The sequence below is a fragment of the Astatotilapia calliptera genome, chromosome 7 (genome assembly GCF_900246225.1).
Source record: "Astatotilapia calliptera chromosome 7, fAstCal1.2, whole genome shotgun sequence".
Taxonomy (NCBI): Eukaryota; Metazoa; Chordata; class Actinopteri; order Cichliformes; family Cichlidae; genus Astatotilapia; species Astatotilapia calliptera.
In genome coordinates, this window is record NC_039308.1 from 31,125,013 (window position 1) to 31,269,191 (window position 144,179).

General features: G+C 39.3%; 3 protein-coding genes across 9 annotated transcripts in view; 1 reads left to right on the top strand and 2 right to left on the bottom strand.

Annotated features, from left to right (window-relative positions):
- Positions 1-36,308, top strand: part of LOC113025979 (probable flavin-containing monoamine oxidase A) — a 57,064-nt gene extending 20,756 nt beyond the window's left edge. Inside the window, exons 8-12 of the mRNA XM_026174310.1 lie at positions 1,830-1,930; positions 16,726-16,884; positions 18,933-19,019; positions 25,405-25,505; positions 34,772-36,308. Coding sequence (XP_026030095.1) covers positions 1,830-1,930; positions 16,726-16,884; positions 18,933-19,019; positions 25,405-25,505; positions 34,772-35,117 — 794 coding nt within the window. The 3' untranslated portion in view covers positions 35,118-36,308. The remainder of the gene's footprint in view (positions 1-1,829; positions 1,931-16,725; positions 16,885-18,932; positions 19,020-25,404; positions 25,506-34,771) is intronic.
- Positions 1-39,285, bottom strand: part of vsig8a (V-set and immunoglobulin domain containing 8a) — a 91,453-nt gene extending 52,168 nt beyond the window's left edge. For all 3 annotated transcript variants that reach the window (XM_026174319.1, XM_026174318.1, XM_026174320.1), the window contains exon 1: positions 38,689-39,285. In XM_026174319.1, the coding sequence (XP_026030104.1) occupies positions 38,689-38,845 (157 nt within the window). In that variant the 5' untranslated portion in view covers positions 38,846-39,285. The remainder of the gene's footprint in view (positions 1-38,688) is intronic.
- A 12,387-nt stretch (positions 39,286-51,672) lies between these two features.
- Positions 51,673-116,687, bottom strand: lrrtm4l1 (leucine rich repeat transmembrane neuronal 4 like 1). Of its 5 annotated transcripts, none has more exons than XM_026174308.1 (3): positions 116,000-116,685; positions 96,941-98,571; positions 51,673-52,306 (listed from the first exon to the last, which is right to left on the bottom strand). In XM_026174308.1, exons 1-3 carry the CDS (start codon positions 116,001-116,003, stop codon positions 52,241-52,243), a joined length of 1,701 nt encoding a protein of 566 aa, XP_026030093.1. In that variant the 5' UTR covers positions 116,004-116,685; the 3' UTR covers positions 51,673-52,240. The 5 variants fall into 5 exon arrangements, 3 of the variants coding, with proteins under 3 accessions (XP_026030093.1, XP_026030092.1, XP_026030094.1); XR_003272854.1 differs by having other exon boundaries at positions 52,250-52,306; positions 96,876-98,571; positions 116,000-116,684; XM_026174307.1 differs by lacking the exon at positions 51,673-52,306 and adding an exon at positions 94,295-95,510 and having other exon boundaries at positions 116,000-116,687.
- Positions 116,688-144,179: the final 27,492 nt, after the last annotated feature.

The following is a 144,179-nucleotide window of genomic DNA, read 5'->3' on the forward strand; positions in this document are numbered from 1 at the left end:
AGCAGTATCCTCAGATGTCAGAGTATTAAGGGTCAGGAACAAAAATTTGTGCAGATAGCTTGGACGCTATGAGATGCTCTTGAACTTGCCACTGTTTTGCATAGATGACAGTGTAATGCAAAAAATCACTGAATAGATGTAACACATGTCAAATTTTAAAAGGTCCATGCAGTCAAATAGAAATGATAATGTGAGGACAATGACTATCCGATCAAAACTAAAAATACTGTCAGCCCTTGAGTGTTGGACCCAGTGAGGAACCAAGAGACTATCATTGCCTTAAGTAAACCCATTTATTTAGTAATTAAATGCTCTAGAGTGAAGGATATTTTGTTATTGTCAAAGTGGCTTTTCCACTTTTATATCAGACAGGGAAAATCATCAGTATTTATCCTGTGTATATACTGAAATCTGTGCTCTCAAAGCTTTATGATTTAACCCACCTTTTCAGAAGATGCCAAAAACAAGGGGACCTCAACAGTAAAAAGAACAGAAATTATCGGATACCTTAAAAAGATAAGACAACAGTGTTATTTTTCTTTCTGCTGCAAACAGCTGATGGCTGTCTCAAATAGGAAAATTTGCTCGCACTCGCTCATGTTTATGTAAGTGCATAAATTGCCATTGCATTGTTCCTGTTTTATACTTTTACCTATGTCGCCTTGATTTGACTGTGATTTTGAGTTGCGGTAGCAAAGTTCCACAAAAGTGTCACAACAGATTAGCATATTTATGAGCGGATGATTTCACTGCACTTTTGTGTTCAAAAGCGTGAGATGCCAGTGCATGTATTTACTTATCTGCAATTCAACAGCTGTCTGACAGAAATGTGGTAAAAGACATCCCTTGCCATCAACTTAGCAATGCATGGTGTCAAAAATAGTATTATGGATAGATACCACTTGACAGGTCTTATGTCATGTGTACAGTGCCGTCAATTGAATGTCTAGGTGCCCATGTCAAATTAGTTTTGAGCCACTTATCATGTCACTGTTTTTCAATTATACTGCTTCAAGATCATAAATTTTGTTCTGCATTGAGGGCATTATTTTGAGGTTGCTGACAGGCCCTTGACGGTTTCAAAATGATGTTTCACATCTTCCAGTGGTTCATTCGTTAAAAGCCTGGCTTCTAGCCAGATGTTGGTACACTTGCCAGGACAAGCACAGAAACAGCTTGCCTTCTCTTTATGCGTGACATACGCTAACTCTAACAGTACTGATGAAGTTACTTGACTGCCTTCACATCAGTGAGATTGAGCTTTAACAGATGTAAGCACTGTGATTAGTACTCTGAAGCCAAGCAGCAGAGAGAGTTGCAGTAGGTCATGGCAATTTATTTAGAAGGTCATTAATGCTAGTCAGTGATTAAAGATAAAGCCTGATCAATAGAAGGATTAGCTCCTGAGTTCTGTCTTAACTTTAGTTCCTTTACTCTGTGTTTCAAAATAAAAAAAATAAAAAAAGTAGACTAGTCCTATGTGTTATAGTATGGTTTATAGTAAAGCGCATGAAGTAAGATTAGTGAAGGTGATGCACTAGAGGGCAGTTTTTGGGGCATCTGTCAGTAAGGAGGTAGAACAGGCTGTCTACCAATCAGAAGGTTGGTGGTTCAATCCCCAGCTCCTCTAGCCTGCATGGCAAAATGATGCAGTGTGAGTGTGTGAATATCAAGTTAGGACATAGAAAAAAAGCAACTCTATGAATGTGTGAGTGAATAAGGCTTGAAATAAAAATACTTTAAGTGCTAAAATAGATATGAAAACCACTCTGTTTATTTAAGTACTAGTCCAGATTAAGATTCATGGTTTACCTTTGTTTTCCCACCAGCAAAGATCAACTACCAACCAGCCCTGCCCAGCCAGAGAGAATTCCTTACTCAGAACATGCCTGTGGGTCATATGATAAAATTCATTATTACCTACAAAATGGTAAGTAGAAAAAAAAAACAAGAACACACAGAAGCAATGTTTATATGATTAAGGTTATGATGATCTAATCAAGAAGCATTTGTTTTAAATGATAACTCTTTTCCCTTCAAATCTGTTGGGCCAAAGTTACATATAATTCACTCCAATTAATTTGGTAGTTACCACATTTAAGACTGATTGGCTATGGTCGATAATGAAGTTGGTTGTAGATTAAAAAGGTTTTATGTGACTATATATTAGGGGTGCAACGATATTTGTATCGATATTGAACCGTTCGATACAGTGCTTTCAGTTCGGTACGCATATGTATCGAACAATACAAAATTTGTAATTTATTTTATCAACTTTCCTTCTATGCTGTCTGTGTTGAGCGCTCAGTGAATCTGCGTTCGACTACTCCGCCTAGGCTGCACTGTCGAGTGCAGATCCACTGAGTGCTCAACACAGACAGCATAGTCAGAAGGAAGAGCGCAGGGCAAGCTAGTGAGACAGAAGTTAAGCTCTCCTTGCAACATGGCAAATTGAACCTCCCCCACCCTCATTCAGATCTGGCCTTTGGAATTATTTTGGTTTTCATGTGACCTATGACCCCGAAGGTAAGCGCGTCATGGACTAAAGTAAAACAGTATGTTGGATGTGCCATGCAATGCTCAATTACATGGGTGGGAGCTAGTGTGTTAGCGTAGTTAGCCGAACTGAGCCTCCACGTGTACAAACCATGACGGGGGGTCATGGAGCCAAAAGTCCGGCAGTTTCAGCGCCACAGCGAACGTAGCTGCAACAGGAGGCGGAGGTCCGGCGGCCGCTGATGCATCCATAGCGGAGTCTGCGTTATCTACGGCCCGTTGCATGCTTGAGTCAGGGGTCACCAATGTGGAGGTAAGCATCAACGACACAGAGCTCTCAGTTCTCACTCCTTCTTTATTCGTCTCCAACATCAACTGCGCATATCGCGCCACAAAACACAGGAACACACTTCCTATACACCGGGTGTGAGTGGAGTCCTCTAGTGGTCCACCACAATATATATATATATATATATATATATATATATATATATATATATATATATATATATATATATATATATATATACACACACACACACTTATTAGGGGTGCAACGATACTCGTATCGATATTGATCCGTTCGATACAGTGCTTTCGGTTCGGTACGCATATGTATCGAACAATACAAAATTTGTAATTTATTTTATCAACTTTCCTTCTGACGATGCTGTCTGTGTTGAGCGCTCAGTGGATCTGCGCTCGACAGTGCAGCCTAGGCGGAGTAGTCGAACGCAGATTCACTGAGCGCAGGGCAAGCTAGCGAGACAGAAGTTAAGCTCTCCTTGCAACATGGCAAATTGAACCTCCCCCACCCTCATTCAGATCTGGCGTTTGAAATTATTTTGGTTTTCATGTGACGTATGACCCTGAAGGTAAGCGAGTCATGGACTAAAGTAAAACAGTATGTTGGATGTGCCACGCAATGCTCAATTACATGGGTGGGAGCTAGTGTGTTAGCGCAGTTAGCTCGTTAACGTGTTGGCCGTCCAGCCCCATGCACGGGGCGATCCGCGGTAGCTCATTAACGGAGATTTGCCGTGTTGTGGCGTTAATGTCATTTCAACGAGATTTACGGTGACAGCACTAGTGGGAACACAACGAATATGACTGCACATTTACGCCGACAAACAACAAGCACGCATGCTACAAACTTTACCCGAGTTATTTAGACAGCCGTTAGCACATGATTCTCCTTATGGGGACCTGATATGTTTAATATGCTGCTGAGAATATAGCCCAGAAGAAGCGTATAGTATATCTTTTATTTTGGAAAGAGCCATTTCTCTGTAATAAACTCTCTTTTCCAAAGATGAGTGATTCCTCAATCAGATACAGGGCTCACAAAATTGCTAGCCCGACGTCCCGGGCCTAGTGATTTTTCCAGTCGGGCTACCAAGATCTATCTCTGCCCTGCCCGTCGGCCTATCGTGGGAAGGAAAAATATTGTTACAACTTTGTTTTATTGATTTCAACAATGACGTACAAAGTTAGCAACAGCTAAGTCAATCTTGATTTCAGAACAGTGGTATGTCCATTATACCCTCCAACCCCCCAACCCGAATTCTCCCCCTACCAGGTCCACACTAGACAAAACACCGCAGAGAACCAGTCTCTGCCCACACACAAAAAAAAAACAAAAACAACATCTCAGGACCCATACACATAACAAGCATAACCCCCCCCCCCCCCGGCAACCAAACAAACAAACAAAATCAAGCAAAGCAAAAAAAGAGAAAACAAAAGCAGAGAAAGTACCAAACAAAGCAAAAGGAAAAAGAAATAGATAAGGTATAAGTAAGATTTAAAAAAGACAAAACAAAAAAAACAAAAAAAACCATTATAATGTAGCTTCGCTCAGTTCACTTCAGACTCAGGAAGTAAAGTAATGGTGTCCACCAGCAAGAGAAATGATTTCCAGATTTTGTTAAATTCCCTAATAGAACCTTTTAGAGAGAATCTAAGTTTTTCCAACTTTAAGTTAAAGAGTACATCTCTCACCCAATGATCATGAGTTGGGGGGTGGGGAAGCTTCCACTTCAACAGAATAAGCCTCCAGGCCAGTAAAGTGGTAAAGGCTAGGGCCTGTTTGAGGGGACCAGATAAGTTCAAGTCAGGAGGAATGCCAAAAATTGTGGAGAGTGGGTTAGGAAGGACAGTCTGGCCATATGCTTGGCTAAGTGTGTCGAATATATTCCTCCAAAATGCACTCCATTTCGAACAAGACCAAAACATGTGGACATGGTTGGCAGGCGATAGTCCGCATCTGCTACAGGCATCACTGATGGTTGGATAGATTTTAGATAATTTTGCGTTTGTATAGTGTACTTTATAGACCACCTTGCACTGAATCAAAGCATGGCGAGCACAAATTGAGGACGAGTGAATCAATTTCAAAGCATTTGGATTATCTCCAATAAAGGTTGGAGAAAAAGGGAGTGGTGAGCTGAGTATTGATGATAATGAGTAACAGCTAGATGCAGTTTCCATTTGTACCCAGACTGTTGCAGGGGGGTCGTTATGAACCCAATGTAAAAGTTTTTGTATGTTAGCTGCCTAATAGTAGTGTCTAAAATTGGGCAGACCAAGACCACCGTCACTTTTAGAGGACTGAAGAATAGACTTGCGAATTCTAGCTTGTTTCCCTCCTCATACAGTGGGGCAAAAAAGTATTTAGTCAGCCACCGATTGTGCAAGTTCCCCCACCTAAAATGATGACAGAGGTCAGTAATTTGCACCAGAGGTACACTTCAACTGTGAGAGACAGAATGTGAAAAAAAAAATCCATGAATCCACATGGTAGGATTTGTAAAGAATTTATTCGTAAATCAGGGTGGAAAATAAGTATTTGGTCAATAACAAAATTACAACTCAATACTTTGTAACATAACCTTTGTTGGCAATAACAGAGGTCAAACGTTTACTATAGGTCTTTACCAGGTTTGCACACACAGTAGCTGGTATTCAGGCCCATTCCTCCATGCAGATCTTCTCTAGAGCAGTGATGTTTTGGGGCTGTCGCCGAGCAACACGGACTTTCAACTCCCGCCACAGATTTTCTATGGGATTGAGGTCTGGAGACTGGCTAGGCCACTCCAGGACTTTCAAATGCTTCTTACGGAGCCACTCCTTTGTTGCCCGGGTGGTGTGTTTTGGATCATTGTCATGTTGGAAGACCCAGCCTCGTTTCATCTTCAAAGTTCTCACTGATAGAAGGAGGTTTTGGCTCAAAATCTCACGATACATGGCCCCATTCATTCTGTCCTTAACACGGATCAGTCGTCCTGTCCCCCTGGCAGAAAAACAGCCCCATAGCATGATGTTTCCACCCCCATGCTTCACAGTAGGTATGGTGTTCTTGGGATGCAACTCAGTATTCTTCTTCTTCCAAACACAACGAGTTGAGTTTATACCAAAAAGTTCTAGTTTGGTTTCATCTGACCACATGACATTCTCCCAATCCTCTGCTGTATCATCCATGTGCTCTCTGGCAAACTTCAGACGGGCCTGGACATGCACTGGCTTCAGCAGCGGAACACGTCTGGCACTGCGGGATTTGATTCCCTGCCGTTGTAGTGTGTTACTGATGGTGACCTTTGTTACTTTGGTCCCAGCTCTCTGCAGGTCATTCACCAGGTCCCCCCGTGTGGTTCTGGGATCTTTGCTCACCGTTCTCATGATCATTTTGACCCCACGGGATGAGATCTTGCGTGGAGCCCCAGATCGAGGGAGATTATCAGTGGTCTTGTATGTCTTCCATTTTCTGATGATTGCTCCCACAGTTGATTTTTTCACACCAAGCTGCTTGCCTATTGTAGATTCACTCTTCCCAGTCTGGTGCAGGTCTACAATACTTTTCCTGGTGTCCTTCGAAAGCTCTTTGGTCTTGGCCATGGCGGAGTTTGGAGTCTGACTGTTTGAGGCTGTGGACAGGTGTCTTTTATACAGATGATGAGTTCAAACAGGTGCCATTCATACAGGTAACGAGTGGGGGACAGAAAAGCTTCTTACAGAAGACGTTACAGGTCTGTGAGAGCCAGAGATTTTCCTTGTTTGAGGTGACCAAATACTTATTTTCCACCCTGATTTACGAATAAATTCTTTACAAATCCTACCATGTGAATTCATGGATTTTTTTTTCCACATTCTGTCTCTCACAGTTGAAGTGTACCTCTGGTGCAAATTATTAAATTGTGCACAATCGGTGGCTGACTAAATACTTTTTTGCCCCACTGTATGAAATGTGACAGAATCTTTTCTAACTTGTCAAAAAATGCCTTGGTAAGAAGAATCGGAACATGTTGAAAAAGATACAAGAATTTTGGGAGGACACTCATCTTTATCAGGTTAACTCTCCCTGCCACTGACAATGGTAGAGAAGTCCAGTGGTCACAATCTTTCCCAACATTTTCTAGTAGGGATAGAAAATTCTCCCTCATCATTTTATGTATAGAAGAGGAAATGAAAAACCCCAAATATCTAAATCCGGTTTCTGTCCACTTAAAAGGCACTATTGAGTGGGGAAGAGCTCTGGCCAGGGAATTGAGGGGTTGCAACTCGCTTTTTTGATAATTGACCTTATATCCTGACAGTGTACCATATTGGTCCAGTATGTCAAAAAGCACCGGGAATGAGTTTAGAGGGTCAGAAATGTACAGGAGCAAGTCATCTGCATAAAGGGAGAGTTTGTGAGTCACACCACACCTTGTAATGCCTTTAAATCTATCCTCTAAACGCAGCCATATTGCAAGAGGCTCGATAGCAATGGCGAATAGGAGGGGTGAGAGAGGGCACCCTTGCCTAGTGCCCCTCTCAAGTGGAAAAGGCAAAGACAAGTTGTTGTTAGTACGAATACAGGTGGATGGCGAGGAATATAGTAGCTTAACCCAGAGAATAAAGTCAGCCCCTAAGCCAAACCTATCCATCACCTCATAGCTCCACTCGACGCGGTCGAAAGCTTTCTCCGCGTCAAGAGATACCACAACCTCTGGAATCGAGTTGCACGATGTATGGATAATATTCAAGAGGCGTCTTGAATTGTCATATGAGTGCCTGCCGGCCATAAATCCCGTCTGGTCAGAGGCGATAATTTGTTACAGAACACGTTGTAGCCTAAGTGCGAGGATTTTAGATAGTATTTTAAAATCAATATTTAAAAGAGAAATTGGTCTGTAACTGCTGCACAACAGAGGATCCTTGTCCTTTTTCAAGATTAAACAAATAGTAGCTTCGGACAAAGTCTTGGGTAATTGACATTTTGAAAAGGCTTCATTATACATATCTTTCAACAACGGTGCCATAAGATCAGAATTGACTTTATAGTATTCTGCAGAGTAACTGTCAGGGCCCGGCGATTTACCTGTGTTTAAGGATTTAATGGCTTCTTGTACCTCTACTACAGTAATAGGTCCCCCTAATCCCTTCGTCAGATCTCTATCTATTCTTGGAAAATGTATATTTTGGAGAGTTTCTTCTGATAGAGGGGGAGAGCTTGAAGTGTACAGATTGGAATAGAAACTTACAAATACTTCATTAATTCCCTCTGGGTCCGATATTATGTCACCAGCAGCAGACTTGACCTTTGGGATTAGCTTGGAGGTTCCTTCGGCACTGGCTTGATAAGCCAGAAGTTTCCCTGCCTTGTTTCAAAAAAGCGTTGCTTAGTCTTAATTAATTATAAATTTAAAATAAATGTTAGAATCCACAAGGGGGTTCTTTATAAGTCTGCACTTTGCTTGATTAAGAAAATATCATATGTTACAGTGACATGTGGGGAAATTAACAGCTGATTTTAATTGCAGACAAAACTTGTATATCAATAACAAAACAAATTGCAGTTTCCGGTGTAGAAAAAGTTTAAAAATATTTATTTGGTAAGCAGAAGTCTTTATCAGACAGCAAATAACTAACTTGACACATTTATACATCAATCTGACAACAATCTGTACAAAAAGCTTCGAGCACATGAAATTTGATTTGTGTAATCTAATCCATTTTGCACTTCCACTACAACACCACAGTTAATTAACAAAATGCTTCTGTGCCTTGTTAAGTAACTGAAATTGTCAGCTGTACAGAACATAAAACAATTTGTGCTCATGCAAACATTTATTTGATCAGTGTCTTGGCAAGATGCACTAAGATTCCAATAAACACATGGAAAAACTGCTCACTGATAGACAATATGGTGTCATTTTTACTCTGCTCCTGTGCATCTGCAGAAATTCTATAGTCTCAGATGTATGGAGACCTTACTTTTATCAATTACGATCATGAGTTGTAGCCCAGGAGCCATGAGTCATATGTCTGAGATATACATGTTTAAAAAGGTTAAATATAATAGATGTAAAGCATATACATTTCCCTGACAGGCTGAAGAAAATAAGAGTATACGTGAATGGAAGGGAAACAAATCATCACGAGAAACAAAGTTCATTGTTTGTAGCTCTTGAAAAGAGCACCATTATTTCTTTGTGCACAGTATTATCACGGCTGGTGGGTCAAGACATAGACACCAAAGGATGCCTTGTGCCTAATTTGGCTGCCAGCTGCCTCTGACTATTCATGTATAAAAGTACAAAAAACAACATTCCCGTGGTGTAGGTGCACCCATTTGCTTTATCAGATGTTTTAACACTACCGTTGTGTGGTCTTACATGTGTATGTGCAACTACTTTCATCCTGCTCTAATGTCAACGTGAAAATGCTCTTTAACAACTTGGTGAGCGACAAAACTATCTAATTTTCCCTACAAAATACCTCTGTTGTTGACCTTAATGGTTGTTTTTAGTATTTTGAACATCTAAATCCGTGGTTCTAGTGTTCCATTTCATTTCTGCACTTTATTTTAGCCAATTTCTGGTTAAATCTGGTTTGCATTATTTATTTATTTATTTTTTGGGAGTAGTAATTAAACATTTTTTTGCAGGTTTTATAGGGAAAAACAAAAACCAAACAGCTGAATTTCCACTCACCTGTGCTACTCTGGGATTTGGAAATCAAACCTGATTGCAGCAAAAACACCTGATTCACCTAGTATTTTCCAACACATAGCACAACCTCCAAATCAAATCAAATCAAATCTCTTTTATTGTCACATCACATGTGCAGGTACATTGGTACAGCACATGTGAGTGAAATTCTTGTGTGCGAGCTTCACAAGCAACAGAGTTGTGCAAAATACAATAACATAAACAGGCAAAATACAAGAATGGCTACATCTGAAACTAATAAATATATGTACAATATATAATAGTATATGCATTTCTGGATGTGTATACTAAATATTTTTCTACGTGTGTGTGTGTGTGTGTGTGTGTGTGTGTGTGTGTGTGTGTGTGTGTGTGTGTGTGTGTGTGTGTACACATATTTTACAAATTAAATAGAGTAAACAATAAATAAAATATATAAAATAAATAAAATAAAATATACAGAGTGAGACATGTGCAAAACAGTGGCATTTATATACAGTGTGGAGTGCATAATGTTAAAGTTCCAGTAGTGAAGCTGAGGTGTCTATGACGTGTTCAGCAGTCTGATGGCCTGGTGGAAGAAGCTGTCTCTCAGTCTGCTGGTACGGGACCGGATGCTGCAGAACCTCCTTCTTGATGGAAGTAGTCTGAACAGTTTATGGCTGGGGTGACTGGAGTCCTTGATGATCCTCCCCGCTTTCCTCAGGCACCGCTTCCTGTAGATGTCTTGGAGGGAGGGAAGCTCACCTCCAATTATCCGTTCAGAGCACCGCACTACTCGCTGGAGAGCTTTGCAGTTGTAGGCGGTGCTGTTGCCATACCAGGTGGTGATGCATCCAGTGAGGATGCTCTCAATGGCACAGTGATAGAAGGTCCTGAGGATGCGGGGGCTCATGCCGAATCTTTTCAGTCTCCTGAGAAAGAAGAGGCGCTGCTGCGCCTTCTTCACTGTTTTGTTTGTGTGTACTGACCACGTAAGATCCTCAGCCAGATGTACACCAAGGAACCGGAAGCTGCTCACTCTCTCCACAGCAGTGCCGTTGATGGTGATGGGGGTGTGTACTTCTCTGCACCTCCGGAAGTCCACTATCAACTCCTTTGTCTTTGCGACGTTGAGGGTGAGATGGTTGTCTTGACACCAGTGGGTCAGGGCGCTGACCTCCTCCCTGTAAGCCGTCTCATCACTGTTGGTGATAAGACCCACCACTGTAGTGTCGTCTGCAAACTTCACAATGATGTTGGAGTTGTTAGTGGCTGTGCAGTCGTAGGTGTAGAGTGAGTATAGGAGAGGGCTCAGTACACACCCCTGTGGAGCACCAGTGTTCAGTGTGACGGGGGATGAGGTGATGCTGCCCAGTCTGACCACTTGGCGTCTGTCAGACAGGAAGCTAAGGATCCAGCTCCCCCACCCTCATTCAGATCTGGCCTTTGGAACTATTTTGGTCTTCATGTGACGTATGACCCTGAAGGTAAGCGCGTCATGGACAAAAGTAAAACAATATGTCGGATGTGCCACGCAATGCTCAATTACATGGGTGGGAACTACTGCGTTAGCGATCCGCGGTAGCTCGTTAACGGAGATTTGCCGTGTTGTGGCGTTAATGTCATTTCAGATTAACCCTGACAGCACTAGTGGGAACACAGCGAATATGACTGCACATTTACGTCAACATCATCCTAGTGCAAAGACAAGTGGAAGCAGACAAAAACAACAAGCATGCATGCTACAAACTTTGCCCGAGTCATTTAGACAGCTGTTAGCACATGATTCTCCTTATGGGGACCTGATATGTTTAATATGCTGCTGAGAGTATAGCACCGCAGCAAATTCCTAATGTTGTAAACCTCAACATCTGGCAATAAACCCATTCTGATTCTGATTCTGATTCTGATTCTGAGAGTATACCCCAGAAGAAGTGTATAGTATAGCTTTTATTTTGGAAAGAGCCATTTCTCTGTAATAAACTCTCTTTTCCAAAGATGAGTGATTTCTCGATCAGATAGATTTATTATTTTATCCCTTTGTTTAAGCAACATTAAATTTAAAAACTGTACGTTTGAGTTAAAATATATATTTATAATTTTAATAACTGACAAATTAAAAAAGCATGAAAATATTTTTGTATCAAAAAAATATCGAACCGTGACACCAATGTATCAAACCAAACCGTGAATTTTGTGTATCGTTGGACCCCTAGCCACAGCTGCCCTGGGGCAGACTGACAGAAGCAAGGCTGCCATATCGCGCCATCGGCCCCTCTGCAGGACACCGGCCCTCGAGGCCTGGAGTTGGACACCCCTGGTGTAAAGGAACTTGACTAGCCTGCACAGAGTCCTGGTCTCCACCTGATAGAACACCTCTGGGATGGGATTAGAGCACAGACTGTGAGACAGACTGTCTCATCTAACATCAGTACCTGACTTCACAAATGTGCATGCGTAAGAATGGCCAAAAATTCCCTAAAACACACTCATAAGTAGGGATGGGTATCATTTAGGTTTTATCCGATACCAGTACCAAACCGGTACTTTTGGAACGGTGCCGGTGCTTAAACTGTGCTTGAACCGGTGCTTAAAGAATGAAGAACACAAACTTTGTCCAAAACCCTCTCATGTTCAGCTGTTTTTTTGTAAAAAGATAACAATGTTAGCCTTTTCTGCAGCTATAGGGGATTTATGGTATCACTCTTGGCTGGAAGCAGTGTTTAAACAATGGGGGAAAAAAAACTATCCAAAAACCTCTCATGTTTAACTGTTTTCCACTGTTTCTTTGGTCATTTTAGCTTTTTTGGCCAGGGTGAAGGGAGTATCTGCCATCAAACAAGAAGACAGCCGCATGTAACTACGAGGTGTTTGCTAGTTCACCTTACGTGCATTAATGTAATAACGTGGTTAGCCTACTCAACGTAAATTACACATGGACAACATTAAGCTACTCACGCAGAGAAGAACAGCTGCTGCTGCCATCATCACCCGTCATCATTTCTGCTACACTGGCAGGGCTAGGGGCCAGGACTCTCCTCTTCGGGTTTTTGGGGGATGTTGCAAACTCCGGGACCGATAACAGGCAACCCACCTGGAGTAGATGTGCTTGGTGTGAGGTCTCGCAGCAAGCTATCAAATACGGTGCATTTCTCGGCTTTTAAAAAAAAAACCACTATGCGTCGCCAGGTGTTTCATCAGATTCGAGGAGTTACCTCCTTTGCACAGTATCACCTTAAAGCACTTGTTGCAGGCTGCTGAGTTTGCATCTTTTGCTGTGAAGTACAGCCAGACTTTTGACCGGTTCGCCTTGGGCGTTTTTAATCTGTATTTCTGCTCTAAAAGAACGTACGTACCTGGGCCTGCCTACTACGCTCGCAAAGGTAAAATGATTGGCTGGAATCCAAAGTGTGTGACATCTCAGGAAAAAAAAGCACCGAAATAAAGCACAGAAATGTGCGCTGCTTTTCGGTCTGGTTACTACCGTTTATGTCAGAACGCACCGGATGCCGGTACCCATCCCTACTCATAAGCCTTGTGAAAATCCTTCTCAGAAGAGTTAAAGCTGATATAGTTCCAAAGGCCAGCACACATCAAAGATTAAACCCTATGGATTAAAAAAGGGATGTTACTCCAGTTCAGTTTTGTGCATCTGTGAAGGCTTTTGGCAATATAGTGCATTTGTCTTGCCAGAATCTGCTTTCTCTTTGGATTGTTTCTAGAATAGGAAATAATGTGAACTTAAACAGCATATTGGATGCTCGTTTAGCATTTGAATTAGCCTGGGAGAGTTGATATGCCCTATGTAGATAATAGATGAATTTGTCATAAAGTATATAAAACATAAAAAATATCAAATATAAAAAATAAAAGCTTAATTTCAATCACAATGTAAGCACATTTTGGTTGAAATCTATTTAGCCTTTTTGTGGGTGGCTGTTGGGGTTCTTAGCAGTGAATAACTAATCAAGATCCAAAAAGGAAACTGTAATTGAAACCAAGTCTCCAGTAATCATGTATTAAGCAAAGTCATTATTTATTTTGAGCAAAAATACAATGGAAATAATTAAAAGAGAGAATACAAATTCAAAGCAAGATCCAGAAATATGCTTTCAGAATCACAGTTGCCATTATACAATGACACTGATCACAATGTTAGAGAGAAACAGCATAAAAAGATGACTCATCACACATTTAAATTCATGTGGATGTAAATGTGACAGCCCATGCTTATACAAATGTAAATGCAGAATACATAGTAGCATTAGTAATACCATAATTTGTGATACAATGCTGCTAGTAGCAGTGGTCATATTATGTTTTCTTATAAAATTCCCCATGTCACAAAGTGAATAAATTCTTAAAATAAAAAGTTTAAGTGTTATTTGATGCAGGTTCAAAAAAGTCCCTACTTTCCAAAAGCCTGTGCTGTAAGAACATTAAAGTTACTTATTATTACATGAGGCTATGAGATTGCCAGAAAGCAACACTTAGTGTGTGTGACAGAGCCAAATGATTATAATTTTATGAAGCATTTGTATTACATTTGTACATCTCATGCTATTTTACTGCCACAGGATGGTCTTCACATACATGAAATGTATTCAAATTACCAACACTCCAATATATGAAAATAAAATTATAGTTACACATGAACATGTAATTTGCATTAGCTACGACATATTATACTTTATAATATTACTAATATTATAATATTGTTCAGTAAAACAAAGCTGTCACAGACTGTATATTTATATTGAGCACACATTTCTTAAAAAAACAAAATAAAACCCACAATTACTGACAGGTTTTGGATCTGTTGTTTTTGAAAGAAATTTAATGAGGAATCAATTTAATATTTAATCACCACAAATCAGGGATTTTCCTTTATAAAATAACTACATAGATGTACTATACAGAGGCCCATCCAGTGATGTGTTACCTAATTTAAGGCTGATTGATCATTATAAAAAGCCTTTGCCAGTAATGGTAATTGCCGATTAAAGAAGCACCGCTTTTTGTTCCCTAGTGTAGTTGCATGTCTGGAGCTTCAGCTTAGGTTTCGATAACAGTCTCAAAAGGGGTAGAGATGCAAAGAAAAAAGCCACTCCTGATATTGGCCCAAAAGATCAACATGGGCAAAGGGACACAAAACCTGGACAGAGAAACATTGGAAAATGTGCTATGAACAAACAGTCTGTGTTTGAGATGTCTGAACCAAAAGAAAAACAGCTGTGAGATGTAGAATAAATACACAGATGCTGAAAGAGGTGGTTGGTCCCAACTACTATGGTTTAACATCATTCTAAAGTGAAACCAGATAATAACCAAAAGTTCAAAAATTATACACAAATTTTTAAAGAAGTTGGTCAGGTAACTTCAGGTCAGGTCAGGTATTCAGGTATTCAGGACCTCAACCTTATTACTAAGGTGTTGTGTGAACAGCGTATCAGTATGGTACAAAGTAAGTGCTCAGTAAACTAGGGCTGTGCGATATGACCAAAATCTCATATCCCGATATTAAAACATCTATTGTCCCGATAACGATATAAATCACAAAAATGTAACATTCTCTGTAAAGCTCAAGTTGCGTGAAGTGTTTCCAGCTGGGCGTCGTGTACCTGGAGTCGAGTGTTTTACTGATGCATGAAACTATAAATTTTTAGACATAGGTTGTAACGGCCGCCGTTTTCTTTGTGAGTATTTATTACACGGCGTGCTGCGGGGAAAAGCCTGTTCTAGCGTTTGACTCTAAGGTTTATTTTTTAGCACCTGACGGCTCTTTTTTAATTGTCATCTGTAATTAATCTGCTCTTTCACGTGATTCAGTTTATTTTGAAAAGTCTAAACAGGATCTTGAGCTTTATTGTGAAAGGTTTATGTGGAACATAAACACGCGGTGGTTTTAGTTTTGTTGCTAACGACAACGCATAAAAACAAGTGCTTGTCCGTCCGTAGTGTGGTTATATTAAATATAAGAGAAAGAGAGAACTTTAAGAAATTAATATAGCCACTACAGTGACCATCAAAACGATGAAAAAAATATTGCCGTAAACAGTTTATTTTGTGACACCATGAAACAAACGGTAGCGTAAAATGAAACGATAGACGTTTTTATATCGTCATCCGATATATATCGTTATATCGAACAGCTCTACAGTAAACCATCCTGATTTCATGAAGGGTATTCTCTCTATCCATCCATCCACTTATCCTTATCTAGCACAATCCTGCTAGCCCTGGTGGATTGTGCAAGCCCTGCAGGATTGCAGGGCTACCACAGAGACAGACAACCATTCACACTAATGGGCAATTTAGAATCACCAGTTAACCTAACCCCACTAACTGTTTGTCTTTGGACTGTGGGAGAAAGCCAGAGTACCCGGAGAGAGCTCATGCAAACACGTCTAGAACATGGGAACTCCACACAGAAAGGCCCCAGCCAGGTGGAGGATTTAGACTTGGGACTTTTTTTGCTATGAGGCAACAGTGCTAACCACATTGTGCACTGTGCTTCTTTACTGTTTTCCTTTAATTTAATATTTCACATTTGGATGTGTAAAGAAGTTCCAATATCCTACTGACAACTTTGAGTAACTAAAAGTTGTCAATACAAGGTTCTGTTGATTTATCTTCAAATTTGAAGACATTGAGGGAAATGTGAGCACAAAAGACTATTTTTCCTCCTGACATTATCACTTTTACCTCCTAGGACCTGGCGTCCACATATGTGGACATCACATTTTTTGGGTTATTTAGAACAAAATACTCAATTTTGCTCTACAAGGGCCTGATATCCACTAACCAGGACATTATACTGCTACTGTTCTATCGAAATTTCAAATGAATATCCTCATATGTAGCTCTCATTTTTCTCAGAAACAAAAATTAGGTAAAAAAAAAAAAATCAGGTAATTCTTTGTTTTTATATTTATCAGGTCCCAATCAGCCCAAATATCAAAGAGAAATTAAAAATGCATGCCGTGGAAGAGTTCAGGTCTTAGGAGGTTAATCATGAAGCACAGAAGGTATTCGTTATTGTTTTCAGACAGATCTATGGTAGCTCCCCTCTGTTTTAGCTTAAACAACTTTTCTTGACAAAGCAGTTTGTTGGTTTTTTTTTTTGCCAAACCTTCAAATTAATCCAGTCAAAATTTAATGACATTTCCCCAACGTGTAATCAAGGAATGACTGTATGCAAATGGTTTGTAGCTCGTTTCAGTATTAAAGTGTTGCCATTATTGATGATGCTAAGAATGTTTGTATTTCTTCGCAGGCTTTTTGGAGGGAGAAGGGCTTTTCTGGGGAAATAGTGGCAGGGTCCTCCACCGAGTGTCCATTCTGTGTAACCTTTGATGCCACCAGCCCTTTTGGTAATGCTGCTCTGGTAGGGTTCATTGCTGGCCAGCAGGCTTCTCATTGGGAATCAAAAGAGGTAATGGAAAAATGCTGTAGAGAGGCTTTTAAGTAACTTTCTATGCACATGTCATTTAAACATGACAGTATTTTCAACATGTTTTAATAAGCAGAAACTTGCATACTCCTCCACCATCAGGATCATTTGCTTTTACTTGGATGTCCATTGCTAGTAGATATAAACTAAAGAGCTCCACAATCATGGGTATATTTAGGGTTAAGTCTTGTTTGCATTAGAGAAAAAAAGCCACATAGAATGCATTCTCAAAATGATATTGTTCAGTGGCAGCATTTTAAAAATGCACTCAAGATTGCTCATCACCCGAGTGCAGATAAAGCACTGCCTTTAGACTGAGAATTGTGGGGTACTGATGCAAGCTTTCAGTAACTGCAACTTAAGTGAATAACAGACAGAAGTGTTTTTTTTACCTGTATGGTAGAAAGAAGACTAAGAGCATTCCTAAAAATAGACAGTGGGTATTTTTTGCTTGTTAAGTGTTTAGAAATAAAGGGCAGGTGTTTATAATTACTGTTACCAGGTTTAAGTTTAAGATTTAAGTTGTAAAAGACAACCCACAAAAATAGAGAATGACTTAACTAAAATTTAAGATGCGTGGTTGTTCATGTTATTGGCCAACCAATCTGTTATTTCTTAACAAAGAGCATTTAAAATTATTTGGAATTGTACAAGTCTTGTCTTAATCCTTTAAATTCCTTTGAATTCTTTTCAGCAATAGCTTTGGTATAGGACGAATGCAGGCTTTATATGCCTTTAAGCATGTGTATGAGGTTTGCAACATGCTTTTTGCACACAGCCTACACGCTTTCCTTCTATATTCATAGAGACATACATACATACATACATACATACATACATACATACAGGTAGCAGTGTTTCCCTTTACATAAAAATATAAATATATTCAGCCCCATCTCTACAGTTGTTTTTGCCATCTAAGTCATCCTGACTGGCTAAAGCTCTTGAGTAACTATCACTATGCTGCTTTATTCTGTGTAGGATGCTAAATAATTAAACTCCACATCCCCCACAAAAGAAAGAAAAATCCCCAAACTATGGTGGTATATGTGAGTAGACGTGGCATCAGGCATGCAATTACGCACAGTATGTGCTGTTACAAAGTATGAATTTGTTATTATTTTATGTATTTTATGTGTTTTTGGTTTTTTGTTTTTTTTTCTGTATTTCTTTTCCATTTTCAGGTCTCTTGCACTTTGCTGGCTTTCTATTGTTGCAGTTTTAAATTTGTTTAAATGTTCACTTGGATGCTCTTTCTTTGCCTGTTTTTTTGTAGTATGCCAACATTCCCAATGCAGAAATACAAGAGATTGAAGATCGCACAAAAAAATAGTGTAAACTTTACCGTTTATTGGAGCAAATGGGATGACTCCAAAATTAACTTGACACTTCATTCACCTTCGTTGAACTCAAGTCTTTATAAATAAATAAATATAAATAAATAAATTAGAATTAACTACAACGTTCCTGAATTATAAATATTATTGCTCAGCTCATGTTTTATGTAATAGGAGGCCATTCTTGTTTGGTTTTACAGAGAAACTCAAACAGAATGACAGGCTGATGTTAGAAGAGTCGGTCAGAGTGTAAAAGACAAATCCGTGACTGTTGTGACACACAAAAAATAATGTATTATTTATTATTTTATTAGGAAACATAAAAAAAACTACAAATAAAAACATTTGTAGGAAATCATCTGTGTTTGATTTACATACATTTACTGTAATAGATCACTTTCAGAAACACTCAAAAACATGATGTGTTTGGCTTTAATTATTTTCCTAGAATCTCTATAACACAATCAGAGTTTAAGTTATTGGATCTCCTTTTGTTACCAGGCCTCAGCTGCTCATCATGTGTGCTAATACAACTGTGAGAATGAGTTGCACAAATTCTTTACTTCTTTTGTCCAACTTGGTGATTTCTAGACAATACATTCATACTTTAGCACAAAGCATGTTGTTACAGTCTTGAGTTAGAGAAAGTGCCAAGTTACAACACACATTTCTGTTTCTGTTTTCTGTTTACAGGTTGGAGAAAGGAAAAACGCTGTGCTTTCCAGTCTGGTCAAATATCTAGGTCCTGAGGCTGCATCTTTCATGCATTATGAAGAAAAAGTAAGTGCTAAGTGCCAAATGTCTGGTGAAATAAAACGATATTTTTAGTTTAAGGTGGTTTTGTACAGTGCCAAAATGGATCCCATCTCTCTCACTCACTTTGCAGTTTTCTGGTTTGTATTCTTAAGGTATAGAGTTTTTGTATTATATTAGGGGGAAAAAATGCTTAAATTAAAAGTTATTTTAGACTTCACTGGGGTTTCACAGTGAGTCTAGAATCATTTCCACAAACCATAAATTGTGTCTAAAACCCTCCAAATTTGCATCCCTTTCTAGTGTGGAAAGTGGACAAGTTCTGTTAACAGACCTGCCTTTTTAAATTCCAAATGAGTAGCTGCTGCATTCTGTTATTCTTATTTTCCTGATAGTACTGCTTCTGATTACTCCGCTTTTAAAACATCTCAGGCACAAGCACAGCATGGTTTGCTCTTTTATTGACTGCATGAGCAAATACAAGAAACCTGAACTCCCAGCACCTTAGGAAATGAAAAACCAGTGGATTACACTTAAGTTGATGGCAATACCACCATAATAGGCAAATTATCTTATGGCTAGTGCTATCTTAGCTTTGATTTACTTTAGAACACCATATCTCTATCAATCTAGACCAGGGCTCGACAACCCTAGGCACGCGTGCCACACTTGGCATGCGAAGGGTTAACTGATGGCACGACCATAGCTGGACTAGCCATCGGTGGCCCGATGATTTTTTTTTTTTGTTTTTTTTTGTAACGGTATAAACAATGAAAGCTTGTGGATTGGCCAGATGCTGGCCGGTGTGTAAAAATAACTCAGTTGTTTGGTGGTGGCTATGGCGGAGCTTCCACAGATTCAGTAAAATTAACAAGTGGTGGAGGCTGGCAGGTGGATGAGGGAGAGGGGAGGCAGGAGGAGGAGAGACCCGAGACGGGGCGGTCCGAGTGTCAGGTGAACTGAACTTCAGGTAAGAAGTTATGACCTGCAGTCTATGTGGGTCAGATATGAACCAAGTTTAGGTGGAGTTTATTTTCGTTGTTCTGTTTTTTTAGAGTCAGTTACAATAACTCGTACTGCGTACTAGCTAGCATGACGGAGTTTCTATACAGCTGGGTGGGTGCTACTATGTTACTGATAGTGAACTTTGTTTTATTCATAAGGTTAGTTAGTAGAGTTGCCAACCGCCCCGTAAAAAGACGGAATCGTCCCACATTCAGAGAAAATATTACGTGTTTCGTGTTGAGCTGAGAAGGAACACAGTTTGTCCCGGACTTCAGCTAGGATGGAAAAAGACACAAAGGTGGAGTTATTCTGTCGTTACGCTGCACAGCTGCCTCTTCTTCTCCTCCCATTCTCTCCTGTTGCTACTTCAATCATGAAACTGATCAATGATCAGCTGATCGGCTCTCTTGTTTGTTTATCGCCCACTTTGCGCCAGAAAGAGGAAACCGCCGGATGTCGCGCTAAACAACAGCAGCACGTTTAAGCTTGATCAGCTGTTGTTAGAATTTATTTAATATTAATTTCTAGTATCAGCTGATGTTTGCTGGAGCCACAGCTGTAAAAGCTGCTGGTCATGATATCGGTTTGGATATGTGGTGAGAGGGAAACATGAAGATGAAACCAGGAGATGTCCTTACTGAATCATCAGAGCTGAACAGGTGATGGAGAAACAGGTTTACCTTTTAGGTGACATGGATGAGTTGAAGGGAAGTTATGAACTGTTTCTGAGAGACAAATAACACCAATATCATTTTCTAAGTAGCTGACAGCTGGTAACTGTGCAGGGGCGGGTCTAGCAAAGTTTTGCCAGGGGGGCAGGTAGGGCATTAACAGGGAAAGGGGGGCACAAAGAAATACTTTCTCATTCTCATTTAAAATGTCTGGCTGTTCTTAAATAATTATCTGAAGCTTACAACCAAAGTTTTCATCTTATGTAAAATGTATAGAAATCATACATATACCAACAAGACAGCGTTTGTTTTCATTCAAAGGCTTTATGGCTTTAATACCTGGTGGGCCGGTCTTTAGTCAAAATGCCTGGGCTGTTTTTTTGTCCCAGTCCAGCCCTGGGCACGACACGCAGTGAATTAATCTGAGAGGGTAAAAAATAAATGGCCGGGCCAGCGGTGCACATTGCAAATCAGCTCGCATAGACACATTAGTTGACGATATCTTAGCTAACAGCCCCAACTACCAGATTCAACTTGTAATTGGCTAAAAAAAAATAACTTACTTACTAACTCACCTACCGGTGAGAGGGACGTTGTTAGCTTTCCACATTCCGACACTTCAAAAGCTTCAGGAGCTTTCCGCTCAGCACAGCATCAGCACCACGGAAATACACGGATACATCCGTAGACTCGAGACACAATGCATTTTTGGGACTTTCAGGTGTATGGACCAATGTTTTCTTTTCTGATCAAACCAGAAAGCTTTAATGAGCAGCTGGGTTTGTCTCGCATTAACTGGCTGGGTTAATGCCAGTTAATGCAACATCGAAGCAGCTAGAATCCACAGCTGTGCGTGTTCATGGAGCTTTCATTTTCACCTGCTGGACATCACTACCTGACAAGTTTAACTGTCTTCAGAACATTGCAGAGGCCTTATTGACAGTATTTGGCTCTACATATCTGTGTGATCAGATTTTCTCTCACATGAGTGTCCTCAGGCAGCCATCTGAATGCTGGACACTTGGAGACCTGTGTCTCTGTATTAACAGACATGCCATATTGGCTTAGTTTATTTTTCTTATCATTCTTGTGAGGAGACCATAAATAGCATTTGTATTTTCTGTTGTACAGTTCATTTACTGTTATGGATAAAAAGTCTTTTTTTGTTTCAAAATAGCTGATAACTATTTACTGATAGCTGCCAACATCTGCGAACAAATATAATTCTATAAAGTGGTTCTATATAGTGTGTAACTGTTCATATAGAGCGTTATTAAATTCATTGCTAATGCAATCATGTGGCACACTGACTTCTGAGGAAATTTTAGATGGCACTCGCCATCAGAAAGGTTGCCTACCCCTGCTCTAGACAGATGGACGGACGGACAAAAAACACCACAATGAAGAACATACACAAACAATTAACATGACTGTGTCATCAGCCGCCAGAATAATGAGGACGAAAGCCAGGATAGAATCAAAAAGTATAGTGGTGACTCTAAATAAGGCTCATAAAAAAGGTAATTCTTGACTTGTGACAGCCCCTAGGGACACACTAAAAAAAGGTCACATTTTGAAAGTTCAATGGCAGACTTTAGGTGGCTGCTTTAAAAACATGATGTCAAAATAAGCAGAACCTGAATAAATAAGTCACTGGAAGGCAAGCATGCTGAATTTAGGCTGGGACTCCAAATGGGGCACAATCACCCATTTTGCACACGAGATACTACATCTTCTACAGTCCTGCATAACAACAATGTACATGCAATAAACTTTGAAAGATATTTTAATTTTAATCTGCCTATCATCCTAAAAATGTGTCAAACATAAACCAAATAGCTCAGCTGTATTACATGACGTAGCACATTCATTTATGGCCTGTAAAGGAATACAGGCCAGATACAAGGCTGATAATTTATTCACTTCACCAGCAGCTGCGGAGACAGAAAATATATGGCAGGATTGCACTGGCACGATCTTAAAGTCACTGAATAATCCACAGGACTTGTTGAGAACATTTTTATTTCTATGTTTATATTTAGTTGTCCTTTCTAAGGTGTTATTTAAATGTGTTGTCATGAAGGCATCCTTACTCTTCTTTAACTGGATGACATCCTAGGAGGTGCAAGTTGAAAGATTAGTTTTCCTGTGTGCAGATTCAAGGTGTTGGATGATTAGTATTAGTCAGTGTTGGGCAAGTTACTTTGAAAAAGTAATTAATTATAGTTACTAGTCACTTCTTCAGAGAAGTAACTGAGTTACAATATTCTAAAAGTAATTAATTACTTGAAAAGTAACTATTGCGTTACTTTTTAAAAAAATGGTTTAACCCTCTGGGGTCCAGGGTATAATTGGCCATTTTTAACTACTTTTGATTTTCCCTCCACATTTTACCTTTAAAAACTATTTACTTTGCCTAGTTTGGTATCATTCTTTTCACCACAACCTCACGTTTCTGAATTTACAGTTATGTTTTCATTTTGACTGCATTAACACAATTGATCTAAAATCAGACAAAAAACATAAAATCAGAGTAGAAAAAGTTATATTTTTTACTGTAACAACCACAAACATGTTTAATGAATCATATTTCATAACTTTAAATGCAAATATAAATTGTCAATTTTAAAATCCTATGCACAAGTTTTGCAAACAACAAAGTTATTTGCAGCCATTTACCTTTTACCTTGATTTTTTTAAATAACCATTTCAAACTATTTACAGAACAATCAGCTGTTTTGCATCAATAAGATGCCACACAAATTATTTGTGCCACTCCAAAAAAATAATTTCTGTTCACTATAAAGGAGAACATCACAGCCTGATACCTGCAGGTCTGACAGCAGCAGGTGTATCACTCCTGTTTGTTACCTGGAGACAGCAGTCGCCTCATTGTTCTGACAAACAGCACAAAACTATCCACAACACTACACACTAACTACACAAGACAACACATTAACTACACAACACTACACACTAACTACACAAGACAACACATTAACTACACAACACTACACACTAACTACACAAGACAACACATTAACTACACAACACTACACACTAACTACACAAGACAACACATTAACTACACACTCCAAACACGCTAAACTTCACAAATCTCTCACACCACAAAACTCGCTCTCTCTCTTTTTCTGCTGTCTTTCTTTCTCTCTCTCTCCGTCACTCCTAAAACTTTCTGTTTTTTGTTGTTGTTTGCTCATAAGCAGAGAGTGCTTGCTAGCGCTGTCCTTAGACAGTAAACGTGACGAAACTATTGAGGAAAAAACACGTGTATATATTGTTTATCATGACTCACCTTGTTGCTTTGTCATCTTAAAGTGGTCATGTGATTGGCTTACCACGACTACTTTATTCTTCCTCAGTCAAACAGCAGCACTCATGCAATTGTTTTGCCCCCTTAGCTCCAGGTGTTGTGCTAGAAAGTGATCGTGATTATCGTCCGCGGGAGCGCGCAGCTGCTTAAAGCTGTAGCATCCAGATTACTTACAGCTACTTCCGTACAACTGATATAAGATGCGGTAAGCTGAACACAACTTCAACCGTCTGTTTGTTGAAAAGTAGTAACAGACCGCATTTTCTTGTTAGTAACGGTAACGGCGTTGTAACGATAGGTGTTGGGTCTAAACTCAGACCCCGCTGTATCCAAGACTTATTCCCATGAAAGAAAAACAAGGCAACAGTGTTCGATCGATTTCTTGCGCAAGGGAGGCCTCTCGTCTGTGACCAGCACGTTGAAATGACCACGCTGGTGGCCTCCTCTCGCCGCCTTTTATTGACAAACTTCAAACAATAGTAAACAAAACACCTCCCCTTGCAACCCCCTTTGGTTACAAAGACAAGGCACTGTATGTAAGTGTGTGTGTGTGGGTGTTATGTGAGAATGTGTGTGTGTGTGTGTGTGTGTGTGTGTGTGTGTGTGTGTGTGTGTGTGTTTGATCAAAGGGTCATAAAACCTAAAAGCAGGAACAACATCCTTGGTCATAAAGAGGGTAGTCTTCCCCCACACCCAATGTATGGTTTACCAAAGATAACACAGTGAAACCATACAAAGGGTAGGAAGCTCTACCAAACATCAAACAGATCTTCAAGTTAGGATGTATCTACAATAAAACCTCCGAACACAAACTTCAACCGTCTTTTGAAAGTAGTAAACAGACCGCATTTTCTTGTTAGTAACGGTAACGGCGTTGTAACAATAGGAATAGTAATTAGTTAGATTACTCGTTACTGAAAAAAGTAACGCCGTTACTTGTAATGCCGTTATTCCCATCACTGGTATTAATTAGTATTACACATTTTCCTCAACAAATAATTCAATATAGTTAACATTTTCCAAAGGAAAATTAGATGCTACATTTTGTACTTTAGGCCTCACTGGGGCTTAAAAAGAGTCAAATTCTGTATAATCAAAACTGTTATTATGTCTTTTTGGTCCCCGCCTGAGAATCATTATATATTTAAGTTTTCACACTAAAATGTTTAATATTGAATGATTGTAATACGAGTTTTACGGATTTAGGCAGCCTGCAAACATTAAACTAATAACAGCTTATTTAGCATACTATACAGGAATGTCAAGGAGTAGTCCATGGTGTTTTCCATGGTCCATGGTTACGTCCTCATAAATTGTCAAAAATATTATGACTACTATGAAATCAAGTCATGTGATGTGAAACAATACTGAAAAATATAATTAAATCCATTTTCTCCTACAGGATTGGGCCAAGGAGGACTACAGTGGTGGCTGTCCAGTTAATGTCATGGCACCAGGTTTGCTAACATATTACCACCCTAGCCTGAGGAAGCCTTTTGGCAGGTAAACACCTTACTAATGGCATATATACCAGTGAATTACAATACTTATTCTCCCTTACATTAAAATAACTCATCGTCCATCTGTATTTGTATCCACACAAGATTAATATTAATGTTTTCAATGGCTAAACGTGTGGAGTTATAGAATTCACAGTTGTAAATGTTAACATAGTACAGAAGGTGACAGGATGAGAGATACTGAGAATATTTGCTGAATGTTTATACTATTTTTATACAACAAAAAATAGGTCTATTCTCCCTGCCAACTAGGTATTACTCACTAGCACCCAGTGCGTACAGATCATTGACATGAGTCGTGGGAGTGATTACATCTTTAATGATACATAGCATAGTAGTCCAGTTCTAAAGAAATGGCAAGAGGTCATCAGGAGGGGTGTTCTCATGGGAAAATGCCCTATAATCCATTTCTAATGGCCTCTTCAGAGATGCACAAAGCTGAAAAACGAGAGAGAGCAAGAGAGAGAGCGAGAGAGCGAGAGAGCGCGAGAGCGAGAGAGCGAGAGAGCGCGAGAGCGAAAGAGCGCGAGAGAGAGCGAGAGAGATGGGGGGGGGGGGATCCAGGTAATGCATTTCCATAATGACATCAAGTCCGTGGGGAGCAGAGGAAGCTCATTACATAACGTGACTGAAACAGCAGAAAGGTGATGGTAGCTCTCAGCCACATCCCTACCCCATATAGGAAATTGATTCTCAAGGGCATACTGTAACCTTGACACAAATCTAGCACATGTAATGAAGACAAACCCAAGACTGGTGGACAAAAATGCTGCTGGTGCTTCCAAGGTAATGTATTTACCAGTGCAAAAAATTTAGCTAGTGTCCCATTATGGGATTTGACATGGTCTGTATCTTTATACTGACAATGTGATTTTTACACTTCACACACTGACTAATTATTCTAGGTTAATAATACGCTTGAATAGACAGCATGGAGGATGTTTGAGAGCAGAGAACAGGGTATGTGAGGTGTGAGGAAAAACCAAGACATATGAATAAACTGACCTCAGTAGGTTTTACACCAAGTTAGCATTTTGTTTAAAGAAAGATTAATTCTTTAGTATAAATATAAATACGTAGTTTAAACAAAAGATCTCTGTTTTTTACCAAGGGAGGATAATATGTCAAATCCAAAACAAGCACTGTTGTGCCCCTTTGTGAAAAAGGAGCAACTAAAAGTAGCTTGCTTGGTTTACACTAATTTGATTATATGTTTAATATAATTCCCGGGGCTTGCATCATTGTATCACTGAATTCTAACAACTTACAGAGCTATCACTCTCCATCGGATCTATGTTAAAGTCTGCATCTATTCAGTCAGTTCATGATTAGTCTGTGAGTCCCATCTAAGTCTGTCTTAACAGCAGCAGCCTCATTCTAAAATACCAGTATGAGTCCCTGTTCCAGTAGTTAAGGCCTGAACTTTCTTACTGTTTACAGGTGGTTAGCTCAAGCTAAAATAATGCAAAGGAAAATTAAGTCATGACAGATTTTCCACAAGCAAACCTTCAGGGGAACCACTTCATTACTGATTCTTTATGTATTTACATGGTTTACAATAAATTACATTTTCTTTGAAAACAAATACATTCTTTAAGCAAAACTTATCCTTCTGAATTTCTGAATCTTGATTTTGCCATAATCAAGGAACACTGATATATGACTAGGAAACACTGCACAGTAGGAGTGCTGAAAACATGCAAGGCACCCCCACTTTAAATGGCTGAGAAAAAAAAAAAAAAAAAAGATACTGGCCACCAGTTCTACCCCTCAGCCTCAGGAGTGTTTTCAGAAAAGTTGATCTCAAGATCAAAGGTTTCGAACTCACACAGGCGACTGCATGTATGGGATGAATTTAAAAACCCACGTCACCTTGTTCTCGATTTATTGTGGTCACAAGATTTTTAGAAAACTTCAACTTTGACCATGACATTGAGGCCAAGGTCACCCGGGGTTCAAACTTGTCTGAGACGATTAGTTGCTTTAGTTGGTATCAATTTTAAAATCCTAGTTGACTTCATCATTCCCAGTTTTAGAGACTGTATAAATGTTATACTTGTGCATATATCCAGCCGCACCTGTGTTATATGACTGACTTTTATACCACTACTTTTACATCCCACACACATTTAAGCTCACAAAACATTTCCTTTATTTTGAAAGAGCGCTACAGTTATGACGGCTGTCAGCTGAACGGTTTCACTTACTTCTTATCATTTAATCACCCATTTAAACAAGACACCAATCAAGTTCAATCAGGGCCAAAATGCAGACGTTTTAATTTGACAAGCTCTCGTTCTTTTCATCATAATGCTGCGGCTCATTATACTGTTTACTGCCACCTGCTATGCATGCCACTGTAATGGCCGAGTTGATTGATTTCCCTCTCCACCACTTCTGCATGTTTGATTTTTTTTTTTTTTTATTCTTACTGGATATATTGCTTTCCTTTTTCATTATCATGTATCCTATATCTCAATGATATGAATCACTGCTGCATAAATCCATTACAGAGTACCCCTCAAGCAAGTGTGTAATCATATGCTGCAGTCAATTATCCTATAGTTGAGGTGATGTCTGGTACTTCCAAACATACATTCTGGAAAGCTAAACTTTACCTCTAAGCTTAGGCAGTTGCGTGTTGTGAGAGACAGACTCAGCATTACCAGCTCATTACCAAGCTCTCTGACATCTCAGACTTGGGTCTTAAAGTCTTAGAAATTCTGCTGTTGTTGAAGTTGCCTATTGGGCTGGACTAAACAGTCAAAATCCTTATTACACTCAACAAAAATATAAACGCAACACCTTTGTTACTGCTCCCATTCCCCATGGGATGGACGTAGAGACCTAAAATTCATTCCAGATACACAATATAACCATCCCTCCCAAACAGTGGTCACAAATCAGTCCAAATGTGTGGTAGTGGGCACATCTGCCATATTGAGATAATCCATCCCACCTCACAGGTGTGCCACATCAGGATGCTGATCTGACATCATGAATAGTGCACAGGTGTACCTCAGACTGCCCACAACAAAAGGCCACCCTGGAATGTGCAGTTTTTTACGCTATTGGGGGTCTGGGGACCCAGAACCGGTCAGTATCTGGTGTGACCACCATTTGCCTCATGCAGTGCAACACATCGTCGCATGGAGTCTATCAGATTGTCAATTGTGGCCTGTGGAATGTTGGTCCACTCCACTTCAATGGCTGTGCGAGGTTGTTGGATATTCGTGGGAACTGGTACACGCTGTCGTATACGCCGGTCAAGCACATCCCGAACATGCTCAATGGGTGACATGTCCGGTGAGTATGCTGGCCATGCAAGAACTGGGACATTCTCAGCTGCCATCTGCCCTGAACAATGTGAACCATGATTCATCTGTGAAGCGCACACCTCTCCAACGTGCCAGACGCCATCGAATGTGAGCATTTGCCCACACAAGTCTGTTACGGCGACGAGCTGGAGTCAGGTCAAGACCCCGATGAGGACGACGGGCATGCAGTTGAGCATCCCTGAGACGGTTTCTGACAGTTTTTGCAGAAATTGTTTGGTTGTGCAAACCAATTGTTCCAGCAGCTGTCTGGGTGGCTGGTCTCAGACGATCTTGGAGGTGAACCTGCTGGATGTGGAGGTCCTGGGCTGGTGTGGTTACACGAGGTCTGCGGTTGTGAGGCCGGTTGGATGTGCTGCCATATTCTCTGAAACGCCTGTGGAGACGGCTTATGGTTGAGAAATCAACATTCAATGCACGGGCGACAGATCTGGTTGACATTCCTGCTGTCAGCATGCCAATTGCACGCTCCCTCATTGCTTGTGGCATCTGTGGCATTTTGCTGTGAGACAAAACTGCACATTCCAGGGTGGCCTTTTGTTGTGGGCAGTCTGAGGTACACCTGTGCACTACTCATGATGTCAGATCAGCATCCTGATGTGGCACACCTGTGAGGTGGGATGGATTATCTCAATATAGCAGATGTGCCCACTACCACACATTTGGACTGATTTGTGACCACTGTTTGGGAGGGATGGTTATATTGTGTATCTGGAATGAATTTTAGGTCTCTACGTCCATCCCATGGGGAATGGGAGCAGTAACAAAGGTGTTGCGTTTATATTTTTGTTGAGTGTACATTCACACTGCAGCTTTGCCACACATTGACCCTCTGTTTACTCCTGATTACGCTCTATTCTTTTAGCACCTTTGCTGAATGGTATTTTAGTTGTTCAATTCAGTGTTCACATCTATTTGTGGATTTCATCGACATAGCCCATGAAATCCACAAATAGCCATAGTGTGAATAGAGAGTAAAGACTGTTTGTTGCAAAGACATCAAACACTATTGCTCAGACAACAGAAATTCATCAAGCATATTTGCCAGTAGGTCAGCTGAGGTGAAGCCCTTCTCAGTTGCATTGATCAGTGAAAATTGGTGGCTGCTGTAGTTTCAGAAGAACCTTAAAACCAGTTAGATGAGGTTATGTTGAACTGGACAAACATAATTAAAGTAGTCTAGATCAGCGGTTCATAAAGTGTGTGCAAAGGCCAATAATGTGGAACCCAGTGCAAATGAACAAATTTTAAAAAGCCGGGGGGGGGGGGTTTAAATCAGCACACCCATTATTCACACACATTAAACTCATAACTTCAACTGGCTTGATTTCCTCTAACACAGTTATCACATGCAAGGAGGTAACTACCATGCTCCTGTATCATTATTCCTATTTTATTTTTATTTTTTTTGCATATTTGTCACATTTACAAGCTTTAGATCAAACAGATTTTAATATTAGATAAAGGTAACTCAGGTAAATGCAAGTTTTCTGTTTCATTATCCAAGGGAAAAAACTGCATGCCCCTTAGTAAGTTAATACATACATAACTCGATAAATTTATTTATTTAATTTAATTCAGTATTAAAATGCAATTGATGGCCTAAAACATGTAACTGCACACAATCATTGTGGTGGTGTAAGCAATAGCTTCTAAGTATCAAAACTGAGTTAGACTGGCATCATTTTTAACCAACGTGATTGGTTTATACGTCTTATTGTGGCATATGGTTTTTCCCTTTTTGTGGGTAGCCACAAACAAAGAAAAAAAAATTGTATGAGAACAAAAGAACCAATCATATGTACCAAATTAAATGCATGGTTGCCATATGAAACCTTAGATAACCCACCTCTGACCGCAGGTCATTCAGATTCACTCCCACTGAGGAGGCAAATAGTTTTTTTTTTTTCATAGATAATATAAAACAATAGGACAACAGTTACTACATAATGGACTGGCACTCTTACTTGCTGTAGGGCACTTGAACCACCCGGAAGATTGTCTCTCTTTAACCTGGAGAGGCTGTGAGTGACTCCATCAGGTCACCAAAACGTGGTACAAAAACATATTATATCCCAAAGAAAAAAAATCATCCACATAAAAAACCCTCATCATATCTAATAGTATGTTGAAGTACCTATAGTGTAGAAAGCTGTGAATAAAAAGCTACAAATCTCTAAAACATGCCATCCTCAAAAGGGGATTTGTCCAGTGAAAGCAAAAATGATCCTACATTTTATTGGTGTTAGATTCCAGTAAGACTGAGCGTTGTGTTAAAAAAAAAATCAAATTAACCATCATCTGCGTAAGGTGTGCAAACGCAAACATCAAAGAGACTGCTGGCAAAAAATACATAGTCAACAGACACAGGGAGGCAATGAGGTTAAGGGATATGTCCAGTTGCTACCTATATATCCGCAAACAGGTGGATAATTTACAGATACGTCCATAAATATTTGGACAATGACACAGTTTTTATAGTTTTGCCTCTGTACAACTCCACAGTGGATTTTAACTCAATCAGGGCGTGATTCAAGTGCAAGCTTTTTTTACTTTTAATTTAAGGAGTTTAATACAAATATTGCATAATTAGAGCCAGTTTTGTAAATAGTCCAACATGTTAAAGCACTTAAAAAAATATACAATTGACTGAAAAGGAATTTCACAGCACGACAAGGCCTGGTCCTTTGTTATTTCAAGAATAATTAATTAGTGTTGAACTTACTTTTGTTTGCTCACCGACGATGACTAAAATGCAGAATAATTTCCTTGGTTAGTAAAAATGCCTTTACAAAATTTAGCCACATTGAGAACTCTTGCTTGACTTTGTCAACCTGTATTACCAAGAGAGACCTTCATAAATATAAACACAGAGAGTTTGCAACAAGGTACAAACTGGTTACAGTCAAGAACAGGAAGGCAGCCACTGGCACTAGTATTTATTGACGTTTTAACTGCTGACAGAAGTAGAAGGATGAAATTTGATGTGTTGACAGCTACTCTCCGCTGTGCTCAGATAATGACCCAAAGCATAGTACAACCAACAACCAAGTCAAAAACCTGATCTCAATCTGACACAGCATGTTTTCCACATATCAAAGACAAAACTGAAGTCAGAGATGCCCACAAACAAGCAGAAACCAAAGACAGCTACAGTAAAGGCCTGACAGGGAATAACAAGGACGGAAACACAGCATTTGGTGATCCCGATGGGTTCTAGACAGTCTTTGACTTTACTGGATTTTCACCCAGTTATTCGAAACAGTCATTGTCCAATTACTTTTGTACCTCTGAAAAAGTAGTAGACATTATATAGCTGTAATTCCCAAACAACTAATGCAATGCTTTTGTTAAACCCCTCTGAAAGCCTGCACTTCAGTCACATTTTGATTCTATGAGCTAAAATCTACTGTAAAGATATGCAGAGGCAAAATTCTGAAAGTTTGATTGCCCCATATATTTCTGATCCTAACTGGTATCAAATGATCAGTGTGCAGTTGTTGATCGTAATTACGACTAAAAATTGTTGTTGCAATTAAGAACCAAGCAGACAGAAATGACTGTAGATGCCCTAATAGTCATTTTGTCACTACCTCTTCTGGTGAAAAACAACAGTGTGTATAAAATGGCCCAACTCCAACTGCTAATTTGAATCAGCCAATGCAGTAAGCACCCTTTAGAGGTAATTATTTACTGAAATAAATTCTCAAGGAGGTGCACAATTCAGTTCAGTGTACAAAAAAATGACAAAAATTACCTCTCGAAAAAATAGAAACAATTGACTCGGCTAAGCACAGATAGACTATCATCCAAAAGCACCAAGCCATGACACCCATCCCAATCTGCATTGCATGTTTAGTTTCTGCAGAATCTCAATTACAGGATCAGGTCAGGAAACGTTACGTGTTATTATGCTTGTTTAGGAGCTCATGTTTGGTTTTCCAGACCTTCCAGACAGTTCTTCAATACTATCCTACCTCTCGCTTCTATAGCTATTTGATTGGATCTTTGAAAAAAATAGCTAACCTGTATCAACAGCAGAGGGTGGATAGTGGCCTCTTTGCATAATGTAGCTGATGATAAGGGACAGTAATGCATGCACTGTAGGTTTGGGTATCGTCACTGATTTCTAGAATCAGTTCGATTCCGATTCACAAGGTCCCGATTCGATTCGATCCACGATTTCGATTCGATTCAAATTGGGGAAATTTTGCCTCAGACAGTCAGAAATATTATATTTACCAGTACTGACACTTGTGAGACTGCATCAGAGGTGTAAGAATCACAGCAGGTGCCTTTGTGTCAAAGTAACTGAGGATAAAACACAGAAAAACATGACGGAGATTTTCCTGGCCTGGCTTTTTATAGTAGATAGCCTTAAAAATATTCTGTAGTAGAACAAAAACAGAAGAAGACCATCAATCAGCATATGAACATTACCTGATGCTGCTGAAGTGAAGCAGAGCAAAGTTACGGAGGTTTTATTAGAGACACAGCTAAGCATTTTGCAGTTTGTCATAATTTTAAAAAGTTTACATTTCTTCGGTATTGAACAGCAGAAGTGAGGCTTCCTTGTCAGAAGTCATTAAAAAAAACAAAAAACAAAAAAAACAGCGGCTGACAGCGTTGTACACCAACGGTAGACTAGTGGGTAAAAAGCAAGCGAATAATGCAGAAAATGGAGATTTTAAGATGGGAAACTGTTCTTAAAGTACACAGAGAGGGAGAGAGAGCCCTACAAAGTGTGATTTTATTGTGGGGGAAGCAAAACAGCAAAAGTAGGAGGGAATTCATGACGATGTTTATGGGAAGCGAAATGTGAAGCTTAGTTTGGATCTTCTTTTGCTGCTGGTTCAGTGAATTTTGGTTGGAGAGTGATGAAACCTGCAGCTTCAGAATCTAGTGCAAAATAAGACGTAAACACAAAGCGCAGATCCGATGCATCAGAATCTTTGAGCTGTCTGCTTTCAGCCGCGACGGTGTGAGAAAACCGACGTCTCACTGATTCTGATGCGTCAGATTTGTGCTTTGTGCTTATGTGTTTTTGCACAATCCATTTACCTTCTGTCATTTGCTGTCTAGCTGTTTGTTTAAATAGTTTTGTGAGGTTTAACCTGAGATTCTGGGATTTCTGACAAAATACATGTATATTTAAAAATCAATTCAGGATCTTAATGAATCGATATTGCTTTATTCAAGCTAAAATCGATTTTAATCGATAAATCGATAATCCAAACCCACCCCTATTTAACAGAGCTTTTGTCTACTGTGTCTTTGGGATCACCAGATGAAAGCAGCTACATGCATTGCCATGGTATCTCTATAGTCTATGACCAGCGTTTGTTTTCCAGATTTCTTTCATTAGCTCAACAACAACACAGCACTTCTTTTGAGAAACCCACAATGATAGACTCTTACCAGTGACATAGCCCTGCAGTCTGCACAGTCTGACTGAAGCTTACTTTGACAGCAATGTGTTCAGATCTGAAGCACATGATGTGGACTGATGTTGACAATAAAGCTGGATACCATGGGCAGTAATTTGTAAGATTTATAAGACATTCTTGGCCGTATTGTCATTACATGGAGCAGAAGAGGTGGATGAGGAGCAACATCGTTACTGTGCTTTTCCAGGCAGCAAGCCCTACAGCGTTGAACAGACCTAATCTAATTTGTTAGTGGGAGATTTCAGTGCACAGAGACATAGACCATCTAAGCCAGGAGAGATTTGTTTTATGGGTGAATCTTAAATTGTATCTGTTTGTGAGAGGAAATCTTATCAGTCAACACCATCATATGTATTATTATTTCTTAAGACATCATAAATACATTACTATCATGTATTGACAAGGGCAAGGGAACACTGAACTTTGTGTGTATTCATATATGAATCACTAAATTTCTTGATTTACAGGATACATTGGGCAGGAACAGAGACAGCCACCCAGTGGTGTGGATACATGGACGGAGCGGTGCAAGCTGGTCAGAGAGCTGCTCTGGAGGTGCTGGCTGAAGTGTCCCACATGACTCTGACCACAGAGGAGCAGGAAGAATTGCAGCGCATTCAAAATGTCAAGAGTGCTTCTAAGCAAAGACCATCATCCAAACTCATGTACCTGCCTACAAGCAAATCTGTGGTTATAGCAACACTGACAATAGGAGCCATTCTTCTGCTGGCTCAGCATCAAAATACAGTATTAAAGATCAAAGAGTACTTCACAAATGCCTTTTCACCAATCAAGCACAACCTTCTGCTGTGATAACAAAAAACCCTGTAAACCAAGAGTACATTTAAACAAAAGCAATAAATAAAATAAATAAATTTAAAACAAGATGAAGGATATATTGGCAGCAACCAATGATATCAATTTCAAAAAGTTTTCACAAGATTTTCAAAAAACTTGACCTCAGACCTCTGATCTTGAGGTCAGACCACTGAAATTGGAACTCCATTCAAGGTTTTTAGTAGTTGCACCTGGGGTATCAATTTGAATGGTCTCCTTCTCGAGTTATTGCATTAACAAGCTTCCACAGTGCCCGTCTGCCAGCCGGGCAAGGTGACAGCAAAACCCCATCAGCCTTTTATGGCTGACGGGTAAAAAGCTACAGGTTTTGCTGGAATCTAAATTATTTTCACTAGCAGTGACTACAAAAACAACAACAACCAAATGCCCCCCCTAAAGTCATAAGGTTGTGCTTATGACATTAGGACCAGAATGCAGGACCTTTACATGTACTCTACTTTTGCTTGCAAGATGTAACTAATGAAGTGACTGGTGAATACAGATATATGTGGTAGAGCCTTTGGGAAAAATAGCTAAGAAAACTCAAAAGAAACTATTTATATAAATAGGAGGGGAAAAAAGGTCGGCACTGCAGTTAAAACCAGTTTGTCATGAGAAAATCAAGCCTTTACAGTGTATGCCTTTTGAGGTCTCACACAAAGCCATAACATCTGGATGAAAGGTTTGAAGCTATTCCACAAGCATGTTTTTTGACTCACAAAACCATCAAAAGATGAACGAGCGCAAGATGGATGAACCAGTCACACAATGGACATATCCAAGAGAAGGTGATTTAATCGCTATCACTTGATTGCACAGTCGATTGAAAGGATTTTTGTCACTTCCAATGTCTCCTCTAGAGAGAATCTCAAATGCCCACTAATCACTGTACGGTAGTCTGTGACTCCGTTGGCGCCATGGCTTTCCATTTGTCTTTGTTATCACTAGCTTGCACTGAATCAACTGCTTGTTCTCCCTGGTTTCACTTAAGCCAGCCCAGGCTGAATCAAGGCCAGTGTCCTAACATTTCTGAACATGTTTGATTATTTGTAGCATTTGATTACTGACCCATTTTTTGTTGAGAGTCAAATGAGCTGAAATCAGTGCAATGGTTCTCGTGTAAGTAAGTTCTGAATAAATTCAGTATAAAATGCAAAAAGATGCTTATGTACATTTTTCTATGAGTCGTCTGTAATACGTATAGTGGATTGTACTATTTTAGAACTCCTCATTGCTCTCAGAGGTACCTTATTATGATATATGCCATTGCCAGCTCAAGGCACACATGCAGTAATGTACCATCTGGGAGAATGGCAGCTTGCCTCGTCGGTTGCTATTTTTTACATCATTAGTTGAAATCCAGGTCTTGATTTTAATGATAAATGCATTCCCATCCCCATTCCCATTGGGATATCATGAGTACTAAGTAGAAAATAGTTGGCCAAACTATTGTGTTGAATGAACATGTGCAACATAAGTGAAACATGAGCCTCAAAAATGGCTCAGATTTTTAAAACAAGCATCAGCATACAGTGTCCATGTTAAAGTTTAACAAGTGTAGAAGCATGGATGCAAAAACCTAGTCATCACTGATAATAATGCCATAGTTCATTAGAAGTATAAATGCTTTGTATTTTTTAAAAATGACTGAAGACTGAAGCCATGATATTGTGGTACATCAACTAAAAACCCAAAACAAATTTCAGCATTTTTTACTATCTCTTGAGATTTTGCACTGTGGAGTGTTTTTTTTAATCCAATATCAAAGAAAAAAACAACAAAATAACATTTCTAGCAAAGTCTCTAAGTAATGTTCCTGTAATTACTGTAGCCTCTAAACACCTGTCAAATCACTTGCCATGGTGTTTGCCTTTGGGCAATAGCACCAACTTTAAAAATTCATACTTTCCAGTGCAGTGTAATCAGGGTGTGTAGCCATAAACAACGCTTTTCACAGGACTAAACCAGAACTCAGCTAGTTTAAATAGATGTCATTATTATTTATTTAGACACGCAGTGGCTTGTGAACAGAAGTGTAACATTAATGCAATCATTCAAAACTGGAAGAAAGGATGCATTCATCACGTGAGCAATTAGTTGATACAATGCCGGCAACTATGTTTATCCTGTCTTTTCTATTGTTGTTATGCAAATATCCTATTAAGAGCCACTGAGTTAATGCTTGCAAGGACTTCCTCGTGGCCTCTACTGCCATTTGTCAGAGAAGACTTTCCGTATTCAACAAACATCATGATTTTTGAGGCCCTTTTAAAACTTGATGAGTCATTTATGCAGCTGCTTTAGCAGCTGTAATTTACTCACTTCAAAGTGAGAGGCCAGTTCGCTTTAGAATGTAATGTATACAAGATGATTTTCTAGCGCCAATTTGTACCCAATACCAACATCCAACTTTGTTTTTGTTTTTTCTTTGAAGAGAGAAAAAGTCTGGAGGAAAATGATGGGCATATAGCACATCTGACTTTGACATTGATATTTATGTTCCGCCTTAAACCAGCAATAAGAAATATGCTGTGCCAATTGCACATTTCAATCCTCAGAGTCTGACAATGACTCATGGTGAAGGGTTCAAAAAAAGAAAGGATCAAAATATATGCAGCTTGTGCATCAAACTCTGGTGCTCACAATCCAACTCAATTTGGTCAGAGATACATTTATGTTAAAAGCAGCCAAAGGATCATCAATTCACGAGCCTTGAGAAAATAAACAAATAAAAATGGAGACTGGTAAAAGAGCCCTAGCAGGAGTGCTCATTTCTTCAACTTGAATTCTTCAGCAACTTCCATCTGGAGCTACCTGGATATATACTTTTCTTTTTCTCTGACATGTGGTAGCACTATAACTGATGTGTGAAATCTGGTAAGCAGCCTTCAAAACATTGTCATCACATCGGTTTACTTTACTATTTATTTTATACATAACTGTTTACATAAATCATGCAATAGAATCTTACAAGACAGAGTTGTTTAATCGTTATCACTTGATTGCACATATTTGATTGACAGGATTTTTATCAGTCCCACTTTCTCCCCTGATGAGTATCTCCTAACACCCACTGATCACCGAGAGGCAGTCTGGTGCCATCCCTTGCTATTTGTCTTTGCTAGCTTGCAAAAGATCAACAGAGACAGTTGTTCCGAGTTTCACTTAAACCAGTCACAGCTGAAACACAACCAGCAACCTAAAGTTTCTGTCGCATATACAGGCAGATTTGTACTAGGAGTCATAAAAAGACTGCAATAGCAACTGGGTGTATAGACAGCAACCCAGGCAACTAGACCAAAAGAAGTGACCGTGCTGCCAAGCATTCAAGGGGATTCGGAATGAATTGTCATTCATGAATACACGAGGAAATTAGATACTGACAAAGCACAGAAATAAAAACACTCACTGCCTGCGCATTTAGCACCACGGACAGTGACAGCATGGACTAAACAAGAAAGCGCCGTGTTTGTGAGCCATATACAAATTAAGCCGCAGAAGAACAGAAGCACAATAATGCCAACGGGTAAAAATAAGCTTCACTCACCCTTGAAATAGCTGAAGGCGGACAAAGTCTCAGTTAAGCCGTGTGAAGATAGCATCTCTCCACTCATTAGTGCACTTGCGGTAAGTTCTCTCGAAGGCCAGCTGCAGTAACTTGGCCTTCTGTGAATTAAACCATGTTCACTGTGAGACTGAATCATAACTTATTTCTTATGTGGAAGTCGAGGAAAGAGATCTTTGAATGCTGCATTAGGGTGAACAGCGTTTGCTACCATCTGTCCTCATAATGAAATCTACAGATCCCACCCCTGTCTTTAACAAGGGCATAATCTTCAAAATGACTTGATTATAACTGAGGCCATCATCATCGGAGAGTTGACAGAGCTCGACGTAAAGCAGCACGAGAGAGTGAAGGAACACCTGTCGCTAAAGAAAACATTGTTTAGCTTTTAGCTTGAACTGACAGATGTCGCGATTACAAATGGTTGGTTTTCTTTCCCTTTTTTGCTCCAGCCTGGGTCCCAGCTCCTCCTTCATGTGCTACAGAGAATGCCTTTGTATTTGGCACAGACTTTGTGTCACAGGAAAACAATTTTACAAGTCCGTCGTCTCAGTCAGCCGGCTTGAAAACTAAAGCGCCCCATCCACTCACTTCCTGTCACATTAATTTTCACCTGTTGGGGAAATCCCATTAACAAATCCAACGTTCTATCCTTAGGTACATGTAAGTCCCACGCATGAAGATGTATTACTTTCTCCTTTTATTCAATACAATTTAATTTAATTCTCATATAAATATATACAGAAGTAAAAAAAAAATTAAAAATGGATGGATACCGTACTGTAGTTGTTCACTCAGAGAAATCACAAAGCAGTCATCGTCGTACTGTTTCAGTTTCAGTTTCCTTCTGTTTTGCAAATATAAACAACAACTTAAGAAGGTACATCAAGTTCAATACCAATTAGCACCTTTTCAGCTACAAGAGAGATTTTGTAATAATTTACAAATGATGAGAAATGTTTCAAAACGATGTAAAATGTAGGTTTCACCACAACTTGATACTTTAAAACTATCGTTAGTAAGGTGATAGCAAGTTAAATTAATATACGCACTTATCACTTTGTTAGGTATTGGACACTTTGCTAGTACCAAGTTGGAGCCCTTTTGTTAATTCTTCTCAGATTAGATTAAGTAATGTGTTGAAAATCGAGATTTTGGACCATATTGACATGATGTAAGGGTACCTATAAATAATATTCTTTACTTTATTATATATGTTGGTGGGTGATTCAGTAGGGAGTGGTCTCAAGCTGCTTTGAGAAATGTGTGAAAATAATGTGAGGCAAAAACATATAACAGCAACATATTCATTTGCATTCATGTGTGGCTTGTGAAAAACAGATTACCACTTATCTAAGTGTGTGAGATAGGGTCCCTACAACCCTAAAGAAAAAGACAGAATGCCAAATTAAATGGTAAAGTAGATAGTTACAGTTTTTGAGGGGATATTTATTTGTTATAGTCATTTGGCTTTTTTTTAACAAGCATTTTAAACTAGTTAAAGCAAAAAAAAAAAAAAAAAAAAGAAGAAGAAAAGCACGTTTTGCTGAGAGAAAAAAGAGCATTTCCAGCCCATTTCATTTGTCATTCAAAAAAGCAAAAAGGCATTACGCTATCCATGAAAAAAAAAAAAACATAATGGAAAACTATGAATTGGGCTCTGCAGAGCTCATGCCTTAACATTCTTGAAGCAATCTTTGTTCATCTTGACACTGAACAGAACCAAGAGCAGACAACAGCGAGAGAAGAACGTTGTCTTTTAAGAAACTCAGAGTATTTGTTCCTGAAGACTATTTAGAAAAATTCTAACAATGCTCTTCTCTAACAGAGACGAATAAAGGAAGGCATATAGAACATGGGCTTTCAATGTTTTTAGAGTTGCACAAGCTCTGTTTTGACATATGCTTTATTTCCATGTACGTTTGCTCATGTGTCAGCGAAATATGAAGAAATGATTGGTGTGGTAGCTCAAAGGTTTGCACAGTAGTGTGGTTTTGTCTTGGTTCTTATTTCTAATACTCTTTAGTCTGGTGTGTCAAAGACTGACCGAGGCTGTCTCTTCATAGTATCCACTCAGTCCATTTTTTCATCTCAAATACATGAAATTCTTTTAGCCTAACTCATAAAATAGGAAGTAGGAGCAGCTCCACAATTATGCTCTCTCTCATTCATAGGATTCGATCTTTGGCTGCATTTATGCTTAATATCTTTCCCTCAGGAGATACATCTCATTGATCCCAGTGTGTTTGGGAACATCATTGCTATGTGGAAAATACCCAGCTCTCTTAAACCTGCACACTTTAGCAGATAATCAATTGTATAAATCCCCTGGGTGACATTGCACAGTGGTGGGACATAATATCAGGTATTGAATGTGAGAATTAAAACAAAAATCTCTGTTGGCTTTAAAAATGTGCTAGATGTCACCATTGGATTTTTTTTTTTCTGTTACTGTAATCTTCAGTTGAGTCTTCAAGTGTGAACTTATACAAAGTAGTGATACATCTCCCCCCCTTTTGTATGTTTTTTTGTAATCATTTTACTTCTTTTTTTGTTAAGAATATGTCCTACAAACTGAATTATCATATTGGCCTTTTGTCTTTGTTTAAAACAGTTCTTCAGGTTGCAGTTATTTAAGGTTAAGGGTCATGGATTACCAAAGTGAATAACAGATCTATCTCTGGAGTTTGCTTGTGCTGCTTATGGTGACTAGCTTAATTATTTAAGTACCAGTGGAGGTTCCAGCCAATCTGATCTAAATACTCCAAACCATGGGGTCTATTAGACCCCATTCCTACAATACTGGTCAAAGAATTCATACCATTAATTAATACTTTTATCTTAAATATGATCAATCTCAGCTGTTACAGGTAATTATAGGTCAATCCCTATTCCCATCTTCCTTTTATGTCTAAAATCCTTGAAAACTAGTTCTAAAAAGGCCAAATGATTAGGTGCAGAGGGTTGGTTTATTTGAAGAGTCTCAGTCAGGATTCAGAATTCATCAAAATACAGAAACAACATAAGTGAAGACTATGGATGACATTTGTTTTGATTTTTGTGCTTAGAACATGCTGTATGCATGTTCTAAGCACTACAGCCAAATGAAACTAAGTCCCTACAGCCAAATGGCTGCTCTCGGGGCTCTAAGTACTAGAGGAATATCTTAAAGACATCAAGGCCCTAATGCTTCCCTAAAATTCTTAGAAACATACCAGATACTTACACTGGATAGCTTTACCTTGGCCTCCCATGACACTATGAGAGATATTTAATGCTTTTTTTTTTTTTTTTACCATAATATGTGTCTCAGTGTGCTTGATAAACAAATATGTAGGACTGCTTTCTTGCATTTGCGCAATATTTCTATAATTAGAAAAAAATTCTTAATCAGAGTGATACTGAAAAATTCGTTTATGCATTTAATACTTCTAGGCTGGACTACTGTATTTATTACTGTCAGGTTGCTCTAAAAGTTCAACAAATACTTCAACTGATCCCAAATGCTGCAGGGAGAAAGAGACATTTCTCCCATACTGTTCATTGGTTCCCTGTTAAACTGAAAATTTCTGTGATACTTACCTCTTTTCACCCTCTATGTATACAGGATTTTGGATTTTTGTCTCCTCTGCTCTCTTCTTTTGCCCTCAACCCAATTTAATTATGGCAGATGTCTGCCCCACCCCCATGTGGTGCCAGAGGTTCCTTCCTGTTAAAAGGGAGTTTTTCCTAACCACTGTTGCCAAGTGCTTGCTCATAATCATTGTCTCATTATTGGGGTTTTCTTTACATTACTATAGTGTCTTTACCTTACAATATGCCTTGAGATGAATGAACTAAATTTTAAGTAAAGTATCAACTAATAAGTAGTAAGTAAAGAAGGCTGTGAAATTGATTCAATCCATAAAAGTAAAAAGTAGCTGTTCTGGCACCTATTTATAATTTAGTTTTAAATTTTAATTTAATTTAAAATTTTTATTTTTTACAAATTTAACTAAATCCTCATCTTTCATATTAACATGATAATAAAACCAATATTAATATAACAGAATACAAACTTTAAGTTAAATTCTAATGAATTTGCACGCCATGAACATGTATTATTTAGAACACAGGCAGAAACAAACCAATCAAAAGATTTAAAAGTAAAAAAACAAAAACAAAGGTCTGTTCACTCTTCCCTACATTGCCTGCTGAGATACATTGCTTTTTGTGATTTGAACTGAATTCAATAAGACATAACCAGATATTTCATGAGCTATCAAGGCTGATCTCCAAACCCCTAGAATGAATTAGAACATTAAATGTAAGATTTAATTTTCAAATTTAATGAATGTCACTGAGCACCTACCTTTGACAAAAAATTCTCTTCTTATTCTCCTGTCCTTTCTTTCTTACATCTTCTTTCATTTGTGAGTGAAGTTAATTCTTTTTCTTTTTTTTGTCTCCCTGGGAAATTAAGCAGTTATACCTTTAGCTAGCAGACATTGTGTGGCAAACTACTAGGGGTGGGGGAAAAATCGATACTGTGTAGTATCGTGATATTTTATTTGCTAATAATGTGTCGATACAGGGACAGCAGAAATTGATATTTTGTTACAAAAAAAGTTTTTGTGGACTGGAAGTCAGAGCATGTCGATCCTTTTTCTGAGCAAGAATCCTGACACTGTACAAATGTGTTTAACTTTTTTTTGGCAGCAATAAACATGTTTTATTTTAAGTTTAAAACTTTTTTATTTAATGTAAAATTATATTTTGTTTTAATTTACTTTCAAATTCTTCAGTTGCTGAAGGGGCTTCATATTTTTCATAAATTGCATAGTTCAGAATAGCTATAATTGTACCAGATGGTTGCATTCAGTTAAGTTGGACTAGACTGTAATACAAACCGTTCAGTTTGTCAACAATAAAACTGACTGAAATGAGAGAAAGACTGAGTGTGAGACTTTGATGTTAGATAAAATGAATATTGATAAAGTTTACCTTTATGTACAGAATCTGAATATCGCAAAATATTTTTAAAAAATTGCAATAATATCGTATCGTGCGTTAAGTATTGTGATAATATCGTATCGTGGGATGTATGGTGATTCCCACCTCTACAAACACACAGGAACAGTTTTGTGTTCGTAGGGATTGAAATTAAGAAGTAAAAAACAGATACTTTAAAATTCTACTTAAGTATAGCGATTTAGTATTTATACTTTATTACTTCCCAACTCTGCTGCTATTCATTCAAGGGCATTCAAACATCTAGTTTATTCCGCATCAAAATTGAGAAGTTGATCATTGTGATGAACAATCCTCTTATTTATGTGAAAGTGCATAACAGCTAGTTATCTGGGGCATACTAACTGCTAATCAAAGCTTTTTTGCTTAGCTTTCCTTGAGACTGATTACATATGGTTGTTCTAACAATTAACCACTGTGTTGCCCATTATTACTGCAGTCACTTGAGTGTAATATACAGTAGATTGTATATACAGTTTTGTTTGTGGGAGTTAACCGATGTGACTGATTGGGGTACTGACTTACAGTGGGGCAAAAAAGTATTTAGTCAGCCACTGATTGTGCAAGTTCCCTCACCTAAAATGATGACAGAGGTCAGTAATTTGCACCAGAGGTACACTTCAACTGTGAGAGACAGAATGTGAAAAAAAAATCCATGAATTCACATGGTAGGATTTGTAAAGAATTTATTCGTAAATTAGGGTGGAAAATAAGTATTTGGTCACCTCAAACAAGGAAAATCTCTGGCTCTCACAGACCTGTAACGTCTTCTGGAAGAAGCTTTTCTGTCCCCCACTCGTTACCTGTATGAATGGCACCTGTTTGAACTCATCATCTGTATAAAAGACACCTGTCCACAGCCTCAAACAGTCAGACTCCAAACTCTGCCATGGCCAAGACCAAAGAGCTTTCGAAGGACACCAGGAAAAGTATTGTAGACCTGCACCAGACTGGGAAGAGTGAATCTACAATAGGCAAGCAGCTTGGTGTGAAAAAATCAACTGTGGGAGCAATCATCAGAAAATGGAAGACATACAAGACCACTGATAATCTCCCTCGATCTGGGGCTCCATGCAAGATCTCATCCCGTGGGGTCAAAATGATCATGAGAACGGTGAGCAAAGATCCCAGAACCACACGGGGGGACCTGGTGAATGACCTGCAGAGAGCTGGGACCAAAGTAACAAAGGTCACCATCAGTAACACACTACAACGGCAGGGAATCAAATCCCGCAGTGCCAGACGTGTTCCGCTGCTGAAGCCAGTGCATGTCCAGGCCCGTCTGAAGTTTGCCAGAGAGCACATGGATGATACAGCAGAGGATTGGGAGAATGTCATGTGGTCAGATGAAACCAAAGTAGAACTTTTTGGTATAAACTCAACTCGTCGTGTTTGGAGGAAGAAGAATACTGAGTTGCATCCCAAGAACACCATACCTACTGTGAAGCATGGGGGTGGAAACATCATGCTATGGGGCTGTTTTTCTGCCAAGGGGACAGGACGACTGATCCGTGTTAAGGACAGAATGAATGGGGCCATGTATCGTGAGATTTTGAGCCAAAACCTCCTTCCATCAGTGAGAACTTTGAAGATGGGTCTTTCAACATGACAATGATCCAAAACACACCGCCCGGGCAACAAAGGAGTGGCTCCGTAAGAAGCATTTGAAAGTCCTGGAGTGGCCTAGCCAGTCTCCAGACCTCAACCCCATAGAAAATCTGTGGCGGGAGTTGAAAGTCCGTGTTGCTCGGCGACAGCCCCAAAACATCACTGCTCTCGAGAAGATCTGCATGGAGGAATGGGCCAAAATATCAGCTACTGTGTGTGCAAACCTGGTAAAGACCTATAGTAAACGTTTGACCTCTGTTATTGCCAACAAAGGTTATGTTACAAAGTATTGAGTTGTATTTTTGTTATTGACCAAATACTTATTTTCCACCCTGATTTACGAATAAATTCTTTACAAATCCTACCATGTGGATTCATGGATTTTTTTTTTTCACATTCTGTCTCTCACAGTTGCAGTGTACCTCTGGTGTAAATTACTGACCTCTGTCATCATTTATGGTGGGGGAACTTGCACAATCGGTGGCTGACTAAATACTTTTTTGCCCCACTGTATGTATAAATGCTGCTTATCTGCTTTCTGTTCAAGGAACTGGCAGGTCCTTATCCTTGTGCTTCATTCTCATTGCTGGCTTTCATTTTAACTCAGAACTGGCTGAAGGGCTTCTCCTGCTTGTTTTGCAAGCTTTAAATGGACTAGAAGGCCTTGACCTTTTAGGTCAGCCCATATAAGTCTCTTAGTGTTTCCACAGAGAGCTCAGCTTTTGAAGTTGCAAACCCTAGACTTTTGAAGAGCTCTCACTGTATAAAAAAAAAAAAAAAACCCACCTCATTTTATTCTTAAGCATCTTTGTGCAAGTCATGACTATGAATCTTATCACGGCATTTAGTTCATTTATTGTACAAGATTTTGATTGTTGTTTTCATCTTTGATTACTGGTAAACTTGATTTAATTTGGACATAACTACCACAACTATGTGTTCAGTTTCATGGAACAAATAATATGCAAGGTTGTATCCACGTGTTTTTAGGCATATTTGAATTCCAGTCTCATTTGAAATACCCAGCCTCCCTAAAGTAACTTTGTCCTTTTAATTGAGTCAACATTTAAACCCCTTTGCTTTGGAGAAATACTCCAGACATCCATCACTCTGGAGAACATCAATAATGTCATTGAGCATGCGCAGTGTAGCATGAAACTGTCCAGAAACACTACTTAATAAAATGTGTGGCCAATGTGCATGGTAATCTCAAGCACACATGTCCACAGATAAACTAAAAGCACTGCTTTGTTCTGCTGTGCATGCTTAAATTTGCTGTAGCATCGTCCAACATAAATCTCTTAATTCTGTTATTAAGCTGCCTAGCCTGCTAACAAAGTGAACACAAAACAGTTTAGAGGAGGAAAAAGAAACAGGGTACACCTCAGGGGGCGGTTAGTCATATCAGTTGCCATACTCTAACAGGCTCTGTTTGTCTTTCCCTGCTGTTGTCAACACCTTGGTTTTCCCAAAGAAGGGCGTATTATCACTTTAGATGCTGCAAGCTACAGTTAGTTAAAAAAAAAAAAAAAATATATATATATATATATATATATATATATGAAAAAATCAAAAAATTAAATAAATAAGTACATTTTTATGGTGGGTTGATGTCTTTTGTGACCTGGGTATTAATTTCTGCACAAATGCTGAACTCATTTCAGGTGCTGCTTTTGCATTTTTATTGATAATGAGTTTAATATTTATTGTGGCTGACCTAAATTTTCTGTATTGCACTGTCTGGCAGCTCCAACACGAAGGTTTTATTGTGGTTTATTGTGCTCATGCATGAATATTATGGGATACATTGATTTTGCTGGTTATTGTTTCCTCTTGGCTTAGCAGAAGCTCATATGCTGGCAGAATGTAAAGTCTACTGCTGTCTTGCACATACAATTATTGGCTGTACAATTGGCTTTGTTGGGAAAATCCCTGTGTACAGGACGTTGACCTCTTCACATTTTCTCAGCACATTTCATACTCAGGTAAACATTAGAAACATATTTTGTCTCAAATGTGGTCATAAGAGAGCCCGTTTTGATAAATCCATCTAAACTACTGAACTTCTTTTAATCCGTGTATATGTGTAAACTTTGCTCCTCAGTCCAGTTGCATTCATGGGTAACATTTAAGTTCAGGTACTTTATGGTGATCTGCTTCTTGCAAATTCTACATCGCACTTCATCGCTCCAAGACATAGATTGTAGATTTTTATACCCATGAGATGATTATTATCAGCTCCTCCAATCTTAGCTTTCTGCTACATGTTATGTGAATTATTCGGTTTAAAATTATTCATTCCAGCTCATTATGTTTTTCCCTGCAGTGGGTGGAGATGCTTTGAGGCGTGGCTTTTCAATGATGCCCCACAGATGCACATACCATATAATGTGTTGATGTATAAAATAGCCCACATTAACTTCACATTGTATGAGACATGGCTAATTGAGATGCATCATTTTCTTGACATTTGTTAATTTTGGAATTGCTGTAAAGAGGTATTCCTTTATGTTACTGTAAAGGTACTGTAGGGCCCCAAAAGTTAACGAAGCTAAGAAAATGCTCCAGAGGTGTATTTCAATATGTACTCAGTTATGTCTTTTAAAGGATCAGTCATAAATGGTCATGGTATATATGGTGTCCCCCCCCCCCCCCCCCAGAAAAAAGAAGAAAAAAGTAAGGAGATGGAAGCATGTGAAAATATCAGACCAGCAGTTGGCAATGACTGAAGATGATCTCAACGAGAACCCTGCAGTCCCCCAGCAAGGAGCAGATGGCTTAAGCAGATGATCTGCTGATCGCCACTCCTGGTGTGTTGTGAAAGCAGTGATGTGACTGGTGCTTACGTAAAGATTTGCCATTCGTTCACTGATGGAGTTCGATATTTTAGCTTCTAACTCACTTCTCTCAGGCAGTCGCTGACTAATAGCTCCAGCAGTCGTAATTAAAGTGAGAGCCACCTGGTGAGCTGTGCTCCAAGTTGGAGATTATATGAGGTTATGAGTGATTAGAAGTCATTCCTAGAGAAGCAGACACAGTGCTATTTTAACATTAAAAAAAAATACAAATCCTACTGTCTGAATGAAACTTCAGATTACAGTGTCACATCAAATTAACATGCCTTACATAAAAAAAGAATGATTCGGTTGTGAGTCAGGTTGAGGCTAGGCAAATTTATTAGTGGCACATTTGTTTGAAGTGACGACCAAGAGCAGGGAAGGGAAAAATAATGTTTTCTTGCATCTCTTTTCCAATTGGAAGCATTCCAATGGATGAAAACACTATAGATCAAGGCCCAACAGGGTCTCTCATAATTTTTGACTCCTTTCTTCTTCAAATTTGCCTTTACATACATTCTCAGTTTTGTTCTTTCATTTGTCATATAATCTGACATCTCTGCTATCATAAATTCTTAGAGTAATGTCATATTTTTAAATTCTCCATATGATCCATTGTCCTACTTGCAGTGTATGTGACTGCAGTTGCTTCAAAGGTTTTTCAGATACTTTAAGCTATTCTTTCATATCCTGAGATGACAGCGATGATGTCTGAATGTTACGTTGTTTACGATGTCACGGGATTGGCTTGATGAATCTTGCATCAGTGTATTTTCCTCATAGTTTAACATCTTCTTCCTGGGGCTTTTCTGTGCAAGTGTTATAGACTGCCAACTGTTTGGACTCGGGTCAACAGGGAGCCCAAATCACATGAATTATGCATGGTGTCTGCTCTCAGGCATACAGCCCTGTCTGTGCTGCCACTGCACATGCAGCACCGGAGACGGAGACTGAGTTACAGAGATCATAGAGAACAGTGGCGAATAAAACAGATAGACAGGGGGGGAAAAAAGAGAAGGCGACAGAGAAATATAGAAAATATGACCAAACACAGAAATGTATAATACGCAATAGAGAAGAACAGGCCATTCAAAGTAGTGCTTCTCTAAAATTAAATAATGCTAGTCTAGCGTTTCTAAAAATACAAATGGCAGAGACGTTAAATTGCAACCCTTTTTTTGATTGTGCTAAATGTTTACTATTGGTGCCTGATAAATGCTATTTAAATGTTTTCAGACATCATTGTGGAAGTCTATAATTGCAAACAAAGCCCACCGTTGCAGAGTCTCAGATTTTGCATTTGTATTTTCTATAACTGCAAATTGAATATCTTTTTTTTGTGCTCCTGAATTTCACAACACATTTGCTGGAAGAGTTCCTCTATCGTGCCATTTTCTTTTTTGGACTAGATCATTCTATTAATTAATTAAGCACACAACTGGGGTATTGATCGATACAAATATTAACTGTTGGATGCAGGCCGACCCCCATCTCTCTGCGTGTTTCCTGTCTGTCTCTACTGTGCGCTGTCAATAAATAGCTGATTAATGAACCACTCACACTTCCATTCACTCCCATTGGAAATTTCACAACTTTGACACATGACCAGCTGACTTCATCAGCTCCGTGAAGCTACTGCACTCGAATGGAACAGCCCAGAAATGAAACCTACATTATTGAAGTATATGGTGTTAATCTTTTTTTTTTTACCCATTTCAAACATAACTTATTTGCAACAAGTTTTATAATCTGTATAGCTAGATAGTATCAGGAATAAATCTCCTTTGATAAATTTGAGTCCACTGATGCTTTGAGGCAGATGGAGGGGAAGAAAGGATTAAGAGTGAGACTGTTATGCATAGGATTGGCCTTGTATGTCATAATAATATAAAGAAACTAAAAACGACTCAAGTATGGGCACCCAGAAAGGAGGAAGAAAGTGTGAGCAAGGGGGAGTTGCAGGGGGATAAAGGTAGAGAAGAGTATAAAGACTGCCCGACAGATTGGCCATCTGGACCTCTGAGCTGACAGCCTGACATGTTCCAAGCGCAGCAAATGTGGAGCAAATTCACTAAGCAGGGCCCCCTCTTGAGATACGCAGCACATTACACAGGAAGCATAATTAGAGGCATGGTGAGGCCTGCAGCATCACCTTGAACAGAATGGTCAAACAGAGATCAATGTTCTGCTCTCTAAATTAATGAGGCTAATGTTGGTGTGACAGCATCGACACTCGGGATCTGTGGGGAATCAGACAGATTTCACCATTTGTGAATGGAGACATGAAACAAGTACAAGCTTATTAAATTCCAGTGCATGCCAAAGAAAATGCCTCAAACACATAGCTAGAACCCAAGAAAAATGATTAATGAATATTTTAATTGGACCAATTCATATTGCTCACCAATAAAGTCATTATTTTCTTTATAAAACATACTGTCGAAAGTGAATAAAGAATACAGCTGCTTACTAAATATCAACAAATTCAAGGGAGGAGGGACAGAAATTTACAATAGAAAATTATCATTTTCCGCCGTAGAAAGGTTATGTCGAGAGGTCCAAAACAAACAATCCAAAACTCGGTGTGTCAAACTCAAAATGAATGAAACACAAGCACACGCAGGAACTACACATAGCAACATCTGCACTCTCCTTTGAGGAGAGAGGTGGGCTGATTATCTTAAGGAAAGTGAAGCATGTATTAAACAAAAGTCATACAATGTAAAGCAGTGCTCAGAGTCATCTTCCTTATGAAGACTGTAATTGTAAGATTTTTTTTTTCCACAAAGACATACACATTATACACATGAGAAAAGCCGATTCAGTAATGGAGCACTGCTGTACGTCAGGGGTGTTGAGGCTAGCTTAAGATTTTTTTGGGGGGAGGGGGGGTTATTTCATTTAAAAGAACCATTCCTGGATCTGTTATGGCTCTTATTTGGGAGAGCCAAAAGCCAAGAAGTATCCATTTGGCTCTTTGGTATTTGTCATTGAAAACTGCAGAAACACATATATATATATTTATATATATAAAGTACAACGTTAACGACATTATAATTTCAGAAAATCACATTTTATCCTTGATAGGACTTTTTTTTTCTTTTATCCCCTCATTTGCGTTTGATTGCCCTTGCTGTCCTCCAAATCGTACAAGACAGTCAAAGTTTGATTGCAGTTTATGACAACTTAAAAAAATAATTTCAAAAAAGCAAATAAGCAAACATCTTCACCAAATGTTATTGGCTGGGGGATAGTTTGCCTTCTTCAGGCAATTTTCCACAAGCTCCAAATGGAGATTCCAGCTGCTTAATTTCCACCAGACGTCAGACTTCCTCTTTACTGGCAGGTGCTTAAAAACTCAGTGACTCGTTCCATAAATTTTCTGCTCCAGTGAGGCACATTTACATCATAGCCTTTGAATAGTCTTTCTTAAAAAAAAAAAAAAAAAAAGTAAAAAAAGTGAAAAATGACAGAACAATGCTTCATATGGAAACAAAATATGCAAGCCCACTTTAAATTATACACAGATTAGTTAACAGATTAGTTAACTAATTAGTTAACAGATCACCATTACTTGTTCAGTGCATTTTCATTGACGACTCATTGCTCGGTTTACACTTTTTAAAGCATCTTGAATTTGTACAGTGCCTCGTTGTCCTCATGGAGACAATAAGCTGTTAATATCTATACAATAAGCTTGGTTGTTGTTCATAATCATCCAGTTAGTTTTCATGAGTTTTCATCAAAAGGTCTACTGTGCAACATACAGTAAGATTGTATGTTCACAATCATCAGTGTCAGTATCTGTGTAGTGATGAAGCGATGTGATGGAACGGAGCAAAGCCAATGACCAAAGACCACAGGCCAAAAAAAGACATTAGAAAATTTTAAGAAAAAAAAAAAAAGACAGTAGTGTCTCCTTGTGTTGGTCCGTGGTTGCCTTTGTTAGCATGGAATGCCATTGTAAGTGTGTCCTTAAATGTGAACTATGGGAGTAGGATCCTGGTGGGTTCTCTGCATGTCTCTCTCCTTGCGTCTCTGTGGTTTGCTGCATCATCCGAAAGCAGTCCGTTTGAGGGTTAATGGATGGTAGGCAAATCTCCCAACCAGGCACCGGGTAGGGGGCGTGGACATGTATACTCATTCTGCAAGAACAGAAAAAAAAATACAATGAAGACCATTTAACAGTTGGCCTGCACCAGTTACAGAGGTGGTGGTTACAATGTAAAGTTAATTACAGTGCCCAGTGATTTGATAACAGTACAATGGGGCTGTGACAGTGCCAGCAAAGCAAATTAGGGTAAGCAATTAAGCAGATGATGAAATCCCATAAGCTTAGATAACTTGGAAGGCTGAGGTGGAGTGACTTCCCAAATGTCTCACAAAGATTAAAAGGCAGCTCAGCACACAAGTATTCTTTTTGAAAATGTTAATTAAAGCTGAAATTAAAATATTAAATTTTTCACTTTAGTCGGTAACTGTTTACTACTCTTTGATGATTAACATACAACTGGATTAATTATTATAACAATTTTAATGAATTATTATGGTTATTGAAAGAGGAGCATTTTCCCCCGTTATTTTCCAGACTCTTGTTTTTAGAACAACGTGTTCCTGAAAAAAAAATATAGAGTAACTTTTGCATTATACATATCCATCCATCCCTCATCTGTGTGTTTGGACTGTGGGAGGAAGTAGCTGGAGAGAAGATGTAAATGCCACACGGAAAGACCCCAGACATGATTAAAACGCAGGACTATCTTATTGTGGGGCAACAGTGCTAACCACTACACCACCATGCTCTGAGTATCTTGATGCATGCTCAATCATCCAGGTAAGAAAATCACAAAAGGTTAATTCCTGATCCTCTGGACATAGTGTTTTCAGTGGGAGAAATGTTTTATGGACGAACCTTATTATAAGGTTCATCGACGAACATTGCCATTGTTCGTTAGTCGTGCTAGTTTTAGTCATTATGTAAATGTACTGTTTATAAGGCTGGAGAAACTTGCAGTCAGCTGAGAGTGAAGACGTCACTTGGATGAGTGGCGAAGCGTTTCGTCCACTGAAAAAGTCCAGATGAACAGAGTCAACTTTTTGGTCATGCTCTCAGCAGTTGTCTTTCTATCCATGTTAATTCTCTGATAGACCTGGTGACCTGTGCAGAGTGCACCCTGGGGGATAAGTGCATGGTCACACCTAAATACAGGGATAATAAAAGGCTCATTTCTATCACACAGCACATTGGATACACTAGAAAAAGTAAATTAGAAATCATCACAGGTGAATAATTTGGAACAGTTTAAATGTCAGTGCTTTCCCACAGGTCAAGTCAACCTTGTTGAGATGCTGCAAATAAGTAAGAATTTTGTTTGACATTTTACTCTAACCTGCTATGAACTGATCTCCACACGGAAAAAAAAGGCAAAGGCACACTCAGCCTCCTTATCCAATTTTGCCTCTGAGCATTTTTTTTCTCAGACCCTTTACAACTTAACCTTTAAAAGAGCCTATTTGTGACTTGGCTACAGGTAAATCCACATTGCATTAATAAGAAAAAAAAATGCTCAGAGTTTTGACAGGCTAAGCAATTTCTAAAGCTTTCTGAATCTGCTCAAAATTATTCCAGCTCAACTTTTTGCTGCTCAAGCTGAGATTGTTGTCAGTGTGAAGCAGATCTCTGTAACAAAGGGCTCAGACGAGTATGCCCCGAGCAGAACTTTGATTTAAACGTTATCAAACAGGCTGACAAGTCTTCACTCCACTCTTTATCTACCTCTCAGGTGGATGTGAAAGAAGTGGAGACAGCTGCACAAATTGTCATACCTTAGACAATTTCAACACAGCACAAAAACAGAAACAACTTGCAGCAAAACCTCAGACTGTGCATCTCTGAACACATGTGTAGCAACACAGAGACAATAAAGTGCACAACTCTCTGCAGACACACGCCTAAATGGAAGGAAATAATCCTATCAGGTACTGTGCCATCAGATCATCCACTCAGTAATTTCTGCCGTTAATCAGTATTGCAGACTTAATTTATCACATTGCAAACAGTATGCAGAATATGAGTGTCATTTGTTCATCTTGTAAAACATAATCAAATCCTGGCACGGTGTACAAGTTACTTTATACAGATTTATAAAAAAATACAATTATATATGCATAAACAAGCACTGAATTTCAGCCATCAGTCAGCAAGATATATGGAAAGGTCTTGAATAGATCTTCATAAATATGCATGTAACAGATGTGCCTGCAATCCTGGTAGATTCACAAATGCACTCAGTTGATATCCTCCCATGCATCCAATTGGCACATATCATTTTTAAGTTGCTTTAGTGTGCCTATAGTTGCTGCTGTGGCTACAAGCCACTTTGACACTTACAGTAACTCTATCCAAAGTCTGTTGTTGCAGATGCCTTCTCTGTTCTGCACCCGGGGCTGTTATTGCTTTTGCTGCTGCTCTCCTGCTCTGTGCATTGATGGGCAAAGAGGTCCCCTAACAACACATCACAACCAAATATAAATTGATGCAGAACTGTAGTGGTCCTGATTACAGTTTGCACAGTCTGTACTTTGCATTCCAGAAACAACTTGGAACATTACAGAATGTGGTCAGAATGGCTGTAATTTTAATCTGTATTCAAGAGCTATTCTTCACATAACTTGCTGAGTGATGGCAGAAGTGAGGACTGATGATAAAAGCCCACAATTTCCACATGTTAATTAATGAGCTTTATGTTGTTGTCTTGCATTTGTGCACTGCAATTATGCAAAATATCCTCTTTTTAGCACAGTGCAGACTTTCCTTCACGGCTACTGACATCTGAGCTGAGCTATTGCAAAACTCATTATGGTCCTTCAAGATGATTTTCTTGAATTGCTTGGGCAAATGAGTGCTATTGTAATAAACACTTAAGCTTATACCTCTTCAAACACTTCCAGTGCAAACAGCCATTAAATGGTCAGTGGCTTCTAAAGCTATACGTTTTATATCCTCACATGCTGGATGTCTAAGAATATCTTTGTTTCCAGACTCCATCATTCAAATCACTTCTACTGGTGAAAAAAGAAAAGATCATTAATGTCCTTCACAGCAACAGTGAAGGTTGTCCTATCCCCCCCCTCAAAAAAACAAAAAACAAACAAACAAACAAAAAAACAGTGAAGGTTGCCGTTACACAGCAATGAAGAAGTTTTGTCACCAGTCATCAGAAAAACGGACTTCACTTAAGCAGTTAAGTATTTTCTTATTGTAGAAAAATGACATTTTTTCTCTCCTGTTGCTTTCCCACCATTGTTTAGCAGGACAACTGGAGAGCAATGCTGACCTTTTTTTTTTTTTTTTTAAAAAACCATAGCAAAATGTATTTGCAAGGGCATTTGACTTCTTCACCTGCTTGTTAAAACCTCTGCAGGAACTACTGGTATATTCAATGAAGCAACACATACGCTGCTTTCTTTTTTCTAGTAGCTTTCCCGGAGTTTAAAACAGGTGGGAAAAAGCTCAATAAATTCTATATTCAGGGGTCCCTGCCTCCCACCACTGAAAAATTGCAATATGTGGTAGAAGTGTAGCTGCTGTTTACTTACAACTGAAAATCACAGAGAACCTATTTCACTGTGCCACACACACACACACACACACACACACACACACACAAAATCTCCCCCACATTTCAGCCCTTTCCAGGCATCTGAACTGACAAACTTAATGTCCACAGTAAAGCCAGTAGGCGATAAGATAGTCCAAAAGAGAATCCAAAAATTTGAGGAAGATTTCTTTCTTTTTTTTATTTTTTTTATCCAAATGACACGTCTACTTTGTCATTTTAGATCTCTTGCCAACCCATAACCATCCACCCTCTTGGATGCTTGTGCAGTCCTGCTAGTTGTTCAGAAAAGAAGACATAAGAAGCTGGCGTTGATCCTGGTGGTTTCAAAATGGACAGTTCCCCCTGAATACACAGACAGAGATGGCTTGGCTTTTGTAGCACCAACCTCATCAGTCCCCCTATACAGATTTACTGGGGACAGAAGTGATGTGTAGGGTTCAGCCTCTCAAGGAGTAACATTGTGAATAGGCCTGGCACAGAAATCTAGGGCCGTCTGCTGTAGTGGCATTACTTAGGGCGATTGTGGCTCAAGAGTTGACAGTTCGTCTTGTACTCGGAAAGTTGCAGGTTTGACAGTCTCGGTCGTTGTGTCCTTGGGCAAGACACTTCACCCGTTGCCTACTGGTGGTGGTCAGAGGGCCCGGTGGCGCTAGTGTCCGGCAGCCTCGCCTCTGTCAGTGCGCCCCAGGGCGGCTGTGGCTACAATGTAGCTTGCCATCACCAGTGTGTGAATGGGTGGGTGGATAGGTGGGTGAATGGGTGGGTGGATGACTGAATGTAGTGTAAAGCGCTTTGGGGTCCATAGTGACTAAGTAAAGCGCTATAAAAGTGCAGGCCCTTACTTTGAAACACAAAGCATGTCCCCAAAAGTAGTACTGTATGAAGGCTCATGATTTATTCATAGTGAATCAAGTCCCACATTCCAACTCATGTACTAAACAGTTGTGGCTGATATTGTTGATAAGTATCCCCAGTACTCTACTCTACTCTAATCTTTTACTGTCACTCTCGATAACAGTGAAATTAATTTTCAGATGAAGCCTGCTTGTACAAGAGTATTCCATAGTCAATGTAAGTATGACTTAATAATTTCTTGAAAAAGTATGCATACAACCAGGGCCCATAAATGTGAGCCCTTTGCTTGTAAGCTTTCTTTTTTGAGTAAAATAAGTATTGCACTACTCTACACAGCTATGAATAAATTCAAGATAGCAAGAAGGTTTCTGGGTTTCAATCTGCTGGCTGGGGCTTTCTGGTGTAGAGTTTGTATGTTTCCCCTAAGCCTGGATGGGTTCTCTCTGGATATTCTGATTTCCAACCGCAGTCTAAAGATATGTATACAAGGTTAAGAGTTGATTCTTAATTGGTCATAGGTGTGAATGTGGTTGTCTCTATGTATTAGCCCTGTGATGGACTAGCAACCTGTCCACAGCATACCCTGCTTCTCAACCAATGACAACTGGGCTAGGCGCCAGCCCCACTGTATGCCTAAATTGCATTAGTGGTTAAGAGTTTCTATGGCCTTCTGTATTTGATTAGCAGTGGGAAATTAGTTGTTCCAAAAATGACCAAGTTGTTAAAGTGTGTACAGATGTATTTATTCAACGTTTGATAAACAGTTCTTATTTATCTCTATGTATTTATTTTTGTGTTTTGTACTTTCTGATCTTGGCACAAAAATCAAATCCATGGTGAAAGTCATGTTTCATTTCATCTGACATTGTAAGATTTGAAAATAAAGGTTAATTATATTTGAGCCTGCTGGTTTTGAATGATCAGTTATATTTAATTTCAGTATATAATTTTAACAGTCTAAAATACGTGTGGATGAATATTAGATTCAGATAGAATGCAATGCTAAAATCTTGACACTAATTTAACAGACTGAAAAGACTTCAAAAACAGCACAAAGGGGATGCTATAATAAACCGCAGAACATTTTTGTAGTTTTTTTAGGCTACAAATACATCCAATCTAGTTCTAAAATCATAATTTGACAACTACTAGGCCTACAGTTTTAATAGTATTCAAACCTTTAATCAAGTTTTTTGAAGGCAATATGAGTTTCCAAGGATTGTTTTATGATTTTCATCATGGACTGACAGGTGTTTTAATCCAACCTTTGAGCAAGCTTTCTACACGCTGTGAAGTGCTTTCATATTAGGCTTGCTTCTGTCTTTAGTCTCTGTTCACTGACATGCGATTGGTTTTTTCAGCATTTGGACCTCAGTGTCAGAAGAAAGCCAGTACAATAATTTCATTTTAGAGACCTAGCGAATCCAAAGTTTCCAGTCTAGTTCCAAAATCCTCTCTCTCTTAACTTTCACACCGACCCACTGCATAACCCCCATCTCTGTGGGTTTGTGACTGCCGATTTCAGAATTCCTATATCATATCTTGCACGCACGCACGCACGCACGCACGCACGCACGCACACACACCTGTAAAACCTATATTCTTGATCACTAGTTAGGATTTATAATTGACACTTTATGTTGTGAGGGAATGTACTGGCTGTGAGTGCTGTGAGAGTGATTTGTGTTGTGTATATTGGCTGTATGGTTGCTGGTGTTTTTGTTACTCATTCTTGCAGAATATTATCTGAAACCATGCTCTGTAAACAAAGTGCTGCCAAATGACTTCATTATTTGGCTATTTGATTTGTGTTAGAATCATAGTTGCAAAATCATATGGGTGCAGGATGAAAAGAGGATGGGTTTCCATTAAAGTTAAAGTTAATTCTGAAAAAAATTCCAGATAATCAACAAAAGAAAATGTGACTTAAAATGCATTTCTTTGAAAATATCAGTCCTCTGTAATATGCTATTTATATTCTCTCTATATATGCTCTGTGGTGGGCAGATGTCAGTTTCTATTTCACAAAAGTATTCTATTAAATGTTTTGGAATTAAAGTCCACTCAAACATAGTCATACAATTGAATGACAAGCAGCTTCACAACCACTTATATTGCCACCTATTATCTTGGGACAAATTAAGCGGATAAATGATCCTGAGTTGATTCCAGGCATTTGGAATCAGAAGCTGCCAATTTGTATTTGGTAGCTGTTCACTGGAACTCTCTGTGAAGAGCTGTATAGTGATGAAATACAAGCGAAGGAGGACATCTTTAGACCAAAAGACAAAGAGATATAAAAACTGTAGGAGTAGAAAAACAATCTGGTGCAAAGAAGGGAAAAAATGGAATGAACTTGCCAGCTGGTTAACACCCAAAGGCCTGGAAGATCATTAAAGAAAACTAAAGTGAATGATCACAGAATCCTTTGGCAAAGTCGCTGTCAAAATCTGCAATTGATAGATGCTCTCATGTATGAAGTCCAGAGAATTTAAGGTTATTCCAAGTGGGGGGGGGGGGGGGGGGGGGGACCCCGGACAAAAACCTATATATTTCAAATTAGGTTGGTTTGTATAATTGGATAATCTGAGAATGTGGGACTATGTACATAAATGGAAATAATTCCTAAACAGTTAACACAGTACTTTTGTTAAAGCACTTTAATTGATCCTAAAGTTCTGCATTTAAATCATGCCTTGATTGTTTACCACAGAATTTGGCTGTGGTATAAAAATAAAAATGTATAAAAATGTATAAAAAGTGTATTAAAATGACCTGAAAGAGCCAAAAACAAAAAAAAAACAAAAAAAACCCAGACAAAATCTATTCTATTCACTCATGTACCCTAATTAAGGTGGGCTTATTCATTCCATCTTTTTCTCACCCTCGTTCTCTTCTCGTGCATCTGAGGTCTGAAGCAGCCAGAGCTGCACCTAGGCAGCTGCCCAAACCACAGCTGTTCTGATTTTGACACACAGCGCATTCTGTGTGTCAAAATCAGAACAGGATAGTGCTCAGTTAACCTCCCCACAGCCCTGTCTCTAACAACCTTTCTGGTTGGAAATCCAGCTTTGCAGTGTCGCTCAGAAGACACACAGCCGCTGCTGCCTGTTTTTTTTTTTTTTTTTTTTTTTTTACACAACTGATTGTTCTTTTTCACAATGGAATGTCTAATATTTTAAAAATATTCATTTATGCAATCAAATTTAGAATATACAGTGGGGCAAAAAAGTATTTAGTCAGCCACTGATTGTGCAAATTCCCCCACCTAAAATGATGACAGAGGTCAGTAATTTGCACCAGAGGTACACTGCAACTGTGAGAGACAGAATGTGAAAAAAAAAAAATCCATGAATCCACATGGTAGGATTTGTAAAGAATTTATTCGTAAATCAGGGTGGAAAATAAGTATTTGGTCAATAACAAAAATACAACTCAATACTTTGTAACATAACCTTTGTTGGCAATAACAGAGGTCAAACGTTTACTATAGGTCTTTACCAGGTTTGCACACACAGTAGCTGGTATTTTGGCCCATTCCTCCATGCAGATCTTCTCGAGAGCAGTGATGTTTTGGGGCTGTCGCCGAGCAACACGGACTTTCAACTCCCGCCACAGATTTTCTATGGGGTTGAGGTCTGGAGACTGGCTAGGCCACTCCATGACTTTCAAATGCTTCTTACGGAGCCACTCCTTTGTTGCCCGGGCGGTGTGTTTTGGATCATTGTCATGTTGGAAGACCCAGCCTCGTTTCATCTTCAAAGTTCTCACTGATGGAAGGAGGTTTTGGCTCAAAATCTCACGATACATGGCCCCATTCATTCTGTCCTTAACACGGATCAGTCGTCCTGTCCCCTTGGCAGAAAAACAGCCCCATAGCATGATGTTTCCACCCCCATGCTTCACAGTAGGTATGGTGTTCTTGGGATGCAACTCAGTATTCTTCTTCCTCCAAACACGACGAGTTGAGTTTATACCAAAAAGTTCTACTTTGGTTTCATCTGACCACATGACATTCTCCCAATCCTCTGCTGTATCATCCATGTGCTCTCTGGCAAACTTCAGACGGGCCTGGACATGCACTGGCTTCAGCAGCGGAACACGTCTGGCACTGCGGGATTTGATTCCCTGCCGTTGTAGTGTGTTACTGATGGTGACCTTTGTTACTTTGGTCCCAGCTCTCTGCAGGTCATTCACCAGGTCCCCCCGTGTGGTTCTGGGATCTTTGCTCACCGTTCTCATGATCATTGTGACCCCACGGGATGAGATCTTGCGTGGAGCCCCAGATCGAGGGAGATTATCAGTGGTCTTGTATGTCTTCCATTTTCTGATGATTGCTCCCACAGTTGATTTTTTTCACACCAAGCTGCTTGCCTATTGTAGATTCACTCTTCCCAGTCTGATGCAGGTCTACAATACTTTTCCTGGTGTCCTTCGAAAGCTCTTTGGTCTTGGCCATGGTGGAGTTTGGAGTCTGACTGTTTGAGGCTGTGGACAGGTGTCTTTTATACAGATGATGAGTTCAAACAGGTGCCATTCATACAGGTAACGAGTGGGGGACAGAAAAGCTTCTTACAGAAGACGTTACAGGTCTGTGAGAGCCAGAGATTTTCCTTGTTTGAGGTGACCAAATACTTATTTTCCACCCTGATTTACGAATAAATTCTTTACAAATCCTACCATGTGAATTCATGGATTTTTTTTTCACATTCTGTCTCTCACAGTTGAAGTGTACCTCTGGTGCAAATTACTGACCTCTGTCATCATTTTAAGTGGGGGAACTTGCACAATCGGTGGCTGACTAAATACTTTTTTGCCCCACTGTATGCTGACAGACTGCACTGTGCTTCTATTAGTCAAAGCCCGTCCAATCAGGCGTTTTTATTTACAGTCTATAATTATATAGAATTTGATGCAGTTGACAATATTGTCCTATTTGTCTTAAAGGGCTTTTTCTGTTAGGGTAAGGAAGTTTTCCTTTAACTCTTCTCTGACCTTTGGGGTTCTGCAAGGCTCAATCCGAGACCAGTTATTATTCTCTTTTTAGATCCTTGCTTTAGCCAGCATCTCAATCTTTTTTTTTTTTTTTTGGCATTTCTTATCATTTTTATGCAAAAGACATTTAGCTGCATATGTCTTAAGCCTCACCAGCTGGATATGCTGTCCAACCTAGTTCTCTTTTTATCCCAGATAACTGACTGGCTCTCCAACAATGACCTTGTTTTAAATTCCAATAAGACTGAGGTCATGATTATGGCTCCTCCTGAAAAGCTTTTAAGAATGAGTGCAGTGATTGCTTCCTTTTGTTCATCTGCGAACTCCAGTGTTCGCAATCTCAGTGAAATATTTGATCACATTCCTCTCTTTCTCTCACTTAGGGGACACTCATTTGGGAGCTATAGTCTGTTCCCCTGAATTGGAGGAAATTGTTCATGCATTTGTGTCATTGCATCTAGATTACTGTAATATCCTATTTACCATATTAGATAAATCATCTCTTTCCCACCTCTAAGCGATACAAAATGTTACAGCCACGCTCATTACATAATCTAGCAAACAAGTTGACATTACCCTAATTTTATACTTTCTATATTGGCTTCCAGGTATTTTGAGAATTAATTTTAAAATTCTCATACTTTCAGTGGTGGGAATGAGAATCAGCACCTCCAAATCTGAGGCCATGGTCCTCAGCCAGAAAAGGGTGGAGTGTCCACTCCGGGTCAGGGACAAGACCCTGCCCCAAGTGGAGGAGTTTAAGTATCTCGGGGTCTTGTTCACGAGTGATGGGAGAAGGGAGCCGGAGATCGACAAATGGATTGGCGCAGCGGCTGCAGTGAAGCGGCCTCTGTACCGGTCTGTTGTGGTGAAAAGAGAGCTGAGTGTAAAAGCAAAGCTCTCAATTTACCGGTCAATCTACGTCCCTACCCTCACCTATGGCCACGAGCTGTGGGTAGTGACCAAAAGAACGAGATCGTGAATACAGGCGGCGGAAATAGGTTTCCTCCAAAGGGTGGCTGGCCCCTCCCTTAGAGATAGGGTGAGAAGTTTGGCCATTCGGGAGGGCCTCAGAGTAGAGCAGCTGCTCCTCCACATCGAAAGGAACCAGTTGAGGTGGTTTGGGCATCTGACAAGGATGCCCCCTGGGCGAGGTTTTCCAGGCATGTCCCACCAGGAGGAGGCCCCAGGGCAGACTCAGGACACGCTGGAGAGATCATATCTGGCTGGCCTGGGAACGCCTTGGTGTTCCCCCAAACAAGCTGAAGGAGGTGGGTGGGGAGAGGGAGGTCTGGGCTTCTTTGCTTGGGCTGCTGCCCCCGTGATCCGGCCCCGGATAAGCGGAAGAAAATGGATGGATCATACTTTCATACAGAGCATTAAATCGACTAGCTCCAGACTATTTATCTAATCCTAACCCTAACCTACTTCTTATTAAACACACCATTGACACCATGGTGTGTGACCATTGATTAACAACCACTGACCAAAACCCACTGATCAATGGCCGTGAGTACCATTCACAGAGAGTTGGGGAATGGCTGCAATCACAGCATTGTAAGATGGCAAAAGATGTACCATTAGGCCCCCTCCTTGATTCAGAGATGGTCTTTCCCTTTTCACGTAAATGGCTTCCTTGACTCCGCACTCAAACCAACATTCCTCCCTGTCCAAGATGTGTACATCCTCATCATTGGAAGAGTGTCCACTGGCCTGTAGGTGTAAATAGACTGCAGAGTCCTGGCCTGATGAGGTAGCTCTTCTGTGTTGTGCCAGGAGGATTGCCAGGATTTATACATCGGGAAAACCAAACAACCTTTGGCGAAGCGGATGGCACAACACAGAAAAGCTACCTCATCAGGCCAGGACTCTGCAGTCTATGTACATCTACATTGGACACATTGGACAATCGGACCATCTCTCCCTGTTCCTCACACCTCGGTATTCACCACTCATCCAACGTGTGAAACCTGCTGTGAGGACAATTAAAGTGTGGCCAGAGGGGACAGACGCAGTGCTCCAGGACAGATTTAAAAACACAGACTGGAATATGTTCACCCACACAGACCTGGACCAGTACGCCTCATCTGTACTGGATTACATCTCCAAAACCACAGACAGTGTCACCACCCAGAAACGGATCACCATGTACCCCAACCAGAAGCCTTGGATGAACCGGGATGTTCGTCTCCTCCTGAAGGCCCGCAACACTGCCTTTAGGTCAGGAGATGCACACGCCTACAGTACAGCCAGGGCTAATCTAAAGAAGGGCATCAAAAAAGCCAAACACCATTACAAAAAGAAGGTAGAAGAACACTTCTCCAACTCCAACCCCCGACGCATGTGGCAAGGACTCCAGACCATCACAGACTATAGGACCACCAAACCCTCCCCCGCATCCTCTGATGTCTCCTTCCTCAACGAGCTCAACAACTTTTATGCTCGTTTTGAGCGAGGGAACCCCACAACCACAACCAAAGCAGACATGACGCCAGACCACCAACCTATGATTCTCTCCCCCACCGATGTAGGAGCGGTGCTGAGCAGGATCAATGTCCACAAGGCTGCAGGCCCTGATGGCATCCCCGGGCGTGTTCTCAGAGCGTGTTCTGGGGAGCTTGCAGGAGTGCTCACAGACATATTCAATCTGTCCTTGGCCCACGCTGTGGTACCGGCCTGCTTCAAATCCACCTCCATCGTCCCGATACCCAAAAACTCCAACCCATCTTGCCTCAATGATTACCGCCCAGTAGCACTCACCCCCATCATCACTAAGTGCTTAGAGCGACTGGTCCTAGCACACTTCAAATCCTGTCTCCCCCCCACCCTGGACCCCCACCAATTCGCATACCGCCGGAACAGGAGCACAGAGGATGCAGTCTCCATCGCAATGCACTCTGTCCTCTCACACCTGGACAACAACAACACCTACGCCAGAATGCTGTTTATAGACTTCAGTTCAGCATTCAATACAATCCACCCCTCACAACTCATCAGGAAACTGACAGACCTGGGTATCAGTTCCCTCATCTGCAAATGGTTACTGGACTTCCTGACCAACCGCCCCCAACATGTCCGGCTGGATAACCGCTGCTCATCTACCATCACAATGAACACCGGTGTACCACAAGGCTGTGTGATGAGCCCTTTCCTCTACTCCCTCTTCACCCACGACTGCAGACCTGCTGATGGTTCCAACACCATCATTAAGTTTGCAGATGACACCACGGTGATTGGCCTCATCAGTGACAACGATGAGGCCGCCTACAGGGAGGAGGTGGATCGTCTGGCTGAGTGGTGCGACAGAAACAACCTGCTGCTTAACACCGAGAAGACCAAGGAGCTCATCGTGGACTACAGGAGGAATGCTGACCCACATCCACCCATCCACATTAAGGGGACGGCTGTGGAGCGTGTGAGCAGCTTCAAGTTCCTGGGAGTCCACATCTCCGAGGATCTCACCTGGACGACCAACTGCTCCAAGCTGGTCGAGAAGGCTCACCAGCGCCTCTTCTTCTTGAGGACTCTGAGGAAGAACCACCTGTCCTCAGACATCCTGGTGAACTTCTATCGCTGCACCATCGAGAGCATCCTGACCAACTGTATAACAGTCTGGTACGGGAACTGCTCTGCCTCGGACCGGAAGGCGTTGCAGAGGGTCGTGAAAACTGCCCAGCGCATCGCCGGAGCACCACTTCCTGCCATAAAAGACATCTACAGGAAGCGGTGTCTGAAAAGGGCTGGGAAAATCATCAAAGACCCCAGTCACCCATCACATGGACTCTTCACCCTCCTGCCCTCTGGGAGGCGCCACAGGAGCCTCCGGACTAAGACCACCAGGTACCGGAACAGCTTCTTCCCCACAGCTGTCAGACTCCTGAACTCTGCCTCCTGACATCTGACCCACGTTAAACTCATGGACTGAACATACACACACCCACAATGGACAACTGTACCCTCAAACACAATAATAACATGGACTGAACCACCACTCACAACCACTAGCACTTTATATAGCCTCTGTAGAAACTATCTACACCCTCACTTATCTTAACTGCACTACTGTATAGCTCTGTGTAAATAATCATTCTGTACATTCGATAATCTTTAATCCTACAACTGTTTACAACTTGCATAGTTCCCATTTCTGTATAGCTGTATATCCCAGATTCTGTAAAGTTATTTATTTCATATTCTGTATAGTTTTTCATATTTATATCCTGTTCATATCCTGTACATAGCTTGTACTCACTACAGCCTGTACATACTTATAGTTATAGAATATTCACAACATACTTCATACCGTGTACATTATAACATACCATAATAGACCCATTTCTGTAATATACTCACATATCTATATTATTGCTAATATATATTGTAATATATCTATATCACTAAAGCACTTCTGGATGGATGCAAACTGCATTTCGTTGCCCTGTACCTGTGCATGTGCAATGACAATAAAGTTGAATTCTATTCTATTCTAATTCTATTCTATCTACACCGGTCAATGGTTGTTGATCAATGGTCAAGAGAATTTGCATAATTAACATTAAGGAACTGACCTCCCAGCCCATTGTTCTTTCAGTGGGCTGGTTTCAGTCATTATGCAAATGTCTGTTTATAAGATTGGGGAAACCTGCAGTCAGCTGAGACTGAAGAAGTCACTTGGATGAGTGACGAAACGTTTCTCCCACAAAACGCTACGTCCAGATGAACAGAATCAACTTTTGCAGAGATACATTCGACTCTGTGGACTCGTTCAAAACTTTAACCAGGCCTTCTTTTTTAAATCCTTTTTGTTTTTTTAAATATGGTTTTGTATTCCTACTAAAGTGTAATTCTATTAGCTTTCATGTTTTATTGTGGTTACTCCTAACATTTGCTTATTTTATTGTAAGGCACTTTATGTCCGTGAAAAATATTCTATAAATAAACTGTACTGAGTTACTTATAAATGAGTAAATAAATAAATAAATAAATAAATAAATAAATAGTGTTTGTGTGTGGATGAAGTATGCGAGAAAAAGAATTTAAATCCATGTATTTTTACTGAAAAACAAAGAAAAGTACAAGTAATTTTAATGAAACTCTGAAAACAGCGTGGCAAACTCACACAACTTTCTCTGCTTGTATATAATTACATAGAAAAAACCTACTAAAAAAAAACACCATCATTAAAAGCTTCATAATTATAAATGTTTCTCTTATGCTACATAGGCATACCAGTGAACAAATGAGCACTTTTAAGACTAAGTCCTGGTCTTTTCAAGAACACAGGTTACATGTCCAGAGCTGAACCTACTTTCATCCACCCCCCGCTAAAGCGGTTATGTTTTTAATTAGGATACTAATTAGCATTGTGCAAACATGATGTAATTAGTTTGCTCTCAGTTAGGACAGCTGGAAGTAACACAGACATATGCCTGCCACACTCAAAAGGATCACAAGCTTCTTGCTCCACTCAGAGCACCAATTACCCTGTTCTAATTCTCCGCCCTGTTTGTGTGAAGTTGCACGTTCCCTCAAAGTCCCTCAAAGGCAGGCAGACAATATGAACTTCACAGAATGTGCCAATTGTGAAATATAAAGTTAATGAGACAAAGGATATAGTTTAATTTTAAGTTATAAGTTTATGTATGAAAATAGCCACTCTTGTGTGTTAATGTACATGAATGGAACACCTCTAACCATCAACAAGGCAGGAAAATTAAAGCACCACAACCAGGCATATTTTTACTCAAAGAAAAACAAAGAACAAAACACAATAACAATTAAACAGGGGAGCTCTTTCTGGGGAGCTAATGCCCATACAGTGGGGCAAAAAAATATTTAGTCATCCACCGATTGTGCAAGTTCCCCCACTTAAAATGATGACAGAGGTCAGTAATTTGCACCAGAGGTACACTTCAACTGTGAGAGACAGAATGTGAAAAAAAAAATCCATGAATTCACATGGTAGGATTTGTAAAGAATTTATTCGTAAATCAGGGTGGAAAATAAGTATTTGGTCACCTCAAACAAGGAAAATCTCTGGCTCTCACAGACCTGTAACGTCTTCTGTAAGAAGCTTTTCTGTCCCCCACTCGTTACCTGTATGAATGGCACCTGTTTGAACTCATCATCTGTATAAAAGACACCTGTCCACAGCCTCAAACAGTCAGACTCCAAACTCCACCATGGCCAAGACCAAAGAGCTTTCGAAGGACACCAGGAAAAGTATTGTAGACCTGCATCAGACTGGGAAGAGTGAATCTACAATAGGCAAGCAGCTTGGTGTGAAAAAAATCAACTGTGGGAGCAATCATCAGAAAATGGAAGACATACAAGACCACTGATAATCTCCCTCGATCTGGGGCTCCACGCAAGATCTCATCCCGTGGGGTCACAATGATCATGAGAACGGTGAGCAAAGATCCCAGAACCACACGGGGGGACCTGGTGAATGACCTGCAGAGAGCTGGGACCAAAGTAACAAAGGTCACCATCAGTAACACACTACAACGGCAGGGAATCAAATCCCGCAGTGCCAGACGTGTTCCGCTGCTGAAGCCAGTGCATGTCCAGGCCCGTCTGAAGTTTGCCAGAGAGCACATGGATGATACAGCAGAGGATTGGGAGAATGTCATGTGGTCAGATGAAACCAAAGTAGAACTTTTTGGTATAAACTCAACTCGTCGTGTTTGGAGGAAGAAGAATACTGAGTTGCATCCCAAGAACACCATACCTACTGTGAAGCATGGGGGTGGAAACATCATGCTATGGGGCTGTTTTTCTGCCAAGGGGACAGGACGACTGATCCGTGTTAAGGACAGAATGAATGGGGCCATGTATCGTGAGATTTTGAGCCAAAACCTCCTTCCATCAGTGAGAACTTTGAAGATGAAACGAGGCTGGGTCTTCCAACATGACAATGATCCAAAACACACCACCCGGGCAACAAAGGAGTGGCTCCGTAAGAAGCATTTGAAAGTCATGGAGTGGCCTAGCCAGTCTCCAGACCTCAACCCCATAGAAAATCTGTGGCGGGAGTTGAAAGTCCGTGTTGCTCGGCGACAGCCCCAAAACATCACTGCTCTCGAGAAGATCTGCATGGAGGAATGGGCCAAAATACCAGCTACTGTGTGTGCAAACCTGGTAAAGACCTATAGTAAACGTTTGACCTCTGTTATTGCCAACAAAGGTTATGTTACAAAGTATTGAGTTGTATTTTTTTTTATTGACCAAATACTTATTTTCCACCCTGATTTACGAATAAATTCTTTACAAATCCTACCATGTGAATTCATTGATTTTTTTTTCACATTCTGTCTCTCACAGTTGCAGTGTACCTCTGGTGCAAATTACTGACCTCTGTCATCATTTTAGGTGGGGGAACTTGCACAATCGGTGGCTGACTAAATACTTTTTTGCCCCACTGTATAAGCTCTTGATCTCTACAGCATGAATACTTACAAAAAGCCCTCAGTCTGACTTTCTTTCTGGAACAAAAACAAATACTCAATCCTCTTATTCTTTAGGAACCAATCGTATTTCTTGGTTAATAATTTGCAACACTTATTCTGCATGAACATGACAATATAAAAGCCACTGTGAACAAAGATATCTGTAGATGGTTTGAAGTAATTAGGGTGTCTGTGTAGGTTCTCAGTCATCCAAGTAAGCGTAGTCTAAGGAGCTTGGAAAGAAAAGCGTCTGGACTTCTTTAAGTTGCTTGAAGACGTTCCACCTCTCATCCGAGAAGCTTCTTCAGTTCTAGGGTCAAATGGTGGAGAGTCCCAGATTTAAGCTCTGTGGGAGTAACCCACAGAGAGGGACAATGGACCCCCTAATGATCTTCTACCTAATGACATGAGCCAAGGTGTGAAAATGGGTGTAGGTCACAATCAGCCAAGGTTTCGGGTGAACTCATTGTGAAACCTAGCCCCACCCAATAATGTGATTTCTGACCTCAGGAAATCACATGATAGGGTGGGTTAGTCCCACAGAGCTTAAGTCTGGGACTCTCCACCATTTGACCCTATAACTGAAGAAGTTTCTTGGATGAGAGTTGAAACGTCTTCAAGCAACTTAAGCTTGAAGCTTTTCTTTCCAAGCTCCTTAGACAAGTAATTAGGATGCTCTCTTTATATAACAGTGTTCAGTAGAAATAAAAGGTATAAGGTAAAATAATAGACTCTCCACCAATGACTTGAAATTCATCCATTAAGGACCTCTAATTTAGTTTTTAGCAAGGTCTGTCAAATGTGACTTGTTGCTCACAGTGCTACATAGAAATATTGGGATCTGGGCAACTACACATTCTGTATATAAAGCAAAAACAGAGTTTGTACAAATGTAAAAGAACAAACAAACAGCAACTTTGAAGTACATATTTTGAAATAACCTTGTAATTTCTTTAAGCACCAAGTAGTTCTTGGACAATATTCAAAGAAACTGTCTGCCTTTTGTTCCATTCTGTGTCTAGATGATTCCACACTGCTTCAATAATGTCGAGATCCAGGAAAGAAATTCATGCCTGATCGCATTCCATTCTATATTTATTTTTCTATTCAGGTATGCTATATTGTATTGGCAATATGTTTGCAAGCTGAGAAATGAAGCTTCTGCCAGTCAGATGCTTTCCAGATGGCACTGTATTGTGGGTCAAAATCTGATCGTATTGTTCTGCGTTCTGTCTTCAAGAACGCAGAACAGTGGTATTGTGACAAGATTCACAATACCACTGGAAATACAGCGCATACAATATTTATTTTATTTTGTTAACACAAGGCTGCCGACATTCACTGTTGTACACCTCATCCATACATGTTTACGGTGACTTGAAATGTATAAATGTAAAATTTGGATTCATGACTCCATAGGAGTCGTTGCCATTGACTGTCAGTCCAGTTCTTCTGGACAGAAAATTCATTCCTTAAGAATGACTTCTTGACAGCTGCCATGATACCATTTCTGATTAGGCTTCAGCAAACTGTAGATGGGCCAACAGATGCAACTGATGTCAGTTCTTTATTGCACTTTTTCTATTCCTTAAGGACGTGACTTACAGATACTGATCATCTGCTGTAAATAGTTTAAGCCTGCCACCACTTCTTTTATCCTCCACTTGTCCACGGGACTCCCACAGCACCATGGCATGATAGGACAAATTTTTTACTACTAGATTTTTGGGAATCAACCTTGTTGGGGTAGAAATACAATTTTATGCCTGTAGAACTTTGTTATCATAGGCATTTTTCAAAATTTCAGCTCAAGAAATGGGAACCAATGGTGTGTTTTTGTGACAAACTGCCAGTATCAAAATATCTAAAGATAAAATATAAAAACTATTCTTTGCCAAGTTTTCTGTCATTCGTAGACACAACATTGGTTCATCTGTTGAGTTAGGTAACCTTGCTTACAGTATGTCTGAATGATCCATAAGTCAGCGTTTAGTGGCTTAACAAACAAAGAAAAACATGCCTCTGAAAATGGTCAAGCACAAGGATGGGACGCAGAAAGGGTAAAAAAACAACAACAACCAAACAAAAAAACAAAAAAACAAACAAACAGCCAATATCCAAGGAAAAGCTTTGAAAGACCTTTAGAAAGTCAGGAGAACTGTTCTCCTGAAACAAGGTGTGGCTCAACATTTTTGCATAGTACTGCACAGTAAAGATATCCACTTTGAAGTAGGCCAGTACAACCAGAAGTAAAAGTAAACTGTTCTTATGTCATGTGAAGTTGAAAAAAAACAAACAAACAATATTCTATTTGTACAAATTAAGGGAGGCATTTAATCCATGGTCTATATGTAGAGCTCAACGATTTCCCTGAGCACATCCGATTCAGTGATTTGTGGCTGGGAGCAAAGTGAGCACACCCCTAATGAAATATCTCAATGTGTATGCATATTTATTTAAGTGTATGCACATGCATGTTTATCTCTGCTTGAATGTTATGATTTATGATAGCTGTGATTCAGGCAGGTGATGGATGACCGCATTAGAAGCAGCAGTTTTTTTCCCTTCAGGTCTTTCTCTGTATATATTATGTAGCATGCAATAAATCTGACTTCACATATCTCAAACAATAATACATAAATAAATAAGGCAAGTAATAATTTTTGACCTTGTTAGGTTACATGCATCATTTCAGCAATCATACTCAAAAAGGAATGTTCTGCTAGTGTAATGAAGGACGTGGCCACAGTGTCATACATTATTTGTGTTATTTCACTGCAGGACTTAAAACAGAAAATCTTCTCACATCTCAGCATTTGAGTCTCATATCCAAATGTTGGATACCACCAATATTATTTCCTGTGCCTTAAAATGCTGCTCACATTAGGTAACACAAAAGGGCCAGCTAGGAAAGTGTGACGAGGTTAGACTGCAAGATTTGACTAATTTTGAAGTACGTTTCATCACACAAAGCTTCAGTGATTATCTGCTTTGAATCATGAATATACTTAAACTAGAAGAATAAAGAACAGTGTTGCATCACGGACAACAGGATTTTCAGAGGGTCTTTCACTCTATTGCATGCACAGACTCACCTCACTCCCCTTTTCTCTACCTTCCGTTGTCAGAACACATATGGTTACTTTCTCTGTCTCCTTGTCACACTTGTTAACGTTCGTCCTTCATCTGTGAATGTAAAGCCTCAGCAGTTTCAACAACACTTCTCCTGCAGCTGTCTGTTAAACCTGCCAAACACTAATGCAAATGCTAACAAATTGAAAACTTAATGACAGAATTGCTTGTCTTTTTATTTCATCATAGAGGCATGTGATAAAATAGAACCCCTTTTCAAATAAATTCAAATTTACTGATTTAGAGTTTAAAAATACATTTGTCTCATTCCAGGGTAAATCCAATGTGTTTCTGCTGGACTGATGTGCGCTGATGATACTGCAGTAGCATATCGGTTCACAATCATTGATCAAATGGCCTACTTGGGAGTGGCAAGGTACTATGTTACACAGCTAACTACTACTTACTAAATTTCAGCAAAACCTTGGAGCTGGTTATAGAAAGCACAGCTGGATGCTCTTGAAACTGCTTAGTTCAGAACCATAAAACTACCCTACCACAAGATCTACTACTCTCCACTCCACCTCATCGTGCAGAACCAAAACTAATGTGATTACAAAGAATCCTCTACATGACAACGGTGACATATGCCAACTTCTGGCAAACAACTATGTAGCAACAACTGCAAAATGGTGACAAAAGAATTTAAAAAACAAAAACTAAACATTAGAGATTTTTTTGTTTTAGCTTTTGTGTATTCTTAACCTTATTAACTGCTGTCTTCACTGAGCCCACTGGATTGTTTATTGACTTGAATGTTTCCTCCATCTTTGAAAAGTGAATTTGTACTGTTTGATTTGAAATTGCAACATATACATAATACATTTGTACATATATGTTTTTTTATTATTATTTTAATTTGTAAGGAGCGAGCAAGAGGGAAATGGTCAGCAGAATCAAACCACAGCATGTGTCATCTCCTCAACCACGTGAGCTAAAGCAGCACGCAAATCATTTTTTAAACATCACACTATATGGTGATAAGCAATTTTTCAAACTTTTCTAAACAATAATGTATGTTAAATAACCTATAATCTGTATATTGGTAATGTATAATCAACACACTTACAAAAAGTACAATTTCTTATTTACAACAATCAAACCCCAGGGCTCTCCAAATTATAGTCAGGTGTATCGTCTTTGCTTCAATTATCCTTGAGATGTGTCAAGAACTAAATTAAAAGTTCCACTGTGGCTAATTAAATTCTTTAGAAAAGTACACAAGTGTGTATAAAAGGATGTGTGTCAAGAAAAAAAGAATAAAATGGCACAATGAATTTGTGAAACACACATTAGGGGAAGGGTTGAAATAAATTCAAAAGCTGAGTATTCATAGGAGCACCTAGAAACGACGTACTTCAGAGTAAAAACCAAGAGCTGTCACATTCACGCTAATAGAGTTTCAGAAATTCTCTGCAGAGACAAAATAACCTGACACAAGGACGACCATGTCAACAACTTGCCATCAATAAATACTTTATCATGAGTGCGAGCATTTAAAACAAATCTACACAGCAAAATCTCCAGTGTTAAATTACCACTGGAGAGTGTCTATATGGGTCCACACCTCTGAGTGTTAAATACAACTCTGTTGATTGTTAAATTAACACTTTTGACAGTGTTATATGTTTAAAAGTAACCTAGTCAGTTTTGAAGATTAACAATGGCTAACACTGAGCAGTGCTGATTTTCTAACACTGGAATATTTCTAACATTTTGAGTTATTTTCCAGTGTTAGAAAATCAGCACTGCTCAGTGTTAGTCTTTGTTAATCTTCAAAACTGACTAGGTTACTTTTAAACATATAACACCGTCAAAAGTGTTAATTTAACACTCAACAGAGTTGTATTTAACACTCAGAGGTGTGGACCCATATAGACACTCTCCAGTGTTAATTTAACACTGGAGATTTTGCTGTGTATGAGCATAAGGAAAACCATTGAGTCAGAAACTGAAATATTTGGATGAAGCATGTGGCAGCATGATACTATGGGTGTGGATCTCACCCATAGGGACACAGTGAAAGCGGACAGTTTAATTTTAATTTGGCCACTAAATTGAGAAAAGTCTCGTTTTGTCCATAAGAGGCCCAACTAAAACCCAGAGGGAACATTTGAGACCTGGACGTTTCCAAGCACTTTGACAATATCAGTCCAGAAGAATGTCATAAACTGCACGATTTCAGGTGTGAAAAGCCTATGGAGACTTATTTAAAAAGAATGATGGCAGAAAAGGTTGACAAAGGGTCTTCAAGTACCAATTTAATCTCAAACAATTTGTAAACAAGAAATTTCAGGTTTTGTCTCAATTTCACTTTGAAATTGTGAGCTGTCAAGTGAAGATGTGTAAGGTGTATGAATTTAGTCATTTTAAAATTAAACACTAAAATGTGGGTAAGAAGTAAAATGATCTGGATATGTGATATGGTGTTATTTTTGTGCCACTATTCTGAGCACACGTAAAATAAGTTTGCAGGTGCAAGTGTTGCATTTTGAGGAGAAATTTATTTTGAGCGAAGAAAAGCTAAATTTGAGTGAACAAAATTCATTGCTGCGTGCAAAAAATGTATTTCAGTGTTTGCTATTATCCGTGCACGCGAACACACACACACACACACACACACACACACACACACACACACTAGCAGCCCCTCTCGCTCAGTTTTTGCATTTGCGCTTGCTCGCAATGTGTTGCTCGCGCTCTCAACATTTCTGCCCGTGCGCGCTCAACTCTTTCTGTACACCGTTATATTTGTGCCACAAAACCAGCCAAACTTCAAATAAACTTCAAATATCTGCTCGATTTATCAAGACATCACATATTTCCATAAGTGCTCTAATGTTTTCGGAGATGCCTGTTACCCACTGGCATCCTCACCCTGAAGTTTACACAGCACCGTTCTCGCATGAAAATATCTTAAAAAGTTTATTTTGTGAACCAGAAAGAGTGATATTTTAAACGCTGCCACTCTGTGTTCCTCCGCCACTGCCTCGTTTGAATTTTGGACGAAATGGATTCTGGGATACTGCATTTCGTCATTTCGAGCTGATTGGTGACGAAAAAAGTCCGATTTTTTTGCATCCAAGTCTGTGATTGGCTGGTTTTGTGGCACAAATATAACGGTGTGTACTAGGGCTGCCACAAACAATTATTTTGATAGTCGACTAGTCACCGATTATTTTTGCGATTAGTCGACTAATCAGATCATGCATCCATTGGACGTAAAACGTACAGCTTATTGCACCAGCATGCATCTGCTCTTATATAACTATCATTAGCTTACAGCTTTAAGTGTTTAAGGTATGTGCTAACTAAAAATAAAGACAAGATGATAGTTTATTAAATTTTAATGAAATTTGCAGATTGTTTCGGTGAAGTTTAATAAACTCCTTGCTATCTAAAATATACTGTAACAGGACACCGGAGTATATTCTCGAGCATCTCACACTTCTGATTATTGGACTCATCTCGGACGGGGATGAGTCTGCCTACAGGAGGGAGGTTGAACGTTTGGTGTCCTGGTGCAGCCACAACAACCTGGTGCTGAATGCCCAGAAGACAGTGGAGATTATTGTGGACTTCAGGAAGCACACAGCTCCCCCCCCCCCCCCATCATCCTGACTGACACCCCCATCACCTCTGTGGACTCATTCCGCTTCCTGGGTACCACCATCACCCAGGACCTGAAGTGGGAGCCAACCATCACCTCCGTCATTAAGAAAGCCCAGCAGAGGATGTACTTCCTGAGGCAGCTGAAGAAATTCAACCTGCCAACACGGACGATGATGCAATTCTACACTGCAATCATCGAGTCCATCCTCACCTCCTCCATCACCGTGTGGTACGCTGGAGCCACTATCAGGGACAAACAGAGACTCCAGCGTGTTGTGCGCTCTGCTGAGAAGGTGATTGGCTGCAGACTCCCATCTCTGCAGGACCTGTACACCTCCAGGACATTGCGGCGTGCAGCTCGGATCTCAGCTGACCCTTCTCACCCTGGACACAGTCTGTTTGACCTGCTCCCCTCAGGCAGGAGGCTCCGGTCCATTCGCACCAGAACCTCTCGCCATAAGAACAGTTTCTTCCCCTCTGCTGTTGAACACATGAACAATAACCGTATGACTGTACCCGCCACTAACACATGACCCTACGCTGTGTCACTGCACCATTCCATGTTTGGCACTGATCACCACCTGCACTCATGTATATATCTATCTATCTACTTAGCACTTTTAATTCTTATTCTCATTTTTATTTTCATGTCTATTTAAGCTTAATTTATAACAGTATGTTTGCACCGAAGCACCGCAGCAATTTCCTAATGTTGTAAACCCGCTCAACATTTGGCAATAAAACCCTTTCAGATTCTGATCAGTTGTTTGCTTGAAGTTTATTCAGCTGTGTAAAAACTATAACTTTAATCTCAGCCAAACCGATTTACTCAGGAACAAATAAAATACTAAAAAAAGCCAAACAATAACATTTTTAAGTTATCTAAGTGACTTATATATATTTAACCTGAGTAGCGAAAGACGGCGGTGGGTTTGAAAACGATTTGCCGGGAGTCCGGTGTTCTCACCGGCTCGCTATCGAGCTAGTGGGTAACAGATGTCTCCGAAAACGTCGGAGTGCTTTTGAAAATATGTGGTGTCTTGATAAACTGAGCAGATATTTGAGGTTTACACAGCTACATTCTCACTTGAAAATATGTTAAACGTTTATTTTGTGACCCAGAAAGAATAATAAGAGTAATATTAAAACTAACTAGCTACCGCCATTGTTGGAAACTGAGCTGGGCTGCGCTATGAATTCTGGGACAGAGCTTCTTCTTCTTCGGGGTTTAACGGCAGCTGGCATCCTTGTACATGCAGTGCTGCCATCTTCTGTTTCAGTCCGTTATTACACTTAAATCCTACTACTTATTCCTGGGTCTTTTATGATCTTACAAAGGTTCAAACGACCCGTCGACTATTAAATCAGTCGTCGACGATTTTGATAGTCGACGTAATCGTGGCAGCCCTACGGTGTACAGAAAGACTTGAGCGCGCACGGGCAGAAATGTTGAGAGCGCAAGCAACACATTGCGAGCAAGCGCAAATGCAAAAACTGAGCGAGAGGGGCTGCTATTGTGTGTGTGTGTGTGTGTGTGTGTGTGTGTGTGTGTGTATGGATAATAGCAAACACTGAAATACATTTTTTTTTGCATGCAGCAATGAATGTTGTTCACTCAAATTTAGCTTTTCTTCGCTTGAAATAAATTTCTCCTCAAAATGCAACACTTGACTTGCACCTGCAAATTTTTTGTACGTGCGCTCACATGTTTTTTTTTTTACGTGTGCTCAGAATAGTGGCACAAAAATAACGTCATAATGTGAAGGCTTGGCATGATTCCTAACTCTCCCTACTTACTGCCCTCCTGTGCCACCTTCCTGCATCACTGCCTACTCCACCCTAGCACGTTGCACATGTGTGCAACTGTCTCCCCTGTATATTTAAACTGCATTTTCCCCCATACCTCTGTCCAATCATTGGATATATTCTTACAGTTCCAGCAGTTTATTAGTCTTAGCTTCCCCATATATTTGACACAGTTCTGTCTCATTCTTTTTTGCCTTGGTCTACTCTTTTTTTGTGTACTAAACCCATCTTTACCTCAGTAAAATGCTTAAAGCCTTGGGGCTAGGGATGAGCACAAGGATGTCTAACAGGATATCAGTTGAAGATGAGGTAGGAAAACCATCTATTATCTGTATCAGGGATGTTAGCTTTATAAGTAGAGAAATTACCTGAGTTTAATGTTAGCATCAACCTAACTACTCAGTCCTCTTTCGTTAAAATGTACCAGATACTGGATATCGGCCAGGTGTTCTGCATTAATCCAAAACCTAAGCAGAGATGAGTGCAGTTAAACTGGTAGAGTTTCACTCCAAATGAATGTATCAATGCAGGATTTAATAAGCACAATCAGCCAAACAGCATCGCTAAAAGGCAATCTTTTTTTCCCCCTCTCTAGAGAATTCTAAGAAAACATGATACATATTCCCACCAAAGCCATCAGTCTGCTGCTCTATCAGCTGTCACCGATTCCCACACTAAAAGTCTAAAAACATGTCAAACACAGAGTCTGACAAATAGTTATTAAACAGTCATGAACACACAGTAACAATGTGGGCTGTCTTGCTGCACAAACAAGCATTTATTTCTGTGCAAAAGCATCTACAGCCATCATAAAATCCATATCTCTTCTCAGACTGGTGGAGCTAATAGGTAATTTGGTTAATAATAGTTAATTTGGTAATCTTAAATTGGAGTTAATGTTTAATCTCCCAGTTAATCTATGAAGAAAAGCCTTGTTGTTGCTTCTGTCTGTTCAAATAGATTGTTGAGACCAGGTCTCTGTTGAGGCTGTACTGTATGATACAGGAGTCTTAAGAGTAGTCAACAAACTCTAAACCTACTACCATAGCCACACTGCGAAATTCACTTGAGGCAAATCAGATGCCTTCCAAATGAGGCTACATATTGTAAAAATCTGAACATCTTAAACTTTTGTACAGCAGTGTGGATCCAGATACATGGGTCCCCAAGCCCTCGGCAGTGCCTACAATGGCTTAATGAAACCAGACACGGATATAATCATTAGGAACACTACAGCAAAATCTCAACTGACAGTTGACACATTTTCTCATAGAATTAATGTTATTAGATCACACAGTTTGGCTGTGCACTGGGAGGTACAGTGTTTAAATCAAAATCTCCCCGTTTTTCCCCACACGTCTTCTGGGACCCCGCTAGAAATGCAGGGGCTCTTCTTTGGTCATGTTGGCTCCCCGCAGATCCTCTCATCTCAGAAATGGCATTTCCTTAGTTCTTCTCTATAACACTCAGCTTTTACAACCAAGTTTCTGCATTTGTTTGATTAAAAATTAATTCGTCCTTCCCCAATGCCATCTTACTTGTATTTGTCTAGGTCATATCTTGGTAACATGGTTACAATCGTGATTATTGATTTCTGCAAGAGTGACACGAACGGGAGGTCAGTTTTCCATTTTCCTATTTTAGACCTTCATTTATTTATTTATTTATTTTACATTGGGAATAAGACTGCAGTGACTCACTTTATGAAATATTATCATGAAATGAAACAATAACTAATATAGGGAGAAAGTCACCCTGAATCAGAGTTCACGTGTTTTATTATGTAGTCAGAGACCGTTCAATTAATCAACATTTTATAAGCGTGAATAACTCATTAGCAAAGTGACACAAGGGAACCAACAGTATATGTGAGTTCATGTAATATGGTGCAAAACTGTCCTGCAGCAAGTCTCCTGAGCCTTTGCTCAGTCTTGCAGATTATTTCTAAATCTGAAGATGAGAAGGTGAGAAACTGTAATTTGCTTCTGTGTTTCCTTCACAAACTGACTTAATAAATATTTTAATAGGGAATCATGATCTGTAGTCACTGAGTAAATGAAATTCAAGTCAGGACTGTCTGATGCAATACAATACATTTTAATATGATTAAGTATGATAGAGATGTTGTAAACACTTTTATTATTCAATTATTTCATCTGGACAGTAGTTTGGCCAACGGTTACACAAGGGAGGTTTTGGCATCAGTAAGAGGCAAAGATGTAAATTAAAATGGACTCTTTCATAATGTAATGATCATGATAAAAACCTTTTTAGATGATTAATTGTATTGTGTTTAGGCAGTGGTACAGTTTCATTTTATAAGAGGTAAAAAAGAAATAAGTCAACTCAATTTAAGCCTTTCAAACACCCCATTGTTTATCCATAATACCAAACTGCTATGGTTTATATACTGCATGTGCAGTGTTTACAGTAATTGATTTCTATCATGGTTGGAGGGTTTTCTGTACCGCTTACCCAGCGCTATACTCCAGACTGTACACTTGTCAGTACTATTCAGGCTCTGTGCTTTGGCAAATTAATTTTGACATAAGACAATGAAGTGCACATTCAAGTGTCAAGTCTCTGCTTTAATTTGAGCAGTTTTCAATATAGAAAGAACTGTTTGGGAGCCCTTTTAGCACATAATCCCAAAGTTTAGAGCTTTAAAAAGTAATTGGACAAATACACAATATACAACTATGTTTAAAAATTTGTGAAAAATCTTTTCGATTCTACAGCGGTGTGAAATTGTGGACCTTCATCAGCAGACACCTTCAACGATGCTTTCACTGTAGTCACAGTCAGCTTGTTGTGTGATCCCTTTGCCTTTGATTTATGCTTCGGTAAGTAAATGTAATCTAATTATTGGCTGACCAGTCAAAGACCTACTTTGACTGGTCAGCCAGATACTGTCAAGCTCTTGGGTTACTATGAACCCATGTTTATAATTAATGGTCTTGTAAATGATGAAAATTGTCCATTGAATTTTGATGTTGACTCTTGGCTTAGAACCCTGAATTCATTGTGTTGATACTGTCCGCAGTATAAACATCAATAAATGCCAGCATGCCAGTTCCATTAACGGTCACACATGCCTAAAAGATAACAGAACCATCACTAAGTCTAAGTGATCACGATCTAAGTGATCACGTGGTACAGATTGGTTGGGGTGGTTTATTCCATTTTTATGCCAAGCCTTCTTTTTGTGAATGTTTTTGATGCACTAACATTTAAGAGACTGAGAGAAGTCTTCACATGATATGAAAGGAAAGACGTTCATTTCTAATTTTTGGGTGTGTAAAGCAGCAATTTCTAATATGTTCATCTTTGGAATTTTATAGGGAAAAAGAAAAAAAGTTTGCTAATTTTAGGATTATGTCAGATGACTTTAAATCATCTCAGGCTATCAGTTATTAATATCCATATACCACACAATGCTTTTAAGGCAGATAGGGAAGCTGTTCCATTTCTAGGAAGCACTGGTATAAATAAAATGAAGATTTGAGGCCAGGTAAGGTTTGAGATTAAGGGAGACTTAAACTGTGTTTTACCTCAGTATATACGGAAATAGTTTGAGGTTGATTTGAGACACAGTCTAGTGTCAGGTTAAAGCATCAGTTTCTCCAGGAAACAAATTTTAACTTTACTGAAAAATATACAATAATCAGAAGATAAATATAATGACATACATTCATATGATGGGTCTACTGAACCATTGTAGTACTTATCTGATCCTGGATTAAAGGATTTAGTATATATCTGGGGATGGGACGTGGACATGATCCTGTGAAATGAACAAAAAAAAAAAAAAAAAAAAAAAAAAAAAAAAAAAAATTGTATCTCATTTGAATGAAATTTGTTAGCTACTAAACCACAGCTAAACTTTTAATGTGTAAAGAGTAAACTTATTAAACAGATTTGGGAACATTGCTGCCAAGTATTCAAGACTGACTGCAATGTCTTGTGAAATGTGTGATTTCCGATCTGAATATATAATTCATGCACCATATTATGGTGCATGAATTATATATTATATATATATATATTATATATGAATTATATATTGCAAATATACTTTAAGTGTAAGAAGATCTCATTGTGATTTCATCACCCCTACAATTCAGTTGAACTGACTAGTGTAATGGGGCCGGAATTTCAAATTTATCTCCATTCACTATTTCAGAGAACAAGCTGTATTTCTTCTCACTCATGTATGCCTTCTACTCTGGAAAAAAAAACCTCCCATATTGTGTAGGCATTTGCGTTTGAACATGATAGTGCAGAAAACAAAATTACATGGGAGCAGGCTCTGCCTAAATGGTTCATTCAGTTATATTTTTGGTACTTGTTGAAAGAGGGGAAAGCATTACTCATACACGTTTCCTCCTCTGAATCTACAGTGGTTCTTTCGATCAAAAAGCCTACGTGTCATTTCCTATTGGTATACATAATTTGATGACATTTAATTTTTATCTCTATTTTTCAAAAATAGATGTACTATTTACAAGCCAAACATATCTATCCATCATTACTTTCCTCACTTCAGAGCCTTAATCAACCGTGACAAAATTTGTTTAATACAAAAAAAAGTCTCTAATAGTAAGAGCAGGCCGCAGAAATTTAAATGCATCTAAATGTAGTAGGAATTTGGCTATTATTCCTTTTACTACCAGGTATTTTAGCTTAGTTAATTCATTACGACATTGTTGTGTTTTTTTCTTTTTGTTTTATGCAAAACATGTTCACATGTTCCAAATCACTTTTGACTGTCTGACATAATAAGATTTTATCCTGACGAACTGCCAAACAGCTACAGGAGATATTGTTTTCCTTTCCCCTTTTTTCTACTGAAGTGGCTGTTGACACTTGCCAGAGGGTGCAAAAGTGCAAGTAGCACTCCAAATGCAACTACTAGTGACAGTGTCATACTCAGCAGTTAATAAATGACAGCCTCAATGTGACATTTAACAAAACTTGAATGTACATTATATTATGAACCAGAATATAAAACTAACTTTACACATTCTTATCCAAAAATGATCACCACTAATAATGCAGGAGAGTCCAGGAGATAGGCAGTTACTGTAGAAGAGCTGGACAGGGCCATAGAAGGTCCTCAACCCATCAGGGAAGTATAGCATTAACTACAAAGTTACTTTTAGCAAGCCACTGGTGTGAATGTCTGATCAAAAAAAGTCATAAGCAGGGTTCCCCCTGAGAACATGTTACAGACATGAAAGCAGGCAGTCCCTGGAGGATGAAGGAATTTAAACCATTGTCAGGCCCCCAAGCTCCAGCAGAACACCTCTGGGACATTTGTTCCATCACATCTGACACCACCAGCTTGCACCTCAGACTGTCCGGGAGCTCAGTGACTGCCTGGAACAGATCTGGGAGGATATCCTCCATGACACTGTCCGTCATCTCATTAGGAGCATGCCACAACATTGTGAGGCATGGATACAGGCACGTTTTACTTTCATTAAACGATGTGGCATCCTTTCATTCCTAACACGCTACCCGGTCTATATCAGGATAGACAGATATTCAGCATGTGTTTTTTGTCTTGTTTTGGGTTTTTTTCTATTGAGATCTGATGCATTTTTAAAGTGTTAAGAAGTGTATATGACAAAGCTGTAGGTGGTGTGTGATGCTATCATGTCAAAATGGACCCGTGCTGAATCAATACAATGAGGAAGAAAATGCAGTTATAATACATGCATGTAATTAGATAAAAATAAATAAATAAAAATAGCTCCATAGCTCCAGTCATCCTCAAAGTCATGGAGTCGCTGTGCCTAACTGACACTGGGAAAGAGGCAGGGCTCACCAACCGCAGGTCACTACTCACATGGGTAACACGGAGAGACAGATAACCTACAGCCATTTTTGAGTCACGATTTAACCTACCAAGTGCCATTTCACCCTGTTATAAGACACAGTCACACAGGGTGCACCACAGGACCATGGAAACAGCAATATAATGACGGGAAGTGGGATTAATTTGTTCACACAGAGGATGTCTTCAGATAATATGCAAGATCAATTAGTGATAATTTAATTAAGTAGCAAAATTTATTACAAACAGTAGCCATGCAGCCATTACTCATAGAAAGCACAGGGCAACATAAATGTAAGAGGTGTGTGAGGTAGGCTATAGGTATTTTATTTAAACTTTTTAAACTAGCACGGGTCACTTTGAGTAGAAAAGGCACTTCAGGCAGCATTATTCTGGTCTACTAAGACATGCTTTTTTCATGGGTGGATGTGGATTTTCAAAAAGAAAATTGTGCCTATAGGGAGCCATTTAAAAATATGTGATCTCCTCAAATATTTCTGTTCCCTTTAGGAAACCACACTTTAATGATTTAAACATTTGTAGAGAAAGAACCAGCAACTTTGCGCAGGAGGAGAGAACACCCCCCCCCCCACACACACACACACACACACACACACACACACACACCCACCCCCCTAACAAAAACAACAACACACACACACAAAAAAAAGAAAAAACAATACCCCCCCAGTTCTGCACAAAAGTTGCAGTCCTATTTGATCCATATTATATAAGCAATGCATAAAGAAGGCAAAAATAATATTGTACTTACTTTAAAAAATGTATGTAAAACCGTTTGAATTGGTTAAATTGGTGGTTTTTTTTATTTTTACCTGATAGGCCTTGGAGCCCAAAATAACTCTTTGAGATTTCATAACCAAAAAGCATTGTGCAGTTCAAACTATTGACACACAATTAATTACTCTAACCTATGTCTTTTGAAGAGAACAACGAAGTATTTTTTATGACTAAACTACCTTCACACAGTTTCAAGGTTCATAGGGTACAGTCTGTCTAGCGCAGACAGCTTGTCAGGATACACTGGTCATTGCTGTAAACCCTCTTATGCTACTACAACCATGCTCTTCCTACATAGAGGTGATTTCATGGGATTCCTTGCCTGGCTGCACATTAGCCACCAACCTCTTAATGATATAAATAGCACAAATGGCATAGTGCCTCCTTGTTCCACATTTTCATTCCAGCCGACTTCCTTCAGCCTTTATTTTCTCACATTTTCTAAACTCAAATGCTTCACAGTTGGAAATAAAACAGCAATGAGGAATCAAAAGGTGCTACAAGGGAAGTTTTAATAAGACAAATGGGAAGATAGTTGTGGATGCTTATTCCCTGCAGAATTAGAATGCTACACTACAGGGCTCCAACTAATGAGTAAAGATTCATTGTGAGGGTTTGAAAGACGATTACAAGGATCATCATGGAGAAGAAAAAAGAATCAGCTCCATAAAGTACAGCATATTTAGGCCCTGCAGTGGACGTTTGGTCTGCTGCTTTGGTCCAGTCTGAAATATCATACTTTTTTTTTTTTGTCCTTCGACACTGGTGTGCATTGCACTGGCTGTACCATTTTCCCTGGATTAACTCAGTGAGTTAACTTAGCCAGTTAACCTATAACTAGCAGTGCCCTTGGAATGTTGAACTTTAATATAGCCAACACTCAGCCTGATCAAGACACCAATACCAAAGGAAACCTTGTTAATATCAGTCTGATGCTACTGGCTTTGAAAATGTGAGTATTTGATACCCTTGTGAATGACAATGTTTCCATACTGGTATTTGCATTAAGCTGAAATCATAAATGTCCATCCATCCATCCATCCATCCATCCATCGTCATCCGCTTTGTCCGGGGTCGGGTCGCGGGGGCAGCAGCCTAAGCAAAGAGGCCCAGACCTCCCTCTCCCCAGCCACCTCCTCCAGCTTGTCCGGGGGAATACCAAGGCGTTCCCAGGCCAGCCGAGAGATATAATCTCTCCAGCGTGTCCTGGGTCTGCCCCGGGGCCTCCTCCCGGTGGGACATGCCTGGAACACCTCACCCAGGAGGCGCCCGGGGGGCATCCTTGTCAGATGCCCGAACCACCTCAGCTGGCTCCTTTCGATGTGGAGGAGCAGCTGCTCTACTCTGAGCCCCTCCCGGATGGCCGAACTTCTCACCCTAAGGGAGAGGCCAGCCACCCTTCGGAGGAAGCTCATTTCTGCCGCTTGTATCCGCGATCTCGTTCTTTCGGTCACTACCCACAGCTCGTGGCCATAGGTGAGGGTAGGGACGTAGATCGACCGGTAAATTGAGAGCTTCGCTTTTACACTCAGCTCCCTCTTCACCACGACGGACCGGTGCAACGTCCGCATTACTGCAGCTGCAGCCCCAATCCGTCTGTCGATCTCCGGCTCCCTTCTCCCATCACTCGCAAACAAGACCCCGAGATACTTGAACTCCTCCACTTGGGGCAGGAACTCATCCCCGACCCGGAGTGGGCACTCCACCCTTTTCCGGCTGAGAACCATGGCCTCAGATTTGGAGGTGCTGATCCTCATTCCCGCTGCTTCACACTCGGCTGCGAACCATTCCAGAGCGAGCTGGAGGCCTTCACCCGATGAAGCCAACAGAACCACATCGTCTGCAAAAATCAGAGATGAGATTCTGAGGCCACCAAAGCGAAAGCCCTCCGCCACTTGGCTGCGCCTAGAAATCCTGTCCATAAAAATTATGAACAGAACCGGAGACAAAGGGCAGCCCTGGCGAAGCCCATCACCCACCGGGAACGAATCCGACTTATTGCCGGCAATGCGAACCAAGCTCTTGCAACGGTTGTATAGGGATCGAATGGCCCGTAGCAATGGGCCAGACACCCCATATTCCCGCAACACCTCCCACAGGACACCCCGAGGGACACGGTCGAATGCCTTCTCCAAGTCCACAAAACACATGTAGACTGGTTGGGCAAACTCCCATGCACCCTCAAGTATCCTGGAGAGGATAAAGAGCTGGTCCAGTGTTCCGCGACTAGGACGAAAACCGCATTGTTCCTCCTGTATCCGAGGTTCGACTAACGGACGAACTCTCCTTTCCAGCACCCTGGCATAGACTTTCCCAGGGAGGCTGAGGAGTGTGATCCCCCTGTAGTTGGAACACACCCTCCGGTCCCCTTTCTTAAAGATGGGGACCACCACCCCGGTCTGCCAGTCCACAGGTACTGCCCCTGATCTCCACGCAACATTGCAGAGGCGTGTCAACCAGGACAGCCCTACAACGTCCAGAGCCTTCAGGAACTCGGGGCGGACCTCATCAACACCCGGGGCTCTGCCACCAAGGAGTTGTTTAACTGCCTCAGTGACCTCGCCCCCGGAAATTGGCGGGTCATTCCCCTCATCCCCAGACTCTGCTTCCTCCTCGGAAGACGTGTCAGTGGGATTAAGGAGGTCCTTGAAGTATTCCTTCCACCGCCTGACAATTTTCTCAGTCGACGTCAGCAGCGCTCCGCCAGCACTATACACAGTGCAGGTAGAGCACCGCTTTCCCCTCCTGAGACGTCTGACGGTTTGCCAGAATCTCTTCGAGGCAGTCCGAAAGTCTTTTTCCATGGCCTCTCCGAACTCCTCCCACACCCGAGTTTTTGCTTCAGCCACTGCCCGAGCCGCATTCCGCTTGGCCTGTCGATACCTGTCGGCTGCCTCCGGAGTCCCACAGGCTAACCAAGCCCGATAGGACTCCTTCTTCAGCCTGGTGGCTCCCTTCACCTCTGGTGTCCACCATTTGGTTCGGGGATTACCACCACGGCAGGCACCCACCACCTTGCGGCCGCAGCTCAATGCAGCAGCTTCGGCAATGGAGACGCTGAACATGGTCCATTCGAACTCAATGTCCCCGGTCTCCCTCGGAATGCTGTTGAAGCTCTGCCGGAGGTGTGCGTTGAAGATCTCGCGGACTGGGGCCTCTGCTAGACGTTCCCAGCACACCCTCACTACGCGTTTAGGTGCACCAGGTCTGTCCAGCGTCCTCCCCCGCCACCTGATCCAACTCACCACCAGGTGGTGATCAGTTGACAGCTCAGCCCCTCTCTTTTACCCGAGTGTCCAGAACATATGGTCGCAGATCTGCTGATACGATTACAAAATCGATCATCGACCTACGGCCTAGAGCGTCCTGGTGCCACGTAGGGCTGGGCGATATATCGAGTTTTTTAAAAATATCGATATATTTTCATACGAGATATAAGATGTGACAATATCGTTTATATCGATATAGTCTATGTTACGTTGTGGAGCCGCAGGTTTGCCTCTCTTTCGTCCACTTTTGTCTCTACGAAACGTTACTCGGCCTCGCCTCTCCTTCACTGAACACAACTCCGCCTCCCCCATAGCTTCACCTGCAGGTAATGACAAGATGAAAGCGGAAAATCTCCGTTAGCGAGTTACCGCGGATCGCCCCGTGCGTGGGGCTGGACGGCGTCAACGTGTTAGCGAGCTAACCGCGCTAACGACATGCAGCCCGAAGGGGCTGCACGGCCTAAAATCCTTTCATTTTCTCAAAACTCGACAGTGCGCCTTATGTATGAATTCTGGTTGTGCTTACTGACCGCGAACCGATTTTATGTGGTGCACAGCGCTCAGCAATCTGTCAAAAAATGTTTTAATATGACTTTGCTAAGCTAAGGAGCTGCACCGCTTGATGGAGCCGCCTCGCGGAGTGATACGTACTGTGCTTCAACGTAATATTACCGTACTGTGTGTGTATAAGGACCACAAATGGCACCTGTTCAGAGACGTGGTGCAGCTGTGAAATCTGTCTCTTTGTTATTATGCTCAGCTTCTATTAGTTTACATTTTGACTGCACAATTGTGAGCTTTTTGTTATGCACAAAAACAACATTGTTTTCTTTTATTTATGGACCATGATTATTTAATAAATGCTGATAATTTATTTATGAGTAATTTCTTCATGTACATCTACGCTGTATGTAAAGAAAATGCCCGTGTGACATCTGGGACACAGTGTGACTAAGAACTCTTTTTGTTCTTAACTTATGGCTTTTTAAAAAAAAATATTGAGATATATATCTTATATCGCCATGCAGCTAAAAAATATCGAGATATGAATTTTGGGTCATATCGCCCAGCCCTAGTGCCACGTGCACTTATGGACACTCTTATGTTCAAACAGGGTGTTCGTTATGGCCAAACTGTGGTTAGCACAGAAGTCCAATAACAGAGCACCGCTCGGGTTCAGATCAGGGAGGCCGTTCCTCCCAATCACGCCCCTCCAGGTCTCGCTGTCGTTACCCACGTGAGCATTGAAGCCTCCCAGCAGGACAACAGAGTCTCCAGGTGGAGCACCCTCCAGCACCCCCCCCCCCCCCCCCCCCAGGGACTCTAAGAAGGCTGGGTACTCTGAACTGCCACTCGGCGCATAAGCGCAGATGACAGTCAGGACCCGTTCCCCGACCCTAAGGCGCAGGGAACAAACCCTCTCGTCCACCGGGAAAAACCCCAACGTACAGGCAGCAAGCCGAGGGGATATTAGGATACCCACCCCAGCCCGCCGCCTCTCACCAGGGGCAATTCCAGACTGAGACAGAGTCCAGCCCCTCTCCAGGAGACTGGTTCCAGAGCCCAAGCCATGTGTAGAGGTGAGCCCGACTATATCTAGCCGGTACCTCTCAACCTCACGCACTAACTCAGGCTCCTTCCCCACCAGAGAGGTGACATTCCATGTCCCTATTGCCAGTCTTGGCAGCCGGGGGTCAGTCCGCCAGGGCCTCCGCTCCTGGCCGCCACCCAACATAAATGTACATGTGGATTTTGTGCTACTACCACTCCTCGCCACACTGTTTGGTAGAAAGACACATGTATTTACTGCACTTCATAATTCTCTACCTGAGTAAATGTATTCTGCTAAACCTAATATGAAGAATCAGCAGTCTCATCCCAACAAACCATATGCATTTCTCCATCTTGGCATTTGCATGCTAGGTTATTGCTGGAGTTTTGTTCAGCTGCACAATGCTGCAAAGAAAACCGTCTCAAATACAATTGAGAAAAATCTCAACTGAAGGCAACACACTTTATCCCACATCCCAGCATTCCTACTTAATTTGAAAATCTTTTCTCAACACACCATTGTTTCTTCAAAGAATGGAGAATAGCGGATAAAAGTTTCTGGTTAAAAACTACTAAGAGTATCAGCAATAAAAAGCAAGGACAACGTCTTACGTGAGTTGTTTATTAACTACTTAGCCAATCACACAAAGATCTTATTGCTTCACTAGCTTTAGGGCACTGTCTTCCACACCCATTTACACCCATTTACTTGTATTAAATAAGAGCAGGATGAAGAAGTGTGCTGGAGATGAATTGCTGTATTCTGCAAGACTAGCACTGCAGGCAAATGGAAAGTCAATACAAAGTAGATTCATTTTTGAAGTTAATTTCATACTGTGTGGCTTAATTTTAAGTAATATTACATTTTTTAAGAAGTTAGTTTCATTTAAAAAAAAAAAAAGAAAAAGAAATCCCCTTTTTTGTGTGATGACACTTAATGAGGTTTTGTGGCTTCTGGCATGAAACAGACACGCTCTTGACTAGATGGGTGTTGTTGAAATAAATCCTGCTGACTATGAAGGTGACAAGAACTGCCCATTCATTTTTGATCTATTGATTGATTCAGTTTAAGGCAGTAAATGGTATGAAACGCATATGGCATATGAGTGTCACATTAAGACAGAGGTTCAATATATGTTTATTCACCTATTTTTTTGCTGTTGCTTACTAACTTAACATACGTGTCGCAGAGGTCAGACTGCCTGCTATTACAGTTCAAGAATGGCCAGAAACATTTGTTGCAAGTTCCTTACCTTTTTTTTTTCCTACCTTTATTTTCTTTATCCTTGCTACATTTGTCAGTTGCTTTACTAACATTAAATGCATATTACTACACAATTTACCTGTGCCAGTGTGTCTAGTTACAGTATATATGTTAATATCTTTTTCGACCTGTCTCTGCAGTGAATGTGATGACATAGTGAGTTATCCTTATTCTCATTTTTGTATCTGCACATTTTAGTACGTGTGTGTACATGTGCCAGCTTTGCAGTTATTAAGACTGAAGCAAAACAAGATGTTTGTGTGTTTTTGACAGAACAAGTGAGGTGGGTGGGTTGATGCTACTGTTATCTGAGGATGAAGTATACAGTGGCTGCCAAAGCCAACGGCAAGAAGAAGGGAGAGGAGGGGGGCAGGTAGCAGATTAGAAAATTCAATTTAGGGCAAACGCGGAGGTGGATCTTTTATATAAGGTGCCACTGAGCTGTTTTCCCCTTTTCAGTCTAAAAACTGTTCAAAAAAAATATACTATAGAATCTCCTCTCTGTTTTTGGTGTGATATCCAGTAAAACAGAAGATCCTTATTTGTCTTAGCTCCAGGGCCAAATCAGGCTCCAGAAGCTGCTAAGAATACACCACTCACCGGGGTTTGTGTTGTGTATGTATGACTGCATCTCTTCATGTGAGATAGGAGGGAGTGCCTAGGGTGCAGAATCACATCTACATTTTAGTACATGCATCATCATCCAGCACAACCTTCCTGGGAGTTCTTTTGAGGATGACCCAGCAATCGAGGGAAGAGGGCATGAAATTGTCCCTCTGAGAGGGCTAAGAGGTTTGTTGCACCGAAGAAGTGGAAATACTTCTCACCAAGGGACATCTTGGCATTGTCATACAAGCAGCTGTTCCAACTGTCCGCCATTTTAAATGATGATAAAGTAAGATGTTTTGCAGTTTTTCTCTGTTATGTCAACTGGAAAAATACTTGGGCCGTGCAGCCAGAAATATATATCGCTCCCTCATTAGCCCTCCGTTTCCATTAAAAGAGGTTCAGTTATTGGCTGACAGGAGCAGCAGGATCTTGCTCTCTGGAGCATAAGACACAGAAAGTTTAAAAAACAAGAGAAAACAAGACAGAAAGCTTACTATAGACCAAAAAAACTCTTAATAATTCAGTTACTTTAAACTCTATCTTGCTCGATCACAGAAATGATGAATTTAATAATGTAAGACCGGAGAGGATTGCATGATGCACATATTAAAAGCTGTTTTAGTGCCTGCAAGGGAGAATTTGGGGCAGGAGGGGAAGTGAGGGAGCAAATGACTAAACTGGAATCAGGGGTGTGAGACTTACTGTATATTCATTGAGATCTTTCTCAGTAGTGTATGCCTGCTTGCACTTAAGCTCTTAATGGTTCCTTAGAGCTGATGAGGTAAAGGGGAGAGAGAGCGGAAAATGAAAGTGTTCTTCTAAATGGTTTTTGGAAGAACGCCTGTCAAGTGGAACGGGACTAGAGGGGAAATTAGCCAGGGGACATGCAAAGTGTACGCTGGGGCTGACTGTGTAACACCCGCCTCTCTTCAAAGCCATGTTAACGTAAAGGGTGGGGGTAGGATACCAGCACAGTATCTCCCAGAAGCAGGGATCGCTTGAGGAAAGACCAATGAGAGAATGAACTGCCAAATCTACTTTTTCAGTTTCTCCTATGGGACAATCAAACATCACTCACCTCATGTTGATTTCTTAAACTGTTTTAGTGACTGTTTATGTCAAAGCGTGCTATTATAACAGTATTTTAAACATATATGATTGCCTTTCCACACACATACAACACAATACTGTACAACATTAAAATCATTACAACTGCTTACCAAAAATACATGTAATGAGCTCTTAAGATCAAAATATGCATCCCAGTATTATTTTTTTTAACTGCCATATAGGTATGTGTAACAATTTGTACTACTCAATAATCTGTCAACATGTACGAGGATCACAAACAAGCCCAAGATGAAGTTAATTTATGCTTTGAAGTCTTAAAAAGAAATGCAGCAAAAACATCTTTAAAAAAAAACAAAAAAAACAAGATGAACCAATTCGCCTGTTATTATAGCTCACACACAGAGTCTGTGAATTTCATTGTCTGGGCAGAATTGTCAACTTTATCAACACCAAAACTGAATACAATGAGTTCAAACTGTGCACTGCTATATTATAGCCACAGAGCTGAGCAGCATGACGTAATGCTCACACTGCAACCATGCTCGTATGTTTTACTACTATCTTTTTCTTATAATTGTAGCTATGTCAAAATATGTATAATTGACCTTTTACAATATCACTTTATAACAGAATTTGTTAATAGTTGTTTTACTGCTGACAGAAAGAAATGTTTCTTAAATTACATTGATTTTTTTTTTCAGTTTAATTATAATAAATTGTGTATTAACTGGGGTATCATTTTTTATTATTTAAAAGGCATTCCAAAGATTTAGAAAATAATTTTAGAAATATAAAAATGTGATTGAAACATATTCAGTGTTATAACAAAGACTATTCCAATTTTTCCAATATTTCAAAGTAGCTGAACCCATCTACAATGAAATACAGCACTGTGTTGCCAACCGAATGTGATCAGCAACAAAATGAATCAGAAGGCAAAGATTATCATTCTAATATTTAAAAGAGTCACCCATTTATGCTTTAAACTTCATGCCGCCTGTTAATGTAATGCTATTATGTAAATTAAACTTCAGCATTCACTATTTTGAAGATTCATGAACATCACTATTTTGGTATAGAAACAATGAGTCAATAGGCCTACCAGGGCTTATTAAAGCTTCAAGGGAAGTTTTAATAAGATGAATAGGATGATAGTTGTGGATCTCGAATAGCAGAGTATACCCACACATATGAGCTTCCTGAAATAAGCCGTGTTTCATTTCTATTTGTGGTAATGCTTGCAATCATTTAGGCACCACGTCTAAAGCTGTTTTTTTTTTTCTCCAATAGCTGTAAATTTTCCACAACTCCTACATGAGAGACCTGCCCATATTTGAATTCTGTACATGGTGTATTACTGATCCATTTTGGTGATCTCAGCAAACGCCATGCATAACTGCAGCTAACCTCAACCTGTGAAACCCCCCCCCCCCCCCCCCCCCAAAAAAAACCCCCAAACCTCTGGAGCTGCACAGGCTTTTAAGTGTTGAGTTTCTTGCCTCAAAATCTTTAGGATGTAAGTAAAAAAGACATCGACTTGTCTCCTGCTGGGCCGTGTCAGTCAGAATACCTCACCGAATTCTAGCCACACCAGAGTAAATGTGTTGTGCTAGCTTTTGTTCGTCCCCATTGCCACCCAAAAGGGACTGCTGGCGTTGCACGCAGCCGTAATGAAAGGCACAGCCAGCAAGATGGCACTTTCATCAAACTAAACCAGGCTGACACCAGCTTCTCAATTATTAAACGGCTGAAATAGGCAACAGTGTAGAACGCCCCCAAGCAAACTACTGTAGACACCGTCAGTGATGTTGAAAAGGAAAGATCGTTTTTGAGATGATGAGATTTGGATTATGGTTATGTGGAGAGAAACAATACTTACACTGACACTGATTGCTACAGAAATATTTGCAGTTAAAAGAGAATCAGAGCATTGCTTTTGTTTGTATCAAACTGGAGTCAAGCTGTGTGCTGGTGACTAACACAGCAGTCACAAGACACTGTACAAATATAGATCTCTTAATCTTTTCAAATGAAGTATACAATACTTTTTTATCTTTAAAAGACATTCATTTTTTCAATTCTTTACAAAGAACCTAACTCTGATGTTATGGACTTCTTTGGAATTTGAATACATCTATAAAAACAAAACAATGAAAAAAAGCCCAACAAACTATTAATCTAAATGCTTTTTACCAAATTCCAAGTAGGATTTTGAAAGTGAGAATTAACTTTATTAACTGAGTTTGTTTTCCCACATTATTCTCTACAGTGAAAAGTTAATAACATCCTTGTTCAGAAAAAAACCGCAAATACTCCACTGAATAAAATCGGCCTAAAGATATGTAAATTTAACATAATGTCCTTTGTTCAGCGTAAATGCGTGTTGGATGCTTGGCCTTGTAGCAGGGTAAGCAATGCTTAAAAAACCTTCATAGTATGCAAGTGAGCAAGATACCTTTTATTGGCTGGTTTTCATTTGCAACTGATGAGCCCCAGATTAATTTATTCAGAGCAGAGAAAAGCTATACAGCTGTGTTTCTGATCTCTGGAGGGTAGATTAGCATTGGTCAAACCCAGGCGTAATCAGGCATCTGATTCTCTATTTACAAAAGCAAAGGTATGTTTCTTTTAAGAGTTTTCAATTGGCGTAGTTTTGGGGTACTAGTAAAGTTTAGGGGCAAACATCCATTCAAGCTATGGCTCATTGCACAAAATTGAGATTTCTTCAGCAAATATTACAAGCTTTGGGAAAGAGATATCAAAACACCTCCTCTATGCCGCCAAGACATCTTGTAATTGAAACTGAATAAGCACCAAAGGGGAAGTGGAGAATTTTTTGAAAGAAGCCATAACCCTCTGGATGAATAGCATCCTAATTGGCTTTAGATTTGACATTAGTTTCACCCCTTAACCACTGGACTGCATCTTTGAAGTGCTCCTTCATTCATCCTTGAAGTCAGACTGCTTGATTAGCTGCTTTGCTCACAAAAATCTATGCATGAAACTGATCGCCATTTGTTTATTCTGTATATAAGTACATGTCATTTTAACACACACACCATTTTTTTTAAACCTTGGGAGCACTTGAAATCAATTTAATCCTCGTACATTTCTCTTTATTGTTACTGCTGACATTATCCATTCGATCATAATGCAGTGCATTATGACTGAACTCTACAATAGCCCAATATCATGAAAGTGAATCATGAAAGCAAACCAGCTACCATTGTAACTGTCAATATGTCCTTGTAAACATATGCCATGAGGAAAACTGGAATAAAAATACTGCTATAACTGCAAGTAGGAGATTGAAAACAATTTTACTGTTGATGTAAAATGTTAAAAGCTGGACCTGCTCCATTGTCAATATCAAGTGAGTTACGACTTAGAGTATATGGAACAGGCTGATTTGATTAGGTGATTTGGTTGACTTGCTGTAATTCATTCGACCTCCCCACATCTGTAATGCTGACTTCACCTACAGGGAAGGAAAAAATATATATATTTTCTTACTGACATTTACTTATTATATTATAACTTCACAATGTGAGAAAATTAAGTTTATAGCTCAAGTAAAAATGAATAGTACCAAACAATTTAAATTTCAAAATTAAACATTTTGCTCAGTGAGCCTCTTTCACATTAGAACCCACAAAGTTTGAATATGAGTTAGGATAGCTAGAGAAAAAAAACTATTATTTGATGTATTGTATCCTCCAATTCCCCCTTTTTTCAATTTAATTGAAATCAATCACATTTAAAATAAAATATTTAGACAAAAATATTTTAAGTATTTTAATTTACTTAAACTATCTTGGGCCCATTGGTGAAAAACACACAGGTGTGCAGTCATTACTTTGAAAGGTAAAATTTCCGTCCCAAAATTAGACATGTCTTCATGTTTGTGGTTGTAATTACAATGGTTTATACATTCACTCCTTACCAGAGCAGAGGGATCCTCATTTAAGCCATATCATAAGCTTTGGGATTACCATAGTGCCTCCCCTCTATGCAGATTAACATAAATTTCCTCAAGTGAGGAGGCATGCAGTGCGCCAGACACACTCAGTGCAGATCATCAACTTTAGACATCTATAATGGATGTTCAGCTGACGATAGAACATAAAGTTCAAATATATTGCCTATCTAGTATTGATCAGCTGCTCTCACTTTGTGACAGCAAAACTACCAAATTCTTACTTAACAGCATTGCACTTCGTAGACCCTTGCCATTTTACCTTAATAGATGCTAAATATAGTATATTTGGCATTTTTCAATAGAAAAATTAATTATGTAGGCACACATTTATGCATTAGTCCACAAACACACACACAGAAACACATCATTCTCACTCCTCCAAACACGCAAGCCAAAAAAAGCTTTAAAACATCTAAGCCATGCAATGCTAATGTGGAGTAGTGTCTACAAATTAGTTAGACAGTTTCCAATTATTCCCTGTGCTTTCAAGTCTACATACCATGAAAAACATTTTCAAAAGGGTAGCTTTGAAAAGATCATCCAGATAACCAGTGATACAAAGATAAATTCCAAGCAAAAGAATGGTAATTAAAGCCATAACCAATATAATTCAGAGAACAAAAAATTATGCATGCATTAATTATTGTGTTAATGCAGTCCTCTGAGACCATGATGTAGATTTCTTTTCCTAGATCAGATCAGATTAGCTGTTTTGTATTTTCCCCTTTAGAGTCGGTTTCAAAATAAAAAACTGGAATAATTGGAGACATCTAACATTTGGAGTCAAGCGTGCTTTAAATGAAGAGTTAAGGGTGCTTTACTGTGATTAGTGTTTTTACAGTACATACTTGATAAAGGATTTACCTCTCTGTTGGGTCTTGTATTTTGATTTTGAGTTTTTATTTTTAGGCTGATGCGATCGATCATACCTCACACTCCCTGGAGCCAGAAATTGTGCAAGTGCAGGAACCAGTGCCATTGCCTAGCACCTCCAATGCTTCCGGTGTTGCAGCAGGATTGTAGCTCATGTAATACTCTTGGAGCTGGGAGCTGAGGTTCTGTTCTGGCTCTGGACTCTTTTTGCGACGCTTCCGTCCCACCATGGATCTCTGCTGCAGCAACCTGGTTGCACCTGGGTAGCGCCGCCACAAAACATAAAAAACTGTCAAGATTAATGACATGGTGAAGAAGAGTGCTACGCTGCCCACAACCACTTTGTGCAGAGTCATGTGCTCTATCTCTGGGGGTGGTATGTGAGTGGGTCGAGGGCGAACCACTGAGTCTCTGGGATCTTTGCTCATATGCCCGGGAAAGGTAGGATGAGGAATGGGTCGAGGTCTAAATGGTGGGAGAGGACCAAAGGTACTGGTCGGTGGCATAGGTGGAATGCCACTTGTGGGGCCAAAGGTTGGTTCGGCAGTGGCTTCCGAAATGAGCTCTGATGTTGGTGAAGGTGTTTCAGTCAGAATGTAATCGGTTTCCTCACAAATACCATGGCTCCTTGTAGCATCCATGACTTTTTCTCCCTGGAGATACTTTGGGCTGCTGCATATCATTGTTGTGTCTTTACTACCCCGAAAATTTCTCAACCAAGCAACAAGTGGGCATATCCCAGTTCCACAATCCCAGATATTGCCAGCAAGACTTATTGAGGTCAGTGAGATCCACGCTGACACTGCCTCCTGAGACACATTGGACAGCTTGTTGGATTCCAGGTTTAAGACTTGCAGGTTGGGCAAGCAGTGAAACACAGCTGGGTCCAGAGTCTGAATTTCATTTCCAGACAGATCAAGCTTCTGCAGTGTATACCATGTCCATGGCAGACCCTGGTTGACCACCCTAATTCGATTCCACTGCAGATAAAGTGATCTTAGGTTGGCTAAACGTGGAAACAAAAAAAAGTTGATCCGAGAGAATTGGTTATGTTCCAGATGTAACTCCATCAGCTTCTGTAGACCCAGAAAAGTTGTGCGGGTAAGAGCTTTGATTCGATTGTAACCCAAATCCAGAAACTCCAAACTTCGACACTCCAGAAATGCTCGAATTGGGATGTTGGAGAGACCATTGGAGCGTAGGTGAAGGTTTTGTAGTTTTCGTAAGCCATGGAATTGACCGGGCTGTAGATTTTCTAATTTGTTGTAGGACAAGTCCAGACTTCGAAGATTTGGAATTCCATGAAATGTTGAATTGTGTAGGGCTGTAATCCTGTTGGAGCTCAGAATGAGCTCTTTGAGTCTGCGGACCCCCTGGAACGCTCGACTGTCAACAACTGAAATCTGATTGTGGTCTAAGTAGATCCAGAGAAGCTGGCTGAGGTGAGCAAACTGATATGGTAGCAGCGTATGCAGTTCATTGTATCGCAGGGAAAGGCCCTGGCAGCCTACTGAGATGTTTTCTGGAACATCTAAAAATCCAGATGAATCACAATGGACAGTTTTTCCCTCACATCGGCAGCTATTAGGGCATGTTCGCTCACCAAAACTGAATAACAGGGGAGCCCGCAAGAGAAGAAGCAAAGGGAAGAGGAGGTGTGTCAGTCGTCCATCACACAGCAATGGACCTACAAAACATTAGGAGAAAGAGATACAGAGAAAAACGTAAAGATTTGAATGGTGATCAAGTTATATTTACAATTTCAAAATATTCATGCTGTCAAACAAAAAGGACTAAGAAGTATTATTACTGATTTACCATGCAAAGTCAGCAATGTGTTGCTTGGGCTGGTGCAACAACAGCTTTATACATGCATTGAAAACGACTTAAATATAAAATCTCTTCTACAAAGATCTCAAAATTCGACACTGGTAAATATAATGTTTTTTTTAAATTGTGGGTTTTTTGTTTGTTTGTTTAAATTATTTCTTTAGTGATCTAAATAGTTTATCATTCAGCAGTGGTACTTTTTTGTTTCTGTTGAGATTGGCCCTTATTTAAGTATCTTTATGACTTCTCTTTACATTCTTTTTCTTTACATTATGTCATGAAAAGAATCATATTTACAAAAACCCGCCAGTCATGTCATGACCTAACACACAGTTGGGACAGTGGTTCTACGTAACCAACCGGTCATGACAATGGTTTCTTAAAAGAAATACACTAACTGACATATAGTTCTCCTCATAAATGAATATTCTGAACAGACTTCTCAAGGTCGATAACAGCATGATAAAAAAATATACACATCTGATTAAGTAACCAGAAGACCTACTGCTTAAATGTGCAGCATTTTAGGTTTACAGGATGATGTAAAAGAGATATTTTCTCAGAATAAGTATTAGCCCTCATCAAGTTGTTTTGAATAAAAAAAAGCTTCCATGATTTCATACACCCTACATGACATTTGTTCTGTCAAATGGCTCTGTGAATCATTTACAATACCATTAGACCAGGAGTGGGCAACGCCAGGCCTCGAGGGCCAGTGTCCTGCAGGTTTTAGATGTGTCCTTGATCCAACACAGCTGATTCAAATGGCTACCTCCTGAAAATGTCTTGAAGTTCTCCAAAGCCCTGGTAATGAACTAATCATTTAATTCAGGTGTGTTGACCCAGGGTGATATCTAAAACCTGCAGGACACTGGCGCTCAAGGCCTGGAGTTGCCCACCCCTGCATTAGACTATAGTATCTCAGGTCTTTTATATAGGACCTTAAGACCTTGTGCAGCCTATCAACATGGCCTTAGCACAACTTCTGCCTGTTGCTTCAGTGGCAGCCTCATCTGCCATGCAAATGCAGCGATTGTCCAAGTATTAAAGCTGATCTTAGATCTTGGCACATTTTTTGGACATTCAGCAAGACAACCAAAACAAGTTCACACCACTCAAATTATGTAAACACACCTTCATATCAATGCTGACAGGCAGACCTTGATTTCAGTATGTTTAAAGATGTATCACTGTCCTAACACATTCTAACACATTCTGAGTCTGAGTTATAAGATAACTTATGTTCAACGAACAATCCTTTGAGATTATTTCTTTCCAGAACGTTGAGGACTGACAGATGGACCAACATCATTAAAGATAAACAGATATCATAACAACAACAACAACAACAATGCATTCCTTTTGGTAAATTCTTTGAATTAAACCTGAAGGTCTGCAGTTCAATAAAATCTTGACTGATTTTAAAACCCTGTGTGATTTACAAAAGTAGAAAAAAAAAAACCCAAACAAAAACGCCTTACTGTCCAAATACTAAGGGGCCTGACTGCATATCCGTATCCACACATAACCGAAGTCTCTAGAACTTCCAGCTTTCAACTATCCAGTGCTGTCAAAATTGAGCACATTCTGTATCGCAGTAATGGTGAAAAAGTATTGTTTGGCATGTCTAAGGTGGACTTTTGTAATCCCTGTGTCATCCTTTAGTAATATCATAATATCGTTATAAGCTCAGGCTGCTATGGGGACCTCCCATAATGTTCTAAGTAATTATACTCTACTCTCCACACTTTAGACTTCACTTTTACATTTAATTAACTTTGTGATATTCTCTCTCCTGCAGTTTGTGCCCTTTCCTCTCTGTCCTCTTTCTTCTTGTACCTTTCTGCCCGTATCTCTGGTTCCAGAGCTGTACATGTCTTGTCTGTAGTTACTGGCCCCAACAGCCTGCTCAGTGTCTGCTATCTCTTAATGATCAACCTTTTTTTTCCCCCTCTTTGCTCTCCTCTCACCCCACCCAGTTGAGTCAAAAGCTGTCCTCCCTGAGTTTGGTGCTGCCCAATGTTTCTTCTTGTTAACCCTTTAAGACCTACCATAGAACCAAGTCCGCCAGAGCTTATATTATATTTTTGCATGCTGTGGAGCCATTTTTGGGAGCATTTCAAGTTGCTATACATCAATACAACCATTATAGCCCAGATTTTAATAATATGTATTCATTAAGTGCATAGTAATTACATAAATTGCAAAAAAGTGCAATAAACTACAAAAAAATTGAAAATCGTTTTTGATTTTTTAACATATATTTGTAGTTAGAGAAATTTAAGAGGCTTATCCCTCAAAACTGTAAATACAAAAAAGTTGCACAAAATAGTTTCCCACCACAGGAAATTTATTTTGAGTGTCTTCATAGTTTTATTTTTGAAATACACCAATTTTTATACACTGCAGGAAAAACGAAAATAAATATTATACTGCAAATTTGCAAAAAAGCAGCATATGCATCAAAATAAACTATTTCCAGCAGTGCAATATGAGTCCTAAGCATCCCAGAAACGACACAGAAAGTCATAAAGTCAAAGATAACTTTTAAAAAGAGCAGTATAGGCCCTGAGGCCCTGATCGCAAAAAAGACTACATTTCCGCGAAAATGACGTCACTTCCGGTTTCGGGCAGGTAATGGCGGAAATGCAAAAGTTCGCGCTGACGTCTATTCCAATGTAGGAAGTGTTATGGACAGCTGATCGGATCGGTAAAGCGTGTTTCTGGAATATTATGTTTTTGTTCCTGCAAGCGCTTTTTATGCAGTTTTTGCAAAGCTATATGTGGAAGAAAACCGTGACCTAGGACAAGCTGATGGCATAAGATGTAAGTACAACTCCTCCGGTTTCATATGCAAAAAAATTTTTTGCGCTAGCTTACTTGGTTGCAGTGCTACTGGGATTTAAAAATAGTTACGCATAACAGAGCGTTCCCGCTCCGATCGGCTCTAAAGGGTTAAGTGGGTCTTTTTACTCCTCACAATTATCAATTGCTTACTCATGGAAAGATCACAGGGTTTTCCTCTACAACACTACAAGCTCTCTTTCGTACTGTATAAACTGTCCTGAATGATTTTGTGTTACATTAATGAAACTAAAAAGAGGTTGAATAAATAATTGTTTATTACTAGCTTCAGAAAATCCAATTTTTGTACAGTTCAACTCTTGCACTTTCTCTATACTAACCTGCTGCTGTAAGCTGCAAAGTAAGAAAATAAAAGGCAATTCTTCCCCTGTGCAGAAAATGGTATGCAGAAAATATTAGTATGCATCATTAATCCACAACTTAGGGGTTGTCATACAGCACAGTGACAATTTCATGCTAAAATGGGCAACAAACATCCAATGTCATACATGAGCTGCCACCACAAACTGCAAAATGCAGCTATGCTTTACTTCAACACTGGCAGGTAACTTTTGACCTTTACGGAAATTACATTTAACCAGTGATTTGATTTACTCCTGTACGCTTCCTGAATCAGTGCGGTTTTAAATTTGCAGTGTTTTAGCAGTTTTTGCCATGCCTTCCTTGGAGAAATTATAATAGAAGAATCAGAATACATTATTATTATTATTATTTTACATTATTCCATTACATTCAATAAAGAAAGATGGATGGAAACTACATTGGGTAACCTGGTCGACAGCTCCTGTGAACATGAATTAGTCTATGCATCAGTCTATGCTTTAGAGGACACAATTTCACTGTCTTAATGTGTTCCAACAACAATTACCTTGTGGCCACTGGGAGTGCACACACCAACTTTGAGAAAGTGTGTGTTATCAGAATAACACAAAATGTCAAGAAATCATTAATCTGCATCTTGAGAGATAAGAGGTACAGATTTTCTTTGAAGTAACTTATCTGGTTTCAGCATCTCATCCAGCCTTCCCCTGTGTTTAATGAGTTATGTGACTGTTAAAAGGAAAATCATTCAAAATAATACTTTTCAGATTTCTTACATATCCTGCTATGATCCAGACAGGCATACAAATTCAGTTCAGCACTCTACATTTAATTATATCATAAAATAGCAAAACATAAGTAAATAAATTTCAAGAATAAAGCTATTTTGTGAATTGTACAGCAGGTTATTGGGGGAAATAAACGGAAGCAAATGAGTGCATGAAAATAAGTCAAGATAAACTCAACAAAAAAATAATGGTTTTATAAATAAATCACTCTAATCCTTGAAGCAAAAGATGCAGTGGCACTTCCATCACCTCCTGTAACTACTTTGTGAACTCTCCAAGCATTTGCTGCACTACACGCAGCCATCAGTTTTCCCTAAATGATAATCCCATTGGAACATTGGCTGTGTTGTAAAACCCCAGGGCAACCTCACAATGTCATATCACTAAAACTACATCTGGGATTTCATGTGCATGTACTCCTAAAAAAAGAATAGCAAAATATGAAAAAACAAGAGGAGGTTATTAGATGGCAGAAAACTCAAAGCTATGCAGCCACAATAATGTGCCACTGGGCTCATAGACGCCTACGCATGACAGTGTCTTTAATTAGCACACAATGGTTCAGCATGGATTTCTGCATAGAGAGAATAGTAATAAAAGCCCCTTGGACATATGTGCGCTAGGTTCCCATGAGAGGCTTTATAGAATACAATGAAGAGAAATGTTTACTCTCAGTACAGTTTCATTAATCAGAAATTAAATGGGGTGCTACATGCAGGCAGTCATAGGCTTCCATTGATTTCACGTATTAGATGTACACCAGGGCATAAGTAAATATATCTATGATAACTATTACAAATAAATTATTTAATAATATAAAATGTGTCTTTCAATATAGCTGTGTTTGTGTCATTATTAAAGTTAAAAAAACAAAAAAAACAAAACAAAAAAAACCCCACACAACCAAAATATTAAAAATCATATATAGAAAATCATTAAGTTACAACCTTTATCTAAATACAGCTTAAATAAAATAGAGCTGCCACAGGTTGATATTAAATCCATTCCCCTGCAGATCAGATTTGATATGGGATTTGTGGTAAGCTACAACTTTCCAGCAGCAAGGCTCCTTCTTCTCAGTAGAGCGTGACCAATCAGAGCCGGAGGGTTTTAAAGATTTCATATCTTGTAGATTTAACATCTTGGAGATTTCAACAAAACCAGCATAGTGCAGCAGCACCAACATTGCATTAAGCTCCAGTTTGCCACTGCCACCTATTTTACATTAAGTACAAAGAGCAGTAGGAGTTTGTTTGAACGGAAGTCTCCAGGCAACAAGTGACATCACTACAGACAATATCAGATCAGATTCTGTACAAATCCCTATAAGCCAGAAACGATTTGTATTAAACTTTGTGCAAATGTCTTCTTATAACCTATGTAACAGCCTTGTAAAGTGTATTTCACCCTTTAGCTTTTATTTGAAGTTAATTTTCTCTTACTATTTGTTTTAAAAAGAATCCTACATTAATGACTACCACAAGTCTTAAAGAAAAATCAAAAGTGACCTTGAAAATGAGAACCACGGTAAATCTCATTGTACATTTTGTCAACACATAAAGAGTAAATTCAAAGGTCAGAGAAAGATAAACAGATGAACGGTTTTATTTCCAATGACCTGTGGGTACATCTAAATTTAAATCCATATAAAGCCGATGATTGGTCGAGCTGGAGTAGTAGTAAAATAGTAGTAGTCTTCTACCACAAAATATATTATATATTTTAGTGAATGCATTAAGTAACCTAGTTTACTGATTCAGTAAGGATAATCTAGATTATATTTCCTATGCACTCAATGTACACAATGACTCTCAACATGTACATAACAGAAAACGTTTCAGCAACCAAACTAGATGCAAATATAATTTTTGTTGCCTCAGATGGCCAAAAAAAAAAAAAAAAAAAAAAAAAAAAAAACCAGATGGGACAGTGTCAAAAATTTCTAAAAGACTAAACCCATACCAAATTTAACACCACCTTTATTAGTTTAGCATTTCATTTAAAGATTTCTTGCAATAGCAATAAAAGGTTTTAAAAACAGATTTCTTATAAGATGGAATTGTACTCTTAGTCAAGTATGTAGGAGACAAGTAGAGCAGACTTTCTTTTATTTTGTGCAGCGACCAATGTTTCAACACAATTTGCAGCTGATGAAAATGCAATTGAAGACCATAAATATTAATTAAGAAACAAGTTCTGTGCTCCGGTATCCCTGGAGCTCAACAACGTCCTGAACAGAGGTAATTTGCTGAAGTTACACTTAAATGTGCACACTAAATGTCAGCTGAAATGGGTTCAAATGCAAAAAAAGCTAAAGTTATTACACAATATCCTAAAATATATATTTTCTCCAATTACCTCACCCAAGGCCAGGTTCCAGTGGCAACCTTCCCGAAATCCCATAAAAGTGACACTGCCCCTCCCCCCAGGACAGAGTGGTCTCTGGCAGGCCCAGCAGAGTCAGCTGTCATCTTCCTTGGCGGTGAGACAAGTTGATATTTCATTTGAATGCACAGTGCTCAGGCACTGATGCAAAGGCTATTACCCAGAGTGCCCAAGTGGGTTGGCCAATAGTACTACATGCTGCAACAGGCCACATGCTGGGGCACTTCAAAGAAATGAAAGTGTGGAGAAAAAAAAGAAGAAAAAAAAACTAAATATTTCTTATTAAATGTTCTACCATATAAAAGATAATACACATTAAAAGGAGGGGTGTATGAGGTGGCTTTTAAAGGTTATTGACTGGCAGAAAAGTATAGTTAGCGTTTTATATTTAAACATTCGCTGCAGCTGTGCCTGTTTTAAATTGGAAAATAGAAGACCGTCTACACTATAGGCTTAATTGTCACTTTCTCTTTCTTTCTTCTCTATAAATATGCCAACATACTAAACTAAATTAAGATAGGATGTGACTGTGAGAAATACTGATTCCAATATGAGACTTTAGTCTAGAAATAAAAGAGTATAATACATTCTAATCTGTATTTTTGCATAACCTAAAGCTTCAGGTAACACGATTTCTCCCAGTCCTACTTCCTGTGCATCCTTTTTTAACCTGACACTTCTGTTCTGACACAGCATCTAAGAATTTTAAAGTGTATGATGTGTGATTGAGCTTAGGCAAGCAAAACTGTATGGTACTACAGCATGTGTGATATATTACACTATTGAGTGTGTTCACTCAGATTTAAGGCACATAGAATTAAAAATACTTCCAGAGGACAGAAGAACGTGACATATTACCAGTCACGGGGCCTATCATGCAATTGTGATTAATTGGACACAGTGGCATTACAATATTGAAATGAAGTACCTTTTACACACTTAAAACCCATTATTTTACGGCCATTAATTTGAAAATTGGAGTCAGCTGTAATTTCAACTTGCAGCGAAAGCATGAAGCAGTATAAAACAGCTGATTTATGATAAAAGCTTATTTTACTACTACTGGAGCTGCACATACGTGCATACAGACAAGCAGCCAGTCCTACATACACAATACACTGCATATGGTGAGCAAAATATATGTAAAAGTGGAGCTTAATAGCAGTAATAGAAAAATACAGCTTAAATGGGGCAGCATCCATTAAAATTTTAAATGAAATGAGCAGTCAATTCTGTGAGCTCAGTTATTCTGTCTGGATTTGTGGGAGACGTAGTAACTGAGGTCTATTGAGTCCACGACCTACTCAAGCATAGCAGTTAAATGGGGAAATGAAGACAGACAGAGCTGCTCTTGCTGGAACCTTCACTAGGAAAAGAGGCATAGAGTTGTGTGCAAACAGAAAAGAAGTGCAACCACTGCAGCAAAGAATTAGCCAAATGTTAATTAACTTTTATGTCATTAACTTGATAAATAAGGGTGAAGACTGATGAGTGTTCCACGTAGACCCCATTTGTGCATCCACTCTGTACAGTTGTTTGAGGGTATGCTTTGACATTCTGCCCAGCAGATGCAAAGTGTCATCTGAAAGGCTTCTTTGCCTTGAGATCTTCTCCATTTCTACTTTTCTGCTGAACCGGAATTTCATATATAATAACAATGAAATCTGTTATTATGAAATATAGTCACATCTTAAAAGTGAACTTACTTCTAGTGGCCATGTGAACAAGTGCGTATAAAAAAGGAAAGATAAATTAAACATCTTGGTAACTTAACAAAAGCAGTATGCATTCAGGATTTTAAAGTTATGCACGTTAACCCAAAACAAAAGTAAGGTACATTTGCACCGCCCTTCACAAATGTAGAATTGGACAGGGAACAGATCAAAGTGCTCTTCAGTGCACTTAAAGAACTCTTGCATCAGTTGCTTCAAACAGGGAAAAAAGTGGCTGATATGATGTTCAGTTGGTGGGTTGGTTGGCTATTTGTCAAGGAAATTGCAGAGAATTCAACCGTTTTGGGAGCATGACTGAATAATTTTGGTTGATAATCTGTTGCTTATACTACTCTACGCATTGTTAATTTATAAAAGGTACGTGCATTCAGGAAAGCTTAGCAGTTCTTGTCATGAAATTTAAAAAAAGAAACCTGTTGCTGCATGGTTTTGTGTGTGTTTATGCCTCTTTAAATATGACAATACAAAATCTGTAATTTGCCAATAGGCACGCCTATAGATTAACTCTTTAAGACCTAATTTTGTAATCAGGATTTTCTAAATCTAAAGAAACTGAAGTCACTTGTTGGCAACCAAAGAACACAGAACACACGGCAGTCAAAATAACTGCTGTCAGCATCAAGAAGGCAGGTCCCAAGTGAAACTTTTCTCAATTTTGGGGTGAGCAATTAAAGTTAATCAACATATATCAGGGTTACCTAAGCAACTGGAGCCTGTAGTGACATTTCAGGCAACCAAAGGCCAACACGCCTCCTGTGTGAATGCCCCTTAAGCATATAATATTCCAGATCAATAGGATGAGTAACATAATTCCTTGTTTATGCATTTATTATTTATCCACAACTAACTGTAACAAACATCAATACCTATTTATAAATCCTGTGCAGAGGTGCTGAAAGTAAAGACTAACGATGGATATGCTGCTTCCACTGAGAATTCTTGGTTGTGACGGGCAGACAGTAAAACCAGAGATCACTGATGCAGGAATCAGTTTGTAGACCTAAATGAAAGAGCTAATATTAACCTGCAGTTAAAGACAGCAAATTCATGGCTTAGTCAAAGAATGTCAGGAAAAGGACTTTTCTTTAGCTAGCTACAGTGAAGAACGAGCCTGTGGGTCTAAGGGACTGCTGCAGGGGAAAGCAGAATGTAAATGTAACTGAAACCCCACGGAAAATAAAGACATTTGGATAAAGTTGCCAGTAAAGTATGGCAGGGAAAGTGGTGGTGCGACAGAAAGTTAACATCTCTGGATGTCTGTCTGACAGATAGAAGCAGGGGAGGAGAGGGGAAATAATGTCTGTGTGTGTCAGAAAGAATACCACAGTATCGCAGCTGGAATGGAGAAAGACTGGGTGTGATCTGTATTGTTTTAATTTGAGTATGTGCAAACAATTACTGAAAATTAACTTCAGGTTTTTCAAATTTGATAGAGCTTTAAATCTATGAGCCAGAGTGTGTGAAACATCATGTCTAAAGGTACGTGTTGCCTAGCAATGTGAGGATTTGCATTACATTTTAAAAACGGAACAAAAATTAGATGATCACAAAATGTTAATTAGTTAAATGGTTTAAAGCAAGTGGCCATGACCTACCCATGAACTTACTTCTTTAAAAATAAATGAATCTTGTTTATGTTTCCATGAGCTAAAACTAAAGGGTTAAGGTAATCTTAAATTATTTTATTTTCCATCAGAAAAACCAAAACAAAAGATTTTCAATTTTCTTGAAAATAATTTGCCAGACCACATCAGGTAATTTGGCAATCATGTTTCAAAAAGGAAATGAATTAATTCTTTCACTTGTTGTTCTTTTTTGGAGGTGTCGACCAATTAAATAATCATTACTACAGTTTAGACTGGCGCTCTAACCGATGTCATTTAAACGAAGGAGCCCAGCAAATAAAAACATGACGACTAAAGTGATGTCTCGCACAAGTCACAACCTAATGTAGAGTATTTGTACACACCACATTCTTAATTTGCAAAGAGGAAGACCTTTAAAAGGGCTAATTGGTAATTTTGAATGTCAACATTTTTATACCACCAGGTTTTCATGCCCATGAAAGCTGCCCGCTTTCGAAAAAGCCAGCCTTAATGAGAAGAGTTGGATGGAAGTGCTCTTAGCCATGTGACTTTTTAAAGTGAGCTTCAGCCAGCCCATTCTGGTCTGGTGCCTACAGTTTTCTCTCAGCCATACTGTTGGCCTGATATTGGTGTGACTTTGAGCCACATGAATATCCATAAATACACATCTGTTTATGCATGTGTGAGTAGCCTATGTGTTTCTGAATATCACAGACTATCACAAAAATGACATATTGAAAACTGAGAATAATAGATGGAAATCTGTGGTACTTAAGAGATGTCAGAGTACTGTTTAACGTCCCCATTAAAACTTTAATTATCTGGTGGTTGCAATGTTTTGATCTGACATGACGTGTCTTACGAAGATCCATGAAAGACAGGAAGCTGCAGGAGTGTAATTAAAGTTATCAAACAGCGGACACTTTTTATTATACCTTGATATCTGCTATTTTATCTAGCTATTGTACTCTTTATCTTTTCTAGTCTAGTGGAAGACGTTTAATTCCTTGGTTGAAAAGATACACAAAATTTTAAGTGCAATTTCTTCACAAATAACAATGCACAATATAAAGTAATAAGCACGTTTCACTCCAAAAAAAAAATTTCATATTATTTCCTTTGGCGCTACTTATCCATCTACATTGCGTTGGTGCAATTAGTCCAGTTTGGAAATACTAGCTGTACAACTGTCTGTCTTCTTTTAACTATACAGGAACTAACTGAATTTGGTCTTCCAAAAAAATAAACACAAAGCTTCCCTTCAAGTAATCATTACATAGAAATCCAAAAATCAGCCAGTTTATGAGACACAATGTAACCACTTGATGATCTCCACCTTGTCATATTGTAATATTAAATGGCTGAATATTTCTATTGGTTGGCAGATACTGTTTGTCAGAAAGACAGAAAAAGTCACTATGTAAGATTGCTTGGAGTAACTAGGTCATGACTTCTGCAATGAGATATTGCTGCTGAGTTTTTTTTTAATGTATTTTTTGGCACACTGCACATCACAAGGTCAGTGCCATTTAGTTTGTTTATGTTTAAAAGAAAGAAGACATCTTCATACAGTGGATACATCCAAAATAGGGCAACTCACACCAAAACAATCTTGATGGATAAAGAGATTTACGGGCCAGAAATTTTTTTACATAAATTTGATTTTGGGATGAACTGTCCCATTATTATGATGGAATTTACTGTTCTGGTTGGGGTGGATCTGCCTTTTATTTACCTACCTATATAATTTTTAAGAATCAGCATTTAGACACAAAGATTTTTCTTTAAAGTCCAGGCAGCATCAAACTGCATGAGGCAGACAGGCTGCTTCTCAAACTGTTCCACCCAATAAATCAGCCATATCACAAAGTCTTCCATCTTTACACCCACAGCGCTTTCCATCTCAGGCTGTCAGTGACAGCTGAAACTCTTCACAGCCCCATAACATCGTACATATCAAGAACTTTACTGCTCCTGCCTTTCCTATGGGCCTACACACTCACACACACATGCACAGCTTATTGGTTTATAAATCGGTGCAGAGAGCCAGAGAGCTCTGCAGATCAATATAAGTGCTGATGTCAAAAGATCAGCACAAACTGAACCGTTTAAGCTAGCCACTGCAAAGCGCGTCTGCTGTAAATGTTGAGGAATTAACAACAGAGATGATGTTAATGCATAAGTGTGTGTCCAAATGCGTGCGCGTGTGAGTGGTGGCATGCTGGTAATCAGCAAAGGTCGAAAGCATTGCAGGCTACTTTCATCCAAAATTGTGGCAAGACACATTTATGTTTAATCAGAATTCAACACTTTGTGCCAGTGATTAGTCAGTCCCAATGTGCATTATAATCAGTTTAATGATTTCTGTTGCTCATGCTGTAACCAGCTCATTTTACTTTGAGAAAGCTATATTGCATTAGATATCTGAACTCTGGATCGTGGATTCTGCCTTCATTATTTTAACTGCTTCTTACATTTTCTTTTTAACTGGCTCCAGTGAAAACCAAAGGAAAAAAAAAAAAAAAAAAGTGGGGTAGCATAGATAGTTGAAGACAAGGTGCATTTTCTTTTTCCAAAATGCTTTTGCTAACCTGAAAAATCAAGACTCCTGGCAGAAATTCATCAGAATAAAGCACCCAATGCACAAATTGCTCTGAATAAAACATATCCAAGGCACAAAACTGGCATAAATATTATCTGAACAGTTTCTTCTTCTCTTCATGTGTCTTCACACACATGAAGATGAGCATACACAGGGATGCTGTGGTAGTCAGAATAAATGACAGTGTTGGTCATTACTTTTCATTATTTTAAAGCCCCTGGAAATCTAATTTCTAAGTCAGCCTCTTACAGGTCATATGAGCGATGGGCTACTACATAAATTAACACTTTCTCTGCCAAAGTTAGAACCACTGCAGGTTCTTTCACATAACAAATTGTCATCATGTGCACAGGTCTGGAGTGTGGGGGACATTACTGGAATAAAGTGATGTCATGTACTTCCATGCAGGGAGTGCAACATAGTCATGAGTTGCATTTTACAACTGAATTCATCGTCTGCCTAATGCATAATAGTTGCGGCCAGTTTAAGAAGATACGCCATTAGTCAGCGACACAGGTTTCATCCAGATTTTTGTTTAGGATTTGGGCAACGAAATTTCTTTGGTTAAACTTAGAGAAAAACTGTGCTTTTAGTCAGCTGAAGCAAACACCTCTGTCAAGTCACCGTAACCTTAACGACTCTCTTTGAGTGTCTAAATATAACCATAAAAAGTTGAATGAAGTTGAAGATTGCAGGCACTGCCACCGGATAATGTGATGGAAAATTGGATTGTGGGGAGAGAAAAAAAATGAACACAGTCAAGACATTTTCAATAACAATATTGTTATGATTTGTCTAACATATTAACTAGAAACCATTACTTATAGTATCAAGATATATATTATACTTCAATACAATAGGAAGTATAGAACACAGTCTTCAATAATTAAAATTGATGACAAACACATGGATGCTCAGCAGCCACGACACTAGGTACACCTGTTCAACTGTTTGTAAGGTGCATAACTAATCAGAGAATCACATGGCAGCAACTCTATTTAGGCATCTAGACATGGTTGAGATGACCTGCTGAAGTTCACACTCAGCACCACAATGAGGAATAAAGTTGATTTAAGTGACCTTGAAAGTGGCATGGTTGTTAGTGCCAGATGGGCTGGTCTGAGTATTTGAGAAACTGCAGGTCTGCTGGGATTTTTCCACACAACCATATCAACAGTTTACAGAGAATGATCAGAAAAAGAGAAAATATCCAGTGAGAGGCAGTTCTCTGGGTGAAAATGCCTTGTTGATGCCAGAGGTCAGAGGAAAATGGCCAGACTGCTCTGAGCCGATGGGAAGGCAACAGTAACTGAAATAACCACTCATTACAACCAAGATGTGCAGAAGAGCATTTCCGAATTCACAACATGTTGGACGCTGAAGCAGATGGGCTACACAGCAACAGAAGACCATAACAAGTACCACTCCTGTCATTTCAACTGGCTCACAAAAGCTGGAAAATTAGAGAATTTGAAAAACATTTCCTGGTCTGACTAGCCTTGATTTCCTGCTGCTTGCATCGTTAGCCTCGAAGATCACACTGAGTTCACTGTACTGCTTGACAGTACATTTATCATATTCAACTTCTGACAGAAAATAAGTATTTAAGCGAAAATTTAACCTTATATCATCACATCTAACTATCAAGCATAAAGAACCTTTAAGCTTGACAGAAATGTTGTTTTTATTTCTCAACTCACTATGTTTAAAGTTTTCTGACAAGTGACCTCTTGTGGCCACATGAATAATGACTGTGGTAACTGAGTAAGAGGTGTTCGATGATGTCATTGGCGGTTTCTTTTAACCAAAACCCAAATCTCTTTCCTATTTACCAAGTGATTTTAGTTGCAGAATCGTAGCAGACCAGAATAATTTTGGATAATTAATTATCTTTTCTGTTGCTCAGGCTGGTGGACTTGCAAAGAAAGCAAATCAAGCCAAAATATTAAGAAGCCTGCATAATCAAATGTAAAACCATGACAACCAAATTCAGGCCGTGATGCACCTCAGTGGCATAAAACGTTATCATATGCCTCTAGCTGCAGAATCTTTTTCTTCTCCAAGCTCAGCTCCCACTTCTTACTGCCAGACTTTGTTCTCAGTTTTGTGTGTCTGCCCATATTTCACCGTATCAGTTCAATGTGCAGGACACATTGTTTGGGAAAGCCATTCACAGCTGAAGTCATTGCAGGATTTCAAGAAAAGGAAAAAAAATTGGAAAAGGCATTGCTTTTCAAAATAGCCCAACAGTCTGCACAACAACAGGGACAAAAACCCTTCAAATCAATGACCTGGAGGTACACTGAAAGAATCTGCTATATTATGACAGTTTGATGGCACGAGTGGGAAGCAGTACAGAACATATTACTAAACCTCAGCAACAAAAATGACTAATGGGGACTTTCAGTCATTCTCAGAATAAGGAAAGATTCCTCACAAAGAGAATAATTCTTAGTGGTGGCTTCAGCAGGTTTTAAAGTAGCTAGAGCTACAACTGTTTAGATTGTTCAAAGTCAGACTTTTTTGTCTCGATGTTTTCTATAAAGTAGAGACAGGGTTTTGTAAAAGTCATAAAGTCGTGCAAAGTCTAAAGGAAACTGCAACAAGTTCTGTTATAGTTTTAATCCATAGGGCAGAGAGACCTTGTCTTTTACATAAACTTATTTACTATATTTGATCTGATTAAAACTTGGCAGTATTACTGGCAACATGAATGTAAGAAGCTGAGGAAAAAAGTAGACTGCAGGAGCTGCAGAAAAGTGGATGGTTTACTGCCAAGAGCAACCTATAAACAACAGTAGATCTCCTAATTATCTGCACTATTATAAGCCTTAAAATGTGAAATTTAAAAAAAAAAAAAAAAGCTGTGCACACAGGTGACTTCTTCTTTTTTCTTTGTTTTCAAAGACATTCAGTTGAGGCTTTTCAAGAGTGCTCCGTGGACTAATTAGCGTCTCAGTCTGCTTGAGGAAACTGACGGATTATTGAATATAAGGGCCGTTATTTCAGTCTAACGGCTCTGTTGCTCTTGTCTGCTCAGTTCTGCTACAGTAGATGAGTGTGTACGGACAGACTGGTGAACACAGAGATGCCGTGTCACAGAAACTCTTGCTTCACTCTTGGAGCTGAAAATGTAGCTTCCTTGTGTCATTTATTGTTGTGGGATGAATACAAGTTTCACTGCTTGGGCCATGGAGCGGGGAGTTCACATCCATCGCTGTTTAGCTGTCAGTGAAATTGCACACTGATAAATTACGCACTGTAAAAATATTACTTGATTGTTTGTTACCAGTTTTGAACATGAAATGGTCAAAAAGAAAAATGTGAGATGTGACATTTTATTGCATTTCTATTTTATTTTTTTTTTTAATCAATGCAAATTGAATGCATTGAAGCTGAGTCAGTCTTGCAAAACAGGCACAGTGAAGAAAGTTGTTATGGGAATTATTCACAGTTAGACCAAGCTATTAATTGATTAATGAGAGGACAATTGAGCAATCTTCTGTTGATGCTAAACTGTTCAGCTGCTAGTTTTCTGTATATGATATTAAGATAATGCCAAGTTTTATTGTTGAATTCACAAAGAAAACTTCAGCCCTGCCAACAGCATAAACTTCCCCTAATTAATCAGCCCCTGAATGAGGGAAAACAAGGTGATGGGTGCGACTGGGATGTAAGAGAGCGCTTTAGTGAGAAGTGTGGATATCCTAACAAATGCAGCCACTTATTCTGGGTTATAGTAATTGTGATGACATAATTAAAATGTGCTCATTAGCAGCACTAAGCTCCTCATTACTTGGGAAAATGCCACAATTCTGCACAGATGTGTAGGCACCATGCTTTCCTTGGGCCTGTTTCAGCTTTTCATTAGATTTAGTAATAGAAAAATAAAAACAAAGAAAAGGCGCATAAATCCAACAGAAAATCAAGTCAAACAAAAAGAGTGGCTGCAGTGTTAGGAAGAGTTAGGAAAAAAGAAAACAACTCATATAGGTTTCAGTGCACCACATGCTCTGGTCCAATGGTGCGTGTACGCGCTCGTGCATGCCTGGATATGAATAATAGTCTTTCACTGAGCTATTCAACAACAAAAGTTGCACTGAAAGGAAAGGACATGAAACATGAGGTTTTCTGTTTGAGCAGCTCCAGACTGCTTGAAAGTGACAGCGTCATTTCATCGCATATTCAGTGACAATCCCAAACACCCACAACTTGTTTGAGGACCAAGTATATGTAAAAAAAAAGAAGAAAAATAAGGAAAAAAAAGTGCTGGAGCTGCAGAACACGAAGAATCCCCTGAAACACTGAAGAGAAGTGTGGGTTTGTAAGGCTGAGGAGTGAATTTAGCTTTGGAGCACCCACAGTCAGTAAAATGGAGGAGGTGATAGGCAGTGTGGGATGAGATTGTAGGTACCCAGAGCTGTCAGGAGAAGAGGGGCAGTCAAAACATGTCAGTGCTTAGAAAGGAGAAACAAGAGGGGGTATGAGGTGGAAGCCAAAGAAAACAGGCACATCTCACCACCATTTTTTTTTTTTTTTTTTTTGCCCGTTTCAGGTCAGGTTCAGATTGGGTGAACAAACTTGCCATTGCAGCATAAAAATCAAGGACAATTAATGAGCTGTTCAGCTTCAGCTCGTGTTGCAATGTCTCGTCGACTGATTCAGATTAGGGCTACATCACTTCCACACCAACAAGGTGACAGTAGTCTTCTCTGTCTCCTCGCCTTGATATTCACAAGCATGAACTCTCCCGTCTGTTTCTTCCTTCCTTTCTCCCCTCTCCTCAAATTCCCAAATAGAAAACGAAAGCCTCTTTTTTTCAAGTACTCACACAGATTCTGAGCGAATAGGACAAAAGTAGTCTCCTGCTCTTAAATAAAGGAGATGCCAGCTTGCTGCGCATTAATATGCCACAGAAGACTTGGGGATTTTTTCCCCCTAAACGTCTACACATTCACAAAGGGCGGGAATCGTTTTAAAACGACACAGTTCTCCACTTACTTACCCATATTGTCTCATCGGTCCGTTCCCTCCGTCCTCCGTAGTGCTATCCACCGCACAGATCACGACTTCTTCTCTCTTGTCTTTCCAGTACCTGGAGAGCCGAGGAGCTCTTTTCGCCCCTTACGCCACGGGTGACTCACCTGCCTTCATTCTGAAAAAACTGTCTCTTGATTATAAAAAAGCTTTTAAAGTTTGCGCACATGCTTCCTCACACGAAGCAACTTTCCAGACCTGTCGCGAATAGCCGTGTCATTAAGCCCTAAGTTGGAAGCCAAACGCCTGGCTCTACAGGGTTCTTTTACCCTGATAGACCCTTGGTCTCGGAGCAGGTATCTTTAGAAAAAAAAACAAAAAAAAAAAACAAAACTGCAACCAAAAAAACAAAACAGTCACGCTGCAAAAGTTAAGAGGTTAAAACGAGCATTTACCACTGGGATCGCTTGCAATGAACGGCTGTGCGCCAGGTGTCCTCTGCGCAATCGTCCAGCGGAGCAGCAGAGGCGCTAGGCACGGAGCACAAGCAAGCACGGGCACTGTCGGGGGCTCCTGTGCAGTGCTTTGGCGAGGTTTGCGTGTGCGCGCACGGCCGCGCGAGGGAACGTGTGTTCGCGCATGTGGGAGAAAGAAAAAGAGAGAGAGGGAGAACACGTTCGACGCAGCATTCAACAGCTGCAGGCATATTTTTGGTCATATATGAAATTTTTATTTTCTTTTGTTCTTATTTTTTTTCTTTAGGTTCGCCTGCTTCTTCCACCGCCACCACAAATCAGCGGAGGAGCCGCCCCCCATTTAACATGCTTTTCCAAGTCTATTATGCAGGTGTGGAGGATATGCTGAGGGCTATATGTGGTCGTCATTATATCATGAGTGGGTAGCCTGCCTGATCCCACCTCGTGTTGCATAATTATTGCAGATAGATCGACGGGAAACCTGTTAGAGCGGGGAAACTGTTGGACAGGGTGTCGGGCTAATTAAAAATAGAGGAATAAAACATTGAAACATATCCAGATATTTCTCTGTAGGATGGCATGACACTACTGCTGAGAAACCAGAGAGATAGTGGTTGTTTAAGTTTTGCGTAATTGTAAAAAATTACATTCTGATATGGCATTCCTCTCTTACATTGACGATACCAGTTTATAATGATTTCAAATGTTTGATTTGGTGCTTCCTTTTTTGACTCACTTTACATTCTGACTAATCCCTGGGATGGTGTTAAGTCACCCAAACGGTACTTCCTTTATTTTAGATGATTCAGACACAGAGTTAAAAAAGGAAGATCAATTATAAAAATGTGCCCATTATGAAATAGCTTTAAGTTTAGGCTTGACAGACTGTGGGCTAAAGTGATTCACTGAACGTTTTATAACACCATGACATTGAAAGTGCAAGGTTTACACACATCTTTCTCTCACTCTCACTCTCACTACAAGTGCCTTATTGAGGAACAGTCCACATCTCAAGAGCCTGAGAGTCAAAAGTTAGAGTGTTGTAGTATTGTGTAAAAGTCTCGAGCTGCTACTTGTTTCCTAATATTTTGCTTCCAAGGATCCAGAATTTTTTTTTTAATTTGTTTCCAGGCTTTGTGGAGATCATTCCAAGTTTTTCTTTGGACACTGGCTGCTTTCACTCATTTTCAATCCTTGTAACTGACCATTGTTCTTCTTGTTGTTATGGCACTTAACACTGACCAGTGAATCATTTAAGTATTAAAAAAAGGCACCAAACTCAAGGGATGAGCCAGTGTTGTGTCTACACATCACAGATCACTTAGCAAAGAACCAATATTAAACGGTCTCTTTAGGTGCTTATTAGCAGGTATTAGCAGACTGTCACAAACACATAATTTGCTTCCACTGAGTGCTTGAAAAGAACAACTGACTTCTTCCTGATTTGTGAGTTCACCTTTCATCCAGGAGGCTTCTTCTGTTCTAAAACATCTGAGAGTCTGTGATATTTTACCCGTAGTTGTCCTGTTAAATGTGGTCCTGAGGGTCATTGCCACGTAAGTCAAGGAGTACACAAACATAAATTACTTAAATTAGTGAACTTGCACAGGAAAGAACCTCAGACATTATTGATGGAGAAAAAGGGGGACTAATGGAACAAGATTGTCATCTCTTCAATTGCGCGTTTGTCAGAGGAACTCCAAAGAAATTTCTTCAAGCATTACATTCCAGGACACTTCAAACACAGCATCAAGCTCAGACAAAACTGGTTAGGCTTCAGTGAGGATCCTTTACATGGGAGAAACCAAACGGCCATTCAACAAACACAAGGCATAGCACAGGAAAGCTACGTTAACAGAACAAGACTCAGCTGGACGCCTGCATCTAGAGAAAGGACATTGTTAGTGTTAGAAAGATGCTAATGTTCACATTTTGGACTGAGAAAATGAATGAACGAGTATTGTTGAACGGAGGCAGTGACTTACAATTCCAGCCAGCAGCCAGCTACAAGTCTTGAGATCCATTCCCAGGTGTTTCATCTCCCACTCACACCTTCATTTATGTGACCACAATAGCGCAAATGATGGTGGTGTTGGGAAATGTCTCATACAAGAATCACACCTCTGCTCTGGTGATGATAATGACCTGCACCATTGTTCACATCTTGTCTCATGTGGTAACTCACATGATTATTAGTGGGCAACGACACTCTGGACCACCTCCAATGAGACAACAAGGGGTTAAATACCCAACAATTTCCAACAGTTGTTTTTATGTTGTTGGACCCCTGGGCACAAATGTCTGGTGGGCCTTGGGGTACTTCTTTTGCTGATCAGTTTTGTTTTGTTTTTTCTTTAAAAATTCTACTAGAAAATGTATAAGGATATATTTAATATTTAATCTGTCTGTGCGCACACACACACACACACACACACACACACACACACACACACACACACACACACACACACACACACACACACCTGTTGTCTCCTTCCTCCCTCACCCTCTCTCTGTCTGTCTCCCTGATGATCTCCTTCTTTTTCTCTTTACATCTCGTCAGTACCATTTCTCTCCCTCTGTCTCTTGCACTTGTTCACCATCCCTTTTCCCGATTAGTGTCAAAACAATAATTAATGCAAAAGCATTGCTCAGTGAGATTTTCTGAGAAAAAAGCATGCTTTTGGGACGTGTCCACTTACATGAGCAATAAACAAGTTTTTTTTTCTTTATTATAAATAAATAAATAATGCAGGCAACATTGACGTATTCCCTGGATGTTTGCATCCTTGCTTGTGAAGGACAGCGGGCCCTCCGCTGATGTGAGCAGCCTGGCTTCTTTATTTAGAGCCTACTAAATTTTCTGTATATATGTTATATATATATTCCACTGATTTTCAAAGGCAGGGTTCATGTGTAATAAGAGGAGTAAAGCAATGTCAATACAAACTGGGCCACACAGATGCAAAGCAGCATGTTTTCCAACCTATTTGTTTGTTCCTCGTGTCGCTGAGCTGAACAGCTGTAGAAGCACAGTGATATTTTATGGATCAAAACATCTTTGAATGTCAGATATGGTCATTTTCTTTGAACCAGCTGTAAACTAACAAGAGCGCCTTTATTTTACTCATGAATTTATTTATTTATTTAGTTGAATTTCAACTAGCAAGCTGACCATGTCTCCTTGAAGCTCCCAAGGCTCAGCCTTTCAGCTCTTTGCATACCACACAGCTCAAAAACATTCAGCTATGCTACATGTTCCATAGCGTTTTACACATTTTTGAAGTGGAATCTGCCGATAACACTTTCAGTGGCTCAGACAGAGAAAACACTTGTGATTAAGAGTGAGAAGTACTGTAAAATTTCATTTAACAAGCATATTGAGCAGCAAGTTTGAAGGTTTGTAGCTTGTTCTGCCACCTGGAGCCAGAGGCGCAAGGAGGTGGAGCTGTAAATCAGAAGGGCTTTAAAGTCCTGATGCACAGTCCCTCCTCCTTCTTCTGAACCGCAGACAAGGTCTTAATGCTGATAGTGAGGAGGAGGAGGATTGAATTGCAACAAAGTGTGGTGTCAGCAAAGAGATGTCATGTGGAATCAGATAGAAGTGTCCACCATGACAGAGTGAGGATGGTTGATGGAACTAGATTAGCTAGTGGATGGTGGTAAGAGTAAGGGAAGACTTAAATGACCAGACATGACAAAACATGGTATTACTTTCACTGTAGACGTTATATAAAGATGGACATAGCATTGCCCATTATGACTGAAGTCCTATCCCCTCCTGTCTTGAAACCACAAAGAGTGAAGAAGAGGGGGGGATTTTCAAAATTTAATACGGTAACAGCTTGTCAAACACAACTCTATAATTTACACAATATTATCATGTATTCAGTAAAAATTGAAACTAGAAACGGAGACCTTAATTTTATTAGAAAAGTGTGTACCAAGGTTATAGATCATGTGATCAATACCTCATGTTGTAGATAATGTGAGCAGAACGTTTATTTCTATGTGAGTGGACTTATTGGTGGCTACTCCAGAGTAGAACAAGCACAAAGGGAGTTTTAAGTAAGGCAAGGCAAGGCAAGGCAAGTTTATTTGTATAGCACAATTCAACAACAAGGTGATTCAAAGTGCTTTACAGAGACATTAGAAACAAAAACAAATAAAAAGCATGATTTAAAATTGATTAAAACAAGCAAACAAACAAACAAACTAATTAACAAACAAACAAACAAACAAAACCGTATATAAAATCAAAACAGATAAAATCAGAACAGTAGATAAAATCAGTAGTTAAAATATAAGTTTTGAAATTTAAGCTTAAGTGCGGATTTGGTGCTTTATTCAAATGCAGCTGAGAACAGGTGAGTCTTCAACCTGGATTTAAATAAACTGAGTGTTTCAGCTGATCTGAGGCTTTCTGGGAGTTTGTTCCAGATATAAGGAGCATAAAAGCTGAATGCAGCTTCTCCGTGTCTGGTTCTGACTCTGGGAACTGATAAAAGACCGGATCCAGATGACCTGAGGGATCTGGAAGGTTCATACTGGGTCAGGAGGTCACTGATGTATTTTGGTCCTAAACCATTCAGAGCTTTATAGGCCAGCATCAGAACTTTAAAGTCTATCCTCTGACGGACAGGCAGCCAGTGTAAGGACCTCAGAGCTGGACTGATGTGGTCCACTTTTTTGGTCTTAGTGAGGACTCGAGCAGCAGAGTTCTGAATGAGCTGTAGTTGTCTGACTGATTTTTTTTTAGGCAGACCTGTAAAGATGCTGTTACAGTAATCAAGCCTACTAAAGATGAATGCATGGACTAGTTTTTCCAGGTCCTGTTGAGACATCACATCTTTTATCCTTGAAATATTCTTGAGGTGATAGAAAGCTGATTTTGTTATTGTCTTAATGTGTTTTTCTAAGTTTAGGTCTGCATCCATCACTACACCCAAATTTCTCGCCTGGTTTGTGGTTTTTAGATGTATAGATTGAAGTTCTCTGGTGACCTGTAATCGTTTTTCTTTGGCACCAAAGACTATTACCTCAGTTTTGTTTTTGTTTAGCTGGAGAAAATTGTGGCACAACCAGTCATTAATTTCCTCAATGCATTTACCAAGAGCCTGTACAGGGCCTCGGTCTCCTGGTGACATTGTGATATATATTTGTGTGTCATCTGCATAGCTATGATAGTTTATTTTGTTGTTGTTTATAATCTGTGCCAGTGGGAGCATGTAGATGTTAAACAGAGGGGGTCCCAAGATGGAACCTTGGGGAACTCCACATGTGATACTTGTCTGCTCAGATGTGAAGTTACCTATTGATACAAAGTATTTCCTGTTTTCTAAGTATGTTTTGAACCAGTTTAGTACAGTTCCTGAAAGACCTGTCCCGTTCTCCAGTCGTTTGAGTAATATGTTGTGGTCAACTGTATCAAATGCTGCACTGAGATCCAGTAAAACTAGGACTGACATTTTTCCACTGTCTGTGTTCAGACATATGTCATTAAACACTTTGGTCAGAGCAGTTTCAGTGCTGTGGTTCTGTCTAAAACCTGACTGGAAGGCATCGTAGCAGTTATTCTGTTTTAAGAAGTAACTGAGCTGTTGAGAAACTGCTTTTTCAATGATCTTACTTAAAAATGGGAGATTTGAGATCGGCCTGTAGTTGTTCATTTGTGTCTTGTCAAGATTGTCCTTTTTCAGTATAGGTTTTATTACAGCAGTTTTTAGTGATTCTGGAAACACACCTGATAATAAAGAAAAGTTGACGATCTGTAACAGGTCTGACTCCAAAGTCTTTGAGACCTCTTTGAAAAAACTTGTTGGCAGGACATCTAAACAGCAGGAGGAGGAGTTCAGTTGACCTAAGATGTCCTCCAGGTCTTTGCTGTTAATAGGGTCAAACTGTTTCATGGTGTTTAAACAGTTTTTCAGTGGACACAGTACATAGTCTGGATCTGCTGTTGATGTACCAATTGCTTGTCTAATCTTTTGGATTTTTTCTGTGAAGAATTTGGCAAAGTCATTGCAGGCCATGGTCGAATGAAGTTCAGCTGCCACTGACACAGGAGGGTTTGTTAGCCTGTCAACTGTAGAAAATAAGACCCGAGCATTATGGCTGTTTTTGGTGATGATGTCAGAGAAGTAGGACCTCCTTGCACTCCTCAGTTGTAAATTATAATTGTGAAGTTTCTCTTTATAGATGTCATAGTGAACCTGGAGGTTTGTTTTTCTCCATCTGCGCTCAGCTTTCCTACACTCTCCTTTTTCATTTTTCACTAGTGTGGAGTTTCTCCATGGAGACTTTTTCCTTCCAGAGATAACCTTCACCTTAATGGGAGCAATAGTGTCCATTACATTTAACATTTTAGCATTGAAGCTATTGACGAGCTCATTGACTGAACCTCTGGACAGGTCAGGTGTTAGTGGGAAGACCTGGTTAAAGATCTCACTACTGTCTTCAGTTATACACCGTTTTGTGATCACTGCTGTTGATATATTTATGTGGGCTGAGATTTAACTTTCAAAGAAAACACAATAAGTACTCACATGTCTACATCTGCCTGTCTTTGGGGATGAAATTCTGTACATCAGCCAAGCAAGGTATTACAAATATTTAGCCTTTATTTAAAAGACCTGTTTTTTATTGGAAAGACAGATTCAGTGGGGGCACTCGACTAATACAAGATGGAAATTGGACTGACATTCAGTATTGATTGAATATTTAATTTGCAATATCGATTGGCAGGCCAAAGTGAGTAATATAAAAGCTTATCTTGCAGGAAATACTATTAAGTAGTCAGTGAAATTGGTATAAATAGTGTTTAATTTTTAAAGTTAATATTCACTTAATTTCCTACAAACTGAAATATTTTATTTAGTAAATGCTGTCAGTTTATACCCCATTTTGTTCTGTAGATCTAATTCCTCTTGGACCGACAGATGGAGCAAGACGTTTTAAAGGAGGAAGGATTGATTGGAGCGCTAGAGTGTCAGGTGTGACTGTGAGGCAATCGCAAATGATTTAAATGACTCATGGGTCACTTAGGAGGGCTCCTGAGCAAAATTATGCCTATACAGGGCCCTGGGGAGGTTGACCCTGCTCATGATCGGAGCATGTGCGCCACATTTTTCCATTCACTTATGTTTTCATTCATGTTAATTTTATTTTGGACAAGGATATATTAAAACCTGGAGAAATACTTTGGCTTAAAGCTGTAAGCGGTGAAGTTTTATAATCTATGTGAACAGATATGTGAACACCTATCATGTGCATAATACACAATTAGTTGTTGTGACATCTGCTTAAATTTATATCACATCTGCAAAACTCTCACAAATTAAAAAAGGAAAATTCTCCACCATGGTCACTGGCCGTATATAAAACTGAAAGACTAAAAGCCTGCTCTCATAACTTTTTATGTGGCATCAAATTTCTCCCGATCTTTTGGCATACTGTTTTTTATTTAATTAGACTAGGATCTGGACGTGATTCTGCTGCTGCAAATCAGTTGCAAGTTGACGGTGAAAACTTTTTGTCATATCTAGGACAACAACATCTTGTACCGTGAATATGAAATGTTAAATGTCTCAACTAGGCAGCCATCTTTCTTGATCACATCGCCCTGCTGTTGTAAGGCATTACTGTCTGCAAATTATCTTAGGAGAGTCATGACTCTGAAGTAGACAATCACGAGAGACGTTTGCATTGGTAATGTAGAAACTAGACTTTAAAACTATTTATAGTTGTTAAATTTAACTTTAATTTGCGATATAAGTCATATATCAATTAACTAATTCCACATATTTGTCTGATTTTTCAAATAGTGGAATAAGTAGGATAACATTGACAGGATTACTTTTGTAGCTTAGCTACAGCTAAATGTTTTGATAGATTAACATCCTCAGCTCTTTTGAAACATCAGACATACATGTAAGCTTCTGGTGTCAGTCTCTCATGGGGAAAGATTTCTTGTTCAAGAGGCAGAGATGAAAATACTGGGAGCTCACAATACTGTGCTGCCACCAGACAGTATTATCACAGACATGCCCTCATATACACCAACCATTTGACTTGCTGGGAGTATTTATGCTGCCACTCTTCAACCTTTTGATTCACCAGCTTCATGTCGGTTTCTTGTAGAAATGTGGGAACTAAGTAACTGAAGTAGAAATGAAAGGACAAAGCCATGGAGTAAAGGCCACAATGAAAGTAAAGTAATAAAATAATTTGCATGACACAGTTTAGCGTGTTCAATCTGAATAATTTACTTCAGCAGTCTTCAATTATCCACTGTAGTTTAGCCATGCAGAGATAAGTGGCTTTACTTTCTCAACAAGTGTTCTGGTCACTATTGACTGCTGAGTCTATAATGTGACAGCAACCAACAACCAACAGACAACATCATTCCAAAATCCAAGTTGAAATCTCAAATTTTGTTGTTTAGGACATTTTCTCAGGTATACCTTACTAGGACCTTCTTTAGCCTTCAGAGCTGTATTAATTCTTTTGGCATCAACACTGTGGTGGAAACATTCTTCTGAAATTTTGGTCTATATTGGTGTGATAAGATCTTGTAGCTACTGCAAATTTGTTGACGGCTTATCCACGATGTCACTGTTTCATTTCACTATATCCCAAAGGTCCTCTCATCCCAAAGGACTGGGAGCTGTGGATTGGATTTAAATTATACTTATTTACTACTGAAGGGTCACAAAAATATGACACTCCATTACACTGCTATCACAAGTATACAACAAAGCATTAGTAAAAGGCTGGGATATCATGTTATTCATGCCAGAATATCATAGCAGAAATTAAGATTTATCAAACCAGGCAACACTTTTTCAGATCCTCTTTTTTCCAGTTTTGTTGACTCTGTGTAAATTATAACTTTCCTGTTCTCAGCTGTGGCACCTGGTGTGGTCTTCTACTGCTGTGGGCCATCTGCTTTGAGCTGTTGTGCATACAGAGATGCTCTTCTGCTCGGTTTTAACAAGTGGCTATTCAAGTTTGTGTTCCTTTCCTTTTAGCTTGAAGTAGTTTGGCCATTTTCCTCTGCTCTCTGATAACAACAAGGTATTTTGGCCAAGAGAATTGCTGCTCGCTAGATATTTTCAGTTTTTCAGTCCACTTTCTGTAAACCGTAGAAATTGTTGTATGATAAAAGGTCAGTAGATTTGCAGTTTCTGAAATATTTAGAAATACAGCCTGTCTGTAAGCAACAACCATGCCACATTCAAAGTCACTTAAATCCACTTTCTTCCCAATTCGGTTGCTCAGTTAAAACTTTAGCAGGTCGTCTTGACACAAATCACTTTCACTAAATCACTTTATCTACAATATATTTTTCTGATTAGATATTAGTATTAAAAATAACAAACAGGAGTTTAATTTAACAGGTGAACCTAATAACGTGTCTGCTAAATGTACATTTCAGAATGATGATGATGAAATTCTGGTTTTGGATTGCAGGGGTTTGAGCCATTCTAGCTCTAATTCACTGACTGTCCAAAGAGAAATCTGATCCCCCGTTTTCACTGATATTCTTCCCAAATTCACTTTAATATGAGGTGTTTACAACTCTCAAATTTCTATATTAAACAAAAGTCATTTTATTTTGTTGTCCAAGATAAGGACAATGCTGGACAGTTCCTCCCACCCACTCCATGATTTGCAGGCCAGTCACAGAAGCATGTTCACTGAGATTACCCAAATATACCACCGGGACAACACAGGAAATCATTCCTGCCTGTAGATCTCTCTCTCAGCTCAATTCCTAACTCTAAAGCACAGTACACGCTGCAATAGTTGCACACCCATAATATCACTTCCTCTACAGAGAAAATGTAATATAAGTCAATATAATAAGAGGGGCACCTCAATGTCAACTATTTATATTTAATTATGTGGAATATACTGGAATATTTATAATTAGAGCTATTTGTATTTATTAGAGTTTTTTGTTATATTTTGTCACTTTGTAATATATTGTAATATTAAATTTAGTTTTTTTAATTACTGTTCTTACTGTCACAACCTCACACAACCTCTTCTGGGATTAATAAAGCATCCCAATTCTGATTCTGACTGTGATTTAGCCACACCACTGATAAAAAAAGTATTTGATATTTAAGGGATAAAAGCCAGATGATTGTGATTATATGAACAGTTTCTCAAAAATCAGTAAGAAAGATGGAGACAGACGTCAACAGCGGATGTTTGAAATGGCAATCAGAACTTACTGTGCAAATGTTTTCTTTTCTTTTCTTTTTATGTGGGAAAATGTGTTGGACAGTAGAGAGTAAAAACTTTCAATATATAGGAAAACACAAGGAGCTTCCAGTGTTGCCAAGCAACAGTAAATATTCTAGCCCAGAGGCAAACACCCTTAAGAAGTCTTGCCACTGGGCAGCCATCTTCAAATGCCACCTGCACCTGTTTGGGCAGTTATATTGAAGAATTATCTACATTATTTTCTGTGGACACACAGACATAAATACTGCATGCAATCAGCAGTTAACGTGATTAAAAAAAAGAAAAAAACTTTTTTTCTCCTGTTGTCATTCAATTTTTATCATCCTCTTTGCTGGGTTTTAAATTGTCCTATAAATTGGTGTTATCTGTCATATACATGACTATGCTAAAGTCATGTAATATGTCAGATAAAGGACAGGTAACATCTTCAATGTTCTTGTTCATCGCCTCTTTATAACCACTTTCTCATCTACAAACACATTCAGCCTTTGTCTTTTTTTTTTGCTTCAGTATTATGATACTTGTCTGTTAGTAACATACTACAATTACTATTACTACCTACACATTCATTAACATGCACATGGTAAATGTTTAACCAAGAACTTCTACTAAAACCTTAATATGAAATGACCTGATATATGAAAGTGTTTTGTAAGCATGTACTGGCATTCCTTCTATGGCTCCAAGTCACTTGCACAATAGATTGTCCGGACATCGCGCCGAACAAAGCTTCCAACCCCCAATTAATTGACCGAGCTCCAACTCTTTAATAGCACAGATATGCATTGGTATAAAATAGTCATAACTGCCACCTGAAATACAAGGTCAACATAAATAACTGTATGCATAAACATCTTAAGGCCTTCTTTAAAGCATATCTGTTACATTGTTAAAGCCTCGTCTTAGCCTGCTGCTCAAAAATAACTTCCTGCTTCTGCAAACTCTCTGCAAGCCTGTTCCCTGTCCTGTTACTTTTAGCCTTTCTGAAAGACACACACTGTTCAACCCCTGAATGCAATATAAACTCCAGATTAATATTATAATGCAATGGTAATAATGATGATTATTTAACAATAGCAGTAAAATAATTTCCCTGCTCACCAACTGTGTAGCAGTTTCTCCTCATATGAGTAATGTAAGTTGACTTTAAATGTGCTGCAGTTAGGAGCCTGCATGAAACAGTAATCCTTACTAATTATAAGTATGTCAGAGCTATAATTAAATATTGTAAAAGGATAAACACTCAACAGCAATGGACTTTTTTTTTTTTTGCCAGAAAGGTCTGTGGACATAGAAAGAACCTCCACTGGTTTTCTGGCAGTGTTGGTAAAAAAAAAAAAAAAGGCTTTCGCAAGACAATCATCATGCTGAATATCATTATCTTCAGTGAGAAATAATAAAACAATTTTTAAATGTAGCCTTTAGTTTGTTTTTAGATTTAACAATTTCCGTGTATCTTGCCATAACACCATCCATGGCTTCGATCATTTCATGAATCACATGGCAGTTACTTTTGACTCCCAAAGAAGTGTCTAAGTTTTTTGTGATAGTTCTTTAGGTCCCTTCAGAATACAGTTGGCCATCATGCAACTCTCACTCTCTCCCTCTCACACATGCATACACACAACACACACACAAAGTTAAAAACAATGCCAGCCACATTGGTGCAGCTGGTAAAATGTGATACAGTATTAATTAGTGAGCTTTAGAGGTGCTGTATTGTTGAACTTTTAAGAGAGCCAGACAAGCTGTTATACACAGACTCAAGTCTTCTTGCTAAGGTACGATTAACAACTCCAAACCATAGCTCCATTAATTCATATTGTAGATATGAGAGTGATGTCAATCATCTCAGACAAAACATGTCTATTAGCAAAATTCTGGACTACTCCTCTATAGAAATACTGCTGCTGGAAAGTTATTCCTTGGCCAATTTACTGACTTGTAACCACTTCATTCATTTACATTGGTTTCTTAAATGAAATATCAACTGAGTTTTATCATCTCTATAGCGGATCTGTTTTGCAGCTTGCAGGGTCAGTAGCCCTTAAAAAATGCATGCGGTAACTGGTTTTTACCACATTCCTCAGATTATGTGAAGAGCTTTGAGTGGCGTGCTGGTATATCTCTGCATATCAGTGGTTTTCAATTGGAGCTCTCAAGGTGCAGAATCCTGCTGGTTTTCTGTCCCACTAGGCTGATAATTACATTTGTGTGGTTTCCAAATTCATTCTCAGTTTTAATGACTTAAAATAAAGGGATTCACAGCTGCAAGAATAAAAACATAACGGTCTGTAGTTTTCCATCTCATTATTGTAGGTTATTGGTCTCTTCATAGTACAAGTATATTTACTATTTACTAATATATTTATACAGATTTTTGCTTTTACTTCTTCTCTATTCATAGCGAGAAACTGGAATTGGTTACGTAGTATTTTACAAATAGAGTTATGAAAGATTTAAAAGAAAAGGACTGAATCGAGACCTTGGAAACATCTTGTATCTAAGCTGCAAAAAGGGAAAGTTTAAGTGCTGTCCTGTTCTTGTACATCAGTTTAAAAATACAAGAAAAGGCTTCAGGCTTTGTATGATTCTTAACTAGATTAAACGGCGCATGTTAAATTTGATATAAATTGTAAACATGCATATCAATTATTCAACAGTATAAGTAGAGGTCAATCAAGCAGATAAGGTCACATTACCATAATAAGACACCACTTATCCTGTCCAGTGAAGTTTTATCAATACCCAACAATGAGAGCCAAAAATTATTTCAGTGCATGAGCGCAAATCAGTGTATAATGCAATTTCTCAAACACATGGCTACATATGTAAGTGCTATTCAGTAATTACTGAACCTTTATTGGGATATAGCCTTCTGACAGTCTTTTGATGCTGAAAAAAAATGAACAAGTATGGTTTCTCTTTTTTTAATTTTATTTTTGGGGGCCTTTTTTGGATAATGGAGCAGTGAAATACACAGTTTGGAGTCAAACCAAGGTCACTGTTCAAAATTTATAGTGACGCCATCACAAACACCTTATATCAACTGCCAGTCACAATGGCAGGGGAAGGGTGATTTGGGTTTGTTTTGCAGCTTGCAGTCCCTGAATCTACCAGGACCTCCTTTTAAACCAAAGTATTGTAGAATCAAATGTGAGGCCATCTGTCCGACAGCTAGAAATTTGTTAATACAACAGAACACAACCACAGAATGGCTGAAAAAAATAAGCCCAAAGTCTACTTTAGACCTTAATATAGTTGTTCATAAACAAATGCTCAATGAACTAAAGTAAGATGATAAAGAAGAGTTTGCCACAATTCCTCCACAAAGATTTTTTAGAGATTGATAAAATTATACAGAAAATGATTCATTAAATTGAAAAGTGGTTCTACAAGCTACTGAATGGTGGGGTGCAAAGTTTTTCCTGTGAAAACATTTTAACGTGAACGTGTTTGTCATTCTAAAAGTGCATTCACTTGAGTAGATTTTCACATCTAAAACAGTCAGAGAAAGTCATGAAACATGTTTGCTGTTATCAGAGTCAGCACAAAGATGCAATGTAGAATAAGAAACTCTGCTTATCTCTATGTCCATCGTCTACTGTAATTTTCACATTGCCTAAACATGAGAGGTCTAATGAAGGTTGTAAAGTTATATCATTCTACTTGGATTTTTGTTTTTCCTGTAATATTATGATAAATAGAAGGACATTATCAGGGCATGGTGGATGGCCAAATTCAATGAGGAAATTTTTTACTAAGTTTTCTACCAAACTTGCTTGAAAACGAGAAAAAACACCAGCTGCTCTGCTGGGAAACATAAAATATATCTTTATTTTCTTGGATCAGACCATAAAACTGCTTCCGTGGTTTTATCTGACCATCGTATATAAAGGCTTGGTTCACAGCTTTATCAAATACATGACCTGGAAACACTGGGAATTGTGCCAGCAATATGTTTTTTACAGTCAAAATTAGCACTGATGTTTGTCCAACTTCCTAGATGCTAAAAGAAAGATGTATATAGAGGTATATAGGTCATAATCCAATGGGGCATATTGGAAGCAATCATCAGGGCCTCAGATCCTTAGTGATGCCTCTTTCCACACATTTGTTATGTAAACATTATTCACTTGCCATAACTCCATCTGCCAGCATGCGACATGCACAGACTCAGGACATTATAAATGATGGAACAGAAAAACAGCAGAGCTCTACTTTGGACAACCTGTGGTTTCACCTAGTGACAAGTTAATGCAAGGAATCATCTATTTTTCAAATGCTATATATGATGAGGAACAAGTATATTCCAACCAATACAAATAATCATTGGTCAGGAACTCTTGTTTCCACTATTTTCGTGTCATTTTCAGCTCTAAACATGGGTACTTGGTGTTGAGATGTATCAATATACATTTACTGAAAAAGCAACAATTGGTGTCATATCAGGCTTAAGAATATATCCCCAAGCCTTTTTGATCCACTTCTGCATTTTGGACATTCAGGATATTGTCTACTCCATATTACACAATTTTTCCTTTGAAAGCAAAGACAGAAAGAGCTCACAGGGTGTACCGTATCCTGTGAGACAGGGGATTTAGAAAATGTAAAGGATATGATTTAAAGTTAAACATGTTTTAGATCTGCTTCATGAATATAGGTAAGGCTGCCACAGCATGTCCAGAAAGAACCACTCTGTGTAGTTCTTTCTGTCAGTGTTTTGCTCCTCTCTGAATCCGACAGATAGCAATTACAGTTCATGCATGCATCCTCAGCTCCTCTGAGCTTATCATTATCGCAAGAAGACTATCCATCATGGCCATGATGAGTAGAGGCAAGACAAATGGCACGCACCTTAAGTGCACAACACTTGCAATGAAAGAAAACAACACTTGAAGATGATGAGCACTGAGAATTTCCAATTGAAAAAAAAAATCCAATTAATTTTATTTTTCTATAGATAGATAGAGAGATAGACGTGTGTGTGTGTGTGTCACGGTTCTGGGTCCGTTGGACCCAGTATTTTGAGTTCATTATGTTTTGGTACTTTTGCATCATGGATTTTCCTTTATGTTTCTCTGGTACTTGGTGTTTCAGTTATCTTGGTGTTTTTCTATATTATGATTTATGATCTGATACTGTTGTGATTATGATTATCATTTAGTAGCCTTTGGTCAGTGTCAAGTCTGTCTCTGTCTAGTCTGTGTCTTAGTAAAGTGTGTTTTGTGTCCTGTTTTACTTTGAGGGTTCTTGTTCCTGTCTGATGTTAGTGTGTGCAGCTTTGTTCCCACATGTACATAACAGAAAACGTTTCAGCAACCAAACTAGATGCAAATATAATTTTTGTTGCCTCAGATGGCCAAAAAAAAAAAAAAAAAAAAAAAAAACCAGATGGGACAGTGTCAAAAATTTCTAAAAGACTAAACCCATACCAAATTTAACACCACCTTTATTAGTTTAGCATTTCATTTAAAGATTTCTTGCAATAGCAATAAAAGGTTTTAAAAACAGATTTCTTATAAGATGGAATTGTACTCTTAGTCAAGTATGTAGGAGACAAGTAGAGCAGACTTTCTTTTATTTTGTGCAGCGACCAATGTTTCAACACAATTTGCAGCTGATGAAAATGCAATTGAAGACCATAAATATTAATTAAGAAACAAGTTCTGTGCTCCGGTATCCCTGGAGCTCAACAACGTCCTGAACAGAGGTAATTTGCTGAAGTTACACTTAAATGTGCACACTAAATGTCAGCTGAAATGGGTTCAAATGCAAAAAAAGCTAAAGTTATTACACAATATCCTAAAATATATATTTTCTCCAATTACCTCACCCAAGGCCAGGTTCCAGTGGCAACCTTCCCGAAATCCCATAAAAGTGACACTGCCCCTCCCCCCAGGACAGAGTGGTCTCTGGCAGGCCCAGCAGAGTCAGCTGTCATCTTCCTTGGCGGTGAGACAAGTTGATATTTCATTTGAATGCACAGTGCTCAGGCACTGATGCAAAGGCTATTACCCAGAGTGCCCAAGTGGGTTGGCCAATAGTACTACATGCTGCAACAGGCCACATGCTGGGGCACTTCAAAGAAATGAAAGTGTGGAGAAAAAAAGAAGAAAAAAAAACTAAATATTTCTTATTAAATGTTCTACCATATAAAAGATAATACACATTAAAAGGAGGGGTGTATGAGGTGGCTTTTAAAGGTTATTGACTGGCAGAAAAGTATAGTTAGCGTTTTATATTTAAACATTCGCTGCAGCTGTGCCTGTTTTAAATTGGAAAATAGAAGACCGTCTACACTATAGGCTTAATTGTCACTTTCTCTTTCTTTCTTCTCTATAAATATGCCAACATACTAAACTAAATTAAGATAGGATGTGACTGTGAGAAATACTGATTCCAATATGAGACTTTAGTCTAGAAATAAAAGAGTATAATACATTCTAATCTGTATTTTTGCATAACCTAAAGCTTCAGGTAACACGATTTCTCCCAGTCCTACTTCCTGTGCATCCTTTTTTAACCTGACACTTCTGTTCTGACACAGCATCTAAGAATTTTAAAGTGTATGATGTGTGATTGAGCTTAGGCAAGCAAAACTGTATGGTACTACAGCATGTGTGATATATTACACTATTGAGTGTGTTCACTCAGATTTAAGGCACATAGAATTAAAAATACTTCCAGAGGACAGAAGAACGTGACATATTACCAGTCACGGGGCCTATCATGCAATTGTGATTAATTGGACACAGTGGCATTACAATATTGAAATGAAGTACCTTTTACACACTTAAAACCCATTATTTTACGGCCATTAATTTGAAAATTGGAGTCAGCTGTAATTTCAACTTGCAGCGAAAGCATGAAGCAGTATAAAACAGCTGATTTATGATAAAAGCTTATTTTACTACTACTGGAGCTGCACATACGTGCATACAGACAAGCAGCCAGTCCTACATACACAATACACTGCATATGGTGAGCAAAATATATGTAAAAGTGGAGCTTAATAGCAGTAATAGAAAAATACAGCTTAAATGGGGCAGCATCCATTAAAATTTTAAATGAAATGAGCAGTCAATTCTGTGAGCTCAGTTATTCTGTCTGGATTTGTGGGAGACGTAGTAACTGAGGTCTATTGAGTCCACGACCTACTCAAGCATAGCAGTTAAATGGGGAAATGAAGACAGACAGAGCTGCTCTTGCTGGAACCTTCACTAGGAAAAGAGGCATAGAGTTGTGTGCAAACAGAAAAGAAGTGCAACCACTGCAGCAAAGAATTAGCCAAATGTTAATTAACTTTTATGTCATTAACTTGATAAATAAGGGTGAAGACTGATGAGTGTTCCACGTAGACCCCATTTGTGCATCCACTCTGTACAGTTGTTTGAGGGTATGCTTTGACATTCTGCCCAGCAGATGCAAAGTGTCATCTGAAAGGCTTCTTTGCCTTGAGATCTTCTCCATTTCTACTTTTCTGCTGAACCGGAATTTCATATATAATAACTGAAATTATTATGAAATATAGTCACATCTTAAAAGTGAACTTACTTCTAGTGGCCATGTGAACAAGTGCGTATAAAAAAGGAAAGATAAATTAAACATCTTGGTAACTTAACAAAAGCAGTATGCATTCAGGATTTTAAAGTTATGCACGTTAACCCAAAACAAAAGTAAGGTACATTTGCACCGCCCTTCACAAATGTAGAATTGGACAGGGAACAGATCAAAGTGCTCTTCAGTGCACTTAAAGAACTCTTGCATCAGTTGCTTCAAACAGGGAAAAAAGTGGCTGATATGATGTTCAGTTGGTGGGTTGGTTGGCTATTTGTCAAGGAAATTGCAGAGAATTCAACCGTTTTGGGAGCATGACTGAATAATTTTGGTTGATAATCTGTTGCTTATACTACTCTACGCATTGTTAATTTATAAAAGGTACGTGCATTCAGGAAAGCTTAGCAGTTCTTGTCATGAAATTTAAAAAAAGAAACCTGTTGCTGCATGGTTTTGTGTGTGTTTATGCCTCTTTAAATATGACAATACAAAATCTGTAATTTGCCAATAGGCACGCCTATAGATTAACTCTTTAAGACCTAATTTTGTAATCAGGATTTTCTAAATCTAAAGAAACTGAAGTCACTTGTTGGCAACCAAAGAACACAGAACACACGGCAGTCAAAATAACTGCTGTCAGCATCAAGAAGGCAGGTCCCAAGTGAAACTTTTCTCAATTTTGGGGTGAGCAATTAAAGTTAATCAACATATATCAGGGTTACCTAAGCAACTGGAGCCTGTAGTGACATTTCAGGCAACCAAAGGCCAACACGCCTCCTGTGTGAATGCCCCTTAAGCATATAATATTCCAGATCAATAGGATGAGTAACATAATTCCTTGTTTATGCATTTATTATTTATCCACAACTAACTGTAACAAACATCAATACCTATTTATAAATCCTGTGCAGAGGTGCTGAAAGTAAAGACTAACGATGGATATGCTGCTTCCACTGAGAATTCTTGGTTGTGACGGGCAGACAGTAAAACCAGAGATCACTGATGCAGGAATCAGTTTGTAGACCTAAATGAAAGAGCTAATATTAACCTGCAGTTAAAGACAGCAAATTCATGGCTTAGTCAAAGAATGTCAGGAAAAGGACTTTTCTTTAGCTAGCTACAGTGAAGAACGAGCCTGTGGGTCTAAGGGACTGCTGCAGGGGAAAGCAGAATGTAAATGTAACTGAAACCCCACGGAAAATAAAGACATTTGGATAAAGTTGCCAGTAAAGTATGGCAGGGAAAGTGGTGGTGCGACAGAAAGTTAACATCTCTGGATGTCTGTCTGACAGATAGAAGCAGGGGAGGAGAGGGGAAATAATGTCTGTGTGTGTCAGAAAGAATACCACAGTATCGCAGCTGGAATGGAGAAAGACTGGGTGTGATCTGTATTGTTTTAATTTGAGTATGTGCAAACAATTACTGAAAATTAACTTCAGGTTTTTTCAAATTTGATAGAGCTTTAAATCTATGAGCCAGAGTGTGTGAAACATCATGTCTAAAGGTACGTGTTGCCTAGCAATGTGAGGATTTGCATTACATTTTAAAAACGGAACAAAAATTAGATGATCACAAAATGTTAATTAGTTAAATGGTTTAAAGCAAGTGGCCATGACCTACCCATGAACTTACTTCTTTAAAAATAAATGAATCTTGTTTATGTTTCCATGAGCTAAAACTAAAGGGTTAAGGTAATCTTAAATTATTTTATTTTCCATCAGAAAAACCAAAACAAAAGATTTTCAATTTTCTTGAAAATAATTTGCCAGACCACATCAGGTAATTTGGCAATCATGTTTCAAAAGGAAATGAATTAATTCTTTCACTTGTTGTTCTTTTTTGGAGGTGTCGACCAATTAAATAATCATTACTACAGTTTAGACTGGCGCTCTAACCGATGTCATTTAAACGAAGGAGCCCAGCAAATAAAAACATGACGACTAAAGTGATGTCTCGCACAAGTCACAACCTAATGTAGAGTATTTGTACACACCACATTCTTAATTTGCAAAGAGGAAGACCTTTAAAGGGCTAATTGGTAATTTTGAATGTCAACATTTTTATACCACCAGGTTTTCATGCCCATGAAAGCTGCCCGCTTTCGAAAAAGCCAGCCTTAATGAGAAGAGTTGGATGGAAGTGCTCTTAGCCATGTGACTTTTTAAAGTGAGCTTCAGCCAGCCCATTCTGGTCTGGTGCCTACAGTTTTCTCTCAGCCATACTGTTGGCCTGATATTGGTGTGACTTTGAGCCACATGAATATCCATAAATACACATCTGTTTATGCATGTGGTGAGTAGCCTATGTGTTTCTGAATATCACAGACTATCACAAAAATGACATATTGAAAACTGAGAATAATAGATGGAAATCTGTGGTACTTAAGAGATGTCAGAGTACTGTTTAACGTCCCCATTAAAACTTTAATTATCTGGTGGTTGCAAATGTTTTGATCTGACATGACGTGTCTTACGAAGATCCATGAAAGACAGGAAGCTGCAGGAGTGTAATTAAAGTTATCAAACAGCGGACACTTTTTATTATACCTTGATATCTGCTATTTTATCTAGCTATTGTACTCTTTATCTTTTCTAGTCTAGTGGAAGACGTTTAATTCCTTGGTTGAAAAGATACACAAAATTTTAAGTGCAATTTCTTCACAAATAACAATGCACAATATAAAGTAATAAGCACGTTTCACTCCAAAAAAATATTTCATATTATTTCCTTTGGCGCTACTTATCCATCTACATTGCGTTGGTGCAATTAGTCCAGTTTGGAAATACTAGCTGTACAACTGTCTGTCTTCTTTTAACTATACAGGAACTAACTGAATTTGGTCTTCCAAAAAAATAAACACAAAGCTTCCCTTCAAGTAATCATTACATAGAAATCCAAAAATCAGCCAGTTTATGAGACACAATGTAACCACTTGATGATCTCCACCTTGTCATATTGTAATATTAAATGGCTGAATATTTCTATTGGTTGGCAGATACTGTTTGTCAGAAAGACAGAAAAAGTCACTATGTAAGATTGCTTGGAGTAACTAGGTCATGACTTCTGCAATGAGATATTGCTGCTGAGTTTTTTTTTAATGTATTTTTTGGCACACTGCACATCACAAGGTCAGTGCCATTTAGTTTGTTTATGTTTAAAAGAAAGAAGACATCTTCATACAGTGGATACATCCAAAATAGGGCAACTCACACCAAAACAATCTTGATGGATAAAGAGATTTACGGGCCAGAAATTTTTTTACATAAATTTGATTTTGGGATGAACTGTCCCATTATTATGATGGAATTTACTGTTCTGGTTGGGGTGGATCTGCCTTTTATTTACCTACCTATATAATTTTTAAGAATCAGCATTTAGACACAAAGATTTTTCTTTAAAGTCCAGGCAGCATCAAACTGCATGAGGCAGACAGGCTGCTTCTCAAACTGTTCCACCCAATAAATCAGCCATATCACAAAGTCTTCCATCTTTACACCCACAGCGCTTTCCATCTCAGGCTGTCAGTGACAGCTGAAACTCTTCACAGCCCCATAACATCGTACATATCAAGAACTTTACTGCTCCTGCCTTTCCTATGGGCCTACACACTCACACACACATGCACAGCTTATTGGTTTATAAATCGGTGCAGAGAGCCAGAGAGCTCTGCAGATCAATATAAGTGCTGATGTCAAAAGATCAGCACAAACTGAACCGTTTAAGCTAGCCACTGCAAAGCGCGTCTGCTGTAAATGTTGAGGAATTAACAACAGAGATGATGTTAATGCATAAGTGTGTGTCCAAATGCGTGCGCGTGTGAGTGGTGGCATGCTGGTAATCAGCAAAGGTCGAAAGCATTGCAGGCTACTTTCATCCAAAATTGTGGCAAGACACATTTATGTTTAATCAGAATTCAACACTTTGTGCCAGTGATTAGTCAGTCCCAATGTGCATTATAATCAGTTTAATGATTTCTGTTGCTCATGCTGTAACCAGCTCATTTTACTTTGAGAAAGCTATATTGCATTAGATATCTGAACTCTGGATCGTGGATTCTGCCTTCATTATTTTAACTGCTTCTTACATTTTCTTTTTAACTGGCTCCAGTGAAAACCAAAGGAAAAAAAAAAAGTGGGGTAGCATAGATAGTTGAAGACAAGGTGCATTTTCTTTTTCCAAAATGCTTTTGCTAACCTGAAAAATCAAGACTCCTGGCAGAAATTCATCAGAATAAAGCACCCAATGCACAAATTGCTCTGAATAAAACATATCCAAGGCACAAAACTGGCATAAATATTATCTGAACAGTTTCTTCTTCTCTTCATGTGTCTTCACACACATGAAGATGAGCATACACAGGGATGCTGTGGTAGTCAGAATAAATGACAGTGTTGGTCATTACTTTTCATTATTTTAAAGCCCCTGGAAATCTAATTTCTAAGTCAGCCTCTTACAGGTCATATGAGCGATGGGCTACTACATAAATTAACACTTTCTCTGCCAAAGTTAGAACCACTGCAGGTTCTTTCACATAACAAATTGTCATCATGTGCACAGGTCTGGAGTGTGGGGGACATTACTGGAATAAAGTGATGTCATGTACTTCCATGCAGGGAGTGCAACATAGTCATGAGTTGCATTTTACAACTGAATTCATCGTCTGCCTAATGCATAATAGTTGCGGCCAGTTTAAGAAGATACGCCATTAGTCAGCGACACAGGTTTCATCCAGATTTTTGTTTAGGATTTGGGCAACGAAATTTCTTTGGTTAAGCTTAGAGAAAAACTGTGCTTTTAGTCAGCTGAAGCAAACACCTCTGTCAAGTCACCGTAACCTTAACGACTCTCTTTGAGTGTCTAAATATAACCATAAAAAGTTGAATGAAGTTGAAGATTGCAGGCACTGCCACCGGATAATGTGATGGAAAATTGGATTGTGGGGAGAGAAAAAAAATGAACACAGTCAAGACATTTTCAATAACAATATTGTTATGATTTGTCTAACATATTAACTAGAAACCATTACTTATAGTATCAAGATATATATTATACTTCAATACAATAGGAAGTATAGAACACAGTCTTCAATAATCAAAATTGATGACAAACACATGGATGCTCAGCAGCCACGACACTAGGTACACCTGTTCAACTGTTTGTAAGGTGCATAACTAATCAGAGAATCACATGGCAGCAACTCTATTTAGGCATCTAGACATGGTTGAGATGACCTGCTGAAGTTCACACTCAGCACCACAATGAGGAATAAAGTTGATTTAAGTGACCTTGAAAGTGGCATGGTTGTTAGTGCCAGATGGGCTGGTCTGAGTATTTGAGAAACTGCAGGTCTGCTGGGATTTTTCCACACAACCATATCAACAGTTTACAGAGAATGATCAGAAAAAGAGAAAATATCCAGTGAGAGGCAGTTCTCTGGGTGAAAATGCCTTGTTGATGCCAGAGGTCAGAGGAAAATGGCCAGACTGCTCTGAGCCGATGGGAAGGCAACAGTAACTGAAATAACCACTCATTACAACCAAGATGTGCAGAAGAGCATTTCCGAATTCACAACATGTTGGACGCTGAAGCAGATGGGCTACACAGCAACAGAAGACCATAACAAGTACCACTCCTGTCATTTCAACTGGCTCACAAAAGCTGGAAAATTAGAGAATTTGAAAAACATTTCCTGGTCTGACTAGCCTTGATTTCCTGCTGCTTGCATCGTTAGCCTCGAAGATCACACTGAGTTCACTGTACTGCTTGACAGTACATTTATCATATTCAACTTCTGACAGAAAATAAGTATTTAAGCGAAAATTTAACCTTATATCATCACATCTAACTATCAAGCATAAAGAACCTTTAAGCTTGACAGAAATGTTGTTTTTATTTCTCAACTCACTATGTTTAAAGTTTTCTGACAAGTGACCTCTTGTGGCCACATGAATAATGACTGTGGTAACTGAGTAAGAGGTGTTCGATGATGTCATTGGCGGTTTCTTTTAACCAAAACCCAAATCTCTTTCCTATTTACCAAGTGATTTTAGTTGCAGAATCGTAGCAGACCAGAATAATTTTGGATAATTAATTATCTTTTCTGTTGCTCAGGCTGGTGGACTTGCAAAGAAAGCAAATCAAGCCAAAATATTAAGAAGCCTGCATAATCAAATGTAAAACCATGACAACCAAATTCAGGCCGTGATGCACCTCAGTGGCATAAAACGTTATCATATGCCTCTAGCTGCAGAATCTTTTTCTTCTCCAAGCTCAGCTCCCACTTCTTACTGCCAGACTTTGTTCTCAGTTTTGTGTGTCTGCCCATATTTCACCGTATCAGTTCAATGTGCAGGACACATTGTTTGGGAAAGCCATTCACAGCTGAAGTCATTGCAGGATTTCAAGAAAAGGAAAAAAAATTGGAAAAGGCATTGCTTTTCAAAATAGCCCAACAGTCTACACAACAACAGGGACAAAAACCCTTCAAATCAATGACCTGGAGGTACACTGAAAGAATCTGCTATATTATGACAGTTTGATGGCACGAGTGGGAAGCAGTACAGAACATATTACTAAACCTCAGCAAAAAAAATGACTAATGGGGACTTTCAGTCATTCTCAGAATAAGGAAAGATTCCTCACAAAGAGAATAATTCTTAGTGGTGGCTTCAGCAGGTTTTAAAGTAGCTAGAGCTACAACTGTTTAGATTGTTCAAAGTCAGACTTTTTTGTCTCGATGTTTCTATAAAGTAGAGACAGGGTTTTGTAAAAGTCATAAAGTCGTGCAAAGTCTAAAGGAAACTGCAACAAGTTCTGTTATAGTTTTAATCCATAGGGCAGAGAGACCTTGTCTTTTACATAAACTTATTTACTATATTTGATCTGATTAAAACTTGGCAGTATTACTGGCAACATGAATGTAAGAAGCTGAGGAAAAAAAGTAGACTGCAGGAGCTGCAGAAAAGTGGATGGTTTACTGCCAAGAGCAACCTATAAACAACAGTAGATCTCCTAATTATCTGCACTATTATAAGCCTTAAAATGTGAAATTTAAAAAAAAAAAAAAAAAAAAAAAGCTGTGCACACAGGTGACTTCTTCTTTTTTCTTTTCTTTTTTCTTTTTTTTCAAAGACATTCAGTTGAGGCTTTTCAAGAGTGCTCCGTGGACTAATTAGCGTCTCAGTCTGCTTGAGGAAACTGACGGATTATTGAATATAAGGGCCGTTATTTCAGTCTAACGGCTCTGTTGCTCTTGTCTGCTCAGTTCTGCTACAGTAGATGAGTGTGTACGGACAGACTGGTGAACACAGAGATGCCGTGTCACAGAAACTCTTGCTTCACTCTTGGAGCTGAAAATGTAGCTTCCTTGTGTCATTTATTGTTGTGGGATGAATACAAGTTTCACTGCTTGGGCCATGGAGCGGGGAGTTCACATCCATCGCTGTTTAGCTGTCAGTGAAATTGCACACTGATAAATTACGCACTGTAAAAATATTACTTGATTGTTTGTTACCAGTTTTGAACATGAAATGGTCAAAAAGAAAAATGTGAGATGTGACATTTTATTGCATTTCTATTTTTTTTTTTAATCAATGCAAATTGAATGCATTGAAGCTGAGTCAGTCTTGCAAAACAGGCACAGTGAAGAAAGTTGTTATGGGAATTATTCACAGTTAGACCAAGCTATTAATTGATTAATGAGAGGACAATTGAGCAATCTTCTGTTGATGCTAAACTGTTCAGCTGCTAGTTTTCTGTATATGATATTAAGATAATGCCAAGTTTTATTGTTGAATTCACAAAGAAAACTTCAGCCCTGCCAACAGCATAAACTTCCCCTAATTAATCAGCCCCTGAATGAGGGAAAACAAGGTGATGGGTGTGACTGGGATGTAAGAGAGCGCTTTAGTGAGAAGTGTGGATATCCTAACAAATGCAGCCACTTATTCTGGGTTATAGTAATTGTGATGACATAATTAAAATGTGCTCATTAGCAGCACTAAGCTCCTCATTACTTGGGAAAATGCCACAATTCTGCACAGATGTGTAGGCACCATGCTTTCCTTGGACCTGTTTCAGCTTTTCATTAGATTTAGTAATAGAAAAATAAAAACAAAGAAAAGGCGCATAAATCCAACAGAAAATCAAGTCAAACAAAAGAGTGGCTGCAGTGTTAGGAAGAGTTAGGAAAAAAGAAAACAACTCATATAGGTTCAGTGCACCACATGCTCTGGTCCAATGGTGCGTGTACGCGCTCGTGCATGCCTGGATATGAATAATAGTCTTTCACTGAGCTATTCAACAACAAAAGTTGCACTGAAAGGAAAGGACATGAAACATGAGGTTTTCTGTTTGAGCAGCTCCAGACTGCTTGAAAGTGACAGCGTCATTTCATCGCATATTCAGTGACAATCCCAAACACCCACAACTTGTTTGAGGACCAAGTATATGTAAAAAAAAAAGAAGAAAAATAAGGAAAAAAAAGTGCTGGAGCTGCAGAACACGAAGAATCCCCTGAAACACTGAAGAGAAGTGTGGGTTTGTAAGGCTGAGGAGTGAATTTAGCTTTGGAGCACCCACAGTCAGTAAAATGGAGGAGGTGATAGGCAGTGTGGGATGAGATTGTAGGTACCCAGAGCTGTCAGGAGAAGAGGGGCAGTCAAAACATGTCAGTGCTTAGAAAGGAGAAACAAGAGGGGGTATGAGGTGGAAGCCAAAGAAAACAGGCACATCTCACCACCATTTTTTTTTTTTTTTTTTTTGCCCGTTTCAGGTCAGGTTCAGATTGGGTGAACAAACTTGCCATTGCAGCATAAAAATCAAGGACAATTAATGAGCTGTTCAGCTTCAGCTCGTGTTGCAATGTCTCGTCGACTGATTCAGATTAGGGCTACATCACTTCCACACCAACAAGGTGACAGTAGTCTTCTCTGTCTCCTCGCCTTGATATTCACAAGCATGAACTCTCCCGTCTGTTTCTTCCTTCCTTTCTCCCCTCTCCTCAAATTCCCAAATAGAAAACGAAAGCCTCTTTTTTTCAAGTACTCACACAGATTCTGAGCGAATAGGACAAAAGTAGTCTCCTGCTCTTAAATAAAGGAGATGCCAGCTTGCTGCGCATTAATATGCCACAGAAGACTTGGGGATTTTTTCCCCCTAAACGTCTACACATTCACAAAGGGCGGGAATCGTTTTAAAACGACACAGTTCTCCACTTACTTACCCATATTGTCTCATCGGTCCGTTCCCTCCGTCCTCCGTAGTGCTATCCACCGCACAGATCACGACTTCTTCTCTCTTGTCTTTCCAGTACCTGGAGAGCCGAGGAGCTCTTTTCGCCCCTTACGCCACGGGTGACTCACCTGCCTTCATTCTGAAAAAACTGTCTCTTGATTATAAAAAAGCTTTTAAAGTTTGCGCACATGCTTCCTCACACGAAGCAACTTTCCAGACCTGTCGCGAATAGCCGTGTCATTAAGCCCTAAGTTGGAAGCCAAACGCCTGGCTCTACAGGGTTCTTTTACCCTGATAGACCCTTGGTCTCGGAGCAGGTATCTTTAGAAAAAAAAACAAAAAAAAAAACAAAACTGCAACCAAAAAAACAAAACAGTCACGCTGCAAAAGTTAAGAGGTTAAAACGAGCATTTACCACTGGGATCGCTTGCAATGAACGGCTGTGCGCCAGGTGTCCTCTGCGCAATCGTCCAGCGGAGCAGCAGAGGCGCTAGGCACGGAGCACAAGCAAGCACGGGCACTGTCGGGGGCTCCTGTGCAGTGCTTTGGCGAGGTTTGCGTGTGCGCGCACGGCCGCGCGAGGGAACGTGTGTTCGCGCATGTGGGAGAAAGAAAAAGAGAGAGAGGGAGAACACGTTCGACGCAGCATTCAACAGCTGCAGGCATATTTTTGGTCATATATGA

Bases quoted from the DNA above. Each gene is read 5' to 3' on its own strand.
- lrrtm4l1 (XM_026174307.1), bottom strand. The intron at 95,511-96,940 runs GTATGATCGATC...CCTTCCCTGTAG, and splicing joins CTGGCTCCAGGGAGTGTGAG to GTGAAGTCAGCATTACAGAT.